Below are 101,688 nucleotides of genomic sequence, written 5' to 3'. Positions count from 1 at the left end.
CTGCTCTGGGGAACACTAAGATAAGCTGCCCTGACCTAGAGAATCTGGCAACTAGCACTGACAGAAATTCGCCCAGGTCAGTGCAGGTCCTCTCCTAAATGCACTCAAGCAGGACTCATGAAAGGAATGCCTCTACGTGGCGACTAGGGGAAGTGATGCAATGTGCACCATGAGAACAAATAGGTAATTTCTTTAACCTCATGAAGAGGAATTTGCTTTGGCCATGATGCCCTTGCCTGAGATCAAGGGCTAATTTTTAGTATTTGAATAAAAGAAAATTACTTCCTTCAGCCCTCTACCTTTCTTTGTTTTCATGTTGTGTCTTACTACATCTGGGATAAGTAGATATTCCTGGGCCTTTCCACAAGATCTTCAAGGAATGAATATTTTATTTTATTCTTGATCTCAGAAACCTTTGCCTTGCTTCAGGTCTACACTATACTTTGCTGCCTGCTTAAAAAGCATGGCTCCTGGCATGCACTGCTTTCTCCACTTGGGGACTAACATTCCCACAAGAGCGGGGCACCCCAACCCATCCTATACAACCAAAATAGCCAAGGACAATGGCCATCCTATACAACCAAAGACCACTGTGGAGTTCTGACCATAAATACCTATTAGTGTACGTAGCCTCTCATGCATGTTCTCTGCTCGCTTTGTGCTTGTTTCACTCAACACTTGATCTTCACCCAAACTGCTCAAGGAAGCATAACCATCTCTGTGATGAAGTCCTAAGAGCCTTCTCTCATCCTTTCTCCTACTAGGAATGAAGTTGCCACTCCAGAAACCACTACTCTTGGGCTCCATTTTCTGACCCAGGCCACAGGCAACCCCTTCCACATTTTACAACCTCATACTAAATATTGTCACAGACAAGTGATGATATGGATAAGGAGAGAAGAGACAGGTCCCTTCAGCAGCCCTGAGAAAGACATCTCTCTGGTATAGGACATAGAAGGAATTCCAGCACAGTTGGACAAAATGAAGTAGAAAAAACTGGAATCTCCCAAGTTCCACAATCCTTCCCCCATGCCCAAAATATCATCCAGACTCCTGGACAATTAACTCTGTTCTCCCTCAATTTTCCCCGCCATGAATAAGGTGAGAGAGGTGGAGTTCGCCAATAAAACTCAAACTGATGGGATTTCACAGAGGAAGAGCCAAAAACTGTTTGCTTCCCTCTGCCCCATCCTTTTTTATTGTGTTTTTTTATTTTCTAAGACAGTAAGCACAAATCAAAAAGTCACCTATGAAGAAAACAAAAACTAGAATCTGCAAGAGTTCAAAAAGCCCATTAAAGGGTAGGCTTGAGTTTCTTTTGGCTAGCATGTAACAAATACAACCTAGCTAAGCTGAAACTTAAAGACAGTAAAAAATTAACACAAGATAGCAATATTATTTTTATTCAAGGAAAATACATCAGAAATTTCAAGTTTCAAATCCATTTTCTGTAAGGTAAAGGTGAGGGGTTTTTTTATTTAGTCAAAAAAATACAAGTTGAAGTTTAAAAGGAAGATTAATTATTTCTGGAAATCTAGAAAGATCGTCTGTATTCAAAGTTGGGGTTTTTCTGTACCAGTTTGGAGTTTCCTTAAGGAAACCAGGAAAAAACGTTAGCTAAATTGCAGCTTCTTCATTTTCATCTCTCACTGTACTCCAGTTCTTGTGGTGCAATTTTTCCACAATAACAACAACAGTTGTAGTTAAAGCAGCAAAGCTTGAAAAACTAGAGAATTCCATTAAAAGTACATGACAGTATATTTTAAGGAAAACTATAGTCCAAAATATTTAAAAATGGAAAGAGACCAGCAAAAGATTTAGAAATAGAATGACCATGACTTTCAGAACCATTCTAGTTCACAATGATTACCTTTAAAAGAAAAAAAAAGAGAAAGAAGCCTCAATTTAGGCTTTGTGTCCTCCCAAGTCTTGTCTGCTGTGGAGCCTGACAACACTCCAGAATGACATAGAGAGCTCAGAAATGTCTAGACTATGATTATAGCTCATCATTGCTGTCTTGCCCTTGCTAATCACCAAAATCTCAGGGCTACACAACAAGTTGTATTAACTCTCCAAAGTTTGCACTGAGGCATGGGACCCCAGGCCAGATGCAAGACTCCACCAGCCCTTCAGTGATGCAACTACCTACGACAGCCACAGGCAAGGAGAAAAATGCACACGTGGGGAAGGACATTCTAACTTAAAATATTCCTAGAGCAGAAGCAACTGCAAAGAGAACCCAGAAGCTCACTTAAAAAAAAAATAAAAGAGGAGTCATTGTAAGACTGCGAGTAAAGAAACTGTGCACTTATAACCACCCTGTCTCTCCTCATTGCCTTCTCTCTGTCAACAAAATGGGTCAGACAAGATAACAGTAAGGAGAGTGAGAGATACAGAAGGAGAGAGACACCCCTTCCAAGAGGCAAGGAAATTCAAAGATTAAAATATAAACAGCTTCCCTCAACAAAGTATTTTGTCTCCAAGTCTTCCTGCACAGGACAGCCCAAGAGTGCAAAGAAAAGAATACAAGACCTTGCCTGTCTCGATGAAATAATAATATAAGCAACAGAGGGGGAAAGGTAGCACTTGGCTGGAAAATGCTCTGAGGAAGTGACTTCTTCCAGCAGCACGGTCTCTTTCAGTGATAGGAAAGTCATTTGCTATAGCACCTGCCCTCCCCCGAAACCAGAACCAATGAACATACATACGATGTCTGATACTTGCTGGAAACATCTTTTCTGCACAAGGGCTGCTTGGTGTACGCACCCATTTCCTACCAAAGCCAAGGGAGCACCTGGGGAAAAGGCCAGCTAGCAGCAACCTGCCACAAGCAAAGCATCCAGCCCCTGTAGGCTGTATTTCCCTTCCTCAGTCACACGACTGGCACGCACTTGTCCTGCGATGCAGGAAAAGATCAAGATGTCTGGAAAGGTGCCTACCGGGAGTAAGCTGCTGTCACGACCGGACTAGTTCCCATCACACTTCCAGAAGGGTTTAGGAAAACATCCCCAACCATCTGTCCTGACAGGCCACTGAGAACCCACAGGCAATCAATCACCTCCGAAATGGCCAAGGCAGGAGAGGACTCACAGCTTTTTTTCCTCCCTACGTCCTTCACCGCTTTGGCAGATAGGACGCAACAGAAACTGTTCCTTTTGGTGGACAAGACAGACACCGATTTTGTACTGGCAGAGAAACACAAGACACTACATCCTTACGTATTCATACGCAAAACTACCTCTGCCACCGGAGCATGTGCAATTTCTTCCTCCAGTGAAAAAGTAATTTTTACGGAATGTAATGAGTTAACCCTCAACACTGACAATATAAAGTTTATGTCTCGCTACTGGGGAGTAGACTTCTTAAAAGCACTTTTCAGATTTTTAAGGAAAAAGACTGGGGCAGATATGCCAGTTTGTTCAGGAAATGAAACAACCATCCCTGTCCTTCCCCATCCTTAAAAATGACAGTGCTTCCCAAAAAAAGGGGTCACAAACATTTCAGTACATGGTTCATACACGTACATTTATTCCCTTGACAGAAAATGTATAATAGATTCAAAGGAATACTATAAATGAACAACTATCTTAACCAGATCATTTGACTAACTCCAGTTTGGGCAAGAAGAGAGACCTAGTCTGAACACGACTGGGTGAGGTCTGTTTGGCATGTGCAAATAGTCCTGTACTTGTGTGGTGGCACGTACACTCGGACATTTACATGTACAGTGTACACGTGCAAATAGTCCTCATGCATATCTTTCAAATGATATTTCATCCTGACTTGATGACTTCAAGAGATGGAGACATCCTAATTTCCCTTAATACTTACAAGCATCTTCCTAATGCCTTCACTGGTTAATCACATTCATTGTTAACAATCTGTGCCATTTTCCTAATTTAAAATAATCTTTTTAACTTCCAGGCACTGGCTGCTATCATATCTTTTTCCACTAAATTAAAGAGCCCATTGGTACACAGCCTATTTCGCACAAAGAAAATTGAGGAACTTTTAAATACCTCATGATACGCTAAACCAATTGAGCACTTTTAAGAAAAAGTTTTATAATGAGTGACTTAATCACCCAAGCAACATTGAATATTACATCCTTGTTGCTTTTGAACATCTCTTTAAAACACTAACACTAAACCTGGTCAAAATATTCCCAAACTGATTTCACCTCTCTGTCCTTATTCAGTATTTCCTATTATTCTACAATGTTACTCTGAGGACTCACATATTGCCATACATCTGCTCGGCTCCTGCCATCCTTTCCAAGGTCCCTGGTTTCTGGAAGCACAATTCTTTATTCTAGACCTACAGCCTCCAGTCTTTCCTACAACATGCATAACTTTATGCTTCAGCTCTATAAAAACAATTTGGCCATATTAGACCCAGTTACCCAAACAGTTCAGAGGACACCGTACAGCTGCCATTCCTTCTTCACGCTTCACCACTCAGCACAACCTTTACATAATCCACAAATTTGATCAGCTCTAATTTAATGTTTTCTTCCAGGCCACTGACAAAAACACTACAAAGCCCTGGGCCTACTATAAATCCCTGAAAAATCCTCCATTCATATTCTGTTTCCCACATCTACTATTTTTAGTCCAGGTTTTGATTCACTGACCATACATGAAACCATATCTGTTGAACAAGATTTACTTTTCAACACCCCCCTCATTGATTATCATTAGAGGAGGCGTGGGAGTACAATTGTCACACGAATACCATACTTAAGTATATGTTTGACACAAGAGCTGTAATTACAATTTTTTGATCTTCCAGAGCACTGGCACTCACCAGCCATGTAGTGGTTTCCTTTATTTAACTGATTTTGAGTAAATCCTACCACCAGCCCTCCTCAATCAATTCCTTTTTGAGTAACACCCTGTTTTCCAAGTTTACTCAGCAGGCTGTGTGAGCACCTCCACTCCACAATCCCCTTCCAGGCTTTTTCAGCTTCATAGATCTTGTTTAGTTTTGGAGTTTGGTTGGTTGGTGGTTGTTGTTGTTGTATTAGCCTTTGGGTGCAACACACAGCTAGAGCAATCCACATGAAATCAATATGCATTAACAACCTATTTATTCTGGATTCAACAATTCCAAATATAATAACTCACACTGATGCTGATATACTCGATAAGATTGAGTTTCTCAGAGACTGGGGAAAATCTTTGATGAATTATCATGTCTCTAAGACATTATTTCCATGGTTCTGATGGGCTAGAAAAGCTTTCTTTGCAAGTAAAAACTTTAAGTTAAAATTTTCATTGCCAAGGGAAGAAAGTAGAAGTCAAGATTATGTTACCTCCACCAAGTTTCAATTATTTCCCATAGTGTGCTTGCCTTACAAACTCTTTGTACCTCATCAGTCATATTGGCTAAGTAATGGAAAGGTTCTGTAGCTTCTGTTAATCAATTCTGTGCTTGTATAGCTCCAGTTCCTTGCTAATTAGATCAAGCTAGCTTTCTACAGAAAATGCCAGAGTAAAGTTATCTGCCTGTAATCTGCCAAATCACTACAAAACCTCTTTAATTGCTTTTGTAAGTTTAGTGCCTCTGTTAAGGCTCTCTTGTTATGTAAACTGCACTGTTTTGCACGTCAGGCCTCGATCAAAGTCCTTCTCGTGTGCAGTATAAGTTTCGATGTATTTGTAACACAAGAAAGCATGTAAGCATATTGAGATTTCCCAACTTTGATTTTCTACTTATCAGCCAGCAAAAGTCCACCAGTGCAGAACCAATTACAGCAGCAGAAGAGAGCTTCTGTTAATGTGCTTAATCCTTGGCTAGAAATTTCAGTTATAGCAGTAGAAAGCGTTTTGTGCGAGCATATTGCATCTACTAATGTGCAGTATGACTGCATGTGCACATGTACAGGAGGAGGAAGACAGAGTCACATCCAGTCATATCAGCAAGAAGCTGCTTCATCTCATCAACTCTCTTCCTTTTCAAATAGGTTTTCAAGGAGCTAATGGTAACTGCACTTCACAGCTCAAAAACTCCTCCTAGGATTTAGGACAGTAGTAGAGGGCACTCTTTATAAGGTTTGAACGCTCTATTCTGCGTTTACTGCAAGCTGCACTGATAGCATCAAAGAGATTTCTTCAGCCTCATTTTGAAGCAACTGGCTAAAAGTCTTCCCCTTATGACTTCTGCATCCTTGAATGATGTCTTCAGTCATGAAGTTATTCAGCACTTCTCAAGCACAGAATCAATACTTCCTCCAGACAGGTGCATACCAGCCTTTACATCTTTTCTGATGTTTGAATAATCAACTCTCAGTAACACCTAAGTTTGTTCATTCTTCCCTTCTTTTGTTTCTGCATTCAAACCTGCAGATACACCTGCAGAATAGCAACTTTGGGACAAGCTGACAGGCCACCACAGAGTGCTTCAAATCACTGCTCCTACTTGCACATTTTAGAGCACGAAAATGCTGTTACAAAATTTAAGTGATGTAATACTTCCCTCCTGCCCCTCCTTCAAGTGAGTTCTAGTTACCTTCAAAATGCCACAAGACTTTAGGCAGTGTCAGACTGACCCCAACTCCTGCAATACCACTGCGCAAAAACAAGATTTAAATTATCACAGCTGCTCTGAGATTACAATAGCACTGAATTAGTCTCGTTTGCAGGACTAAAGTGACATTCCACTATTCTACTTCAGATATAAAATTGAGTCAATGGTATGTCTGACCTTCAAAAATTTCTAAAAGCCTGTTTTCTATATTTTGAGGTATTTTTCAAAGCAACAATTCTCGTTAAGTTATATGTCTGCATGGCTGAAAGCAATATATGCTTTTTCACCCCTTTTTTTCTCAAAAAAACTTGTTGCAACTTCAGATATACTGGTTTTGTTAGCAAGTATGTGCAATAAGCATTTGCTGGTTACCACATACGAAATATTGATCAGTAATTTCCTTAGTATTACTCAGAACGACAATTCATCAGCTAACTAGTTTAAAAGAACAATGACTCAAAAAACCAAAACACCACCACCATATTCTCAGAAGTCCTACCAGCTTCTAAAGGTGCCTGTTCAACAATTTTTCCCCTCTCATGGCTACCTATAATTCCACCTTCTTCCTTCCCACAGTATGTAACAACACTTGATTTCATTAACTACTTCTCCCCTTTCTCAAACAGCAAATGGTATTACTTTAGCATTCCCCTTCACCTTTAAGATTCTGTTTCTCAATAAGCATAAAACCCTAGAAAGTAAACTTATGGTTTCTAAAAGTTAGCAAGAAATTAAATTTTCATTCACTGTTTCAAATTACCTAAATATCAGATTCGACACATGCTATTCTACAAGTCTGAACCTAAATATTGATTTCTACTTTTTCTGTGTTGGTGCAAGTACTTGATTAACACCAATTTGGGGAGCAGGGGGAAGCCACAGTTCTCTATAAATTCTTTTTTTTTGCATAGCTAAAAATTTTGCTTAAACACAACAAATTCCTGTCTCATGATGAGTATTCTCTGAAACAAGCCCAGCTGTAATTAACTCAACACACTTGACAATCAAGAAAATATTATCTAGAAATTATTTTGTGTAAACAGAAAACACACATCTCAATTACATCTGTACTAAGTATCTAGGAATATCAAATGGTACTTAACCTCTGCAGGAACTAAGCTCTCCAGAATTAAGTACAAAATAAGAAACTTTGTTAGCAGAGAGTATTGATCCTACAGGGTATTATCTCCCAAAACCTTCTAAGCACCTGAAGGAAACACGTTCAAAGAAATTACACATATATAATTGCACTGCAACTAACTGCATTCTTAAAAATATTGCATCTAAATGTTTCATTTAACTCACACCCATAGACAACACTATTTGAAAACACACTTCCTATGTTACTACATTCTGGATTTGAATTTGATCAACTGAGATTCAACTCAATCCTCATGGGAAAAGTCTCACTCCGCTTTCACTCCCTTTTTAGCCTAGTAACCTGATACATCTCAAAGAGGTGTTTGAAACAACGCGATTTTGAGAAACAAAGTCAAGGCGATGCAACAGGCAGAGCTGCTGGCTAGGAGGCACAACCAGGTGTGACAGTAGAGGAGTTAGGAAAGGCCAGGTAGTGAACAGTCACCGCTAGCGACAACTGGAATGTGTGGGGAAGGATGAAAACACTACTGCTCAATGCTGCAGAAGGTGTAATTTGATGCATGCATGTAGGTATGCACACATAATGAGAGATGCATGGCAGGAGGATGAGACAACAGTTGTATGCATGTGTATACAAATAGATACATGCACATACTTGTATATGTACACACAAAGACAAAAATGTAACATATGGTGGACAGCAGGCTAAACATGAGTCAGCAGTGCGCCCTGGCAGTGATGCAAGCTACCAGCACACTGGGCTGTGTCAGCAGGAGCGCAGCCTGCCTGATCAAGGCAAGGGATCGCTCCCTCTCACTTGGCACTTTTCTGACTCATCTGAAACAGCACGTGCAGATTCAGACAAGAAAGACACAGATAAACCAGAGTGAGTTCAGTGGAGGGCTACCAAGATGCTCAGGGGGATACAGCACATGCTGTGTGAAGAGAGGCTGTGAGAGATGGGGTTGTCCAGGCTGGAGAAGAAAAGGCTTTGGGGAGCTGACAGCAGATCTCTCATCCCTATGCAGAGGTTGTCAAGATGGAAGGCGTGTGACACGAGACATAAACTGCAACAGTGGAGGTTGTGACCTGACATAAAGAAAAGGTTTTTCCCCATGACAGTCAAGCACCAGAACAGGGATGTAGAGACTGATGAATCTTTGTCTTTGGAGGGTTTAAGACCTGAATGAACAAAGCCCTGGTCTGAACTTGGTGTTGATCCCACTTTGAGCAGAAGGTTGGACTAGACACCTCCTGAGGCCCTTTCCAACCTGAATTATCCTGCGACATCAACTTGGATCCCGGAGATCACTATAATGGATGGCCTGTTACAGTCTTCCATGCCAGATTATACCTTTCAAATCTCCACTAAAATGCAACCACTATTGAGATGAGACAGAAAACATGTTGTTTGGTTATTGTCCTCAAAAGAGCACATGTTGTTCCCAGCCATGATCTGCAATACTCTTAAATATCAAAATTGGAATTTCAAGAGATTTTGGGGATGCAGAATTTACCAGTTACCCAGGTGTAGTACAAGTGGAACACCGTGGCTAAACATTCAGCTTTTTTTGGGAGGAGAGGGTGGTATTCAGTCTGAGGCAGTGTTAACCCAGAAAACATCACACATCCACAACAGCTCTTCCTTAAAGCAGCAACTGCATTTTTCTTGGAAATGTCACATTCAGCACCTACCGTTAATGAACAACCCCTATATTCTGATGCTGATAAGGTCACAGGATAAGAAGCTACATTGTACGCTCTGTATATTCAGGATGTATAGCTTCACACTTGGGGAAAGAAGCTTCACATAGCAAACCAAGGTGAGGTCAGAGCTCCCATCAGAAGCAGCTGCAGTGGTCTAAGTGGACTGTTTTGTTTTCATCCCTCTGCTGGGGCTACTTCCCCTAAAGCAGAGCTACCAAAACAAAGGCTGTTTATTCTAAACTAGTTGATTTTGCATCGAAGCAGACAGAGTAATGTACCTTGTAAGCACTCTAAGTCAGGGAGGGAAGAGGAGTTACCACCTTCAACAAGGCAGTAGGAACATCCTAAACCAATACAGAAGTTTCTGCAGCAATTTCCTATGGGCTAAGTGATTATTCAGTAGGTATGATACCTGGATAACTGTACAAAGAATATCCAACAAAGCATATCCAATATTAAGAAAGTTAACGAGACAAGCAAATGTGATCATTAGCATATTACTAGCATAAAAAAGGAAAAAAGAGCTCCTTTTCCTTTTAAAGATTTTTTTTTTTCAATAAAAATTCTCCACCTGCATATAAAGTCATGTACTAAGAACTTTTAAAGCACCAGTTTTGTACAAATTGATGAAGGGGCAGTTCACAAGCGTCTCACAAACATAAACACCAAAACATCCAGTCACCAGCACAAACACCAGCAAAAGTAGCCCACAAACTACTCCGTGAAGAGAGCAAGATAAAAAGCGGTGAGACAGGATCAAGCAAGAAGAGGTTAACACCTCAACACACTGAGCCTGAGCCTTCTCCCTCCAAAGCTCACCCACAAGTCTCACACTGACACCAAATTGTTACTTTGCGTGTCTGTTTACCAGATCACTGCTGCTCAGTCACATCAGGAGTGTGACAGCCGCTATAGCCAGGCACAGCCGGACGCCGTCAGGCCCCTCTGGCTCAGTACCCGGCTTCCAGCACGGCCCGACACCCGAGGAGCCACGACACCCCACGGGAGGCAGGTGCAGCCCCCCGCAGGCGGCCCGCCCACGCCCCGCAAAATCTGAAACTCGCTTAGGCCCCGAAACGCGGCGGGATGCCGAGGGAGGCGAGCCCCGCTGCCCTGACGGCCCCGAAGCCCGGGGTCGGCGGTCCCCGGGCCAGCCGCCCCACTCCCATGGTAGCTGGCCGGGCCCGGGGGGCGGGTGCAGCCTCAGCCCCGGGCCCAGCCCCGGCTCCCTCAAACCGCCGCGACCCCCCCAGGCCCGGCGGCGCTGCCCCACCACCCTCCCGCCCGCGGGCCCAGCGGCCACACCACCACCCGGGCCCTCAGACCGGCTGGCCATCTCCCCGCTTCCCCCACTCCGCCCCCTGGGCCCGGCACCCGCTACCCGCCACCCGCCACCCGCCACCCCCCTTTCCTCCCCTCCCCGCCCGAGTGTCCGCTCGCCCACTACCATGGCCCCCCCGCCCGGGGCGGGCGGCCGTCGCCCCACGCCGCTCCCCACACACCCCCGGCGGGGCGGGGCGGGCGGCCGCGGGCCTCCACCGGCGCGCCCCTTCCCGGCCCACTCCCATTGTGGCGGCGGCGCCCGCGCCGCACCGCCGGGCTCTCACCTCGGCGGGGGGCGGGGGGGCTGCGGGCCGCGGCGGGCCCCGGGAGCTGGCGGCCGCCCGCCCGCCTCCGTCCCGGCCTCAGCGCTCAGCCGCCGCTCGGGGGCCGCATCACCCAGCGTCCGGCCCCCGCCACCCCCCGCCGGAGCAGCTGCAGGATCCCCCGGGCAGCAACAGGCGCCTCCGCCGCAAAGGTTCCGCAGGGCGGAGAAAAGTTCCCCCTGGCCCCAGAGGGCGGGAAGGCGGCGGGAGCCGCGCGGCGCGGCGGGGCGCCCCGGCCCTGAAGGGAGCCGGCTCCCCTCGGCGGCCGTCAGGGCCCCCTCGCCGCGGGAGGCGGCTGCTCCGCGCCGCCAGGGCCCGGCCGCCCGGCCGCCAGGGTCCTGCGTGTCCCATCCGCCGCCCGGGCAGGGCCGACGGTGGCGGTGCACGGGGCCGGGGTCCCACCTAGGGGCTGGAGCGGGTAACGGCGAGGGCAGCGAGGCCTCACCAGCCGCCTCGCTCACGGGCGGGAGCCTGGGCTGCTTCTGCCAGTGCCATCGGCCGTGGGGAGAGTTAGTGCGTGGGGGGTAACGCACCCCACACCCCCCAGCGAGATGCTGTTAATTAGCCACAGGGTCCCATGGTAATTAAGGTTGAGGGGCTTCAGGCGTTCTCTCCTCCAGCCTCCCCTTCAAGGCAGGGACAATACAGAGCTCAGGTCTGGGCCTTGTCCTGTCAGGTCTCAAAACCCTCCAGGTAAGAAATTCAGCCTCTGAGCCCCCGCTCCAGCACTGGACTTCACAGGAGAGAACTTTTGCCTCACATCTAGGCCAATACAAGAACCATTTACGTTTACAGCCACTGTTTCTCATTCTCCTGTGAAGAACCTGGCTCTGTCTTCTTCATACCCTCCCCACAGGTACTGGATGGCCACCACTGAGTCTGCCCAAACCCTTCTCCAACTCAAGCCACCCAGTTCCCTCAGCCTGTTAATGCCCCAACCCTTTCACAGCCTGCACAGGACTCGCTTAAATTCACCTCTGTCACATATTGGGGGCATACAAAACTGCACAGAGCATTTCAGATGTGATCTAATGGGTGCCAAGTAAAAGAGAAGCTCATCACTCACCTCTGCTGGCTGGCCATGGTCCCATGAACGCAGCCCAGCGTGCCGATAGCCTTCATCCCTGCCAGGACACACTGCTGACACCGCACTGAGTGCTTCTCACCCTGTACAACAGCAGGAGCCTGGTCTTTTCTTTTGTTAAGAAGAACATGACCAGCAGAGAAAGTGCCTGTCTGGTTCCCCAGGACAGTACTCAAATATCCAGAGCATGAAAAATAAAAGTGGGAGACTGATATCTTCATCTGGATATGCAGTGGCAGCCTGAGCGCAACCTTAGTCCTTCAAGGGTTTCCAGGATTTCAAGGAAGCCAGACATGATCCAGAATAAAACAACCATAACATCGCAGAGCCATCTCACAAACAGCATGCCCCTGGGGACTTTGCAAAGACATGAGGTATCAGAGAAAGCTTTCACCCTCCTCCCCACCTAGACACATCCAAATCCTCCATAGGACCTTCTTCTATTATATCAGACATGAAATTCCAGGTTTTCCTTCCCTGCCCCAGCCTGTCACACAGAGGAAATTTTCAGAGAGAGGGATGACAGCAGAGGCCTCAGAGGCAGAGTAGAACAAGTACAAGTCAAAGCAGGCAGAAGAGCCCCCAGCAGAGAGGAGTTCTTATTGGCTTTTGCTCCACATTACAACATTAAAAAAAATGGCATGTTTCAGGCATTTGCTCCACAGTAGCATTGACAAGCACAGCCCAGCTAAGGATGGCTACTTCAAGAGCCACTCCTGTAAGCACTCCAGCATCCAGCATCTTCTCCCGATTTCTATGAAGTTAACTAAGGCAGCTAAAACTGACCCAGAAAATTATTCTTGGCCTCTATAGGTGTACAACCACCATCTTTCAAAGTCAATGGATCTTTGCCAGCAGACATCCATGTTGTCTGGTGGATGCGTTGGACTGGCTGTGACACAGGGGAGCTGCCTGCACAGTGTTTGGCTGAGTGTTTTGCCCCTTTACACAGCTCCACATCGCTCGCGCTTTCTCAGCAGGTAGCTCACAGTCCAACCTCAGGACATCCACATTCACCACGCTGAAGCAGAGGCCACCAGGAACTCACACCACCAAAAACAGTCAGTCCAAGCAGCAAGTGCGAGTTATTACTGCTGGTTTGCACCACTGAGGCTGGAGTTACACCACCCAGGTAGAACTGGGGTAGAAACCTCAGGTGATATTCCTCAAGGAAATGTAAGTACTCTCAAGTCCACAGCTCTGGCTCCTTAAACAGGTACCAGCTGTCCTCTACCATCACTGTGGAAGATTAAGTTGAAGGAGCGATCCCTCCCAGAGTAAGCATATTAAGAAATGGTCTGAAATTTTCCAGGTGGGATCAGTGGTTCTCACCCAAGTTGAGTGGAACAGCCATCCACACAACCCTCCAAGTCCCTTCACAGGCTTTCATACATACGTCAACCACCACCAAAAGTGCTATACAGACCACAAATTGACATGGTTCTTCATCAGGCTTTGCTCTGAGGTGGGCAGGCACCCAAGCATGGGGAAATTCCCTTAGCTGGGTGTTGGGGAACACAAGAGCCAAGGGATGTGGAGCGCTCCTCCTCCTTCACCAGGCTCCTCCTCCAGCCTGCAGGAGTTATGCCAATCTCAGGGCTGACACAGAATCCCTGGCTTTTGCAAACCCAGCCAGTGCACAGGCCCAAGGGGAGATGCAAGATCTGTAGAGCAGTTGATTTTGACCAGGTCTTCTCATGACACATCTGCACACCAGTGTGCATGGAACTTTGGCACATGTGAGCAGCAACAGATCATTTCCCACCAGGGTCCCAGGCTTCTTCCAGCACCCCACTGCACCAGCTCTCCTCTAGAGATCCCTGCACATACAAGGAACGGTGGAGCCTCATCTCTAGGGATAAATAGAGCTGACTGATATCCTACAACTGGGCCCCAAAAGAGCAAGGCAGTCATTACCTTTATACAGCAAAGGCCATCAGATTTCAAAGCAACAGCTTCAACGTCTATCTCTTTAAATGCTCATATCATTTACAGTCTGAATTGGGTTCCTGGGCAGTATCAGTTACATGGATTAGGAGCTGTAGAGGACATCAGTACAATTCCTCTTCCTGAGGTTTTTACAGCTTAATGGACAGGAAGTATTGCTGGTGAGCCTCCAGCTCCTGATGCTCCGACCAGAATCTCCCCCAAAGCTCCCTATCTTCCCTTTGTGCTTTTTTCTGTCCTAGAATCACTCTCAATTAACAGTACAAAAATAAAACCAATGTCATCCATCCCTCCTAAGCTGCACATGCATTATTCATCAACATGCCCTAATTGATTCTCTCATAACCATGAGCACTTCTGCACTTGGCTATGTCATTCTTGTCCAGCAGAGCACAATTTATGAAGTTTTATGCTACTGAAAAAAAGGTACTTTCAAAGTGTTACCTTTCATGCTTCATCACTTCTCTGATCAGAGCTTCAAGTTTGATCTCAATACATAGAGCCATCAGGCCTTGCTTTTGTGTCCAGGCAAAAGTGTCCATCAAGTAACTCGGCTGCATTGATGCTCAATGTCCTGACTGGGAGGTCAGTACTGCTCTAGATACTCTGGGCCCTCTTCCCACAACAGAGTCTTTAAAAGAGGTGAAAGGCAGGACTTGGAAAGGTCTCCCCACCTCTGCATAAGTGCTCCAAAATGTGTAATCCACAGAACACTTAGGGAGTTGAAATGCCCTTGCAAAAACCTTCATTGAAAGTTATAGAAGCATCTCCTAAACCTATTCACTCTGCCATAGGGAACAAGGCTCTGTGAAGGCGGTCTCCAGAGCAGGAGAAAAATACGTATTCCACCAGGAGGATAACTCAGCTTTGCCTTCAGTGCCCTGACACTAGAATACCACTGGATTCTTCCATCCTAAGCTCTGTCCAAGAGTGCAGAAAACTGAAAGCCTGTGATGGGATTTTTGGAAACAGTGGATACTATCAAGGTGCAATTCACAGATACAGTCAAAGGAGCAGGTCTAAATTTCACTCTAGAACCCAAGTAGCCAGGAGCCAGCATATGACATCTTATTCAAAGAAATTAATAAATCACAAACCTCATCACTGGCACAAACGTGTTGGGTTTGATGGGACCATAAATCACAGAGATTGTTTCTTAAGTACTCTAGTGACAGCTTTACAACTGCTACAGCATAATTCCTACTGCTGGTGGACATCGCCTTTCTTAGATCCTTCTCTTTCAACTGTTGGGTCTAACTTACGTGACTTTACCTGACACAGAGGAGGCATAATCATCCATGTGCCATGGTGACTCTGCTCATGCTTTCTGCAGACCTTTCCTGGCCAATGGTGCTACACAGCGCCCTGCATCGCACCACCATTCACCTGCTTAACCACATCTGTGTTGCCTCCTTTTCCACGTGCCTTTACTTGTCTCTGATTTTCCCCATTTCTTCATTTGGTGCTTGCTCTGGATGCTGTTCACTGTTCCCTTTGCTTGCTGCTGCACCATCCCACTGCGGGAGAAAGGAATGCACTCCAGCCAGTCCCTCACTGACAGCAGGCATGTCCAAACTGCAGGATGGGAAACCTGCAGGTGCTGCCAAGCTGTTTCCATCCTGAGAGAAGGACTCAAGCAGTCACGCAGAGGGAAGGAAAGTGAAAAAAATCAGAAACAAGTTCACCCTATTTTTAACATTACATTTAATGTAACGTCAAACTTTGTGCTGAAGGACTTGGTCAAGGACTTACCAGGGAGCCTCATCTCAGAAGGCCCTGTTAAGTTTATGGTGGTTCAGCTTCACAGACATTTAACCAGCATCATGATATCCAGCTTGGATTTCACTTGCACCTCAACACTCCATCTGCAGCCTTCTCCTTCCCCCACTAGAAGGGGCTAAGAACCAGACACTGGAGAACAGAAACAAGGGAGTTTCATTATTGACAAGTGAAATGCAATCCTCATTACATGAAACAACTTGAACGCTTCCTCTGCACTTTAGGCTCTGCACTAGCCCAATCCAGAAGAGAGTCAGTGTCCTTATGGAGCAAGATCTTTCTGCCTGGAGAGCAAGCATTTATTTTGCTTTCTTAACCCTATAGTGAGCTGCTTTGGGAAGGATTACAGTACTGAAATGTTGTAACGCCGTTACATAACAGCACTTGAAATGCTCTTCAGCCTTCAACACTCCTTCCTCGCACGCTGGGTGATAGAACTGGGTGCAGCCACCCAGCGAAGGCAGCAGGAAGGTAAAACGAGGCACCACCTCTTCCAGAGGAAGGTGGAAGGGTTTACAACTCCAGGTCAGGAAAGGGATTAGCAAAGATGTGAAGACATACAGAGTATCAGGAAGGAGTGAGGGCAAGATAGGGTGGTTTGCTCATAGGAGAGGCAGTGGTATATTTAAAGAAACAAAAGTAGTGAGTTTAAGAACTAATGCAAGGCAACACCTTATTACAAAAGGTCACACAGCTGCTCCTGGCCATCCCCACAGCTGGGTACATGGCTAAGGCAGGGCTCACCCTGCTTAGCCACCCACTACAAGGACAAGGACCATCAGGCCAGCAGTGAAGCCCACCTGCAGTGCTCAGACCTCCCCTGGAGAGGGCAAAGCTAAACCTGCAGCTCCAGCACATGTAAGCGCATCATTAAATTATCTCTGAAGACCCATTAACAAATTCACAGCAACATCAAAAACATTTTAAAGTTATACAATTGTCGTCTTGCTCTGTTTAGTCAGAACCACATACTGTAGTGCAACTGAGAAGTAAGCAAGCAAAACACTGTCTTACAATAAAGAATTACCAGATTCTTGATTGCTTCAAAGACTAGCCTGAGAAACCAGACATCTTCACACTCCCTCTTAGGTTCAGCTCACTCCTTTTAAGCCGTCCTTCCAAGCCAGTTGGTTACAGTAGGTGCAGCAAGGTGAGCACAACAACATCCACCCCAAAAATGCACTGACCCTTTCCTGGCCAGCACAGGCTTTCTGCACCCCAGGACATTTCACTTACCTAGGACAGAGAGCACAGAGTAAAAAACCTCCTCCTTACCTTCCTTAGTAGAAAATAAACCCAGCAGCTGGTCGGGACTGCCCTGCTCCCTGCCCTGCTTTGGAAACTACAAGGAGGAAGCACCAAGGGGTTATATCTTTCCAGCAGACAACTTTTGGTTTGTCCTTATTGGAGGTACAACCCATTTTTATGCCACTCCAAAGACACAAAGCAACCTCCTTCTGCCAAGAGAGGAGCTGGGTCACAGAGCTGGGGGAGGCTGGTGTTCACTTTGCTTTTGCCTACAGCCAGCTCCACTTTTCTGCCATTAGCTGTGGGGCAGAGAAGATAACACAATCCATGCCCAATGCAAATAGGTTTTCACCACCACTCCTCTGCCAAAACCTCCTTTCCAATACTACAGCAAGCTTTCTCCTGGGGAATTAACTTTGATAACACTCCATACAAGGGAGTGTTCCCCTGTGTGTGAGCACCACACCTGTGTTGGGCTGCAGATGTCAGGGACTTAGTGGGCTTTAACAGCCCTGACCAGCTTCACCTGGGGCTTCCACGTGCACACCCCCCTGCCCATTGGCACAGGGGCTCTATTTAAATCCAGCGCTGGGCACCTGGTCTTGGTTTATGTCTGCTTCTGGTTGGTGTTGCTGGATAGGGGCTTGTTTATTGGCTTGACTTTGGGCCATGAGCTTGCTGGATGATTTGGGCTCTTGGTTGATGCTGACTCCTGTCCCCTGGCCTGCCTAGCTCACCTGACTGAGGTATTGTAGCATGAATGCTGACTGGTGAGACCTCTGCCCTGCTGGTCCTGGGATCCCCTTGGCTTCTAATTTCTTGTCCCTTTAAGAGTAGTAGGCATTTGCTATTGATAGAGAAGCAAGGGTCTACTCCTTAGTCCCTGCTCTCCTCCCTGGGGTTGCAGCTGTTGGCCTCTACCCTTAGCTTGTCTGTTGATGAAGACTATGGGTTTTGTATGAGTGGTGATAGGTAGGATACTGGCTAACCAGCTAGAAACAGCAAGGTTTTTCTCTTTTGCTCACTTCACAACTGCACTTTAATTCTTTATTCTGAAATTTATCCTCACAGATGAGGATGGCAAAGGAGTTTGTTTTAGGAGGAGGGAAAAATATGTGCAATTAAATGACAAAAAATAAAAGACTTTTTGGGTTTGAGTAGATATACAACAGGCAGAAGGACTATGGGTGGATTATCAAGGTTTGGGGAGATAATTTAGTGCACTTTTCATACTAATGCTGATAAGACCTACATTTGCTGCTTTGTTCTGTAGAGTCATCTGGGCTTTACTGTTAATTTGCAGCCATAGAACAAGATAGCTAGCTTTTCTCTTTGCTTTTCAGTATGCTTTCCACTTTCTTCTTTGCTCCTCATGTGAATCTTTTGTTCATTAGAATACCTGTAATCACTGCAAATTCTTTGATTTAAGCAATCAATATGTAGGGATCAGTGTTGATCTCACTTTTTTATTAGCAGTAATACTTCCTTTTTAGCATCATAATCCTGAGGCAATGTGCTGTGTGAGACTCCCTGGTTGTGCACATGACTACTTGTTCAGGCGCTGAAGTGTTAGTGTCACCAGGAGCTGCTCCTTTCCTGACACTCCACTGGTATCCGCATGGTTGCATCCCACCTGGAGCTCTGCAGCTATTTCCCACTACGCACCATGCAGACCTTGTTGTATGAGAGTGTTTTCCTCAGCACCCTGTGCACCGCAATTAGCATTTTAATGCTTTAAATCCATGTAACTAAATGCAAGCCATAGCATCTCCTGGTTTGTACTTACATTTTCTTTGTTGGTGCTCTAATGTCCTCCCCTGTTTTATCACCAGTAGATATTAGTCATATTTCTTGTGATGCCAAAACATCTTTCTAAAACATTGGTGGAGTTGAAGATTAACTTAATCATGCTAATGGCAGAAATTGATGTGCTTAAAATCCACAATTCATTATGCTTTATCATGCCAGCATCTCCTGCCTTTGGGAAAGGATCTTCACAGCAGTTATTCCTGCTTCCTCACTCAGCAGGAATATACTGGTGTAATTCAATGCTCTCTGCAGTCTCTGTCCTCCTGCAGTGGGTGGTATCTGAATTTTGGAATAATCTAGCATCATTGTAGTCTGCTTTTTCCCCCCACAATAGGCAATTTCACTTATTTGAAAAACAGCTCCTAAACAACAACCCTTTAAACTACATTAAACAGCATGTCTCCCTTTCATTGACTCCTTTGGCTTTACAATTGTTTCTGAGGTTCAGGAGCTTAAGGAAGTGTCCCTGTTTCAACAGCACATTTTCATCCCTGCAAGGCTCTCAATCTCTGGGGCATGACTTAACAAAATAGTTTTGATGGTGGATGTATATAAGTAGGGAAATTATGGAACTGTATGTATGAAGGAGGTAATCTTGGGGCTGCTTTGTATGCATAAAATGTCCTGCTGCATAAAATGGGAAGCAACATTAACATGTTATTTCTCTACCTGTATGGCTGGAGCCCGGGCAGGTGAATGACATTCCTTGCTGAAATGCAACATGACCTGTCCAGCCAGGCCATTGGCAGGAAAGAGGGGAGGACAATGCAATCAAGAGGCTGGGCAATTATTTTTGGAAACTCACTGTTTACACATCAGAATAGCAGTTAAGGTGACAACATACCTGTTGGAAGAGCTTTGGGAACTGTACAGCACTCCCTTTCAGGCACTACCAAAGGGTTATGAAACAGCAAATGGTTGCCTGTCCAGGCGCTGGGACATGCATTCAGTGTGTGGGGGAGCAGCACTCGGATCCTTCCCTTTCTCCAGCTTCTGGTAGAGGAAGCAGGCTCTGGGATTCCCTTCATCACCCTGTGTGATGACCCAGCACAGGACCCATGTAGGTGTCTGGGTGTATCCTTTCTGACTTCCTTGCTCCCCTCTACCACCTTCCTCATCTACATGGCACTGGTGAAGACAAAACTGGAGAGTACGTTGGGCCCTACAGTTTATATTACTGTCTAGACCACACAAAGGATGATTTTGAAGAAGATTAATTTGCTAAAGTTGACTAGCACTAGGAGGGGAAAGGTATTGGTAACAGTTTTATTTTCAGTTTATTTCCAAGTATCCAAAATAACTGTACAAAATCCCACAAATTAATCAGCAAAGCATGCACACTGCAGCCAAGCTGCACACACCCATGGTGGGGGATTGTTACAGATGGCTGAGCCTGGAAACATGGCATAGCAACCAGAATTATGTGAAGCATTAGGGGAAAACTAAAGAAAAACCACAAAAGAAGAGACAGAAGAAGCCAGAGAATGACTGGAACTGTAGCTGCAGAGTGTTAGAAATCAGCCAAGTAATAGGAGTGAAGTTTACCCAGATGAGTTTGCATATACCTGTCAATGGCTTCCATGGACACTGTGACCCCAGTGTGCTTTGACATGGAGTCACAAACAGACAGGATGTGGGGCAGAGGGCTGCAGCAGGAGGTGACAGCCCTGGTTGCTCCTTTGCACAGCCACTTGTTCCACAGGAGTGAATATTGGTGGGCAGAGAAGGTTTTCCCACCAATACAGACTCCTGGAAGACCAGCAGGCAGAGGAGGTGTTTGTGAACATGGCTGCCATGCTCTCAGCTCTGCTGGGAGATGAGCTGGAGGCAGGGACTCTGGCTCTCAGGGTGCTTGGATGTTATCGGGAGATCTGTGCACCTCTCAGGGCTTTGCAGGAGAATTGCAAAGATCTTCAGCTGTTTCAGGCTGGAGATGTATTCCACAGCACACAAACTCGTTTTTCTTAGTCATCTTTCATTTTCTTAGTCATATTCAACTAGTCCACACCCTGGGTTTAAAATTGCTTGTGTACAGTCTGGGTTCAGACCTGAGCAGGAATGAGTTGCTCCCAGCTGGTGCCTGCATGGGAAGGAGACTGCTGAATTCCCAGGAGAGGTTTGGGACACTAGGGCTCCCAGCAGGTCCCCACCATCAAGTAATCAGCGTTGGGATGAGAGGCCCTGAGCAGAACTTGCAAACCTGGATGCTGTGACTCTGGCAGAAGCACAGGGTCAAGTCAAAGAGTCCTTCCAGAAAACACAGCTCAGGGGTGAGGATGCTGCATCTGACACTTACATGGGGATGGGGAAGAGGGGAGCAATAGCCCCCACTCTAGCAAACCACCCCTCAGCCAGCTGCAAATCCCTCCTGGGGATTATTCCTACCTGAGCGAATTCCCACCATCAGGTCCTGTTTCCCGAGGAAGGGAGATAGAAGCTGTGGAGTATGATAGTGTCTGCAGGGTGACGCACGCTCCTACATGCACAAGGTAAGGGGTATGACTCCACTGACTACAAATGTGTTACCAAAGTCTCGGTAAAGGTTCGGCCAAGAGAGGAAAGCAGCGTTGGGAATAGGAGCAAAAACTTTTCTCTAAAAGCGTGGGGAGTCTCTGCAGCTGGTCCAGCAAGCCAAATGGTTTTGTGAACTTGCCTGACTGCAAGAAAGCTTGTTTTTTCCTCCTTCTCTCCCAATTTGCGAGGCTCTTGGGAGAGTGATGCTGATCAACTCCAGGCAAGGAGGGAACTAGTTTGGAAGAGCTGGAGCTGTGAGACCTCAGCATTCCGTTTTTAGCTGGTTGCCCTTTGTGAAAAGGAGATATGGGGAGCTGCATGGTTAGATCTGGAGATGCTGTTTTAAAGCAAACACTAACTAATCATCTCCTGGATGGTGGGTAACCGCAGCTGGTTTGTAAAACTTTCCATAGCAGGCAGTCTTGTTCCCTGCAGCTCTCCCTTGGGCATTCATCTTCCAGGAGATTCTCCCATCGCTCTTGGGCAGGTTTCTGTAGCCCAGGAGAACATAGCACTAGTTAACAGTAACTAGCGGGAGGAGATTGTGTATCGCAAGGAGCTCATCAGGTAGGTAGCATGGCCTGCTGTACCTGTCTGCTACAAAACTGGCTGGGAATGATCCCAGCCAGCACGTTGGGAGAAGTTGGTATGGGGATAATTCAAAATGCCTACAGTGAAATCTTGCCTTTATTATCTTAGTCGCTAACATCCCACATATTTCAAGGAGATCAGCATTTTACTCCCACGGTCCGAAGACAAAATAAAATAAAGCTCAGTACACACAGCCACAATGCAAAACTCTGCTTTATGGAAATATGGAAAATAGCATCCTAGCATCAAAAAATGGCTAAACATGCCCCCCTCTTCCTTTCTGGCTCAAAGATTTGTATCTGTATTGCTAAAAATCTCCTGTGAGTTCTGCTGTCCAAACAGCCTGTAAAAGCCATAAACATCTCTCATCACTTCCACCTTTTTAGCTTCTCTTTGGACTAAGGCATTGTTTCCCTCCCAGACTACATGGGAGATTACTGTGCCCAGACACTACAGTAAATGTAATGTTTTATTATGATAAGCACGCAAATATTTTGTTAAACAGAAAACATGGCCTGTCAAATAAGGTCATGCAGGAAAAATTCTTGTCAGCCCTATTCTGTCATGCTGGTGATCTGGTAGGTCCAACAGCTCAAAAGGATCTTTTTCTCTGAAAAAGACTTGAAGCAGAATGAATCAAGAGAAAATCTCTCTCTCAAAAAAGAGAGAGTTATATTAATTCTTCCTAGTGGGCAATGCCAAAATTATACCTCCAGAATGCCCGTATTTCATAATTAGTTGCATCTGATCACAATTTAACAATCATATTGCAGCAGGTAGATACATATACTGAAGAGATGGCAATTAGGCCTGGAGTAATGTATTGTTTTCTAGAAGATATTGTTTGCCAGGTTTGCCATGCAAATGCAACTTGGTAATATTGCTGCAAATCACAGTCTCTGAATGATACACACTTACATGTAAATGCTCAGTACTAAAATTGGTATTTTTATAGTTTGATCACAGAATCACTAGGTTGGAAAGGACCTTCAAGATCATCAAGTCCAACCATTAATCCAGTGCCACCATGTCCCCTAAACCATGTCCTGAAGCGCCACATCCACACGTTTTTTGAACACTTCCAGAGACGGCGACTCCACCACCTCCCTGGGCAGCCTGTTGCAATGCCTGACCACTCTCTCAGTGAAGAAATTTTTCCTAATATCCAATCTAAACCTCCCCTGGCGCAACTTGAGGCTGTTTCCTCTCGTCCTATCGCTGGTTACTTGGGAGAAGAGACCAACACCCTCGTCGCCACAACCCCCTTTCAGGTAGTTGTAGAGAGCGATAAGGTCTCCTCTCAGCCTCCTCTTTTCCAGACTCCTTTGTGTCCAGAAGTGGTAAAAATGTGTCTTTCTCAGAAACCTCTTCCATTACAGAGTGAGGCATGTGTCACAGAGGATATGCTGGGCATTCAGCTTGAATGATAATACAGAACTTCACATCATCCATTTATTACCATTTGCAGTCATTACTGGACATCTGAACTGCTCTTAACCCCAGCTTCAGAAGCAGAGCTGACGTTCGGATACTTTTCTGGTTATCATTTACCAATGCTGGTTTTGGAATAAGGATAAGGATCTGCATCCCAAAAGGAATAGACCACTATATAAAACACCCTGCACTCCTATAAATGCAACTAAATGTTCACAAGCAAGGTTCCTTGGAGAGCAAAGCCCATGAGTATGTCTCTGCAGTTGTTAACACAGTGCACTGTGCCCCGGGAGGCAGTGGGATTTTTCTCCTTTGTGGGTTGGCACCAGATTGAATTCCTAAAAATTCAGTGCTTTTCCCTTCCCTTTCTGCCCTATTTTCAAGCACTTCTGTTTCGTTTGTGCAAAGAAATTTATGAACCTTCATTCTTGCTATATTCCCTCCCCACTGACTAGGGCTATGAAGCACCTGGAAGAAAGAAGAGACACTGTCGTCTGCACAAGGGGGCTAGTGGGAGAGCCCTTGAGCCTGTGTTGCTATGTTTGACCTGGCATTTTGAGTTCAGCAGCAGAACCGGCACTTTATGAAGTCACTCATGACAGCGGGGATCTGGTCTGCCACCACTAACACCATGTGCCAAGGCCTGCCTGCATTTCCAAGGTATGAAGGCTTGGTGGTACTCAGTGTTTCAGTGATACCCTGAAACATCCCTGTCCTGGAGCGTTTCTGGGGCCTCATAAGCTGTTTGGGGTCAGGGCAGCACAAAGAGAGGTGTTGCCATAGGAAGTCTTTCCTTTTGGGTGAAAAAACATGAACTGTTTCATGGGAGGGGGAAACTTAGGGCAAATGTCCTGGGTAAATCCCAGCACAAGCCTCTGCAGCCTGTCCCTCTTTGCAGCTTTACATTACCTCACTTCAGCTGATGATTATTCGCATGTCAAAAGCTCTTGAATACTCTATGCTGCTGGAGCAGCTCCAGGGCTTCTTCCTAGGTGTGGCTGAACCTAAGTGAGAGTAAAGCGATCTGTGTTCAGACTTTACAGTTGTCCAGGTCCAAATGTCTCAGCAGTGATTGCAGTGGTACCATGCACATGTGGCTGCTTGGAGCTGGTATCTGCAGAACTTTGAGAGCTGGAACCACCACCACTGTCAAGATAACGATTAGAATTACCAAATATTGAAGAAGCTACATATGACAAACATCGTGTAGCTGCTGCTAAGACCCTTGGTGTAATCCCTCAGTGATATAACAATTTATGAATCAAAAATTAACATGTTTACACACTTCTGCAGTGCCTGTAATTGTTATAGCTTGCCTCTACCAATTTGCTTATTGTTTCCCCATGCATCAAAACTGTCACATACAGACACTTGACCCAATTAACTCCTGTAGTGAGAGGTCATGAAGAGAACAGATATATAACCTGCACTTAAGGCCTGATAATCTCTCTTAAAAAAGAGGAAAAACCAAAACAAACCCTTCCCTCCTCTTAAAAAGGATAGTTGTCTTAAAACCATACTTTTTCCTAGTTTTGTTTAGTCTTCGTTTTTTAAAGCTGATGCTTTTACAAGTAATCCCTAAGATCATTGCTGCTGGAAAACATTAGGAGAAATTTGTTTGTATTCCCAGTGTGTGTCTTGCAGGCATTTCACAGCAGGCTGTGTATAATTTTTCTTGCTTCTTCCTGTATGAATTTTGCTGGTTGAGTGGCTGTTTCCTACAGTAACAAAACAGATAAAGAAGTAAAACCCTTGTTAAACCACAAAAACTAGCAAGAGATTTTATGTAGTGCCTGAAATGAACTTTTAATTCATTCCCAGTTAGAGAAATTAGTTTAGTCAGGAAACCATGTCTCATTGCCATAATGCCACTTTCTGTGTACTTAATTATCCCCTACTTTTTTCATGTTGTATATTCTGTGTACGTGGTTTATCTGTGCACTTCCACTCTCCCAAAGGCTCTTTCCCAGTTGCTGGATCACGGCTGCATCCCCCTGGGTAATACACAGCTTATACATCACAGGATGCATCAATAACCCCACTTTACAGTGATTTGGGAGAGAGGAGAGATATGAATATCTGCTTGAAGCTGCTAGATGCCTGCGAGAAGCTGAGCATAAAGCTCTGCGCAAGACTGCCCAGTACTAGCTACTGTGCAGCATTACTGCAGTATGGTCAGGACTCGGGTGTCATGCTACTGGAAAGCAAGAGGTTTATGCCAGTGCACGAACCTCTACTTCACACTGTTGTGCCAGAATTGGGATCGTATACCCAGTGTGCAACATGCCAAGATACACACACAGTAGAGGTATTTTATTTATTGCATATTTTTGCAGATATGGGTGCTAGGTGGTATTCCACAAAGCTAGCATACCACACCAAGGAATTACCACATATTTATGCCATTACATGATTAGCAAAACCAATAGAAAACCCGCCCAAGTTTACATTCATTGGTTAGTGATTAGTATATCTCTTGCCATTGGTTACACGTATTTAAATTACCATGCGTGCTCCTAAAAAGCAGCGGGGGGTAACTTGCATAGTCCCTCAGTTGAGTCAGTGGTCGCGATCTCCCCGTGCCGCCTTTGCCTTTACCCCGGTTACTGTGGATCCTGCTGAGTTCATGACAGTTACATTTTTCAAGATTGCAGGAACAGCTAAGTCTTCATGGTTTATTGCTTAAGTACAAATACTTCTTCATCTTCTTGACCACAAGATCCGGTTTCATTAATCTTTATGGTTGGGTTAACTCCTACTAACCTGCACACTGGCATCTTCCATTTATCTTGGATATCAACACAACAGTAGTTGCTTCGTATTATTTAACTTTCCTGTTGAGTTTTAGCTTGTGAATGCAGATGTGCTGTCATTCAGACGCTCAGCTAGGCAGAGTTATGTGCTCTTGGCATCGGACTGAGTGTCTGAATGGAGGGGTTTGGCACTAGTCTGTTTGGAAGAAAGCTGTTTGCCTGCTCATGTTCTCATTAGTATCTGAGCTGATGAACTACATTCTTCTGCATGTCTATGTTCCTAGATATAGATCTGGCTTCTCTCTTCAGTCTGGGGTAAACTCTCAGCCAAACCATTGCTCAGGGGGAGCTGGCTGGTGAGCCCGTGTCTGCACTGCTGAATTCATGCAAACACTTGGAGATCGCAAGGTGCACTGTCTGCCTGATGGCAAGTCCTGCATACCCCGTGAGTGTCCAGAAGAGTTAGTGTAGTTGGACATGATACAGACCCTGATGCTTTCAAGAGTGAACTGCTTCTGCCGATCTGCAGCAGCAGAACAATACACAATGGTAGCTGGGCCCCTGACAAAATGTAGGTCTCTCCCTAGCCCCTCCTCATAAATACCTTAGCTGGTTTTAGCTTGCGTTGCTGTGTTAGCTCCAGCCCAGATTAAAACCTGCCTCAGAAACCATGCTATCACCCTTTTTCTATCACTCTTCCTATACCCTGCAAATAACCACCTTTGAACTCCTTTTGCAGGTAATGTCAGCCTGCTGCCACTGTCCCTCGCTCCATCTCCATCTGGGAAGCAGAGAAATTTTATCTGCTGCAAGAAACTTCTCTCTGCACTTTGCTTAGCCTTTTCTGCTGGAAGGAAAACCCAAATGCTCTCTCCACACACAGAAGCAGGCTTAGCTCGTAGAAGAGGTGGTAACTGCATTCCCTGGAGCAACTTCCATCTCTGCTGCCCTCTGTACATTGCCTCTTCATACTCCGATCATACTCCCCTGCCTTACCCACTGTCAATCAGAAATAGCAAAAGAGACCAGGCAGAATTTGATTGAATGAACAAATTTTCTCTGCACTTCTACATTTTATTTCTCCACCCAGAGAAATGCTTTGTTTTTGCTCTATGTGTGTGCATGGAAATATCTCTTTCTAAGCACATCAGCCCCAGATGATTGCTTGTTAATTTGAGTTTTGGGCTATTTTGCTCGCTTTCCTCCCCTCCCAAGAGGGTGCTCGGCTGGTGTGATGGTCCTGGTGTGCCACCTAGTGATTGAACTATTCCCTTGTCGCACATCATTTATCATGGGCACTAAATGCACACATTTTGGCCCCGTTTGCCCACAGTCACCTGGATGGATGCAACCCCTCTGCTGTGCTCAGTCTGTCCAGGCAGGGAGGGTCCCACTGCACTGCTTTCCCTAGCTTATTCCCACTTTCTGTCTCTTTTCTCTCATCTTTCTACTGTAGTATCTGCTTTCTCTCAGAGGCAGGCAAGGAATGGGAGCAGACCACTTGCTGATGTGCTGGCTGCCAGCTTGTACGTCAACTGTGGCCATAAGCGATCAAGCAATCTTTTTGCACAGCATGTGAAAATTTATCATTATATACATGGCAAATAAGTGCTGTTGGGGATTCTAGAGTGTTTAAAGCCCCTGCGGTAATGAGGGATATCATTGCAAATATTAGCTGCCACTATACTGTATCAGACTTCATAAAACAACTTCTGAACTATTTGGGCAGATCAAGGCTGGAAAAGCGGTAGATGGTACCAAGGCTGGAGCTGAGGCCTTCCTGGGAGAGCTTTGTGTCTGCTGCTCACTCCCCAGGTACCCACGGGCACTGGAGGTGACGGGCAGGGTGGAAGAGAGGAAAGCGCTCTGCAGAGGAGCGCATCACAGGCGAACTGCTGCGCAGGCAGACTGACCTCCACTGCGCTCCTGGAAAATGTCCTCCATTCCCAGGTGCAGCTCCCCAGACATTTGACCTCCCTCCTGGTTTCTGCAATCCCCTGGGGCATGGGAGTTGTGAAGAAACACCCTTCAGTTTACAAGCATCTTAGCAGGGCAGGTTCAGACCCTCCCGAAAGTTCCGCTCCTGGCATCGTACCCTTCCCTAGATGCTGCCAGGGAATCCAACTGGGTGCTGTGTGTAGTTGCAGCAGCAGTGTGATACACAGAAGTGCTGAGAAGGGACTGAACACTATTACTGGACTTACTACTCACCTGCTATGAGTCATGCAGCAAAATTATGCTGTAGAGGTGGGTAGCTGCTAAGTAACTACTGTCTCAGCTACCCTTCAACAGAAACTCAATTGCAAGTAGAAACACGGTGATGAGCAAAATGACTCCCACAAGCAGATGGGGCAATTAGTAAGAGGTGAAGTGTAGGAAGTCAATAAACTTTGTCAGTGTTGATCTGTGTTGGAGGTCAAGATAAGCAATTAACTCTCCTGAAAGCCTAAAGGGTTCTTGCTCTCCTTGTAGGGCAGCCACCGGTGAGGAGTCTTTCTGAATGTTGCGAGCTTCCTGATCACAAACCTTTTTTTCGTTCTTGGAGCAAAGGTCTATTCAGGCAGGAAAGTGAAGCTGCTGCCTGGAGGCTGGGTCTGGGGTGCTCTGTCAGCAGCCGTGAGCCGATGACACATCCCAGGCACACACTTCCACTCTTAGCTGTACTCGAGGCATCCTCTGGAAACACAGTTTGTGTCTCCTAGGGTTCTCTTACCGGTGCTGTTCCTCCTTCAGTTCTACAATTAATTGTCCTTAAGTCTAGAAGCCTATTAGAGCCTGGTGAAGTGGTTTTAGCCTCTCCTTATGAATTGCTGATCTTACCACAGTATTGCCAGGTGATCTGGGATATGACAGCACTGGAGAGAAGTGGTTATTTTTTTCAAGGGAGTTCAAACTTTGATTCAGCCTTAAGTCATTGTTACTATCAGTTGACCATCATTTGCAAGTATGTATGAAGAGATGAACATGCAGAGATAACCTTCCCTTCGTTGCACACCACAGGCCTCTCTCTCTGCCACCTCTCAGCCACAAGATCCCACAGGACAAGAGGCAACCTTACTGCTGGCCTCTTGTTTTTATTGCTCTGCAGTCCACAGCGATGTTCTGGGTTTTTGTTTTTTTTCTTTGACTGTACTATTAAAACAAAGTGTTAGTGTGAGAGTGGGAGTGGGAGGCTCACTCACTATGTCCAGTGCTCAGGCGGATTTCTGCTGCAGGACTTTTGCTGCTGCAGTCATTATCCTACAGGTAATCAAGACTTCACAGTCAAATACTGTAAACGTGGTAGCAGAATCTGTACCTGTCCAAACACTGCCTGGGGCAGGGGTTTATACAGTTGCAGTGTCAGGAAGCGGGTTAATGTGGACACTGGGGGCAGGAAACATCTCTGCTGGGAATGGTGCCAGTGCTTTTGAAGCCTTTCCCTGAGAGGGAGGACCCTGTTTCCTCTTATTTACTCTTATTTATTCTTTTAAGAGAAGAGCTTCTGCCAGAACCTGGGCAATTACTAGAGGACTGCAGTGCAAGCTGGGTTTTCATTGCTTTTAAAGAGAAGCCAAATTAAAGGAGGGCTCATGCTGTCTTGGCCCTGCAAAGTGAGCCAGTAGGACTCTCACCTTCCCTGTGGGGAACAAGGGTGTTAGACTGAGTCCTTCCCAAATACCTCCCGAGGCCTGGAAATGCTGGAGCTGGAGGCCTGAGCACTTCAGGCAGCTTGCATAGGAGGCTGCAGCAGAGCTGCCAGGGGGTAGATGCAAGCTGTCCTATTTCGACAACGTACCAGGCTCTTGCAATGAAGCAGCAGGCTCCAAGCCTCCTTACCTGCTCAGGTGAGCTTGGGGACTGAACCCCGCTTTCTCTGAGCAGTGACCCTATCTCTAGTGTACCATAGATGTGTCAGGAACCGGGAACCTTAATTTTGCTCTTAGCCCTTTGAACTCAGGTGCTGAGGAGAAAGGAGTGCTAACCTCTGCAGCCTCTTCCTGAACTGCTCTGTGGCTGGCCTAGAGGCTGCCAGGTGCCTTGCAGGGGGAGAAGAAGGTGCAGCTGTGGATGTGCTGCTCTTCCCTGGATAATAATGCTGCAGGCAGGTCTGATAGCACTGATCCTCCAACCAGCCATGGGGTTATGGGGGAGAAGTGTACTTCTAGGTCTTCCTCCCCCTCAGAAGTGGTAACCTGGATGAGAGTGTGTATATCTTCTCCATGGGTAGCTTGATATGCCAGGGGCAAGGGGCAGAATAACAACTTATTAGCACTGTAAAAGCACACTACCTCCCTGCAAGAGCTGGGCTACTCCCACCATGAAGCCAACAGACAAGGAAAAAAAAATCCCAGAGGAATGAAAGACTTTGCATGCAGAAAGCAAACAGGGATGGGGCTACGCAACGTTGAAGGGTTTCTCTGCACAGAGACGCTCCCTCATTGCATGCATAGACATAGCTTCTCCTGTGGGGTGTTAAGAGGAAAGGACTGGGGAGAGGATGAACTCTTGCAGCTGGGAGGAAAGGTGGGGATGTGGGAGAGGAGCTTGCCCTAGAGGCCCAGGAGAGCCTGAGAAATGCTTCAGTCTGGTCTCCGCTTCCTGCTGTTGGGCATGGCCCAGAGCGGAGGTGGGTGTTTGGCAGCGCTGTGGCGTTTGGCTTCCACCACCAAAAACGGTCCCCATTTAACTGGGAAGAAATAGGATGATGTTCCTGTCTTGCAGGTAAGAAGAGGAGAAACTGCTCTGGAGAGGGAGCGAAGGCAGGCATGCTCATCATCTAAGCTCATCTTCAAGCTTCCCTCTCAATGAAACACCCCGTGCTCTACCTGGAAGTAACGTTAAGCAGGTAAGCAACACGCAAGTGAACACTCAGCCTTGATGTGAGAAGGGAAAGACATAGCTGGCAACAGTCCCTGCCATGCCCGTTGGGGCTGGAGGATGAGATGGCAGCGTGCCCGTTGCTATTGGGGCCAGCAGCCGCGGCTTGGTGGCTCCTCGGTGCCAGCCCGGAAAAAGTAGAGTAAATAGCCTCACTTCTGTCAGAGGAAAACACTCCTTCGCCTACAAGCCACCGCAGCCGCGGTGCTCTGGGCTGGGTTGAGGCGTAGCAATGGCGGCTCCAGCCGAGAACTACAACTCCCAGCCTGCTCTGCGGCGCCGTGTCCGGCCATGCGCACGCGGAGATGGCTCACCTCGCCCGAACTCCGTTTCCCGGGAGGCCCTCTTCCCCCTCCCTCCCAGCTTCTCGCAACGCCGCCTCGCGCGCTGTGACGCGCCCCTAGCGTGGTGACGCGCAAAGTGTGTGCCCGCCATAGCAATCGCGGCCGCCGCGGGGTGTGCGGGGCCGAGCGCAGGGGCCGGGGGCAGTGGCGGCGACCCAGCGGGGCATCGGGCAGGTACGGGGCGCCGGGCGGGGGGAGCGCCGCGTCGCGCCGTCGCCCCGCTTCCCCCGGGCCGGGCCGGTTGGTGGCCGTGGCCTCCGCGCCGGGCAGGGGGAGGAGGTCGCCTCAGGCCCTGAGGGAGCCGCCGGAGGGGGCGGGCTGGTCTCCGCGCCCGCCCCCACGCTAGGGGGCGCTCTCCGAAGCGCCACTGGGGCGAGGGGCGGCGGGGCTCTGCGCCTCGTCTCGTCGCCCCACGGACTGTCAGCCTACCGGCGGGGGGTGGGGCCCTGGCCTGCGCCGCGCCGGCCCCGCCCGCCCCGGTCCTCCGCCGGCCGGCCCGCCCCCTCCTCCGGGGCTCTTCCTCTACGCCGGGGCCTGCGGGGGCGCCGCTCCGCGCGGGGCTCCGCCGGGCCTGGTGGGGAAGGGAGGCTGTCCTGGCTCGGGGGTTCCCCCCTCCCACCCCCGATGCTAACCCGAAACCTGCGGTTCGAACGGGCCGCGCCGGCAGTTCTTTTCGTTGGGTCCGGGCGAACAGTCCGCTCCTGCGAGGCGCACCGCGGCGAGCGCCTGCACGCTGGGGGCGTGCTGCGGTTTTCCACCCTGCAAGAGCTGTCATTAGCTGCGCGCTTCCCTCGCTAGACCGAGCCCCAGAGGTCCTCTGGGGAGGTAGGGTCCTCAGGTTTTTCTTTCCAGCCGTGTAAAGAGGAACTGGTGTTGAAACGGAGCGTTGGGTTGTTTTTGACCTTCCCTTGTAGACAGCAGAAATTTGTTCCTGTTTTTTGTGCTTGTCTGGGTGGATCAGCGCGTAGTTCCAGGTTTGTTTTGTACATGCAGAATTTCCAGGAAACTAAACAACTTGGTGGTTTTCCCTGGCCTTAAAAAAATATTCTAACTGTAAAAAATGATGAATTTTAAAATAAATATTTAAAGCAACATTGGGAATGTGTTCTGTAGTAACAGCCGAATTGGAGTTCTGTTAGGGTTTAAAGTGGCAAGTTGAACAAACAAGGGTTTCCCTCAGAGCTTCGGTCATGTATGGTACCAAAACACGGTTTTATTCTCCATAAATTATGAAGATTTTGTTAGTTTCTGGCATACTTTCTTCCACAAACGAACTTCAGTCTTGACAGTTCATTGTGTTTCAGCATTAACTTTGGCATGGTTATTTCACACTCAACAGGTTTAGGCAAATAGCTGACTGGTATCTCATCCATTTAAAGAATAATTGTGATGAGAGGGAGGTTTGGTTTTTTTGAGTAAGGAATTCTTCATGTTAAAACATAAATATGGAAGAACATACAGATATACTGATCAGCTTGCGATGTATTTAATTAGATTCCAACTTATGAGTTCTTCATTTTCCCTTATGGTGTTATATTACTACATTAGACTTCTCATCTACATTGTGTCCTCAGTCAGAATCATATTTAGGAATAATATGAAACTTGATTATTTAAGCTAGGTCAATGTGTATACATGCCGATGTACAAATCCTCTTGTAATTTTTGTCCACATAGGAATTTAAATGTGCAGTCTTTCTACAAAGTCAATTAAAATTGGTTACATTTTTTTCCTAAGGTATGATTTTTGTTTCTGTTTTGTGCCTGTTTAATTTTCCATTTAATTGTGAAGGTGTGGATTCTGTGCTTGTTTCCCAAGTAACCAAACTGTTGGTTTGCAGATTTTTACCAATAGATTTATTTTCACCTAAGAGGTGATACTTTAAAATGCATATCTGTATTGAAGTCAATGTGTTCGGAACCTCATAATCCTTTTCATGAATGCAACACAAAATCAATAAGTAAATGACCTGTAGTAGTGCTGCAGTTGGTGTGACGCTCAAATATGTTGAGGAACAAAAGGGCGAAGCTGAACCACTTGAACCCTACCGTGCATTTATCAAGGTCTGCAGTTAGAGGTCAGCGGGACTTTTATTTCTTCGTTGGTCAGAGGCATCTGACTAAGGTGACTCAAGTGCAAAGGTGTCTGAGAGTTCAAAAACATGTGAGTACTTCTAGGTATCTGTGTCTGAATACTTCTTTGGGTTTCCCTTTCCGGTCAAATTTTTACATCTGAGTTGAGAAAAGTAAAATGCTCACAAACCTTTGCTCTGCTATTGGAATGCAAAGTAGTGCTTAATGTTAAAGCAATACTGTGTGCACATGCATGTGTAGATTTTCAGTGGGAGTGTTCACAGTGAGTAATAGTTAAGGTTGTAAATATTTGTCTTACAAAGTCAAATGCTTTGAATAAGTGCGTTGTTTTGTTTGTATCAGTTCTATTGATTCTAAATATGATATTTTGACAATAGTAGTGTTTGGGAAGAAAAAATTCCATTCTTTAGCTTGTTAGATACTCTAATTGAAATCTGTAGTAGGCCATGATTTTCAAAACTTAATAAAAAAAATTACACTCCCACCCCCCAATTTAAATCCACAATGAGATAGCTGCTCCCTGCTCTGCTAGTTTCTGGAGAGCAATTTAAGGTCGAATTTGTTCACCAGCTTGTCCAAGGGAAATAGTGGAAGTCAGAGTTACTCTCACAGGTCTTCTTCTCCAACAGGCTGGGTGTATTTCTGACAGTTACAATTTAGTTCATGCCATTTATGATCCTGTCCTTTTTGCGGAGTTCTTCACTTTGGTTTAAGATGGAATCCTTGAAAAAAGTGAGTGCAGTAGGAATTGCTTTGGTTCTTGTGTTTAAAAAGTCATTCACCTGCCATCCATGTATATTTTACTGCTAACATGCATTGATATGAGAACTGTGGAAGTAGGTGCTTCTGAGGTAATTTTTTACTGTTGCTGCTTTCTGCTGTGCCATCTAGAATAGTCAAGTTTATTTGAATAGGTTGGGAGGGATAAGCCTTTGGAATAGAGAATTGCCTTGGTGAGACATTTACTTTCATTACTGCGTACCTATAGAAAGCGTGGCATTTTCATGTTTTAACTTTATTTTGGGCAAATAGTTGTGTGTCAGCACCAGTTATTTAGACCCATAATGTGCTTTTAAATACCCCAGGATTTAGGGACAGCTGGGATTTTTCTGTTTTCACTTGGTTATGGTATAGCGCTGGATGTCCCAGAGGGCGATGTGAGCAGAGCCTGTGGTCTTCCTGACTGGAACTTTGCTGACCTGTTGCAGGTACTGCTGGACCTTTCTTCTTTTCTAGCTGGAATACTTAAGGGTTGTTGGGGGAAGTACACTGTTCTTCAGATTGCAGGAGAGCCTGTACAGGCCTTATACAAGCTCTGGGGTCACAAGGTACTTTTTTCTATATCCCTTGGGTATAGAATCAAGGTGGAGATGTCTGAAATGGTTGAATGCAGATACCGTTACAACACTTGTATTCTGAGGCTCAGAGCAGATTTGTCTGAATGTTCGTCTGTGATATTTAAAAGCTCAGAAGTGCTGCTGGCAAGTGTTGTTCAGTTAATGAAAAAGGGAATGGAGCTTTATGAGCTTGGAATAATAGTTTTCCTTTTCAAAGGTGTTTTGGGGTGTGTATGTACAATCTCGTTATGTTTTGTTGCCTGCATTTAGGTAGTGTTTTTTCTGAAGCGTTTTATGCGTTTGCATCAATTTCCCCGTCTAGTTCTGTGATGAATGAATAATGAATGCTCTAGATAAAATCATAATTACTTGTCATTTAGAAAACATCATCTTTCTTTATGCTTGGGTAGGCTTTTTGTTAGCATATGCTCATTTCATAGTACTTATCAAAAATAGTGTTCTTCAGACTGGGTGTTTTGTAGTCACAGGCTTATTTTATTGTAGTCTTTGGGTGGTGATTTTTGTGCAGTTTCTGCCAGTTTCATCTTCAGCCAGATGATCTTCCCCTGTTGTCTCCCATTTAACTAACCAGTCACGATACATTAATTTCAGAAGCATCTGTGAAACAGGAGGTAGAGATGTAGGGTTGCTCATCCATTCCCTGAATGACAAAAAGTTTTAAGCAAAGTAGAGGCATCCAACACTCAGTTAAACATGGTGATGAACTTGGGCTATAAATACTGAGGTAATCTATGTTGACCTATGGTTCCCTTTATAGTCTATCATTTGACTGATTCCTGAATATGTATTTCAGGAGTTGGTGTGTATGTCACTGTCTTAAACATACCTGTATTTAACGTTGTTTTGGAAAGTTCTTTCTCTGGGTCAGTTAGGACAAATGGATATTTTATCTCATGGCAGATGGATATTGGCCATGTTATGGCTAATGACATGCTGGAAATTTTTTTGCATTTTTGGATGTGAAAGAATTTCTTTTGCTTCAATTTCTCCCCCAACCTCCATCTCCAATACAAGGTCAATTTATAAATTCAGATTGGGTGTTCCTTCCTCCAGAAGTTACAACTCTTCACAGCAATCGCAGTCTGTCAGGTTGAAAACTAAGGGCATGGCAGTGTTGTGAGACAGATTGTGTTCTAGTTTGGTCTGTTGATATTTCTAGTAGATTTTTATAAGACTGACGAAAATTGACACCTGGAAATATAGAGGCTTAAACAGAATCTAGAGTAATAGTTCCCTTCATTAAATGGTACCTTAACAAGTCACTCGGTACTGTAGAGGGATCCCACTTTTGAGGATGGTAAGATAAGTCTTCCGTCAGCTGCTGTCTTGCAAGCAAAGGCTGATAAACCTGAATTGCTCCAGTGCTCCCTCCTGTGATCATTCTTCCTTTGTACTAGAGCTACTGACTGCTCTTGGGAACCTTGAACAAGTAACGATGCGGCAACCTGCTCTGTTTCCCAACTACCACCCTTAGTGCTCCTGCCACTGCCCGCAACTGTGCAGCACTGCTGCCTTCTGCCTCCTTAGCAGTGTGAAGCTAATATGATTCTTGGCACTTTCACTGCTGTCTGGAGGGTGTTAAACTGGAATAATGACACTGGTCATAATCTTGCTGCCCTAGCTTTGTTGTTTCTTGAGTAAATCCCTGAGCAACAGCAAAGGACTCTCATGGAATTGAGGTAGAGTTTTAAAAAACTTCAATACTGAACACAGTTGTGGTTAGGTGTGCATACTTCCCATGATGGTCAGGGTTGTCATACACCAGTTAAGACTTGTGTTCAAAGTATGCGCATGTTCTTTATTATTCGGGCAGAGGACCAAAAAAACCTTCCAGCCTTGAAAGTGAAGTTCAGCAGTATTCTGTCGCTTAATCTTCTCTCTTCTCACTCCTTGTTGCTGAGTATTTAATTTCCTCTTCCAAATGACTTGCAATCTTTCATTTAGATTATTTCAATGAATACAGCAAAACTGTGTGGGGTTTTGTGCTAATTTTTCTGCTTTTTTTTTGTTTTTTTGTTGTTGTTATCTCTGCCTCAGGCTAAGCCATGACTTCAGGATCTGGGCATGTGGACTCCAAGGCTGAGCTCACTGCTTTGCTTGAGCAATGGGAGAAAGAACATGGCAGTGGGCAAGACATGGTCCCTATTCTCACCAGGTAAGATATTAAATAAATTCCTAAATCTGAATATTTGAAGTTACTTGACAGCAGCTTTTACCAGCCTTGTCCTTGAGGTTTTTACATACCTGATTACCTGCTGGCAATTAATTTTCTTTGGTCTGAAAGTTGAACTGTAAGTGTTGTGTTTAAATACACACAATTTTTGGTAAGGAATTTATATTGCAAAGATCTTTCACAGGCTGTCTCTAAAACATTAATTTAATTCTCTGAAATAATAGGAGTCAGGACAATCATTAAGTAGTTGAAATAACTTTGGTATCTTTACCTTGTAAAATGTTGATCAAGATTGAAAGCTTTGAGAATGTTGTTCCATCAGAGTGGTGGTGTGGGATTTGTGATCATAGTAACATTGGTCAGATATATTGGGTGAATCAAGGGTGTTATACTGAGAAGGTTTTATTGAAGTTCATAGGGCATGTTTAAGGTGAAATTTTAGAACTTGATTAATTTTTTTAAACTGGATGTTGATTGACTGGCATTGTATTGTATGTGTAATGATATGTCCCTGGACATACAAATTATTTTTAGGAGATATGTAGGTACTACTAACACCATTCATTATAAGACTTCTTCTATTACAAGAGAAACATTTGAATTATCAGTTGCATTTGTGGTTTCCCAACCCAGGCCTCTCTTGGATAAAGTGATATTACTCTTGCTTTAACAGGAGATTCACAGAAATTCCACCCAATTCCTCCTCGTGCCTCTGCTGGCAGACCTGTGGCCTGCCTAGTATACGCAGAAGGACTTACTGCACTTGTACGTTAAGAGCAATCCAGGGTTCTGTACTGCGCTGCTCTACGTTGTTGGGTCAGGCAAGTCAGTGCACAGATTCTGAGCTGGCACTAGGTAGAAATAAAAGGAATCTGGTGGAGCATCTTTGCACAGATCTGTGCTGTGCCTCACCTAGTGGGCACAACTTTTTTGCTGTTCTTGCTATGTTTTAAAAATAGCAGCACAGAAGGAGGAGATTAGCAGCGGAAAGCCAATCATAAACACTTGAAAATGAGTAGGTCTCTGGACAATCGCAAGGCATGTTTTGGTGTATCTTTGCATATTGTCTGATTGGTCTCTTGAAGGAAACGTGCTATTTCCAGCCTTTTTCTCGCAGGCATAAACAGCAGAAATTTACTATAATCTAAGAAATTTAAAAGAAATTTAAATTAAACATGTCTTTTCTTGTGTTTATAGCAGTCTGGCACTTCCTGCTCCCTCTCAGCTTCTTGAGTTCCGTACATTATTTATGCCCAGACAAGTCTGGTAACTATCTTTTGGTTCTCCAAGGTCTCCGTACAGCAGGCAGAGTGGTTACAGATGGTGAAAGCTTGGGTATTTTGGCTTTAGTGGAGATAATACAGATTTATTTAAGGTAGATAGCAAGGGGACTTATTGGCTCTGGCAGAAGTTGGATTTACAGTGCTTCAGGTATCAGTGAAAGCCATATGTCTGTCTGGAGTAGAGGGTTTTGGATACAGCCTAGGTTTACAAGAATTTGCTGGAAGAGATGCTAGGAATCCTCACCAACTGGAGCTTGTGTTAGCTGATGTCCTGAGGCAGAGTAGCGCCCTTTGCATGTTGTTTTGGACTTAAGGCAGAAGCAGCTGTGGTCATGCTTGTTGGTGAGTGATGTTTTTGCTACTTCCTTCTGAGCTAAACAGAAGAAAACTTCCCTGCGTGATTCCGGGCCTGTTAAATGTGATGCCGAGGCTTGCAACAGGACAAGAACAGCAACAGTGTAGCTTATAGGCCACAGGGGAATTGTCATTTCCAAATAAGCTCGTTTTCTGGATTTACAAAACTCTGGAGTGTCAGAAGGTATGAATTGAAGAAATTGTTTGGAAAGCATCTCAGCAGACAACAGATATTTTTTATATATATATATTTAATATATATGTTTTTCAAAAATATTGTGAATTGAAATGATCCTGCAAAGAGCATTAATTCATAGTCTGGATGCAAGTAGTGTTCAACCATTCCGGCAAATCCTGGGAGTCAGATCCTTCACTGCATCCCAAGAGCCTCTTTCGTAAAGGGAACAGATCAGCGTACTTCATCTTCACAAACCATGTGTGTTGTGGTTTGGGATCATAGAGCATGTTATGCTGTTGCAATCTGTTGTAAAGGCTTAGGTTGGTCATTAATGCCAAGTGGTGGCATAGAGCAATTTTAGGATGGCTTTATATTATGCCATCTAGATCACTGGGAGTCTTGCAAAATTGACATACATCTATGTATGCCACTGCCCCTTCCTTCCCCAGCCCCAAGGTGAGCTCAGTTTGTGGCAAGTGAAAATGAGGATCTGACTAACTTTCCAAAGGTGATCTCAAAGACAGCTGTAAAGAGAAAAAAAATTAGTCAGAAGTAGGGGGAAGGAACCCCTACTCCTGTGTAAAACCTAGATCTTGTGAGCAAACTCTGAAGTGGGTGGAGAACCAATACAATGCCAAGTAATGAAGGAAATCTCAAAACCTGAATAAAAGTTCAGTGTTTTTGTTAAAGCTCTGTGTACTGTATGTCTATATTATGAGGCAGGAGTGAACTTTGTTAGTTATTTGACTCTCCTGTGGCTTCAACTGAGATTTGACAAAGCTGTTCTAGATAGATTCATCCAAGTTGCTTCACAAACCACCTTTATATGTGTTACTTAAAAGAAGGTATTATAAGCAAGTTTAATTTTTTCTTTTTCTTTTTGAAAGTCAATTTTAAAGAGGCAGTGCTTTTTTATTTTGGTCAAACAATTGTGACTAATTGTCTCAAAAACGCCTATAATTGGTGATTCATGTGCTTGTTTCATCTAGGCTGTGATAATGTTGTTGTCCCTGAAACCACTCAGCAGCTTCAGCTGGCACGCTGTTTGGCTGCCTATCTAAACAAGATGGACTCATAAGAATGTTATGCTCACTTTACATGCTGCTTGTCTGTCCTTTCTGGCACATAATCAAAATGCTGATTATCACCTAAAAAGACGTGACAAGTCTAGGGTGCAGCTTCTCAACTCCCCACTTCTCCCAGTTGTCTGTCAGCAGGCACCCCTCAAGCTATTAGTTTTCATGGAAAAAAATGAGGAGCTGGCAGTGGAGTATTTGAGTAACTTGCTTTTGCCAGAAACTCATGAGAGCTCAAGCTGTGCCACCTGTTAGCAAGGGACACAATTTGCATCTCTTCACATTCAGGCTTACTAAAAGTAAATATTGGAACCCCACAGGATAAACAGTTTGCCTAAAGGTAATTGTCAGATCAGAGACAAGCAGGAAAGTTCTCTGCTCATTCCTGATAAGCCAATTTGCTGTTCCTACAGTCGGGGCAGGCTTTGTAACATCATCCTCTGTCATACTGGCAAGTCAATGTAGTTCACAGAAGCAGGTCTAAGTACATTTTTGCCTCTAATTGTCCCTGGGAACACAGGATATTTCCTGGAAAGTAAAAAGAACGAAGTAGAATTCAGTGGCAGTCTGTAAGGGGAAGCCCATGCAAAAGACAAACATTTTTCCAGGAATTACTGCAGCTTTCCAGCAGTTTTCCCTCCCCTATAACAAACTCTGCCTAGATCACTGCCCTGAGGTATTAAGATGATGTTTTAAAATGCTGTGCTGCACATAGATTCCGCACCCCACTCTAGACCTCAGTAGAGGAGAGAGAATGAGGTTTTAAACCAAGGAGATAAGATTTAAGTTGCTAATGTTTTTTGAATACTGCTTTTTATTTCACCTCAAACTGCATATATATCTGCTATAACACTTTGTGGAGAAAGACAGTAGCTGACTATGGAATTATTTATTGCTTGATTGTGAGATAATCTCCCTCTTGATTTTGTTTAAATAAAAATAATAATTCATTCTCTTACTGCTCATTCGAAATGAATTAGAGCATAGGATCTCTTGTGTCTGCTGAGGCTGCTTCTCAGTTTAGGGGAAAGCATAACTTCAAAGCAACCTCCATTTTTTTTTCTGATACAGAGGAGCATTTAATGTATTTTGAAGGTCTATGAACAGGGAGCTGGCTGAGTTTCTCCTTGTCCTAACCATTGTGGTAACTGACACATGCTCTCTTCTGTGGAGCTGAAGGGATAAGCTGAATAGAGATTACACAGTACTTTATTAAATATTAAATAATTTTATTATTACACAATATTATTAAATTTTAATAATGTAAAAATAATTAAAAATTGTGTAGGTAGCTTGAGCATCTGCTCCTGCACAAACTGAATAGGAAGGAGGACTAACTCACTTGTTCAGGACTTACTCTACTGCAAAAGAAAGACTATGTGATGGTGAGAAGTACTACACAAGCCCGTTATTTACTCTCATTTTCTACAGTATGTGTTGTAGAACATCACCAGGACTCTAACACAAGTAAATAAAAGGTATTGGCCCCTCCAGAGTGTCATGCTTGTGCATCACTGGGATGTTGATATGGTTGGAGTGTGGGGGCGGAGATATTAAAGGCAAGTCTCTTCTCTCACCCCTCTATTGCGAACAGTATGAATTCCTCCGGTAGCACTGAATACCGTTCGAATGGAAGTTGATGAGCTGTTTTATAGTACTTTGACAGATAGTGCGGAGCTGTGTACTCAGAGAAGACTGAGAGTGAATTCTGCTCATTTGGTGTTGTTCCTTCTGCAGAATGTCCGAGCTGATTGAGAAGGAGACTGAAGAGTACCGCAAAGGGGATCCAGATCCGTTTGATGACCGACACCCAGGTAAGATGTCGTGAATGGTTTTGGCAGCACCAACTCTGTCACAATGGATGCCGGGTAATTCATATTTAAGAGTAAGTGATTTTTAGCCTGAACGTGCCCACTGCTGATCAAGGTCTGATACTGCTTTTGCACTGCTTAATTGTGCTCCGTAGTGCTGATACCTGGCAGTTTTGATGTTTGCTGCAAGATTTTGAGGCCCTGCATTTTGGAAGAGTGTTTCAAGAGGCTGGCTTATGACATAAGAGTATGATCATGTTAACAATTGCAGCTAATGTGAATAGTGGCTGTTAGATGGACAGAGAAGTGTCTCAGATTATCTTGAATTTGCTGTTAAGTGCAGTGCTTTAGAATGGTTACATATAACCACTGATGCTTTTTATCTTGTTATCCTTAGATTTTTATATTTTTTTTTGGAGATCACTTATTTCCAAGTTACTGGACCTGTTTGCCTATGTGTCTGCATCTTCTGTCTACAAAAATGACAGTTCAATACTATTGGATAACTAAAATGTGTTGTGCTTTGACTAGTAGGTGTCTGGGGAGGTAATGATTACTAGAAAAAATGTTAAGTTGGTGAATAATTCATACGGTTTCTTCTGTAATTTTCCTTCTGAGAAAGGTCCTGCTAGCTGGAGTATTTCGCAGTCAATTTGAAGTTAGCAGTGCAGTATTAATCTTGACGTCTTGAGGTAGGTAGATAAGTCTTTTCCTGTTTCTCCCACAGGTCGAGCGGACCCAGAGTGCATGCTCGGTCACTTACTGAGGATACTTTTCAAGAATGATGATTTCATGAACGCGGTAGGTTTGCTCTGAGAACTCTCTCTGTCAATTCCTGACACCTTCTTAGGATTTTTGTTTACTCTGTGCTGGTTGACCTCAGTACTTATTTAATATTTATTTTACTGGTATAGGAACTATCTCTTCCATAGCAGTGGTTTTTGAAATGGGTTTAAGTGCGACTCATTTGACACTGTTAAAGTGACTCAAGGAAGCGGGAGTTCATGAGCTATTCAGGAGTGCTGCAGTATGTGTAGTAACAATTGAAAAAGTTCTTCTCAAGGTTTATCAGTCTCTCTTTAAAGAAAATGTATCTCCTCTAATACAAGTTTTCAAGCATAATTTCTGTAATGGAAATTAATACCACTAATTACAATGCCTTGTCTCTGAATACTTGGAAATGCTGGACTGCCTGTAGAAGCAGAGGAGTATGTCAGCTCTAGAAGACTCAGGTAGAGGATTAAGAGGCAAGAGTCTGGCTTTCCTCTTGCATTACTATACTCTAACATGAGTTAATAGCTAGAATTTTTGTTACCCTCATGTCCCTGCAGGCGCCTGTATTGGTACACATTGCCGTAAGGATTCTGACAGATTGTTTGCGTGTAGCTTTCAGTCTTAAATTGCAAGTGATAAGCAAACATAGATGCCATTGAAAATGTGCCTTTTTTATGTTAATTTTTTTCAGCTATTAACCTTTTCATGTTTACGCTGTTACTGAACTGTAATTTTTTTTTTTTTAGGCATTTATCTTTACAAATCAGTTCAAGATAGATATTTAGTCAGCGAACAGCAGATTAGAGGGGAATTCTGTTTCTCTGAGAAGTAATTTCAACTTCTGAGGCACTGGAAAGAGCAGGTTAAAGGCTAGTCATCTTTAGATCCAGGATTTACATACTGACATTTCTTACTTTGTCGTTTTGCTGCTGTGGGAGTTGTAAGGCTGGTTTTGGTCAGAGTTGAATTTCAAACCAATGTTGTTCCTGATCTTCTCTAGCTAGTGAATGCTTATGTGATGACAAGCAGAGAACCTCCATTAAACACTGCTGCCTGCCGACTTCTTCTGGACATCATGCCGGGGCTGGAAACAGCTGTTGTCTTTCAGGAAAAGGTATCATCTATACTAAAGCTTGGTTTTTAATCTTGGTGTATTATGTACTCCAACAGTTCTTCCCAGAGGTGAAACCAGTAAAAAGCCATATTGAAATCCTCTCTCTGGGAGACAATCTCTTCAATCTTGCTAATGGTTTGGGGCTTTTTGATGTTGGCTTGTTCAGCTGATCAAATCTTGGTTTCTAGTTTCTCAGCTTGTAAGGTATAACGGGACTGATTAAAACAGAGGGAGCTGGAACTTAATGTAATGTTTTGAGAAGTCGTATACTTTGAATTGTTATTTCTTAGGCCTGTGAATGGAGCAGGCCATATAGAATGTGAAGACTTGCTATAGGAGTCTTGCCTCTCACTACAAGAAGAATGCTGAGGTGCTGGAGCGTGTCCAGAGAAGGGCAGCGAAGCTGGTGAGGGGTCTGGAGCACAAGTCTTATGAGGAGCAGCTGAGGAAACTGGGGTTGTTTAGTCTGGAGAAAAGGAGGCTGAGGGGAGACCTTATCGCTCTCTACAACTACCTGAAAGGGGGTTGTGGTGAGGTGGGTGTTGGTCTCTTCTCCCAAGTAACTAGTGATAAGGATGAGAGGAAATGGCCTCAAGTTGCACCAGGGGAGGTTTAGATTGGTTATTAGGAAAAATTTCTTCACCAAGAGGGTGGTCAAGCATTGGAACAGGCTGCCCAGGGAGGTGGTGGAGTCACCATCTCTGGAAGTGTTCAAAAAACGTGTGGATGTGGCGCTTCGGGACATGGTTTAGGGGACATGGTGGCGCTGGATTAATGGTTGGACTTGATGATCTTGAAGGTGCTTTCCAACCTAAGCGATTCTGTGATTCTGTGAAATCCTCAGCTACAGCAGAGCGATAGCATTATTGGAGCTAAGTGATAAGCAAGGCATACTTTAACTAAGCAGTCTAAAATACACATGCTTTGTGGGGATTATCTGGAACTGTGATGGACAACTGAGTTGGACTTCTGTATGTTGACAAGTGTAGTTTTCTGAAGGAATGCACAGAGGGTTGAAAGTGAGGAGAAAGTCGATTTCACTCCTGAGCCCCAGTTTCCTCATCTGTAACAATTAATGTAAAGTTTTTCTGAAGTTTGGCAATTAGGTAATGCTTTATATAAAAGTTCTAAATTAATTTCTTTACTATTGGAAATATGGATATGAACTCGTAGAGCATGATAAAAGGAAAGAATATAATGTGGTCTGTTTGTGAAGGATTGAATTTAATTTGAGATATTTGTGATCTATCCAAAGGCTAAATCTGTCAGACTTTGATCCAAGGCAAAAAAAAGCAAAGCAAAAGTTCCCTATTTGTGGAGGATGTAGCTCTTTTCCCAGCGACTAAATCTGTCTGTAAATTGAAATTAAATTTTTGAGTTAAGTTTTGCACTTAAGGACTATTTTACTTGAGAATATATAGAGCTCTGTTATGGCATTTTGGGTTCCTGTATGCAGGTGGCTTTAGGATAGCTCACAAATATGTTTGATGGAGGGTACTGTACTGGTCATAAAGAGGTCCTCTAGCGGCCAAGGTATTTCACATCTCATCGTTTGCGTTTTTTTTTTTTTTTTCCTTAATGACATACGAGCATTTAAATAATAATGCAATCTTCTTGAAATATATAGCAGGCAACTCTTTAAAAATCTGTAAGCTGAGAGTTCTCATTGAAATGTATGTCTATTCATTATTACTTTTAGCTGATCTTTTATGGTATTGTACCTAGGGTTCAAGTTATGTGCAAGATTCCTGTCACGATAATGATGTGAGGTTGTATGATATTTCAAAAACCAATAGTGATTTAGAGGGGGGAAAAAAAAAAAGAATTTTTCATTCTAGCCCATTGTCTTTTAATTGATTGTTTTAATTAACACACAGCCTTGTTAAGAAAAATTGCATTGCAGTCTGTGTTCAAACACCGCTAATTTTGTTACTATTAAAAATATTAACCATATTTAACATTAAGATTTTCATATGTAGATTGGTATACTTGCATGCATTTCTCTCTTCTCCAAACTATTTCTGACTATGTTGAGAATTGTTCTTTTGGTTGGTGAGTAGTCATGAGTGTAAAGAGTTCCTGGCACCAGGTAGCTTGCTTAAGTGACTTTTCAATTTAGCCCTAGTAAGCTTTTAGTGAAATGTAAGAAATTTAGCCAAATTCCATTCTATTTGGTCTAAGTCATGGATTCTTTGAAATCTGCTAAATTGCTCAAGATTTATATTAGTGCAAGTGACAGGAGCTTTGGGCTTGTTTGTTTGGACTAATAAATTTATACCTGTAGTGTTTTACTACTTCCTAAGCATTAGGTTGACTGGCCACTTCAGAAGACTTTTGCAGGTGTGCAAATCCTGATTCCATATATCTGATGCCTGGGAATAGTTTTATGCAGCTTAGAATGTTGTTTTGTTGTTGTTTCTTTTTTTTGTTTACATATCTTTTAAAATCTTGATTCGTTACATAACTGGTAGGAAATCTAGCCTGCTTATTACTGGAGATAGGGAGAATTGTTACTGACAGATGCTTTCACTGGGACTGACAAGTTAAAAATGAAATATAACTGTTGGAATTGCTGTCTTATTTTCTTCATTCTAGGAAGGCATAGTTGAAAATCTCTTTAAGTGGGCACGAGAGGCTGATCAGCCGCTACGGACATATGCAACAGGGCTATTAGGAGGAGCTATGGAAAACCAAGATATTGCTGCAAATTACAGGGATGAGAACTCGCAATTGGTAATAATCTCTCAATCACTTTCCTGTTTTAGAGGGCAGATACCTTTACTTTTTTTTACTTGTGGGGAGCTTGTATTCATGAGTTAATATATGAGTCTTATAGTAGTTATAATAATATCTTAAGACTCAGTAGCTCATGCTTTCCATCCTTTCCTGACCATGCATTTGCTAAGGCCTGGTTATTCTGTTATACCAGTTGTGTTAAAAATGACAATGAAAACCTAAGAAGGCAAATACTATACTTTTTAATGGGACTCATATTCTTAGCACCTTAAAGAAAAAAAATCAGAAGCTTTACATCGCTAACTATCGCATGTTGTGTCTTAGGTACTGGACAGAGATTTTAAAATGAAAGGTAAATCAGCACGGAGGCAACTTAACATGAAATTGTGTTCACTTCTGTTGTAAACCTTTCACCAGTTTAGTCTTGATTCTGTATGATGTTTATCAGCAATTGAGAGGACTTTTGGAAGAAGGTAGGATAGCCAAATTTGTCTCCCAGCACAGTGTACAGTGTGTTGAAGCATAGATGAATTCTAATTCTTGCACAGCTAAGGCCTTTAAAAGTAAAAGTGTGGCTTTAGGTTTTGTGGAACTGCAATTTATCACAGCTGCTGCTTTGAAAAGGAATGATGCCCTTGTAGGCTAGGCAGAGATGGTGGAAGAATGGTGGAAGATGATACGTGGTCCTGTTAGCACCAATACAGCTCATCTGCTCTTAATGGCTTTCAAGCCATTTTTTTCACATTCAGGAGACTAGGTGCTGATAGTTTAGAATTAAAGTAACTGTAGCAAAAAGGATTCGAGTCTTCTTACTCACTTTGAAATCAGTATTTCTCTGGGCAAATGTACACCACAACATGCTTGACATTTTATGCTGTGGAGTTGGTTGTATAATAAGAACAAAAATATGGTCAATGTGAGTTGCATGATCAAAGCAAGAAGAGTATTCTCATGCATGCTTCTTTTGTGAACCAGGTGGCTTTGGTGCTTCGGCGGCTACGAGAGCTACAGGTTACTGAAATGACTACAAAACAAGAAAACAAGCGTCCCAGTCCTCGGAAGGTGCCATCAGACCCTCTGCTGCCTCTAGATGAAGAGGCTGTGGATATGGACTATGGGGAGATGGCAGTTGATGGAGAGCAAGAGGAAGTTTCTGGGGATATGGAGATCTCCTTTCATCTTGATTCAAGTCACAAGACCAGTAGCAGAGTAAACTCTGCTACAAAGCTAGACGATGGGGGACTGAGAAAAAGCAAGTTAGGGAAACAGCATGAAAGAGACGGCTTCCGGAAGGCCAAGCAAAAGCTGGGCTTCTCTGCTTCAGAACCAGAGCGGATGTTTGTTGAACTGTCCAACAGCAGCTGGTCAGAAATGTCCCCGTGGGTGATTGGCACTAATTATACACTTTACCCTTTGACTCCCGCCATAGAGCAGAGGCTAATTCTTCAGTACCTGACTCCCTTAGGGGAGTACCAAGAGGTGAGCATATGAAGGTGGGAGGAAGCACTCTGTGCTTGAATTCTCCCGACAAAACTATGAGTGGTATTGTGGGGAAGAAATTGCAGAACTGTTATACTGCTCTTGAATAATTCCTGATTAAGATCAGTGACCTTTCCTGAGTTTTTGATGACTTTCAAATCAATGAAGTCATTAGCTTGAGTATTACCTGGTAGGTAATACTCAAACCTGAACGTACCAGGTGTGTGGTCTAGTAGTTGGAGCATGGGACTAGGAATTTCATTCCTGGTTTCTGTTAAATATGCTGATTGCTTACAGGACACAGGGCAAATCACTTTGTTTGAAATACAGACATTTTTCCTGTTTCCTCTGGGGGATGTGATAGACTCACGCAATTAAAAGTATGAGGAAATAATGAACTTGAAATTCTAAATGAAATGGTTTGTGTAACCTCTGCAGTAGTTCTGATGAGAAATGGCAGTGCCCATGTTATGCAGATGCTTTTGAGAGCTGTTGTTACTTATGTGGACAAAGTAGCTGGGCAGTGTTAGATTTACCAAAGTGTGTTTCCTTTTTTCTTTTTTTTTCCAACCGTAAAACTTAAAAAATAATTAGCATAGGTCTGCCGGCCACCTTTATCTCTGTTTAGTCTTTTTTAGGTGGTTTAACATAATCTGAAATAGAACGAAGCAACACAGTTTTGTTTTGTGATATATGTTATGTATGTGTGCACGTGTGTGCCTTGCTTCTGTGAGAGCCAAAGAAACCATTATCCCCCTAATACCCTGCATGCTGACTGGATCACTTCATATGCCAGCTATAATAGGATATAAAAATAGGAATTAATACTATAAAGCTGTTACACAAAGAATTATGCAAAGGGTTTTGGTTTGTTGCCCTGCTCTCCTGTTTTTTCTGTTCAGTTGTTGGGTAGTTGTCTTTGCACAGATGGAAAGTGGAACCTATCGCCAGGGTGGTATCTGTGTGGACTTGCCATAGCCGCACTTGAAGGAGAGTCTTAAGATTTCCGTGTGGCAGCTGTCATGCACCTTGCTGCAGTCAGCAGATGTATTACAAGAGGTCTGTTAACCTTTATTGCTTCCTATGGATGGAGCTGGTTACCACTGACCTCTCATAACAGGTATCTGCCAATAGGGGAAAATTGGGGGTTTGAGAGAGTCAAAACCAAAACAGACCTGATACTTCCCCTGAAACATTCAGCTAGTCTCCCATTTTTATTTTTTCTTAGCTACTACCCATCTTTATGCAACTGGGGTCAAGGGAGCTGATGATGTACTACATCGATTTGAAGCGAACCAACGATGTGCTGCTCACTTTTGAAGCCCTTAAGGTAAATTACTTTCATAATGCATAAAATGTACCATAAACATCGTAAGAGCGTTGAATATATGTCTGCTGCATGTGTCAAAGGCAAATGTTCGCCTTCTTTAGGCCTGTGTATATTGCAGGATTCCCTGGGATTGGAATTGGCTTTCACTCAACTTGAATGCATTGCGGTTTTGTTTTTGTAACTCTCAACTATTTAAAATTAAAAAAAAAAAAGGGGTGAGGGGGTAAAAAGGTCTTAATTGTGCAGGAAATGCCATTAATTTCACCTGCCATCTGCCTATATGAAGATGATAAAAATACCTTTTTCTGTCAAACACTTGTGTTCCTGCTGCCCTTAGATGACATGCCTGAGTTGTTTCGCTGGCTGTCATCTCAAGGGACATTTCTGAGGGGTAAGAAGCACAAGTGTCTTACTCCCAGAAGCCCCAGCATGACATCTCTGAGCTTAATGTTTGAAGTACACTAATTTTGTGGGGGTAGTCTTTAGGCTACCTCCCGGAGGTACAAAAAGACACAAAATAACCTTTTCAAGCCAAACCTGCAGGGCAGCAGCACAAATTATATTTTTCTGTATATTCTTTCCCTCTTTCATAGTAACTTCTCTACCTCTGGTCCTCCAGTGTCATCTTTCTCTCTGTTTCATGGTCATTTGTCTGAGAATTTATCTCTAAGGAGCAATGTTCTTACAAAAGGTGTAGGTTACCTGATTTGGGAGTGGGGTGGGGTTTACAGTGGTTCTCACTGCTTCCTCTTAAGGTGTTGGTAATACAGAAAAGTAAAGTTAATAAACTTCAGTGCAGCTTCAGACTTCAGTTTTAACCATAGCCTTTAAACTTAATTTTGTAAAATTCTTCTTGCCAGCGATATGGCGTATACAAAGTGTGAGTGCAAATTTAATATTTCTTAGTGATAATAGAAAATGAGGTAATGTGAAAATAATAGGAAGACTTAAGGTGGCCTATTGGATAATTTCTGAGTTGCTCTGCTTTTCTCTTGTGTTTCTTTTGCAAGATGTGTAAAACAAAGTGAAAATGCCTTTTTTGCTTTTGTCATTAGGATAGATACTATGTTCTGCAGTTAAACATAATGGGAGGAGGAAATAAGGTGGACAAAGCATGGAGCACTCGTTTTTTCTGCCATCTGTTTTTCTATGGGGCAGGGGATGGAATTGATGACAGTTTGAAGAATTCCAGTCTAATCTGCTTTTATCCTTCCTTAGCATTTGGCATCACTGCTGCTGCACAACAAATTTGCAACGGAGTTTGTTGCTCATGGAGGAGTGCAAAAGTTGCTGGAGATTCCTCGTCCTTCCATGGCAGCAACAGGGGTCTCCATGTGCTTATATTACTTGTCTTACAATCAAGATGCCATGGAGAGGGTAAGAGGCATTCTTTTAATATAACTGCAGTGATTCCCATAATTTCTTAGTGTTTCTACCTGTGTTCAAACAGTGAATAAACATCTCCTAAGCTAAAAAGCAAATTTATATAGAGGCACTAGGAAGTATATAAATAATGGTGTATTTGAGTGTTTTGTTTCAAGGGCGTGGATTTCAGTTCCTAGGGAATTAACTGAAGATCTCTGTCTTGTTGGCATTGTCTCAATACTTTCATCACCCTTTTCATCCTATTATTCCCTCTTTCCTTCAGAAAAAGGAAAAACTACTCCATTCTCATTTGTCTTTCCCGTCTGTTCAGTGGACTCCTGTTCCTGAGATTGGCTTTTTCCATGCACATTCCAAGTGTGGATAGCTTCAGAGTTACACAGTACCTCAGTCAGATTCCAGACAGCAGTGCAACTTCTGTAGTAGTGATAGAGTGCAGCAGAAGACTGCTGCAGGTCTGGTCTGCACTGTGCAGAAAGTCAAATGAAATGATACTAAGGGTTCTCAATGGCCTGAGCTTATAAATGTTAAAACAGCTGATAATGAAGGTAAAGTTCCTCACCTCATATTTTAATATAGAAAAAAAATCCTGAAAGAAACCCTTCTTTTACTTCAGTGCTGTTCCTCCAGCAAGCATCCCTTCAGACAGGTTGATATAGCAGTCTTTGCTTAAGCTTCAGTTTCCTGGGTGCTTTCAGCAGTGATTCTATTTCCTTTTTTGGTTTTTGTGCTGGCAGCAGCACGTGTGTGCTAAGCCAGATCTAGGAACTAATCCAATTTATTCTAAAGTTACTGCCATGCTAAGGTAAAAAAAAAGATGAACTTTCAGCTTGTGAGCATTAGTACTGGCGTATGGGGGCATCCTGCTCTAAGAATCATTCAAAGCAACTGCAGAGTTATAACCTTAAGCCTTCCAACTCAGCTCTGCTTTGAGTGATGGCTTTTGATTCCTGGCCTGTCCCTGGCATTTTCTAGTAATTTTTTTTTTTAAAATCTGAAAATAGAAGCAGTTAAATTAGTAACTGTACATTTCTGCTTATTCTTTCCTAGTTTTTGATGCTGTCTGAATGTGTGGTGTGATTTAACATGCTTAACACTCCTGAGCACGTAGAAGCTGGACTAGTAGTGGTTGTTGAAGGCTGTATCTGTATGGATTCTGCTGGCATTTGTGTTCTGCAGGCATTTGTATAAGCAAGTTCAAAAACCTTTTGGTAATCGTGGTTGATCAGGGCTGTCTATGCCCTGTATTACATCTCTTTATGAGGGTAAGAAAGGTGAAATGGGTGTAATGTTTCCTCCACTTTTTGCCCATTGTGTCGGAAAGATGGACCCTGGCTGCATATGACCTGCTTTGGTGTTTCTCTGAACTTTGTCATGAGAAAACTCTATAAGCTTCTTCCCTGCCCTCCTCCCCGCCACCCCCCTCCCAAACTTGCTGCTTGTGTGGATGTTTAAAAAGAAAACAAAAGCCATGGCAGGGTGCTGCATGAGGATTCCCTCTGCTTTACATCCTCAGGCTGTGTCATAAAACCATGCAGCTGTTTTTTAGTGACACTGTCTCATCTACCAGATGTTATCTCCAATATCTACAGATACCAAGTAGAGCAGGTTTCTGTGGTACATTCCTCTCTTGTCTTTGGATTTCAGAGGAAGCCGGTTTCAAGGGGCAGTCCCTTGTCACTTAGTCCATGCCAAGCCTCGGGTCTTGGGGTGGAAGCAAGGGTGGAGCTGATAGCGCTGTATTCTCTTGAGTATGTCCAACACCAGCACCGAAGAGACGAAAAAAATCTGTTAACCTGGCATATAGCAGCTGGTGCCAGTGCTTCAGCTCTCTTTGCTGTTCCTCTTGGCGCTGACCCTGGCAGAGGGTTCAGAGTTCCTCGTCATTAGAAGATAACAAACGTATGCAAAAGTGCAATTCTGAGCACGTGGTCTGCACGTCTTGGAGGCAGGGTCTGAGAAAAAGACCAGCTCAGTTGTCTGTTTCCAGAGAGAGTCAAGATTTAGATTTGCATTTGATGATCCTTGCAATTGCCCTAGACTTCAGTGCTATCAGAGTTTGCTAGAACTTCAGCATAACATATGGTATTGTTACATGGAGAAGAATTTTTTTCTTCAGTGGAAACCTCTCTCTATTCTTTTCTTCTAGCGAAGCATTCTTTGTATAGCTTGAAGTGGCATGGAGAAGGACTCCCTGGAATTATACTACATTAAGACTGCTGTATTTATTGTATTTAGATCTGGGAATGCACCAATTGCTAGTCCTACACTGCCACACCATGGCCTTTATTAGTCTCACTGGGGCTTTCTTTTACTGGTTTGGAAGTGGGACTTCTTATTTCATGTTTCAGATGGCCCAAGTCAAGTTGGGAGTAACTGATACTTGTCCTCTTGTCTGTTTGCCCCTCAAAGAACCCTCATTCTCCTTGGATAAATTCTCTTCTGTGATCTGTTTGAAGTCCTTCTCAAGAATGTTGTTTTGCTTTCTAGGTGTGCATGCACCCCCATAACGTGCTTTCAGATGTAGTAAACTACACCTTATGGTTAATGGAGTGCTCCCATGCCTCAGGCTGCTGCCATGCTACCATGTTCTTCTCCATTTGCTTCTCCTTCCGTGCTGTCCTGGAGCTCTTTGACAGGCATGATGGCCTTCGACGTCTGGTTAACCTGGTACGGCTTGTGGTTTTATGTGGTGAATAGGGTTTTAGTGTCAGGTTTTGCACCCTTTACAGTGCAACTGTGCAGAAGCCTGGGTCTTTTTTTTGGGTGGAGGGATGTTTTTGTTTGTTTGAGAGTTTTTTTCGTCGTTTTTTTTTCCCCTCCTAAGTTCCCAAGAGATGGAGAGGTGTGATGAGCTTTCTAAGCAACAAACACGTGGATCACTTCACCTTTATTATCATTGTCCTTGGACTTGCTACCTTTTGAGAGCTTTTGGTGCAACTCTTGGGTTGAGCAGCACTTACTCAAACAGTGGTGGCTTAGTAGTAGTTAAAATGTTTCTCACCTACTCAAACAGTGGTGGCTTAGTAGTAGTTAAAATGTTTCTCACCATTCCACACACGCATGGTATTGCCATGCAGCCTTTTGGATGCAGATACATCCAGCCTTGTTCCAGGAGAGGTCCAGCTGATTTTGTACTGTGGTTACCATGGCACCTTATGAGCACAAATTACACTGTTCATGTACAAAACCTGGTACATCTGTATGGCATTGCTGTGCAGTCCTAATAGCTTGGGTTGATACTAACTTGAGGACAGCAGCGCTCAGGGTGTAAGCACACTTTGCGTTGTGTAATATAATGAGTAATAGAATTAGGCACAACGTTGCCTCCAGATCTACGTTGATGTAACTTCTGGATTTTTTTCTTCGTAGATAGTGAAGGAGGGGGAATGGTTCTTTTTAAGCTTAACTATTTATCTACAGAGATAGCCTTTTCTGTTCAGACAGCTTTCGTCAGCTCTCAGAGGGTGTGCTTGTATGTCTTGTATAGCAAAGTAATTTTGTTTGGATTTAGTACAAGTGCAGCTGAGAATTGTAGGTGCTTTTTTTCCTGAAGAGCGAGCTATGAAACTTTTCTTTTTTCTACCCAACCTCTTTCTGAAGATAAGCACTCTTGAGATCTTGAACCTGGAAGACCAAGGAGCCCTTTTGAGTGATGATGAGATCTTTGCTAGTCGCCAGACTGGGAAACACACCTGCATGGCCTTGCGTAGGTACTTTGAGGCTCATCTTGCTATCAAACTTGAACAGGTGAAGCAGTCACTTCAGCGCACTGAAGGTGGCATTCTGGTCCATCCACAGCCCCCTTACAAGGTGAGCAGCATGTTGCAAGCTTTTAACATGGTTGTTGCATTTTTCAAGGCAATTCAGACTGCAGGAATATGTGGATGTCCCTTGAAGCCAGTGGAATAACTAGGCAGTGTGCAATTTGTAGGGGTAGAGATTTTTTTATTTGTGCTTTTTTCCTGCCTTGTGGAATGATACTGCAATAGAAAAATACAGAGGAGCCTTTGAGGTTCATCTGAACTACACTTGATTAAGGTTCCTGCTCTTCATCTGCTGTGGTTCCACTTCCATCTCTCAAAAATTTAAGTAAAGGCAGGCTATTTTTGATACTTAAGGGTTTTTCTATGTTTTTAATCTCCAAAAGGACAAAATCTGTAAGTATAAAGTACATAATGGAAATAAGTTTGATTTGATAATGACAACTGAAATGTGTCTCTTGACACTGTAGATTTTAGGAATGACCTGAGAAATTCTTATGTTTGCCATTTTTTTTTTTTCCTACTGTCTCCCTGCAAAGTGATTTTTTTTTAAAAAAAAAAAAACAAACCTGAATTTTATGGTTGCTTATTTTGAGGGAACATGTTCAGCTATGGTTTCTGGTTTAATTTATGATGATTTTCTAAAAGAGCTGAAGTAAGAAACAGAGGTTTTTTTGCATCTGCACAAATCACTTATTTTCAGTAACTAAAGAAATGTGTATAAGCTGTTGCCTTCTTGTGTAATTTAAAAAAATATTGAAAGGCAAGCTTGTTAGGAGTTTTTTTTAATATGTTTTGTAGTCAGAACTTAGAAACTGTAATTTAGTGTTTTTTGCAGCCTTTTTAAATACTTTAGCATAAATTTATTTTGAATGATGATCTAGTAACTGCTAGATTAGTAGCTTAAAAGCAGAGCAGAATTTTAATTTAAAGTAACTTTTCTTCCTAAATTGGCCTAAGACTTCTAGAACTGCAAAGAAACTTCAAGGATATTATTCTTAAACTTACTATTGTATATTATAGTGGCAATTGCTGTATTCTTTCATAGTTGGGGAATAAACCAAAAAGTAAATACTTAATCTGCACGGAAAAGTGGTAGTCTACTCTTTGTGGATGCAGTTTTTAGTTAAATCTCAGCAGTGGGGCACTTGATGTGCAAGTTTGTAACCCTTGTGATCTCTTTCTAATGCTTCCAACTCACTTCCCTGCAGGCCTGTTCATATACTCATGAGCAGATCGTAGAGATGATGGAGTTCCTGATTGAGTATGGCCCAGCACAGCTCTACTGGGAGCCAGCAGAGGTTTTTCTCAAATTGTCTTGTGTCCAGCTCATGCTTCAGCTCATTTCAATAGCGTGCAACTGGAAGACATACTATGCAAGGTGAGCTGTTTGCTCCAGTATTTTAGTGCAGTAAATTGTGACTCTTGGGCAGGACATTACGTTTCTAGATTTTCTACCTCTCTGATAGCATTTAAAACAGGCACATACTGGTTAGTGCTGTTAGGGCCTTGGCTGTGGCTACGCAGTGCTTATGAAAGTTAACACTGTGGAAAGCAGGACTAAAATCTTGAGGTGGAGAGAGAGGGATGTCATGAGATTTCTTAAGAGCCAAAATGCCTCAGGCCTTTGATTCAGAGAAATCAGCATCATAGTAGAGCTTAATCACAATTCTGTGCCACTTCCTATCTGTCTCAAAATGTGTTTACCTTTTTGTTAAAGGCTAGAAAACCTTCAAAGTAGAGGGTGAAATCAAGACATACCTTAATCCTGGAAAGAGGTGGAATAGCTGTTTGGTTGTGTTAAGTTTAGCTGACTCAAGAGAGGACACTGTGTATCACTTTGTTGATTTGTTGGTATTTGAAGTTTACTGAGCAGATAAAACTGTGGAAAGAAGTTGTGTGAATATGCAACAAGCCAGCACTGGAGGGAGGAAAAAGACTGAAGGTTGTTACTGTGCATTGCTCAGGTTCATGACCCTAGATGATACACCACCAGCTGTTGAACTCTACATGTTTGTAGTGAGGGGCTCGCCTTGCAATGCCACTTTTAAGTTTCTCCCTTGTCTTGGCCACAGACGAGCTGTGGGTGCACCATGATATTCTGTTATCTTTCTGTGGTACCTCTTCCCTCCGCCTCCCCACCCCAAAAACCTTGCAGCATCCTTACTGTTGCAAGAAAGGGAATTGCCACCAGGCTTTGATAGGATACCGGTAGGATTCTGTCCACAGCTCAAAAGGAGGATGAGTGCAAAGTTCCAGCCTCTGTTTATCCTAATAACCATCTGCTCCCCAGAGTGAAGCTGTAGTCCTCTCTAGAAATATGCTCACTGGTGAGTCGCTCTCTGCTATAACTAGTTGTCATCAGCTGTATTCTTGTCACCAAGACTCCTCTCTCCTTTTTTCTGCTGCCTGCAGGAGCTCCTTCCCTAACTTAACTTGAAAGAACTTTGAAATCTGTTTTGCTTCTGCAATCCCCTGCCTCTCTCTCCCCTCTCTCTCAGGTCGCACTCTCCTGGGTAGCTTCTGTTCTCCTGTTTCTTTTTCTCTACAGCTGTTTCCTAATTGCTACCTGGGTTAACTCCTACCTTTCCATAGATGCTTACAAACCTCCCCCCCTTTCTTGCATTGTTCTGCTCTTCCATCTCTTGCTTAACAGCCCTTTTCATCTTCCATGCACCTGTGTCTCTTAAACTGGTGCCTGAGTTGATGCCTTTTTCCCTGATCACAATTGTCTGCTTTACTGCTGAACAGCTTCCCTTCACTACAGAAAAACTTCCTTTCTAGTTGACGGGTGACATTATTTCAGACAGCAGTATTTCCCAACTAAGATGTAGAGTTAGATTAGATTGAGAAGCTTAATTTAGAATGCTTTTGTGGATAAGTCTTAACATTTGTATTTTTTAAATAAAAAATTACAGTGCTTTTAGGAAGCTGTGGGCAGGGTGGGATAAATGTTGACAGACTGCAGGCAATGATGTGCATGTGAACACTGCCTTCTGTGGAGACCAGCCCTTTAAGAGTGGAACATTCTAAAATCTAAAGGCACCATCAGATACATCACATGTGACTGATCTTACTCCTATTTGTTGGAGTAGAGCAGATTGAATGCTATTTTACATTATTGAAGCAACTCTGTATGTACACCTCTAAGAACTTCTTCTGTTGTTGTCTTCCAGGAATGACACAGTACGATATGCTTTGGATGTGCTAGCCATCCTGACTGTAGTTCCTAAAATCCAGTTGCAGTTGGCAGAACCTGTGGATGTGTTAGATGAAGCTGGATCTACTGTTTCCACTGTGGGTAAGCTGAATATGGTCCTGATGACTTACATGCTTATCAATTCTTTTACTAATTTTTTTTTTCAATTGGCTGTTTCTCACCTACAGTGAAACAAGGGTTAAAATAATTCATATATTCAAAGTTATTGTCAGGGATACAAATACATAGGAGAGTGGTTAAAATTGTGTCATGATTAGCACTGTGGTTGGATTACAGATTTGAAGGCATGGACTTTGGCTTGTACTTGTTTTCAAGATCTCATTAAATACAGATGGAGGCAAATCTACCTTTGTAATGGGACTATTAGGTTCCCTCAACTTCTCAGAAATTTAGGTCTCCTGGGGATATGGAATTTGAGAATATGGGAGAGGAACAATTATTGCTATTTGAGTTATGCGCAGATTCAGTATGCAAATGGATGAGATATGCCTGGATCACCTCTAAGGCTTATGCATTAAATGGGGCATGACTTTGCCTTTTATTTTTCTTTAAAAAAAAAAAAAGAGTACTAGATACAGGCAAAAGATCTCTGGACAAAACACCGATTCTTTCTTGAGTGAGGGTTTTGATCTTCTGAAGCAGATGTGAAAAGAACAGGAACTCTGGGGGGGGAAAACAACAAACCCAAAGTTTCATTTTTGCCTGACTCCTTTTGGAAGCTGTAATATGATTTATTTTTTTCCCTTCATAACATGGTCCCCTTCCATCCTCTCTGTTTCTACTTTGTTAGTATTTATACAAGAGAGTTGCTTTCTGCAGTAAGAATCAGAGGCATGCCTGTGCATCTTTCCCTGTGCCATATATCTCAGATTTTGCATTCCTGGGCCGTGCCTGATTACCTTCTCTAAAAGATTGTTTGACTCCTTATTTACTGATGATGAAGTGGAGGAGCATCAGTGCAGGAAAACATTTTTGCCAGGGAGGTAGAAGAATACGTCTTACGCTAGTTAGCAGAACTCAGAAATTCACAGAATGAAGAGAACTACCTATTTTCCTCAGATTTGTTGAAGACTTCCTTACTTGTCTGATGAACTGTGTAAGATACATTTTTATAGTACTAAAGAAACTATTTCTTTCCCTCATTAGGTATTAGTATCATCCTTGGAGTTGCCGAGGGTGAGTTTTTCATCCATGATGCTGAGATTCAGAAATCAGCCCTTCAGATTATCATCAATTGTGTATGTGGCCCAGATAATCGGATCTCCAGTATTGGCAAATTCATCTCTGGAACTCCTCGGCGAAAGCTTCCTCAGGCCCCCAAGAGCAGTGAGCACACATTAGCTAAGATGTGGAATGTGGTACAGTCCAACAATGGCATCAAAGTGCTGCTGTCATTGCTGTCTATAAAGATGCCAATCACAGACGCAGATCAGATCCGAGCATTAGCCTGCAAAGCCTTGGTGGGGCTCTCGCGCAGCAGTACTGTCCGACAGATTATCAGCAAGCTCCCTCTCTTCAGCAGCTGTCAAATTCAGCAGCTGATGAAAGAGCCGGTTCTTCAGGACAAGCGCAGCGAGCATGTGAAGTTCTGCAAATATGCTGCTGAGCTGATAGAGCGTGTCTCGGGGAAGCCGTTGCTGATCGGCACAGATGTCTCTCTGGCTCGGTTGCAGAAAGCGGATGTGGTGGCCCAGTCAAGGATCACGTTCCCTGAGAAGGAGTTGCTGCTCCTGATTCGGAACCATCTCATCTCTAAGGGCCTAGGAGAAACTGCATCAGTCCTCACTAAAGAGGCTGACCTACCCATGACTGCAGCATCTCATTCATCTGCCTTCACCCCTGTTGCGGCTGCTGCCTCTCCTGTGGCCTTGCCTCGTACTCCTCGCATAGCTAATGGCATTTCAGCCCGTTTGAGTAGCCACACTTCTGTAGCTTCCACTGCCACCTCTGTCCATGCTCAGGCAAGGCCATCGGCATCCCAAGGTCCGCTTGCCCTTCCCGGCCCCTCATATGCCAGCAACTCTCCTCTGATTGGCAGGATTAGCTTTGTCAGGGAGAGGCCGTCTCCCTGCAACGGCAGAAAAATCAGGGTGTTGCGACAAAAATCGGACCATGGCGCCTACAGCCAGAGCCCAGCTATCAAAAAGCAGCTGGACAGACACCTTCCTTCCCCACCCACGCTGGACAGTATAATCACAGAGTACCTTAGGGAGCAGCATGCCCGCTGCAAGAACCCTGTTGCCACCTGTCCCCCTTTCTCTCTCTTTACTCCCCATCAATGTCCTGAGCCAAAACAGAGGCGCCAAGCGCCAACTAACTTTACCTCACGGCTGACCCGCAGGGCAGCCTTTCCGAAGTACGGAGGGGTGGATGGTGGCTGCTTTGATAGACACCTTATATTCAGCAGGTAAGGAAGAAGAGTGTTTCTTGATTACCTCTCAGGATGTACCCTGTGCCAAAAAGCCTTACCTGGATTTAGGCTGTACGGTTCCACAGCGGAGTATCCTTGGACAGACAAGTCTTCTAATTCAGCAGTGACAAGTGGGAGAGCTTTGAAAGGCATTTTAGAAGCTGTTCTGTTTCTCCTGTCCTTAGTACTGACCCTTAGTACCTAAAACACACTTTATTTTCAGTGTCATGTTAATTCTTTAGCAGCATTGACTGATGAAGCTCATAGCTCTTTGTTCTTGTTTGGAAGGTAAGTATGTAATGCCAGGTTTACGTGAGAGTGTAGCGTAGCCTTGAGGTTGGTTGGCTGACAGATGCAGGACAGTGGAAACCGTATTTTTGCTCTTGCAGATGAATCTGCAGCACTGCAAGTTGCTGGCCTTTTTATGTGGTCTTTCTTTGCTGAGGTTAAATTGGAAGATGATGTAAAGTTTATTTAAAAAAAAAAAAAAAAGAAAAAAAGATGATGTATAGATGAAAGCATTTTCACAGTGAAACAAGTATCACCGTGGGAGATTATGATGACAGGAGGTTATTTTGCTGATGTGCCGTGCCTTGTTGTGTTGAGTGTTTCAGAAATGTTAGAAAGTTTTTTTGTGTGTATGTACTTATCCAGATGATGGCATTGCAGGTTTTCCATCAATCCAACTTTGAAGATAGACTCAAAGTGCTTCAACTTAATTATGTGCTTTAAGGGAAGTACTTAATAGTGCAAAACAAACCCTGAAATGTTGTAACTTACTCACTTGAGGACTAGTCTTGTAATTGACACTTAGCTTGTTCTAGAATAAAGCTATAACTGTTACTGATATGATTTTTAAGGACTGGATTTAATGTCACACGGCAATTCAGTTTTGCTTTTCTTCTCTCTTTCGGGGGACCCTTGTATTTCTGCCTTCTCTAGGTTCCGTCCAATTTCTGTGTTCAGGGAAGCAAATGAGGATGAGAGTGGCTTTACCTGTTGTGCATTTTCTGCAAGAGAACGATTCTTAATGCTGGGTACTTGCACAGGGCAGTTGAAACTCTATAATGTATTCAGTGGACAGGAAGAGGCCAGTTACAACTGCCATAACTCTGCCATCACGCACCTTGAGCCATCCAGGGTAAGTAATCAAAGACCTGTTCTACGTTTTTAGAAGTTCTCACAACCTAAGCCCTGGTATGTTTTGGGCCTGTCTGGGTGTGTAAATCTAAAACGCACCTACTGGCTGGCCTGCAATGCCTGTCATTAAGATACTTGTAATACTTGCATACTCCCTGTCTGTGAGTTCTACAAGTATTTTTTTCTTCCCAAGATAATAGAGAAGATGCACAGTGGCTGTGTGCCTTCATAACTAATAAATATGTATGTCTGGAAGTGGAAAAATGCTTAAACTGACTATTTAAGATAAATGTGAGATAAGATATCAGAGTTTATATATCCTCCCTTTGGAGAAAGAAATCTTTTGGGGCATGATTCTGGGAAGAAGTAAAAGGTAACTGATTTATAAGCAGAATGAACTCCACTCACAGGGCATCAAAGTTCAGGCATGGATTATCCTGATTTATCTGCTATTAACATCATAGATAGTTCCTGTTGTTATCTGTAATGTTTTTCTTTGTCTGCCAAGGGCTCTTTATATTATACATAGTATTAGATCCCTAGACTTATCCTCATAGGAGTAGTATAGTAAGCACAAAATCTGCTATAGTTCCTAAATTCATCTTGTAAGTGTGAGTTAAAGTGTACAGGTAAATTGATAACCTCTGTTTTTGCTGGTATTCTTTTCCCTTCCTCCCCCTCCGCTCCCATCTGGAAATTCAGGATGGATCTTTATTGCTGACATCTGCTACGTGGAGCCAACCTCTGTCTGCGTTGTGGGGAATGAAGTCTGTCTTTGATATGAAGTAGGTATACTCTCATCCAGCTATGGGATACATTGCTGTTAGAAGAACGATTCAATATAGGCAGAAACTCTTAACAACAAACTCTGTGAGAGAACAGTAGAGCACAGCTCTCATATTGTCTCTTGTGGAAAAAAATAAAATGTGCTTCCTTTCTTATGGTTAGTATCTTCCCTATTTTATTGGGTACAGACAGCTTTGCTAAGTTCTAACTACCTAAAGCCCTATTTAATGCAAGATATAGCAGTAAAATCGCCGTTGTCCCTTAAGGCAAACAAGTATGTTTGTATTTTTATTCTCATATTTGCAAACCATCTTGACAATCTTTCTGTAGCCACTTACAGAATTTTACTAGCATGGTGATTTGCATGGTGAAATTTTCAGACCTGCATACAAGCTATTTCAGACCTGGATAAAGCTATTTTAAATTTATTTCAGTATTTACAGTTGTTCCTTCCCATAGAAAATGGGTGGAAGGCTCTTCATTTTTAAAAGGTTTGACTGTTGTCTACCTTAGCGGTAAGCAACAGTTTTGGTGTGACCTGTTTTAGGTCAGGTAGAGGGGATTTTTCAGATAAAACGTTTAACGTGCTTCAGGCCTGCACGTGCATTTGAACGTTCATGATGCCATTCATTGCTCACTCCTCTAAAAAGTGTTATGTTTATGGCAGACTCTTGCAGTAGTAATTTAATGATGAGTTGCGAATTTGTTGCTTGTGTTTTGTTTTGGTTTTTTTCCACTGGTCTGCTGTAAAGGCTGTGTCTGTAATAGATATTTCCCTGCAAATGCCAGTGGAGCATTTTTGCATTGTAGTGTGCCATGGTCAATGGTGAAGGAAAGTCTTTTCTACATTTTCAGTTTTCTGCATTGTTGAAACCTCTGCTGGAGGCATTGGGGTAGTGTTTGGTTCACACAGGTGGTTTGAATCTGCAGTTCTTTGATTTCTCTGACTCTATCTACAGGCATTCCTTCCCTGATGACCACTATGTGGAGTTCAGCAAGCACTCTCAGGATAGGGTCATTGGCACAAAAGGAGATATTGCCCATGTGAGTACCAGTAAAGGTCATGGTTGTGAAGCTGTGACAAGAATATAATTCTTCACAGGACATTTATTAACAGATCTGGGTGCAATGATGCTCTGTGTAACTGATAAACTAAGGGGCTTTGCGGGAAAGCTTTGAAAGTGTCAAATAACTTCTCCCTGTGTCTGAGAGTATAAACTTGACCATTCCAAATCAACTGTAGCACAAGCAGTGTGCAGTGTGTTGCCTCTGTGGTTAGTATTCTGGGCAATTGTAGAATCTGCTTTGTTTTGCTCATTTGAGAGAGGTCATCCAGAACTTCCCCTCCCTCCCCTGAAGTTTCCTCCTTTGCCTTATTTTTCAGTAATAATAATAACAAAAGTTCACTGTAAACAGTAGCTCAGTCAACAGCTGTGGGAAATGGCCCATTAAAAGTGTCCTTGTTAAGTGTCCTCCTCTTGCCACCCCAAATTTGCAGTTTGCTTTTGGGTAATTTAATTTCACCAATGTATTTTCAGAGAATGCTCTTGTAGTGTTCTGTATGAATGAAAATTTGACAGGCGCAGGCTTCAGAGGGTTTCTGCTTCTCCCCAGTGCTAATTTGCATTCATTATAGGCACAATCTCTTTTGAAAGAGTATTTGCATAAAAAATCATCATAAAACATAAGTTATTGAATTTATTTATGATTTTACTAATTGTTCCTGATTTGTTTAAGCAAACTATCTGTTCCTGCTCAGTTTTTAACTTGGGTTTATCTGGAATTCAGATCAGTTTGTGTATTGTGTTTATCTGGTAAACAGATTTCTTTTCCAATACTAGAGAATTTTTTCCTCTCTGTAAGTTTGAACGAGAGCTAGGCTCTGAGGGATGTTACAGATGAAATTTATCTGAGAAGTTGGTCATAAAACCTTTGTACTTGTTAAAGCCCTTTTTACCTTCCAGCAGTTTGTTGGGGCAAAGCTCAGAAAGTTGCCCTTCTGTGTCAATGCCAGGAATTCTAACTCCTTTTCTATAGTTTCTGGCTTTTCCCCTCACTGTATGCTTTGGACTTTGCAAATCTGAAAGCAGTTAGTTTCTGGCTAAGTGGTACCTTGCGACTGCAGCTTCACAGCCCACTTTTCTTAATGGGGTTAGCTTCTTTGAAACTAATCCTGATCATATCGAAATGTATCAGTGAACCTGCAGGAAGCTAAGTACTGGCCAAAATGTGTTTTGAGCCTTGGTTCCAGCTGTGAAAAACTATTAAAGGACTGGCAGGAAGGGTTATCTTTGGAAGTGAGAACTTGAAATGAAAAAGCAAAAAGGGAAATGGGTTGATTCTGGAAACAATCTAGAAGGGGGAACATGGGGTGAGCTCAGGTACAGGTACCTTACAAATTGTGACTAATCTTTCTTTTTCTTTTAATCTAAAAGATCTATGATATTCAGACTGGCAACAAGCTATTGACTCTGTTTAACCCAGATCTTGCCAACAACTACAAGAAGAACTGTGCCACCTTTAACCCCACTGATGACCTTGTCCTAAATGATGGTGTCCTCTGGGATGTCAGATCGGCACAAGCCATCCACAAGTTTGACAAATTCAACATGACCATCAGTGGTGTTTTCCATCCCAATGGGCTAGAGGTCATAGTCAACACCGAAATTGTATCCTTTGGTCACTGTGGTAACTGATGTGCTGGGACCTAAAGAACTTGTGTTGAAAAACAAGTAACTGTTTGCAGAAGTTATATTAATGGTCTACTGGTATTACAGGTTATGTATGGTAACAACAGTTTTCATCTGTGAATCGAGTAGGGACTGTCAGGCAGCTAGCTAATGTAAATCTAGATTCTACCTCTGATACAGCCTAGCGGAAATACTTAACGCATGGAGAGAGAAAAAGAGATTTTCTTTTCTAATATACTCTGTGGTACCTCTGCTCTCTTCCTATCCCTTACCAAGATCAACTTTGAAGCTACTGCAGTAATGTCTCATGATTGTCAATGACATTTTGAGTAAGAGCCTCTTCATTTGGAACACATGGAAAGAATTGTGGTGCTGGAATCTGACTCTTGTTCTGTCATATTTGTGAGAGAGTGACAATGAGGTTTCTTGAACGCAATTAATCAGTTGTTTGCCACTGTGTTGAAAAGGAAATAAAAACTTTGAATTGTTTGTTGCTCCTTAGCCTGTATTTTTTCAGTGGGACCTCCGAACTTTCCATTTGTTACACACAGTACCTGCACTGGATCAGTGTCGTGTGGTCTTCAACTATACTGGCACAGTTATGTATGGAGGTAGGACTTCTCAGTCTCATATGACTCTTCTTGGTCAGCTCTGGTTTGAGATAAGTAGATGCTTGTTCATTGAAATTGGAAGCTTTCAGAGAGTCTGTCTAACTCCAGGCCTTACTGGCATGTGTGAACTGGAATTTTTTCAGGATGTTCATGCTACATGTATTGCTGACAAAGACAGTTTTCTCTAACATCAGCAATATCACAACTCATTTGTGAGATTAAAAATCAACCTATTGAAAAAGAAAATATGTATAACGGCAGATCTGACGATGCTTGAGAAAATAATTTTGTCCTCTGTATTAAGTTTCAATGATCTGCAGTATAAATAAAAGCAGCCCTGGAAGAGTAGATATTAAATGCATCCTGCCAGGCTACTAAATAAAAAGAAAATTCATGTCAGAGTCTGGTTTGATCTTAAGTTTATTAACAATAGTGATGAATGGAAGGTGGATTTGTGGAATAATCTTTCCTTGTATCAGCTATGTTGCAGGCAGATGATGAAGATGACCTTCTGGAGGAGAGAATGAGAAGTCCCTTTGGCTCTTCTTTCAGGACATTTAATGCAACTGATTATAAACCTATAGGTAAGAGTAAGAGAGGAGCAAATAGCTTGGTCTGGTGGCTTGAAGGTTTATTGAAAGTTCTGCTTAGTAACATTCACTTCCTCCTCTCCTTTGCATGTGTGACAGAACAAATTCTGCTATGACCTGTTCTGATAGAAGCACAAGAGTTGCATTTTAGCAGTGAAATAGGTTCAGGTATCATAACCTGTTCAGCGTGTGATTGCCTTACTTGCTACTGTTCAGCAGTTCTGGCTTTATTTTCCTTTCCCCTTTCCAAGTAGGGCATAATCTGAGATATCATTTGGCCAAGATATGATTGGTCTCATTTCAGGAAGGGCCTTTTTTTTTTTTTTTTTTTCCTTTCCTTTCCTTTTCCCAACAGCATTTCCCCATGCTAGTAGTTCAAAATACTGTCAGTTTGGCCTCCAGCTTGCAAAGCTCCTGAAGTTAAGCTAGTTGCTGCTACAGACATAAAAAATGTGGCTTTTGCTATTGAAAGGAGACATGGCTCTCAACTCAGTTCCTTGGTTGCCACCTACCCTGGTAGATTATCTGTTACTATGCTTAGAGAAGCCAATAAATGTATTATGAAGAGAGGAGGCACTGTGCAGAGCAAGTTAAGAACTTAACTGACTGTTTTTTTATGACAGTGTCCAACATTTCTATTCTTTAGTACAGGTTGAATTAGTTACAAATGTTCATTTTACTTTTATTTCAGCTGTTGTTTCTCATCCCAACACTTTATCATTTGCTTTTAGACACAAACCGTTAGGTCTCTTCTTTGAGCAAGCATTAAGTAATATGCAGTTAACCACTGAGTTTGTTTTGTGATGTTTTCCAGCTACCATAGATGTAAAGCGGAATATCTTTGACTTGTGCACAGACAGCAAGGACTGCTATCTGGCTGTCATTGAGGTAAAGGAACTAACAATGAACTCTAGTCTCTGTAGCTGTGGTCTAAGTGCAGTGGTTTTTGACTCTCTTTAAAACCTTCAGAACTGATGATTCTGGAGTTCCTACTGCTAAATTCATGTGCTAAGCAGTGTTTTGATGGTAAAGATGATGATTTTTTTGTTGTTGTCCACCCACAGCAGTTTAATTTTCCTGCCTTTGATTCCTTCCAAACACATTTGCCTTTCTTCTTCAAATACTTCCCACTTTGGTTTTCCTTCTCATAAACATAGAGAGAAATGCATTTTTTTTCCTATTTATAGCAAGAATTTCCTATTAAAATTTACACTGTATCAAATAACTGGGAAATGCAATCTTCCTGGGGCTTCCCGTGGAGCTTTTCTGTGAATCATTGTTCCTTCCTTTTTCACTTGTCTTCTTAGCAACATCCCAGAAGCTAAGGATTTGAAGCAAAAATTACTGAGTGGAATTTCTGGTTTGTTAGGGGGGAAGTCAAATCAAACTAATGGCTCCAGTTCCCTTCCCAATAATATGTTGTCAGTACCCAATTTCTTGAACCTAACTGTGTATGTGTATTGACTAATTTAAAGTCCTGTTGACCTAATACCCTGAACCACTGATCCTTACAGACCAAAAAAAACAAGGAGTCAAGAATTTGTAGTAGGGCAAGCTTCATGTTTAACTAGTGAAGTTGAAGTTGTCAAGGTTGTGAGGCCAAGATAGGAATTTTTTTTTTTATAGGAGCAATTTGAAATGTTACCTCAGGGCACGTGGCAGCAGTGGTTGCTGGGGTGTCAGACTGTTGTCTTCTGGAACTCTTGCTATATGACAGCTTTTAGCATTCTGTCAAGGCATATGGTTCAATGATATAATAGGGAGGCAAATTTGAAAGAAAGCTGTGTGTGCTTAGGTGAGAACTAACACAAAGCATGTTAAGGATCCAGTAAAGGTTTTTTTAAGTCTCCTAGTAAAAGTGTGACTTGTGTATAACAGGAGCAGAAAGCAGGTATTTACATCACTCCTGGACTGGTCATTGAAACAGAAAAGACTCATTTTTAGTCATAATTGTACTGCTGCTAGCAAATGGGAGGGAAGGATTTTGGTAATGTTTCTGTAATTGAGATCAGATATAGCATTGAACATGAATGCTGAGCTTAATTCCTGGGGCTAACTGCTGTGTGTGCATATCCTCATCAGAATCAAGGGAGCATGGATGCCATGAACATGGATACAGTTTGCAGACTGTATGAAGTGGGCAGGCAGCGTTTGGCAGAAGATGAAGAGGATGAAGAAGAAGATCAGGTGAGAACTATAGCATTAATCTGGTTGTTCAAGAGTAGCTGTTAGCTGTCTACATGGGAGAGGCCACTGGCGTTCATTTATTACCCACAAAGTACAGACGCCTCATTTGGTCTCCCCTAATGTGAAGTAGATCCCTTTACTGTCAGTGTAAACCACGACTGTCTATGCAGAACCTGTGTGAACAGTAACTTCGTGCACTGTAAACTGACATGATAATTTATAGTTTATTTATTAATTTCCCTAAGTGTTTCAATCTTGAGCAAAACTTTGCTGTTTGTTCTGTTCGTTTGTCTTTGTTTTTTTTAATATTTTGACACCCACTATTCAATTCCAAGTCTCATATCTGGGCATAACCTGTCACCGGTTTCTGACTGAGACAGAAGTTGTGACTAATGCAGTGAAACTGCACAGTACTTCTACACAGCAAAATGTTTTAAGAATTTTAAAGAAAGCTGTAGGTTTGTATTAGGATGTGTTGGTTTTCTTTCTCAGATCAGCATTTTGGTCTCTGGCAACTTCACAAAAGAATTAAGAACTGCAATAAGTGCTTCTCAGGGTGCAGCTGGTAGAATATATAGTAGCACAGAATACTTACTACTGTACAATGACAACTAAAGACAAATTTATAGGTTTTTGGGTGTCAGGTGGTTGGGGTTTTTCTTTTTTTTTTTTGAACAGGCAAAGACCTTATGCTTCAATTGCCTAAAGATTTTAAATGCATTATTCTCTGCTCTTTGGTGTCTGCATTCTAGTAAATCATGTATTTGTATCTCCTGTGAGAAAAGCTGACTTCACCTTTTTCCAAAGAATGCCAGAAGGTAATATTTTGGTGGGTTTTTTTTTTTCTCCAGACTCTGTGGAAAGCTGGATTTCTGATACCCTTTCTGTCTCTGAATCTTCCTGTTGCTAGGTTAAAACTTCTACTTCGTAGTTCAGAAGACTGGATAGTGGATCCTGGGAAAGAGTAGTTTTCTTTGTAGTTAGTTGTTACTCTTACAATTTTACTGTGATTCTGAAGAGAAAGCAGTAGTTCTATTTTGCATGCACAGTTTGCTGCCCTGTCCTCCCATGTGCTACAAGGTTGCAGTTGAAGTCTTGGCATTTTTATGAAATCATCAGTTGTTGTTGCCATCCCTAGATTGGATGGATTCAGTTTAGGAACTTTTAGGATGGAGGAAGAGTAGAATTCCTTGGGAAGCAATGAAGTGGGGGGAAATTACTGCTCCTTCCAAAGTGTTTCTACTTTCTAGACATCCAGTGCTTGCCTCAGACAATAGTTTCTATTTTTGTCTCTGCTTCCACTGTTTTTATTCACATTCCGTATATTTTCATAAGCTTGTTCACATTTTCTTTAGAAAATCTCAAAAAATAGTTTATAGCAGAAATTGATTTTTGCATTGTACAATGATTAACTAAGCAGCTATCAAGACACTGTTTTGTGCTATCGCTGGTAAGTGTTGACTTAAGTGGAGATCTGTATTTGTATAAGAGGACTCAGTCTGGATGCTGTTCGTTCCAGGCTGTAACACTAGGTACCAAGCAGAGATAAGGTATTTTATCCATCATCCATCAAATGTGACTGAGGACTCTTTCTATCCTCAAATGGAGGTGGCCCTTGGTAGAATTTAAGTATGCTAAAAGCTTTTCTGTAAAACTTAAGGAGTATTCAAAGCAAGCAGCTGCGGGATCAATTTGCAAGCTAGGAGTGACTAGTTGGTATGCATAATGGCTGCTTTTTATGGTCTTAATTTCTGGGATGTATAGGTGTTTCCTAGACAGTAACTTTTAGGGATGGTTACAATCAAGTTTCTTTAGTAAGAGAGGTTTGGTTTTAATATAAACAACAGTTATGAACCCAGATTCAATTCAGTCTATATATATTTAGCAAAACATAAACTAAACTTGTTGTTCTCTGTCCCATAGCTGTTCACTGCTGTTCCTCCAGGTTTGTTCTAGTCTAGACAAAATACAGCTTTTGTCTCCATAGAGACATCCAGCATTGAGCTAGAATGAGTAGAGGTTTTCCAGAATAAAAACGGAATCTCTCTGGTACACTTGGCTGTTAAGGCCAACAAGAGTAATTGTTTCCTGATGAACAGGAGTTTTCTCTGTATACATATGCTTGCACATATGTAGGTGTTTACTACTTTCCTAGTTAGTTTCTGTTTTTCTGTTAGTTTTCTGTTTTTCTGGGGGTTTTTTTGTGGGTTTTTTTTTTTTAGTTCTCTAGTTAGTTTCTGTTTTGGCTTTGAAAAATTGGAAATAAGCTTTCAAACTTGTTGGGTCTTCTCACAGATATTCTAACACATTTTCTGAGTAAGAGAAGATGCTTTCTGATGGTTTTTCATGAAAGTGGTGTTGGGGGAAATCCATGTGAATCAACACTGATCTGGTATCTCTTTGGTCAAGATTTTTAGAGCAGATATTAATCTGTTTGGTCCCTGCATCTTCACACCTTGACTTTATGCATATGTATATCTTTGTATATGATCTACATGAGTCCACCAGTACAGTTTTTTGCCTGTACAGAAAGTAATAAGTACTCAAATAGAAGCATGTTTGACAGGCAAGTCTTGCTTGGAAGTCATGTGTGCAGAAAAAAATTGCTTTAAAAATTGTGCTTGAGACAAGTTAAGAAATGTGCCTGACATTTTTTACTTTACATTTTGATGTCAGTTGATGCCTCATGATGTCAGTTTTGACAAGTGTCAACTGATAGCCCTGTGACAGATTTTTGAGAAGCAAAAGACTGAGTCCGTAAAACGAACCTAGCAGGTATAGCTGGCCTATAGATATCTCAACTCCTTCTCTGATTTAAGTGAAGAAACAAAACAACTATATTACTCCCACTTTCTCAAACCAAACCTTGTAAAATCAACTGATCTGTTACGTAAGTTACCCTCAAATTAAATGATCAGGCTGACTTAGCTGTCTTGTGCATGGTGCTGCTGCAGTAAATGTTTATGGTTTTGTTTGAAATACCTGAGAATAGCACCACTGTAGCTGGGTTCTTCCTTGGCTGTTATACTAGTCTTTCGTACAAGATCTCTGGAAAGCTGCTTTTTCCTAGTTATGGCCCGTAATCCAGAGTTATCAAGCCTTCTTAAACAGAACAAATGCTAAACCGATATTGATATTCTGTGGTCTGTACTTAGTATGATAACTGAGGGAAAGTGAAGATGTAACATGCTTAGCAAGAGCCGGATTGTGAGCTTTTTTTGTTGGATGCTTTACTCCACAAAACACTAGTCTTTCTGCCTTGAACTTTCATGAGTTTTGTGTATTATTTCACTGCTAGGTGAGTATCTAAACAGGTCCATCAGTGACCCACAGTCTCACTCTCAAGTATTTGCAAAACTATGTTCAGTCTATGTGGAAACAGGCAGAGTTTGTTATTCTTCAGTGCTGCAGCAAGCTCCTCCTCCTCTTCCTCTTGTATTTGCCACTGTTTTGATATACTCCTTCAGAGTTAGACTTAGCCAAAATAAGATGGGTATCTGAGCTACTGGTACAGATGCTGGACCATCTTTTGGTTGTTAGCTTGCTTAATTCTTATTTATTTCCCTTTCTTTGGCTCACCAGTATCCCCTGTTTCACTCAGTAATCTACTGTCTTCTGTAGTGAGGCATACCAGGAATTTCAGAGGAAATGGCGCAAAAGAAAGTGAACATACTGATCTGGCCTAGAAATGGCAGATGGCAGTTGCTACGGGCTGGAAAAGGAGACTTCAGTAATATTAAGTGATCAGAAAGACTAAAACCGAGGGAACTGGCTGACCACAGAGTAGACTCAAAACTGTGAAACTTAAGTCTGGATGACATGATCTTATGAATGGATTACAGGATTTTCAGTCTGTGCTTTTTTACCTCTTTATTTTAGTTTTTCTTTCCATATTAATTCTTTGAGGCCTATATTTTTTCTGTGGTACATGATGTGGATGATGTTGCATCTGTGAGGCTCAAGTAGTATTGTCAGTTACTGTCATGTTCGGAGAGGTTTATGGCTTCAGCAGCAGATTGCTTCACCTAGCTGTCCCTGTCCTATAAAGTGTGTTCTACTTCTTTTGCCAGAACTGAAGAACTGTTAATTATCCTGCAGTGCTTCTGGGCTATCGAAATGGTGATGGTAGGTGTGTAATTTGTCTTTTTGCATTGGTTTAGAAAATTCTAGGTCATATGAAATTAAAGCTTTGGAGATAAGGCAAAGACTTGGAAGAAAATCATTATTCTAACATGTGGTTTAGTCAAGATGGAGGAAGTTTTTCCTCAGCTTCCAATGGGGTCTTTGTGATCCCAGTTTCTACTTTTATTTAAGGACTGTCCCTCTATCTGCCTGCAACAGCAATTCCACTGTACTTCTTTTATTGCTGTTGGTTTGATATAAGCTTGTTTTCATGTGGATACTTATTTGTGGGGTTTTTTGCCTAGCAAACCTTAATCCATATTGGTACATGTATTTGAGAACCACCAGACCATGGTGGTGCTTTGCCACTACAAGCTCCCTAGAATGATTTACGTTGTCAGGGACGCTTAGTTTTTCAGGAGCTGTTCCTGTGACATTTGAAGATATGGTTTTTTTGTAATCTTGCTCAAGATGAAATGGTTTACAGGATAATAGCTGGGAACAAATATTTTCAGACAAATGTCTCAACTGATAATAATACGGGTGTTTACTGCACACTTTAATAGGAATCTTTGAACTTAGTTGCAGCTGGGGAGGCTAAGTAAAGAGTGGTTTCCATCAAAGGCCTGTTTATATAACACATCTATTGAGTAGGCATTCTCCAAAACAGATACTTTAAAAAAAAGTTTTCCCATTTTCCCAGTACCTGTACTTCTTACCACATTTTTAGATAGTAGTAAATAACTGTTACTGCTTCAGCCTGTTGTGCTGTTTCAGAATCTAGTTTCACTAGCTGTCAGTTAGTGCAAACAGAGGAAATTCTTGGAAAGGGAAAAGTAATTGGAGTTTTCTGAAGGCTAGACCTAGTATTATGGAGTAAAACAGCTTCAGCAGAGATAAAAGCATATTCTGCCTGTTCAGTAACAGAAGTCAAAGGTTGACTTCCTCTCACCTAGCACATCTTTCTAGAATTCCCAGAGTAGTTGGGATCCAAGAAAATAAAAACTGCCTCAACTGTGATGAGAAATGTCAGTCAGAAGCTTGAGAAAATAAAGGAACAAATTCTTGTCCATAGAAGGAGAGTTCATTTACCTGCCAAACTTTGGAATTCCTTTACACGCTATTGTTTTTTGTCATGCAATTAAAGGAATGGGCTTATTTTTGTGAGTGAGTGTGAGATCAGTGAGAAGCTGATTCAGAAATTGGACCTACTTCTGGACTTGTATTATTTGAGCCCTAGAGCACAGAGAATAGAATAGTCACATTAGAATAATCACATTTATCCCTAGCATTAAGGAATATATCAGCTGTGAAATGGTGACTTGCACATGCCTCAAAGAGGACAGTGACTCTGGAGTTTATCATCATATGACATACAGTCATATTACAAGGAAACCATTTCATAGGCAAAACCAGAATATTGGTTAAAAGAGTCACCAATCTGACAGAGGCCTAGTTGCTTTAAAGGTTTTGTTTGTCATGGATGTTTTTTCATTCATCACAGGTAAGTAGTCATTGTTAGACAAGCTAAACCTACTTACATAGACTAAAAGAATAACTGCTTTTTTATTTCTTCACTCCATGTTTTGCCTCTGTGACATACTGTGTGCTGTATGCTGTTTCCTGTATTAAATCTGCACATACCTACATCTGCATAGAAGCCTATGGTAAGATTCCTTGCTTGCTACATATAGTAACTTCTGCACATTCCCAGGCTTCTACGTTTTTAGTTCTGTGACCTCATTAATGGCTGTGAAGAAGTAGAAATTGTAACACTGAAGTAGCCAAGAAGGTAAAAGTAGGTGCAGCCCGGTACTGTGAAGGAGATGAGTACTTAAAATTAATTTAATGGTATGATAATAAGAAGTGAGTTTGGGCATGCTAGCTGAGGGGAAGGATGGAGACTAGGTAATCTAGGATGTATAATTCCTGACATGCTTGACACCCTAGAGGGACTGTTGGCTATATTTAAGCTTTTTCCACTGCCTGTTGTTGAGAGAGTGTTAAGAAGTGTCAGGGGAAGGAATTGGATAGAAACTCTTAAGTGACTGAAAACCAGACATTGTCACTCCTGAGAATTGCATAGCGCAAAGGATCAGAAAGTACCAATATGCTACACAGATGCTTTAGAAGCGAAGAGAACAATTGTCAGAAGATATGGCAAGGGGACTGTCTATGGAGAAAGATAGATTACTACAACAAGGAGAGACTTACTCCTCTGGAGTGGAACATTCTTCAGTAAACTTGTATTTGAACAACGATTGTATGTTCTTTTTTATGAAAGGAAAGCCCCTTCCATGCTGGAAATAGGTAGTAATTAAAATAATACTGATCATTTGGAAGAGACCACATTACTAAAAATGAGTTTGCTTTTCTCTAGAAGAAGCTTGGGGGAGGAGGGTGAAAGAGAGGAAGGAGTAAACTAGCAGGTAGTTTTATTTACTTTATTTGCAAAAGCAAATAAATTGACCCAAATAAGAAGACTCTGGGAAAAATTAATTGCTTTACCAAAAAAAAGACAGACTAGAGAAAATAAACAGTTTATAGAAGCAGATGCTTACCAGCAGGTGATTAGACTTAGCTACAAGTAGCCAGAAGTGAATTAAGTATGAGCTGAAAGATTTGAAAAAGTGGGAAAAGCTTCACTGACATTTGATTACCTGTTTTGCAGGTAGAGAAAAGGCAGCCTCATAGATGAAAATAAGAATAGTTAGAGTAATACCATATAACGTGATTCAAACTGAGAGGTGCAGTAGAGATTGTATTTTCAGAGGAAGGGGCTGTTGCCGGAAAGCATCTGCAGGTGAGAGGTGTTGACTGGGAAGAGATGATAGGAGGCGAGTGTGGGGCTGGGGAAGGAGCAGCTGTAAGATGATGCCAGCTGAACAGTTCATAGGGCAGTAACAGAGGAAGTTGGGCAGAGAACTATTGATGTAAATACTTGTTTTGAACTGTGAATCAGTTCCTAGTAGAGGAAGAAAAAGTGAATGGGGTGTTACATGAAAAGATGAAGCTTTTTGCAGCAGCTGAAACTACATCAAATGAGCAAAAAATGAGTGACCTTTAAATCCCAAAACTGAGTTAGTATTGACAATTGAAAAAGACCTGTGGGATCTTCTCTTGGCAGCTCACAGGCAGCCTAGTGTAAATTTGAGACCTTATGTAATCTGCAGTTGAGAAGTCTCAAATTCAGTTCATTGGTCATAAAAAAAATTTTGGATTCAAGAAATGTAAAACTCCATAAAAAGCCTTAATAGTGCTTATAAAGCAAGGTGGTATATTTTTATGTACTGCAGATCTGCAGTGCTGTAAGCTAGACTTCCTGAAAGCACTTTGTACATACACTGATTTAAAATACAGTGCAGAAGTGTTAAAAAATGAAAGTTCTGCCTTATGTTAACATATTTTGCATCAGAGTTTGAGTAAGTGAAAGACTGAGTTTTCCTGAGCCTTTGAATGTTTTTTGAGAGGTGAACACTGGTGAATATATTAAGTATCAATAACCTGTGCTACCCAAAAAGACAAATTTTGTGAATTCTGTATGTGCAAAATGAATGGGTAAAGGGGAACAGCAAGAAAGTCTATGGTAATGATGAAAGTCTGTGAAGTGCATGCAAATGTGCATCAGAGAACAATATGGAAGAAAATACAAATGCATGAATAAGAGCAAAGGGTATTTACTAAGCTCTGAAGGGGCTGTAAATACTAGGTACCTGAAGAATTAGGTCAAGCATTTTTTTGCTACAGTGCTGCCACCCCTATATATGTCATTCCTTTAGGGGATGTTGTTTAGTTTTTTGCTTTGTAGTTATTTGATTCAATTAATTTATCATTTATTTACTTGGCTTTCTGAACCTTTACATAAGATCGCAAACTGATAGTAGAGTTAAGTTACCAGTAATTTGCTTTGAGATGATTTTGAGATTATCCTTTGCTATGTAATCAACTTTTCTGATTCTGTGTAAGTTAATGTCCATCTTTTCTTGTACTACTACATCTCTGTAAATCTGCCTGTATGCAGGCATGTTAAAAAGCTGCTGTGAATCACTTTTGCTCTGTTTATCATTCTCAAAGTAGTTCCAGTGTCATAGACTCTGTTGAAGCTATTTATGTGTTAACGTGTGAGTTAGTGAATTTTGGTGAGATAGTGAGTTAATTGTCCTGTTTGGCAATCTTACCCTAGAAGAACTGATAGTTCCTGCATCCTTTGTACTTGTCTAAAGCGTGTAACTGATGATACTACACATTGCTGACCCACATTCTTAAGACTTTTTGAGTTAAACTGATACAAACCCTTTGTATAGGTGGTCTTTTTCAGCCTCAACTAATCTTTATTAGTTGAGTCAAATTAACTCTTCAGTTGAGTCAAACAATTTCTGTGTTAAACGGGGGCCTGTCCCTGTGTGGACATCCTACTTACATCTGTGGATAGCTATTCCGCACTAAAGGTGCAGCCTCCTTATTTGCTATATCCCCTTATAATTATAACTGGGGTTTTGGTTTGTGCTCTTGTTTACTTTAAATCGTCATCTTTGTCTTTGTTCATTGCCTTATTTTTGCAGTCTTTTTGCTTTAACTGGGGTGAAGTCAGCCCCGTCAGTACTTATGCAGAGAAGTGGGGCCAGGAAGCCATTTTGTGTATGAAACAGGGTGGGTGTTTCCCAGCTTAAAATTCCTTTATTTTAATTTAATTTAATAATTAATTTGTTTAATTTAATAATTGCGATACTGTGTTCTGAAGAGCAGGACGAGTTGGCCATTCAGGTACGTTGATACTAAAATGCCCTCTGCATTGCAGCTGTTATGTAGTGACATCTGTGTATGCTGGACATGAAGAAAAGTAACCCTGGTACAGTATTGTGAAGATAACATAGAAAACCCCTAGTATTCGTATTTACTACTATATATAATAATAAAATTAATACATATCTATATAATATATAATTACAAATTTGAGTTTCGTTAGGGGTCAATGGGTACTCTACATTAAATTGTTCTACTCTTGGCATCTATCAAGGTAAAGCTCCCTTAAATTAATCCTAAGTTTAGGTATCTACAAGCAGTTAATATACCTGAATCACTGTGTAACTAAACGGGTAGCAATGTGGCATCCTTAATTTAAAACCTGGGCTCCATCATGGCCCTCTGAGTGTTGCCTGCTCTACTTAAAAGGGAGCATTAGATCCTTTTTCCTCCATTATAGCCTCAGGTTGGCATTGTTTGTAATCTTAAATGAATTGCATAGGAAGATAGGGTTTCGGTCTGGCTGTATTGGAATAATAGTGCACCTAGCCGTAGAGCAGGCACACACAAATACCAGGCAGTGAGTCAGAGTGCTGATAGTGAGGTAAAATGTTTTACACAGGGAAGGTTTTGAGATGGTCAGTTCGTGATTCTACAATACTACCCTTGTGCCTTCTGTAAAGATATGTGGCTTCTGTTGGAGAGGGAAGAGAGTATTTGCTAAGGAGGCAGAGGAGGAATGCGAGGGCTCCGTGAACAGTTGAAGTTCTGATCTAAGCAGCTTTTACAGAGAACAACTCAACTAGAAGAGTATCTTTAAGGCATCTAAAGGAATTAGTGATGGCTAAAACAATTCCTTGATATTAAGTCATATGGAATGTGCTGGTCCATGGGTTCTGTGGGTCAGTTTATGCCAGTGAGGAAGACAAGCACAGGTGCATGCTTGTTTTGCATAGATGTGTATGGCGGTTCTTTTTTCCAGCAGCACCTGTGTCATTGCCCAAAGCTCTTGGGAACTACTGATAAGTAGGTAGGAGCTTGCTTTTGCAGTTTTTTCCTCCACAAATCCACATACGGTTTGGAATAACTGTTCCGCCTGTCTTCCCTTGTGACGTTGCACAGGGAGTTTTTTCACTGCTCTTATACAAGCATCCTGAATGAGTCACTGGGGAAGCGTGCAGTTTTTTATCTGTATATGGATCCCTTATATGACACAGTTGTGGTATCCGATGCGGATACAGCCTAGATACCCATTAACAAACTGGGTATCACTTACATATGATGGTGTTACACTCCACCGGGTATTTTCTCACACCTTTCTCAGCTGTATGTCCCGCAGATTGGTTTTGGGTGCAGAAGCTCACTGTGCTTTCTTAAGACAGATCTCACCACATACATGCAAGCCTTGTGTTTCTAGACTAGAGTACTGCAGTGTGCCTGCAGGGGTTTGTGCTTGGAGATTATTCAGAAGCTAATGCAGAACTAGCCTGTTACTTAGCAGAAGCATCACAGTTTCCAGGTTCCTGTTTGTGTTCTTTAAGACATGATAAGGTACAGGTTTCTCACTAATTGAGATCACTCTTTTTGAACTGTGTTGTGTCACTCATTCAGCTCAGTAAGGACGTGCACTGTGCACATGTCGCACTCTTATCGCGTACGCATGTGTGGTTTTCACGCTATTTTCTGGTTTACCAAGGACAGGTATAATTTAGATCACATCTTAACTGGTCTTAGGTGTTTTTTAAATGTGTGGCCCGATTCTAATTGGCTACTTCAGATTAAGTAATTTAAACTGAAAAGGTGGAAAGATTGATTTCAGTTCTCTAGGATTCTGTTGCTGTTTGTAGTTTCACAATGGATTTTTTCCTCACAGGTTGGTATAATCCTTTAAAGTTAATTTGCAGCTAAATACACACCCTTTCTGTGTAATTTGGTGTTTATTCTTGTCAGCCAGAAGAAATCTTTAGCTTTATACAACTGTATTTCATTTCATCCTGTATTTGAAGGATGATATTGCTATATATGCCTTGCCTTCATCTTGAATGGCTGAAATGTTGATAAAATAATATTTCAATTTCAAATAAATACATTAAATGTGAAACATAATAAAATTCAGTAGTTTTGGCATTTTCTTTTAAGTCATTGTGGGCTAGATATTTAGGAAAAAAATGCTTTCAGAAATTTCACAGACGTGGAAACTAAGGGTACCTAACTAATTTTGGAATCCTTTAGGTTTCAACTACACAGACTCTAAATGAATCTTATAGACAATACACTTTTTTCCTAATGTCTATAGTTGTGTCCTATCTCCAGACACTGAAAAACTTGGCTTAATTTTTCCAAGCTTTTAAAATAAATTGATCACTTCCTTTCCAGTTTCAAAGTTCTTTAGAAACTAAAAAAGGAAAATAAACTCTCCTACCTTTTCAGTTTTTAATCAGTTTTTCAATTCTGAATAGAGTAATAAAGTTTAAGACATTGGTCTCTCTGAAGATAGTGCATAGCACAGAAGTTATTAAGGCAAAAGCTTTTATACTCAATTCAATATATTTTATGGAAAATTAGACTCAGTATGGCACTGCAGTTTCAAACTGTGAACTGGAAGTAAGATATTTCCTCTCCCAGTGTCTATACAATTCAAAAAGCAATGTCGGTTTGTTTGAGGACTCATTGACTCAAAGTAAAGTTTGTGATTGCCTAAAATAAGCATAGGCTTTAATACAGGTTGTTTTAATTTTATACTTAATGTAAGCTCTTTCAGAAAGAAAACTGTGTGTAGCAAACCAAATGCTTTTATACTGTAATATTTAAATAACACAGCACTTCTGGTCAATAGAGGAGACTTGGCTGCCTTTTGCAAGTGAAGAAACAATAAAATTTGCCCCGGCCTTTTGGCCTTGTTTCTTTTGCCTGTGACAGGTGTTGGATTTGTGTAGGTGTGGTGGATTATTTTTTTTATGACACTGACTGAAGAAAAAGTTCGTGGGGGAGATAACAGTAAGGTCTCTTTCCTCTGTCCTTTTAGATCTGAAAATATAGTAGTCTAAAACAGCACAGTGTGGGTGTGGTGAGCTTGAGGACCAAACTAACCCTTGAAGTGGGTTGTTAAATATCTATATTAACTGCTTCATAATTTTGCAAAATGTGTTCCTTCCCAAAACAAAGGAGCAGTTAAGACTGAATGACTTGAGAGTTGTCTTCCTGCCACATGACAGCATTCTGTTAGAGAAAAAGGGTGTGATGGTGAGGAGAATTGCAGGCATATTGAACCCTTTCTTTGAGTCTTGAAGACTTCCTGGAGCTTGGCTTGTGATGGCACTTTTTGGCTTCTCGTTGGTTGGGAAGTATGGTAGGACTGTAGTAGCTTCTTCCCACTCAGTTTTATCCACTAGACATGGATTTCTGGATTTGATATGTACAATGAGGAATTCAGATGCTTTATTGAATGCAAATTCTTACAGTTTGATAGAGGAAGATCTTGATCCACAGGTAAATGCCAAAGATGAGACTTCTGAGCTGCTTTACACAGTTCTTTGGCCTGAAGCTGAGTGATTCAGGGATTGGTTTAGGCTAATAGTATCTTTCCTTACATTTTACATCTCGTCTAAATCAGGAATGACTGAGAGACTGGACATCCTATGCTGTGTGCTGTTTGATTCAAAGTATAGGTTTTGGTCCAGTTGAAACGAAAGCAGTTTGTACAAGACTAGCAACAAAGCCATGGATTAACGGGTCTTACCGCATGTCCTTCTCAAGAGTGCATTGTAGTGACACATGTTGATGGCCAGTATTGGAGAGGAGCTTAAGCCAATGGTACCTGTGTTGCACCAGCATTTTGCAGATAAGAATTTGCAGGCCTGCAAATGATCTAGCATGTGTCATGTTCTGTAGTTGTGGAGAGAAAGTGTTTATATAGGCAATGGGCAAAGTGTTTGTAATGTGTGATGTCTGGATATGGGGAGAAGTGAAAACTCTAGGTATGTGTTCTTCAATTATTCTTATTCCATTTTACATGTATTTTAATGTCTGCAATGGACTATTTTTGCTGTCTTATAGGAGGAAGAAGAGCAAGAGGAAGAAGATGATGATGAAGATGATGATGACACAGATGACCTTGATGAACTAGATACGGACCAGCTGCTGGAGGCTGAGCTGGAGGAGGATGAGAACAATGAGAATGCTGGTGAGGATGGGGAAAATGACTTTTCTCCCTCCGATGATGAGGAGCTTGCCAACCTCCTGGAAGAGGGAGATGAGGGTGAAGATGAAGATTCTGATGCTGATGAGGAAGTCGAGCTGATTCTTGGAGATAGTAAGTGTGTGCCCAGCTTGGTAACACAGGTGACCTTGTCCTCTGTTTAATGTCCTGACAAATATGCAACATCTAATGATGAAATGACTTAGCTGACTTTCCCCCTCGCTGGTATGAAAGGCACAAATCATCATCTTGTTCACCTGTGGCCTCTCAAAGTAATCTGTGGGTAAAAACAGCTCTTATCTGAGAGAACAACTGTGAGTTCTGAAAAGGAAGGTATCTCCTTTCTTCAAATGTTGCCAGGTGTGTGTGAGAACTTAAAAAGCAGGCCAAGAAACTCTGTGTGAAGAAGCCTTGACTGATTGCTTTCCTGACCTGCCCTTCAAGGGGACACTGGTTGAACTGTTACCTCACCTGTCTTCTCTGCCTTATTTGTACCTGTAAGGACAGGGTAGCATTTTTGCTCCTTGGTGCTATTTTTTCTCTTTTGTAATTGCTTAAAGTGCAAAACAAACATGGCATTCCTGACTTTACTTCCTTTTTTAGACTGTTTTGAAGCTAATGTAATTTTTGGGATAAAATTTAAATTGTTCTCTTCTTCCAGCATTCCACAGATACAGTGACTTGAAAAGTTAACAAAAGTGTGTGTGTGTGTGTGTGTGTATAAGAAAGAAAGGTCTGAACTTTTTATGTAGCAATTTACTTTGGAAAAAGGCTTCACAAGAAAGAGAAGGTAAGATAGCATAGGCTTGGGATTTGCGACACCAGATTCTGTTCCCTTTTTTTGCAGCATAATTTTTGCGTATACATGGCCAGTCCAAGCTGGATAATGGGGATAATGTAGTTACCTTAAGTTAAAAGGTTGGTAAGGATAAGTAATTACAGTGCGGAAGGTGTCTGAAGTCCTGCAGTGATAGGAGATTAATGTGAGAGCTGAGGTGGGAATCTATCTTCTCCACCAGTGCGCTGGAGGATTAAGCATGCCAGGCCTCTCTTTTGGCACTAACGTGGCTGGCAGACTCATTCAGGTTCCTCTTTTCTGTTAGAACACAGCTTCAGTCATTTTTAAGGATGTGGCCACATCAGGTAGCCAGAGTTATTTTGTGGGGTCAGTCTGCTGTTCTCTTGGAGGTAGTAGGTATACAATGCGGGGACATTTGGTATACAATTGCAAGGACAATATAGGACACTTAGCTCAAATTCAGTGATGGCATATTGCAGTTCAACGTTTTGGGATTGCAGATAACTTCTGCCTGTCCCAGTAGCTGGCAGGATCCTCTTGACACAACCCCACTTCTGTTTCCTTGGGGGGTGCAGGACCAGAAACTATTAGGAGGGCACCCAGTGTGCTGTAACTTGAGTTGTCTAAGGGGCAGAATGGAGGGGAAGTTCAGGCCATTTCAATAACTATTATTATTAAAGTGTGTTATTTCAAGTGTGCTCTGCAGAGCACTGCATATTCTGAAATGGCCACATCTGTACACCATTTATGCATAGAACCATTTGATCAGAACTTTGATCTGGTATCGCTGTGGAGCTGCAGCCAGCCCATCCTGTGGCTGTTAGGTTGCTTGGCAGCATCTTTAGGAACTTAAAGCAGGGAGTGCAGCTCTGCCAGGCTGATGGAGATGTGGTCCTTGGACAGAGTTTGATGAGTGGGGTTCTGTGCTGCCGCCTTTGATTTCAACTTCATCTGGCTTGCTTTTGTTTCTCACTCAGCAAGAACAATTAAAATCTCTCTCTCCTTTTCCTATGCTGTGTTCCAGAATGAAAAGCTGTAAGGGTACTGACGCTGTTGCAAAGTACAGATCTGAGGCATGGTGATGTATTTAGAGCGCTTCCTACTGCAGACCCTTCCTGTATTTTGGATGAACCTCCATAACATACAGTGGGTGTGCTTCAAAACAAAATAATTCAAAAATTAACAAACAAAATTAGACAGGGGAGAGTGAGTGGCTTTAGTTCCTTGTGCTCCAGAATAGCTTTTGTTTCCTTTTCAGGAGTAATCCATGGAGAACCTTTTAAGTGTAAATTTGTCTTCCTCCTCCTTTGTCACCACCTTGGGGAGGGTAGATCTGTTTGTCTTGTCCAAAACAGTTTATGCGTTGTGCAGGTCTTTCAAGAGCTTGTTCCTGGGTGAGTGGGTTGTCCTTTTTGAAATGCATGTGTGACATAGGATGGAAGAAATATATGGGATTCTCAATCAGCAGCATGTCTGACTCTTGTTTCCTCTCTTCTGTAATCGAAAACGGCAACTTCCAGGCAGGTCTATAAGCTTCTGCCAAGCAGTTAACTGCAGTCAGGCTTACTTACAGATGTGGAGCTGAAAATAGGAAGGTTGTGTGGTGGACTGGAGAATAAAGAGTTAGGAGACCCCTTTTCAAAGCTTTCTTCTGGTGTTTAAAAAAGAAAAAGCAACAACTTTTTCAGCTTCTCTTCTTCTCTAGAGTTTCTGGATTGTTATCTCGCTTGTGCTTCTTTTACTGTGTAAGGGTAGCTGCTGCAGCACTGGCTGGTGTTTTGTAGCTCCCCTTACATGGCTGTAGCTGTTCTGGGAGAACTGAAGACTCCTCAGCTTAGGCTCAGTACGATGGATAGTGAGACCGGAGCATCCCTCACTGATGACAGTGGAAGGGCAGCTGGCTGATCTTCAGGGAGGAGGGTTGGGGGAAAGGGTTTGTGCTTGCCTGTGATTTTTTTTTTTCCCCTAAGGAAAGCACCTGAGAAGGAATGAACCTTCCAGAAGGCCTTGCTTACCTTGACAGGCATTTTAGAGATCCAGTATAACTGACATGGCTAAGAGGAAGTCTTGGTGTCTTTTTTTTTTTTAATATTTTTAACACCTAGTTAACTGCAGCATCCAATGAATTCACATAAGAAAAAGAACCAACGTCACCTCTAAGGTAAGGCAGGAGACCTCTTGCTGCCAGAGCTGCTACCACTTCCCTCTTGCACAACTGAGGGAGGAAAGATCTTAAAACACAAGATAAAAAGCAAGTGTCTGTGTGTGTGTGTCTGTGTGTGTGTGACTGCTTCTGGCAAATCCTTTCATGTCTTTATTCTGTACCACAATGAAGAAAACCAGGAAAAACACAATTTTCAGGTCACCTTTAATGAGTGGCATGTAGTTAAATTCATTACAGAAACTTTGGGATGCTAGAGGAAGGTTCTAGCTGTGAATGTGTGGATTGCTTCTCCTGCTGTGCTGTGCGGAGGCTAATAAGAACCTAGTACTGAGAAAGTGGGTCTTAAGTTAGACTGCATAATGAATTAGCCCCATGCACATTATACAGAGGCCATATTTCACCACATCAGGTTGGTGGAACTGTCAAGCTTGCTTTCGCATAACAGCTGTGAGGAATGACTGCCAGATCTGTCCAGCCCCCAGCATGAAGAGCTATTGCATTTAGATGTGCAGAGTAAGTTGCACAGGCAGTTCCCAGGCAGGTAACTTACTGCTGGTGTCCTTCTCCCCATCTTGTCATGGGGAAAAAAAACGTGCCAGCTAATAGAAACTGCACTTGCTAAGGCTGCTGTCCTCTTGACCTTCTGTTGTAACCAGGGAAAGAAAGCTCTGGTGCCGATTTGCTAACTGCTTTTGATTGATTTGAACTGCACTAATGGTGCTAGCTGCCTCCGTCATTGCTGGGGAGCTGTGGGTCTCAAGCAGGTGGTGGCCATCTCTTGTAACTATGCATTGCCTTGCTTAGCAGCCCTGACAGCTGTGTCTTCCACAAACCAAACATAACCTACATGTCTCCTTTTCAGCCGACAGCTCAGATAACTCTGACTTGGAGGACGACATAATCCTGTCTCTGAATGAGTGAGCAGCGACTGCCAGGCGGGGTGTTGGCAGGAGGAGACGATCCCTTCCTAGCAGAAGACCGGAGACCAAATTGGAAGCCGATTCTGAGCACCCCAACCCTTTTTCTCCTGGGAAAACCTGAGGAACTCCAGCCCATCCACTCTGTTGGTTTGAGTCAGTTTGAGGCTTGGGGCTAAGCCCGAGGCTCTACAATAAAGAGACCTGGGGTTAGGCCTCTTTTCTCTCTGCCTTTTTTTTTTATTTTTTATTTTAGGCTGAGATGACTCTCCTCTTCAAGGAAACTTCTGAAGATATTTCACAATATATTTTCTTTGTATAAAGTTCTTTCCTAAAGAACAGAAATAGTTTTATATAAAACAAAAAAAAAAAAAAAAAGGCAGGTGTTCTAGTAAAGAGGGGATGAACTTTGTATTCCTGTAGTACCTTGTTACCATGGGGTAGGTTCGGGGGAGAAAAATTGTTTAAAATTAAAAGAAGAGGCATTTTTATGCAACTACTAAATGAAATAAGAGGATCATGGTTTCTAAAATTGTTGAGGAGTGAGAATATTTTTATTTTAAATATGATTTTATTTTTAAAAAAAGCAACAGGTGTTAACACCTGCTCCTGCGCCAGTGTGTTTCAGATGCTTTTGTCCTCCAGGGAAGAACCCCGGGGGTGTTTGGTAACTGAACGTACAGGCTGTTGAAAGCGGAGATTCTCGCTGTGATACCAGCTATAGTGGGAGGCTGAAATCCTGGCTTAGCCTAGTCAGAGCCTGGTATTCCTGAAGACATCAGGATCTGGGATAAAAGTTTGAGCCCTCTTTCTCCCTCTGCCCTTTGTGGTTCAAGTTTTTTAATATTTTTTTTTTCCTCCCCTCTTGCCCTCTGTGTGGAAACTGCAAATTGAAGGCCTTTTTCTTTAATGTAAAGTGTATTTATTAAAAAATTAAATACAAGTCCTGTCTCTGTTTATGGCTCTGAATCGTAGCCATGCATTCCTCTGCCACCCATGCAAAAGCGGTGCTCTGTGCACCCGAGGAGCGCAGCCCTGTTCCCGAGAGCAGCTCGGTGTAGCTAGTGGCCCGGCTGCAATAAGGAAGGGCAAAGTAAACAAGGGGTGAGATTTCTGAGAGCGCAGGCTCCACCTGCTGCTCCAGTCCACGGGGTCTCCCAGAGCTGCACGAGGACATTTCACAGCGCCCATGGGTTCAAATCTGACCTCTTGGTTTGCCCCGATAGCCTTGAATTCTCAGTGGGGTTGTGGGCAGCGTGGCAACACATCCTCACTGTGCTGTGTGGGAGCTGGAAGGTGCTGCTAATGCCAGGCTGTGATTTTGCTTAAAGATGCACCAGAACATCCACTCTGCGGTTCAGCTCCAGGAAGCGCGGTGAGCGGCAGGGAACTCTCACCGCCTTGCTGGTGTGTGTCAGCAGGCGGGAGCAGCACTCGGCCTCCTCATCCACGTGTGGTTTGGTGTTACGTAGGCTGCCTTGTGGCTATACTGGCAGAAGGCAAATGAGGTGCTCCTGTTTGCACATGGCAACAGGCCCTGCCCTTAGAAGGTAAAAAAAAAAAAACAACCCAAAACAAACAAACCTGCAGTTGAGTGTTTGATTTCACTGTACAGCACGCAACTGCATGGCTTCGTTCTGTGAGTCAGAACTGGAAGGTAAGTGTGCTCATTGCTTGCTTGGACAAGGCCACTGAATGTGCTATTTATTGCCAGGTGTTCAGATAACATCCACTCAACTTTCTACCCTTTCTCTGTTTTGGCCACTTTCAGAATAGGGTTTGAGGCAGAACAGGGAGCTGGCGGCTTATCGCTCCTTGACACTACAGCAAGTTTTCCACCAAGAACTGTGCTCATTTCAACTAAGGCTCGAGGTTTCATTGCTTGAAGAGGAAGGATTTTCTTTTTAACCAAGAGAAGGGATAGCTTTTGTTCCCTCCAGCATTGCATCTACTTAATGCACTTACCAAGGGCTGCCTGTTAATTATTAAAAAGAAAGGTTCTGCTGCAACTTATAATGGATAATTGTACCCTACAGAGTTGATAAAGATGAACGAGTTGCAATTACTACAGCATTTAAGACCAGCATTCTGATTAAATGAGGGGATTGAAAATGCGACCTGCCATCCAACAGCTGTGGAAGCCAGCCTCTGCCTTATCAAAAAGCATCTTATGCAACCTTACCTTAGAAAATGTGCTGCTCAGGAGGAGGAGAGAGGGAGGGGAAAAAAAAAAAGCATGTGCTCAACTACTAATAACAGCGAGAGATACTGTGCCAGATGTCCATATCTTGTTCTGGCGTTACACCACAGCTTTAATCAGCTGCATCTGTTGCTGTTCTGGGCCCGACTATCTTGGAGAAATTTAACAACTAGTTTTGTGAGACAGAACCAAAACATCTAGGATGGAGTTCCTGTTTAAAAATTTGACTTGAAACTGGGCCGCTGTAAGTATATGTGCCACCCCTCCCATGCCTATCCTACCCGTACTGATTAGAGCCAAAGGGAGCAGCTGCGGCCGCCTGCGGGTCACCCACCAAAACCCGCTAGAGCAGCCCGCCCCGCCTGGCCGGGGCAGCCTCTCCGCCTGGTGCAGAGCTGCCGAAGTCCTGTACGCGACCCCGGGGGAGGCTGCCGGCACCCTGCGCTACCGCCTTCCTTCTTGCGGGGCATCATTTAAGAGTGCTGGGGAATAGAGCGACTGTAAGGGGCTGGGTGCAGAATGGGGATTCAGAATCGAGGACTAGCAGGGGTTGGTTGTTTTTTGTCCGGCTATGATTCTACAACTAGTTGGGATAGGGGGAAATGGCAGCGTTTGGAAAAATCGCCTCTCTCCCTGGCATCACACTTGAATCCATATAAAAGCATTGTTTGGAAAAAGTCCTATCGTCTATCTGAATACAGGCAGCACGTTGGTGATGTGATGTCATACGCTATTTCTCCTTACACAGACGTTAATAGACCTTGGCTTAGCGGGTGGAAGGGGCAATTAAATGTCCTGCCAGCCACCTTTCTCCGCAACGGAGGGGAGCATTTCCCCCAGGGCTACTGACTCACATTCTTAAGACTTCTTGAGTTAAACTGATACAAACCCTTTGTATAGGTGGTCTTTTTCAGCCTCAACTAATCTTTATTAGTTGAGTCAAATTAACTCTTCAGTTGAGTCAAACAATTTCTGTGTTAAACGGGGGCCTGTCCCTGTGTGGACATCCTACTTACATCTGTGGATAGCTATTCCGCACTAAAGGTGCAGCCTCCTTATTTCCTATCCCCTTATAATTGTAACTGGGGTTTTGGTTTGTGCTCTTGTTCACTTTAAATCGTCATCTTTGTTCATTGCCTTATTTTTGCAGTCTTTTTGCTTTAACTGGGGTGAAGTCAGCCCCGTCAGTACTTATGCAGAGAAGTGGGGCCAGGAAGCCATTTTGTGGTTTCCTAGCTTAAAATTCCTTTATTTTAATTGCGATACTGCGTTCTGAAGAGCAGGACGAGTTGGCTATTCAGGTACGTTGATACTGGAATGCCCAGCACCAGCCTGTGCCCTCGTATCAGCACGGTCCTCTTCGCTTTGTGACCGGACCGTGAGTAACTGCTCGGCCCATCTTACACCCTGCAACGCAGTTCCACGGAGTACGGGCTCTCTAACTGTCGTGCCCAGCGCCCTGGGAGGTTACACGCGTGTCCCTGCAGCGTGGTGGTTCAAAAAAATCTTGTATAGGCCATGATGTGGAGGGCAGGGTAGAAACCTGAGGGCTGGTCAGTGGCTTGACCTGCGTGTTAGCTAAGGGCTGTTAATTAAGGTAGGGCTGGGGCATCAGCACTGGCATTGCGGGGCACCGGGGGCTGCCTAGGGCTACCCCCCTTGGCCGTGCTTCTGTTGTAGTAGACAGCCAACTGACGTTAAAAAGAGGCTTTGTAAGACAACATTTACTGAATGGGCATTTAAAAGAAATGGAGCAACTCAGTCTAATGTTCTCAGACCACCACATCCACCATCTCCCACCTTGGTCCCTCCAAGAGACAGAGACCCTGTGTTGCAGTTACCTTGCTGCTGCTGCTGTATGGGCTGACAGACACTCCTCGCCCCTCAAACAACCCCCCAGCACCGTTATCCCCACCATCTTCCGACGCTACCAAGGGGCTCAGGCCTCCCAGCTAGGGCCGGGGGTGTTCCTCCCACACCCCACCATGTATCTTTCCCCAGAGCTGCATCCCATCCCAATTTAAGGGCCAAGCCTTACAAGCTGCGGGACACAGGTGTAGTGTTACTTTGCTGTAACTATCTCCCCTTTTTTAGGCCTGTTTCTGTTGGAACCAGTCTGGATGCATGTGCGAGGGGTTGGGGGACAGGACCACAGGCCAGGGGCCTTCGGCCTCGGCATAGTCTGTCTGTCCACTTGCATCCTGGGGAGCTGGGAAGGCTCAGGTCATCAGGTTAGAGGGCAGATGCTGCTTCTCTCCCAGGTGTTTTTTCCATAAACTCTTTGACTTCTCATTTATACCTGTTAATTTGTTTGTAGGAGGGAGATTTGTTGGTCCCCCATTCATGCACATGTGCTCACAACCACCTGCCACCTCACTGGGAACAGAAAGCCCACCATTAAAAATCTTATCCAACCCAAAGCATAACAATATCTTCTAAAAAAACCAAAACCCTGCATTATTTAATGTCTCAAAAGCACAGTGAGAGATGGGAGATTTCTAGTGGTTCCCTGGCTTTGCCATCAGGCAGTTGCAGCTTTTATCATGTATTGATTTTTTAAATTTTCCTTCCGCTTCCTCACATTCACAGACGTAACACACCCGTGGAGACACACATGTGCAGACACACACACGAGGCCACTCCACAGCAGCACGAGCTAACAGCTCCCTGCCAGCCATTCGTTATTGCCCCACCACGCACTCTGCCCGCGACTGAACATCTCCAACACGTAGGATACTCTGACAAAAAGCTCTAATCACTCTATGACTCTGGCCATAAGGGGTATTTAATAGCACTTGGTTTCAGATAACACTTAACGGTTACAATTGTTGACATTTGGCACTGTCTACATTACAACAGCATCGGGGACTCGGTCACAAGTCGGCGTCCCTGTAACCGTGTAAAACCAGGGGCAGGCCAGCTACCCTAGGCCGTGCAGCCATGGTGGTGTGAAGGGTACCTCCGCGCTCCCCTCGGCAACCCAGCGCCGGCAGCCTGGAGTGCGGCTTGGCCGCTGGCAGCAGCGCTGCTCCTCTGCTCCCACAGCTCCCGGAGCCCTGCCGCTCCCAGCAGAGGAGCCAGCTCACCGCCCACTGAACCGTGCCCGCACCCCATGGACAAAACCCTCCGTGGCCTTGTAGCTGTGCTCGGGGCCCTTAGGGACAGAATTACATTTTCTGGGGTACAGAAGATGCATCATCAAGTGAAATGCTGACCCCCTCATGATCACGCTAACTCATCAGATTTACTTTTAATATAATCACAGTATTAAACGTTAAAAAAAAAAAACCAACAAAACAACAAACCAACCCATACTTGTTGATATCAATAGGTTATTAAATTAAGCAACGGCTCATACATTATCAGCTCATGATGTCCCTACTGTGAAACTGCAGGGTTAAGAAAAGAATAAAAGCATCATTAGACTGAGTTATGCTCCCTGCTATATACATTTTGATACCATCATACCTGAGAGCACAGTTTTAAAAAAGCCTTTGGCAGCTGTCAGCAAGTGAGTCTGCTTGGTCAGAGACTGGTACAAGACAGACTCTGGTTCTCCCAGGATTTTGTTCACTTGCTTACTACCAAAACAAAACAAAAAAACCCCTGCAAATTTAAAGAAACTCTAAAATGTAGTGTTTTTAATCCCACACAATTTTCTGTAAGCCTCCTAAAATCTACAAGCATCTTTTTAAAAAATAAAAATATCCCCAAACTGAACAGTGTGGATTTTAACTCAAATTTGAACTAGTTACCGCATCCTTAAGTTACTGAGCAATCAAAAGTGCAGATGTCCTAGCTTCTCTCCTGAACAACTGTCTCATACCACAGATAGAAAAGGTGACAGAAACATCCCAGCTTAAATTTAGAATTTTCAGTTCCAGTTTTCTACAGTCATAGACAGGTTACTTGCGGTAACATAGCACATTTTCAGCCAGCCAGACATGTTTGGGGTTTTGTTTTTTTGTTTTTTTGTTTGGTAAGCCTGTGAACAAGTTTCCACTTTAGCAAAAAAGAAAAAAATTGACGTTTGGTTTTCAATAAAGGATTTCAGATAGTGCAACATGATGGACTACGCAAATGGGCACACACAGTTCACCAAAACCTTTGTGCCCTTTATTTGTTTGTCTATGTCTAATACAGGCCCAAGAGGGTCCCCCTTAAATGACTTTTTTTTTTCCTCCTGTTTTTTTTTTTTCCTTTTATAGAAACTGGAAATATCATGCCTCATTTTTGTTTTATCCGCGAACTTCTATCTGACTGAGACATGTATCAGATGCTCTCAAACCTCACAGAATTGAAGACAGAGTTGACTCCTTAGTAGCAAACTTTACGCCAAGTATTAACTGTGATTTTTTTGTTGTGTATGAAAACCACTTTGATTCTTGATCAGGATTTGCCTCCTTGGCAGCTGGCTTCCTGGGAAGCTTCTATCCTCAAACAGAGAATCAATAGGAATGCATCCAGACTCAAATTTATGAAATAAAAAGCAAACAGGACAAAAAAACCCCAAAAAGATACAGAACCAACCTTTCAGTCTCTCATACAGCACAAAGAAGAACCTCCCCCCCTCCCCTTCCCACCTTGCAGGACACCTATAGAGGCAGAGGAGGTGCAGCAGGCTGGGGTCTGAGAAACTGAAACAGGTTGGGAGCACCACCTTCCAGCTCTTGACAGCACAGGGAACCAGCCCTTCCTGGGCCATAAAAACTAGGATACCGCACAAGTTTAGAAATCCATCAGTGACCAAGGCTTTACTGACAACTTTTCATACAGTTAAAAAATAAAAATACAGAACAACAGCGGACAGTGTCACATATTAAAAACGAATAAAATGGGCTCTATTTAAATGGTATTAAAATTAATTAGGAACTAAAAATCTTACCACTTTGGTCGAGGTGTTTGGAGCCTCCACCAAAATGATCGGCCTTAATAACAACCGGGTTGTGTGACACACAAAGAAAACATGGAATTTGAAAAGACAGTGTGGGCTAGGCAGTGTCTTTGACTATAACTATCACCATATGTTCTTCTTCTAACTTCCCCAATGTCCTTAGTGCTGACTGGAGGTACTGCTGAGAGAATTCACAAGGAGGGAAGGCGTAAAGCATGCCTGTGCTGTCTCTGCCCTTCGCCCCTCCCACGGGCAGGCTGATAACCCCAGCAGCCTGCTTCTGTTTCAAGTAGGAGACCAGATTCCTGAGAAGCCGTCGCTGCAAGCCAGGCTCCACAACAGGGAAGGTCCCCTCAGCCCCTGCCCCTGCCGGGGTGGATTGGGTCGCCAGGAGCACAGCATAGCCATTGGGGCTGCCTTGTTTGATACGGCGAGTCACTTCATCCAGCTTGGGCTGGTCGAGCCGAAGTCTCTGAGCAATTTTGAGCTGCGTTAACTTCCCGCCAGATGAATGGTCTTTAAGGAGTCCGTTGATGACACCGAGGTCTCCCTCCAGGATGTGCATAGAGGTGGGGAAGCAGCTGTTTTTTAGCACAAGAAGCCCATTCCAAGCAAGCTGCAGTGTCTGAGCATATTCCGATAAATTCTTTAGCTTTTTGGTCTCAGATTTTGGCTCCTCGTGAGTTTTTGATTCCAACTCACCAGTTCGATGATTGCGCTCGCTGTCCCTTTTTTTAGGCTGGGGAGCATCGGATGCCTCACGATGGGGTTTCTCCTCAGTCGCATGACGATTGTTCTGAAGGGAGTTACTCTGCTCTTTCTCGGTGCCGGGTTCTGTAGTGTGATTCTCCTTGCGAGCCCTGTCCGGGCTGCGGTCTAAAGCTGGCCCACTGGCCTTTGTCCTGCTTCTGTCCTCGTAAGGCGAGTGAGTAGTCCTCCCACGGTCACTGGAAAGACTCCGGCGTTTCCGCCTCTCTTCCCATGGTTTGGGCACGCTGCGATCGCTGTCGCTGCCCCAGCGCTCTCCACTCCGGCTACGCACCGATCGGCTGTAGCTTTCCAAGTTGTTTCTGCGTTCAGCATTTTTGGCAGGGCTGGCCCAGTCTGCCTCTGCAAAGCTCCTGTCTCTGTCCGAGTACAGGAGGTGTGGAGGAGTCCTATCTCGCACCCTCAAGTCTTGCTCTAGGCTTCTGTGTCTGCTGTACCCATCAGCTAGCAGTTCGTAGTGCACAGGGAGCGGCGCAGGCGGGTACTGCTGCGGGTATCTCGTCTCTTCTGCTTTGGCAAAATCCACTCGGAGTCTCCTCTCCGGTCCACCCAAAGGAAAGCCCCTCATCTGTGCGCAGGCGGCCTGGGCAGCATCCAAGCTTTCGTACTGGATATAAGCGAAGCTGTCTCCCTTCACGTAGTCAATAGTCCTGATGCTGCCGAAGCGGTCGAACTCCCTCGCCAAGGCAGCCAAAGAAGTACTTGGACCAAGACCACCCACCCACAGCCTGGTAGTAGGGTTGGCTTTCCCATAGCCAATTTTGATAGGGTTCCTGCCGACAACGCGGCCTGACATGGCGACCTTGGCCCGATGCGCCATGTCCAAGTTTTGGAACTTGAGGAAAGCGTAAGCCCCGCCTTGGCCCCGGGCAGGCCGCTTGATCACCACTTCTTCGATGATGCCGTACTTCTCAAAGGCACGTCTCAGCTCCACCTCCGAGACGTTGTGGTCCAGGTTGCCAATGAAGAGGTTGCGGGTCGCTCTCTGATCATCCTCTGGCATCAGGTCTTCCTCAGCCACGATGGGGTAACTGTAAGGGCGGCCGCGCTCGTCGTACAGCCCGTAGTAATCCAGGGCCCTCTCCCGCTCCCGGGAGAGCCCGATGGCAGCTGCTTCCAAAGCGAATGCGGCGGCAGCAGCGTGAGCGTGCCTGGGCCGCGGCTCCCGCAGCAAGGGGCTGGTGACAGGAGAAAGCGATCTCTGCTTGTACTGGTAGGTGCTGTGGATGGGCGGCAGGTACCCCAGAGGCTCCGGAGAGGGCGTGGGGGGTGGCGTGCGGCTCCTCCGGCCCCCACGCAGATATACTGGCTCCACCTTGAGGGGCCGATCGTAGAGGAGCAGCTGCCGAGCCCGGGCGTGCCGGCGGGCGTCACGGGCATCCCCGGGGTGTCGGAAGTTGACGTAGGCGACGCGGCCGAGCTCGGGCGTGTGGGAGAGTTTGACACTGATGTCCCCGGCGCCCCCCCCCGCGAAGCGCTGGAAGAGGCGGAACAGGCCGTCCTCCAGCAGCTGGTCGGGCAGGGCCGCGCTCAGCCCGCTCACCAGCAGCGTCTTGTACTCACAGGAGCCGGGCGGCTCCCCGGCCAGGCCCGCCGAGCCCCCCAGCGGCGCCAGCAGCAGAGAGGGCGCGGCGCCCGGTGGCGGCCCGGCCAGCAGCAGCGAGGGGGCCACCACGGCGCCCGGCAGGGCCTTGGCTTTGGGCACGCCGAGCGCCCGGGACGAGGAAGAGGAGGAGGAGGAGGAGGAGGGAGCGGCCTGGCTGCCGCCGCGGGCGCCCGAGGCCGAGCCGCTCCCCGCCGGGCGGTGGTTCGAGTCGCCGCCGCCGCCGGCGCGCTCATCGCCGCGGTGGCTGCGGGAGCCGGAGCCTCCGCCGCCGCCGCCGCCGCTGGTGGTGGTGGTGGTGCCGCCGCCTCCGCCGCTGCCGGGCGTGGACTTGTCCCGGCTGCTGCGGGAGGCGCCCGAGCTCCGGTGCGGGCCGCGCCGGCTGCTGCTCTCGCGTTCGCGTTCGCGGGGCCGCTTGGCGGCGGCGGCGCGGCCTCCCCCGGCCGCCGGCGGGCTGGAGTCCCGTTCGCTGCCCCGCTTCATGGCGCCGGGGCCCGTGGCTCAGGAGACGCCTCCGGCGGCCGCCGCCATCTTGGACAAAAGGGAACGAAGGCGGCTCCGGCCGCCGCGCCGCGCGGGCCCTACGTCATCGCCCCGCGTCCCGCCGCATGGCGGCGTCAGGGGCGCGATGGCGCCGCACAGCGACGTGACGCATGAAGCACCTCCCGCCTCCGGGCCGCCCGCCCGCACGTGACGACGGGCGACCAATCGCGAGGGGCGGCGGCGCGCGCCCGGCAAAACCCCCGCCGAGTGGAGGGAGGGGTGGGTGTTTGTGTGTGCGCGCGCACAAGTGGGAACGGCGCTCCGCGCGCGGCCGGGGCCACTCCCGCCGGAGGCGCGTGAGGGGGAGAGGCGGTGGCGGAGGGAAATTCGGGGGAGATAGGGGTGCGTGCGTGGGGGTACGCCCCGCAATCACGTCACACGGCATGTGTCCGCCCGGTAGAGACCGTTGTACTTTAATGAACGTCCCGTACAGCGCGCGCCGCCTCAGCTACGGCCGCCGGGGGCGCGCGCGCCTCGGCCGCCTCAGCGCCGGGCCCGTCCCTCAGAGGTCCGCGCGGGCGCCGGCGGCCCGCGGCGCGTACTTGGGCATCAGTTCGTGGATCCTGCGGATGAAGTCGGACTTCTCGGCGCAGCCCTTGCACGCCTCGCCCCAGTCGTCGAGGATCCGCCGCAGCTCCTTGACGCGCAGCTTGCGCAGGTCGGCGGTGCTCAGGTCGATCTGCTTGTCTGCGGGGAGAGCAGAGCCGCGCTCAGCGGGGCAGGGGGGCCCGGCCACCGCCCCAGGGAGGGGTCACATCACCCCCCTTGCCCCTCCCCGCCCTGGGGCTGCCGCCGTGGCCGGTGCGGTGCGAGGAGCCGGTGGTGATGGGTCTGATGGCTGCAGCGGCAGAGACGGGTACGGGAGGTGAGGAAGCCAAAATGGAAGGAGAGAGGTGCCAGGCTCCCGCAGGGTGGAAGGAACCTCTAAGTTAAGCTTTTGACAGCATATAAGGGGTTTTTAACAGTAAAAGTCGATACTAGAAGCCATAAAGTTTGGTTGCAGCTTAGATGTGGGAGTTCCACAGCAGCCCTGAAACCCCCTTTATTATACGAGCAGTAAACTTTAATTCTGTCTTCCACTGGATAAATAAAAGGTAGCAGAGTGATTTCAGAGGGAAGATAAGCAAGTGACAACAACAAAAAGCCTATGAGGAAACAACAGGACATTAGTACAAGAAACGAGAAGCATAAAGACCCACAACCAAAGGGTGTCTCTGGGGAATGTAAGGGCAGAGATACAGGAAAGCAGACAGGAGGAGGCATTTCCAAGAGTGTTCTTCAGAGTAGTCTTTTCAGGAAGAGTACATCATCTAGGAACACAAGAGTTCAAGGAAGGTGGTAATAAACAGAGCGCTGAATGCTCTGAGCCAGAGGAGGCGAGAAAGCAGTGTTTATCAACCTGCTACTTATGGCAAACATAAGAACAGGCTAGGACTACAGAGCCTAGCTAAGGGCTCAAACCCTGCATACAAGAGACATCATCTCAGGCCATAGGACATACCTGGCTGCTCCCCAGGACGAGCTTTATTGCACGCTCTTCTAAATACAATATTCCAGACAGGGATTTGAGCACAGTAGTGCTGATATGCCTGGGAGTTACTTATTTCAAGGCGGATCAGTGGTTCCGCAGAAGCTAAAAAGGGTTAGCAGCCAATAATCTTACCCGGCCATCTCCATAAAACTCTCTAGGACGTTCATGGTTGTGCAAACTAATTAGGCTAGTGATCTTGCTACAGAACTTAGGACGGAGCAGTTTTAGCATGCTGTTTTGCCTCAAATCCCAGAAAAGGATGGGCATTTCCCCTTATGCTGGCAACTCACCGTATTTTAGTTCACAGATCTGACTGTCTTTCTTCTTTAGTTTCTCGCAAATCTTTTCCACGGGGATGTGATGACTCATGGGCTTTGATACCTCATTAATGATTTTGGTGGCTGCATCACTTGTGGCCCCAACATAATAGCACTAGAGGGAAGGAGAGAGTAAGGTGGGGATGCATGGAAAAAATGCTTCTAAAAGAGGAGTTTTCTATTCATCTTCTCTCCTCACTTGGTTTTGCAGATAGCTGTTTACTGTTGCAGAACCTTTCCAAGTGACTGCTACAGACAGGCAAAAGGAAGCCTAACTGAACCCAGGGTACTGAGCCGACGTTTCCCATCACACTGCTTTTAAAGCTGTTGAGACTGGTTGTCTTGTTTCTCAACTTTTTAATTCAAGGAGAAAGGCTTTCTGAAGTGTTCCCCCTCTGCATTTCTGATGGTGTCTCTCCACAGTTTTCTTCTCAGGAGAACTCAGGGCTCTTCATTTGGGTATTGCCTTCTGTTTTTAGTTAGGGCAATTTGGTTTTCCTTTATTTAGTTTTCAGCTAAACAGCTGAAGAGCATGGATATTTTAAGAGCTTATATAGCACCTGAAATACAATTTAAGGGACAAGGAAGTCCTACAGCAAATAAAAGCTTTGTAATCCCGAGTGCTTCAGTAACAGGGAGAAACAAAGTCAGCTAGTAAGATGTCTGTTGACAGACTGGCTTTCCCCGCCCCCCCCCCCCCTTTTTTTTTTTTTTTTTTAAGGTGAAGAGGTGAAACTCCTCAAGCCCTCTCTTATAAAAAAAACACAAGGCAAATTGTGGCCACAGAGGCTAGGAAGAACAGCCCCTGGGGAAACCATATCAGACAAACTCAAAAGCACTAGTTTCCCCTCGTTTGCCAAGTATTCTACAACTTACTCGGTCAAGAGGCAAGTATCATTGACTACTACAACTTACCAGGCGGTTCTCTTTGCCTTTTGCTTCTTTGCAGGATTTCAAGAGCTCCTTTTCAATACTGGCAGGTGTGAACTCAACATCGTTGTCCTTTAGACTCTGGTAGAACCTTCCCAGGAACGTAACACACACTGGAAGGGAAGATGGATGGAGTTATCTGCCACTGCAGTAATCTCGTGGCAGCTCTTAGAGGGCACTTGTAGGGAAACAGAAAAAGGGATTTGGAGAACAGAACTTCTAGAAGCTGCATTAGCAGTCAATGACTTCACACATATTTCAGTAAGTCTTTCAGAGCACATGTGAATCAACAATATGCCCCAGTATTTTTGGTGTGTTTTTGACAAGTCTGAGAAACCAGATCCACGGGAGTGTCCAGTGGCTTCTGTACACTGTCCTGAGTGAGCAGCAGGGTTCAGCTGAGGGATACAAGACAAAACAGTGCCCATGCAAAAATGTAAACATAGTTTTCTGTCTTATTCTTGCTGCTTCGGGAAGCAACTTGTCAAACCACAGGCTTCAAAACCAGTTCTGATTGAAAAACAAATCCCTGTACATAATCCCGTTACAGACTCCCATGTGCGCTGGTTTTAGTAATACAGTATCACTGATTATCAAGTTGGTTCAGTCCATAGGCAAGTTATTTCAAAGAGAAAAAGAGATTATGTGATCACACGCTATGTCCACTTGGCGTGTTTCTCTTCATTCCCACAAGCTTCTTAATCGACTTCAGATTGAAAGAGGGAAGAGTCTTAAAGATAATGAAACTCCCACAAGTGCACCAGCAGTTGAGAGGACAGATCCAAGTTCCTGCCTGTGGGAAGGGCACGTACGACTTAGTCATTACACTTTCCCTCTGGCAGCAGTCACTCCACATACGCTCCAGACTAGGCATGGACAGACACCTGCGTGTCGCTGGAGAGGGCAGAGAGCTGCGGTCACCGCAGCACACAGGATCTGTGCCACACGACAGAGACACTGCGAGTTTGCCGAGTGTCAGATTTCGCTGGTTCTGCTGCTCACGTAACTCGCCTGCGAACATGAGCGTCGCCTGGACCAAGAGCTCTGCGGCCCCACCAATTCCTGCAGCAGGACCTGTGGATTCTCACGGCTTCCAGGTGTGAGGCAAGTGCCAGGCTTTAGCCTGCTTCTAGAGGAAAGGTGCAAGTTATGTCTTTTATGTGATTTGTTCACCCTGACAGAAAGGGATCCGCAAATATTATTGTCATTTGCAACTTGTATTCAACTCTGAACACAAGCCACGGGACAGGAAATGGACAAATGCAGGAAATCAAGTATGACCGTCACAAAGCGGAGTAGAAACTTACTGTCGTTCTATTAAAGCCAGAAGTAATTGTAAGCTGAGCCATTTAGGAAAACACTGTTTTGTATGCGTACAACACCGTCATTTACCTCACATCAGTTTGTCCCCAGTCACAGGCACACACTGATGTCCACTGTGCGCTGTTTGGAAGTGCAAACCTTTGGAAAGAATAAAGATGCTGCAGGCAGTGGTACCAATGACTACAGCACAGCAGAAACAAGTTTCCAACCTAGTGCTGGAGCAGCAGCCGCGAGTTTTGATTCACTAAGTTCCCTCCCCTTCCTTCTGCCTTACTGTTTCCCTACAAAAAGGAGGAAGGGGTGAGCACTAAAACGCCCAAGCAGTTGCTACAGCCCCATCTCAAGTTTTTCTTCTTTCACCTGGACAATCTCTTCTGTTCCACCACGCAAGAGCAGTTTAATTTGCTGTGCAGCTCAACAGCTTCCACCCCAGAGGCTTTTGTGTTCAGGCGGTACTTAAAGCGCCCCGTTTTAGATCAGCTGAACACCGCTCCTGACTTTAACGCATCCAACGAGGACACCCAGGACTCCAGTGGACAACGCCGCAGCAAACGCAACGCTGCGGTGAGTGAGGGGAGCCCACGGGAGCAACCGCACTGGCTTCCTCCAGTTTGCTGCCCGGCAGCAACTCGCTGCTTCGGTGCCCCGGTCACCGTCAGCCGGGTCGGAGAGGAGCCAGCCTCCCGGGCTCGGCGCCTTCCTTTCCCGTTCCTCGCGCTACCGCAAGCCCGGCTGAGAAGAGACCGGCCGCTTCTCGGCACGGCGGCAGCGCCTCCGGAAGGGAGCTCCCGGCCCCCTCCCGTGGGACGCACGGGCCCCGCCCCGCGCCGGCTCCCCGAGCCGCTCAGCCGCTGCCCGCCTACCGCCCCGGCGGGCCGGCACTGGGACCGGCCGCCTCCGAGCAGCGCTGCCGGCCCGGCCCGCCGGCGCTCGGGCGGACTTGGGAGACTTGTCCGTCCTCGGGAGGAACCGCTCCCACCGGCCAGGCCCGGCGACAGCTCCCGGGCCCGCCGCGGGGCTGCTCCGCGTCCCGGCCCCTTACTCCAGCAGACGGGCCGGTCTGCGGGAGGCGGCGGCAGGAGCGGCCTCACCTCGCCGGGCCCGGGGGCCGCCGGCCGGGTCCGCCCCCCCTCCGGCCCGGCCCCACTCACCCTCGCACTCCCCGTCGCGCAGGGCCCGGTTGCCGGCCGGCAGCAGGAGCAGGGCCAGCGCGGCCCAGAGCCCGTGCGCCGCCCGCATCCCGCCTCGCTCGGCAGCCCGCGCGCACTGCGCCCGCCGCACCGGCACCACCGCCCCCGGGCCGGCTCGCCCCGCCACCGCCCCATTGGCCCGCTCCCCGCCCAGCTTCCACGCTGCCTCCTCCCATTGGTCGCTCTGCGGCCTCCACGGGAGAGTTGGCGGTCGCTGATTGGGGGACGCGGCGGATTGCCGGCGTGCGGCGAGTTTCCCCACCTCCCTCAGCTGCCATTTTTGTTAAGGGAAAACGTTCGCGTGCGCTTCCTAGCGGTTGTCAGCGGGCGCCATCTTCTAAAGGGGCAGATTCTCACACCTGCAGCTGGGCTGCGTTGAGGGGCGCGGCGGGGACGGCTCTGACTTTGCTCGCAGTTAGTACCTGCTTTGAGGTCGGGCTGAGCGGTGCGCAAGGGTCTCGGCTGCCCAGGGTGGGCGCTGGGAGCGGGCGGGCAGCGCGGGCTGTCCCTTCGTCTGCTGGCTGTGGCAGAGCAGCCGTTTGGGGTGTGTGTGGTGAGGAGACTGCCCGAAGCCCTCGAGCAGCGTGGGGTTTGGTGCTGGTGGGAGCTTCAGGCCGTCGGGGTACTGCTTTTTCTGGGTTCCTGTGGGCTGGGGTTGTGTGGCGTGGGGCTGGCGGAGGGAGCTTGGGGTGGAGGGGGGTGGCCATTCGGAGGGCCCTGGCTCCTGTGAGGGGCGGTGGAGTGGGTGTGACAGGGACAGACTTCTCCTCAGCCTTGGCTTCAACGCAGCCCTTTGTGGGTGGATTTTGGTTATGTCTGTACCCCCCTGTTAGTTATAAAGCCTGAGGTGGGGCAGATAAAAGCTGAGTGGTTGAGCTAACAATTGGTGAATGGCTTGTTTCTGGCTTTTTTGGTGGTTGTTTTTGTAGAGCCAAGGAAACAAATTTTTTTTTCCTTTTAATTCTCACTTACTATTACAGTCACTGTGCCTTTTGCCTTTTGGTCCCAAAGCCCTCACAGGATGTGCTGGGAACTGCCTTGAACAATCCCTGATCCTATGAGCTTATTGCTTAAATCTCTTTGAAGGCGTAGGGGAAGGAGTGCATGCACTTGTTGGTTGTTTCTTGTCTTCTGGGGCTATGTTTAACTGTATGTGTCTTAGGATATCATTCTAGTAAAAGAAGGTAGAGGCAAAGTCATGTAGACCTGTGCTACAGCAAAGGAGCACACATTTTAGTTTAGTGGGCTCTCTTGGTAGAGGAAGACTAATGAGGCAGCCTAATTGTGCCTGCCCCAAGCAAAGCCATGGTAGCAGCTGTGGGGAATTTTTTCAGTGTCTAAGTCTGAATTTTCTTGCAGGTCATCAGCTGCAAATTATAAGCCTGATGAGGTGAGGTAGGCAGTACGGGGAGGAGGAGCAACCTGGTTCAGCAAAGGTCATGTAGCAGGTGAGTAGTAATTAGGACACTATCTTGCTAGTGTGAATCCATCATGTGTTCATCAGATAGAAGAGGTGGCTTTTCACCTTTCTAGGTCTTGTTATCTTAGAATGTGTGTATTA

At 44.2% G+C, this 101,688-nt stretch overlaps 3 protein-coding genes across 4 annotated transcripts; 1 reads left to right on the top strand and 2 right to left on the bottom strand.

The window, feature by feature from the left end:
• Positions 1-36,550: 36,550 nt before the first annotated feature.
• Positions 36,551-85,902, top strand: DCAF1 (DDB1 and CUL4 associated factor 1). Of its 2 annotated transcripts, none has more exons than XM_082004473.1 (23): positions 36,551-36,951; positions 41,598-41,674; positions 42,399-42,469; positions 43,446-43,559; positions 46,155-46,292; positions 47,271-47,774; positions 49,003-49,104; positions 50,323-50,481; positions 52,978-53,157; positions 54,091-54,300; positions 55,463-55,632; positions 57,428-57,552; positions 58,618-59,878; positions 60,824-61,022; positions 61,724-61,806; positions 62,767-62,851; positions 64,243-64,476; positions 65,015-65,108; positions 65,588-65,692; positions 66,513-66,586; positions 67,781-67,885; positions 80,807-81,062; positions 84,774-85,902. In XM_082004473.1, the coding sequence occupies exons 1-23, from the start codon at positions 36,842-36,844 to the stop codon at positions 84,830-84,832; spliced, it is 4,515 nt and encodes a 1,504-aa protein (XP_081860599.1). In that variant the 5' UTR covers positions 36,551-36,841; the 3' UTR covers positions 84,833-85,902. The 2 variants fall into 2 exon arrangements, with proteins under 2 accessions (XP_081860599.1, XP_081860598.1); XM_082004472.1 differs by having other exon boundaries at positions 42,399-42,472.
• A 6,117-nt stretch (positions 85,903-92,019) lies between these two features.
• RBM15B (RNA binding motif protein 15B) lies at positions 92,020-94,776 on the bottom strand (the record flags this gene model as incomplete). The annotated part of the gene is made up of 1 exon (XM_082004831.1): positions 92,020-94,776. One exon carries the CDS (start codon positions 94,774-94,776, stop codon positions 92,020-92,022), a length of 2,757 nt encoding a protein of 918 aa, XP_081860957.1.
• Positions 94,777-95,338: 562 nt separating this feature from the next.
• Positions 95,339-100,176, bottom strand: MANF (mesencephalic astrocyte derived neurotrophic factor; the record flags this gene model as incomplete). Its single annotated transcript, XM_082004817.1, has 4 exons — positions 95,339-95,523; positions 96,658-96,799; positions 97,600-97,727; positions 100,089-100,176. The coding sequence occupies 4 exons, from the start codon at positions 100,174-100,176 to the stop codon at positions 95,339-95,341; spliced, it is 543 nt and encodes a 180-aa protein (XP_081860943.1).
• Between the last annotated feature and the right edge of the window lie 1,512 nt (positions 100,177-101,688).

Source organism: Phaethon aethereus (genome assembly GCF_964289735.1).
Source record: "Phaethon aethereus genome assembly, chromosome: 11".
NCBI classification, from domain to species: domain Eukaryota; kingdom Metazoa; phylum Chordata; class Aves; order Phaethontiformes; family Phaethontidae; genus Phaethon; species Phaethon aethereus.
The sequence above is the reverse complement of the archived record's forward strand: the minus strand, read 5'-3'. Positions and strand labels throughout refer to the sequence as shown.

What these genes read in the sequence shown, in the direction of transcription:
- DCAF1 (XM_082004472.1), top strand. Translation starts at nt 36,842, where the DNA reads ATGACTTCAGGATCTGGGCATGTGGACTCCAAGGCTGAGCTCACTGCT. An exon ending in ATCTACTGTTTCCACTGTGG is followed by an intron (nt 57,553 to 58,617) that starts GTAAGCTGAATA and finishes TTCCCTCATTAG; the next exon opens with GTATTAGTATCATCCTTGGA. An exon ending in CGAGCTGATTCTTGGAGATA is followed by an intron (nt 81,063 to 84,773) that starts GTAAGTGTGTGC and finishes TCTCCTTTTCAG; the next exon opens with CCGACAGCTCAGATAACTCT.